Here is a 144,179-nt window from a genome sequence, read left to right on the forward strand (position 1 = left end):
TTATATCACCTGACTATTATTCTATTGTGCACATAGCCTATTAATGATGTCCCAAAATAATTAGATTATCAATTGTATTACTATAATTACTTTAATATGATGATCAGCATCGTCCAAACATTGTCCATGTAAATTAATGGTTAAATATTGTTGGTTAGTCACTCGTATATGATTTTATGCTTGTGGCCCATCCAAGACTTGGAATTTCATAATTTTTAGGAAAAGCATACATTTCGTCAGGCTTATGTTAAACGTTACATATACTCACTAATTAGAGATATTAAAATTAATTTAGTAATTAAATTCAAGCCCATATAAAATCTAGGCTGCATAGTTACTGTTGAATTAAAGTTGATTCCCAATCCAGGTGCCAAACACGATAGGAGAATTTCAAATCCAAGGGGTTTGCAATCCCGGGGGTTCCATATCCAAACCCCCAAACGGGCCCTTAGGGTGCATGGTAGTTATAAACAAAAGTATTCAACGGTCTAAATTCACCGTTAGAAAGTAAAGAAAAGTGATAGATAGGATTGCCACTGTGATCTGTTGTTGAAACATAGGCCATCTAAATAAGTAACGCTGGATAGACGGTTTCGATAAACGCATCACACTGACACGTGTACTGGGTACTTTTTAACTTTCAAGGCCTTGGAAATAAGAAAAAGCTCGTGTGTCTTCCATGCCTGCAATAATTTCACACCATTTTAGGTCTGGCTATCACCATAAATGATGGAAGAAAATTTTGATACTCTGGCGGAATGTGTTGGCTCATATGCAGACTCTTCAGAATTACTTAGAATTTCCTGAGTGGCATATAAATAATTCATATCAAACCGTCCAAATTATGGATCCCATTAAGATATATTATAACTGAAAAAATCATACATATTTATTTATTGGGAGACGTTTTTGGGTGGCCATTTATTGGACGGTTAATAATGAAAATCTCCAATAGTATTTCCACAAACAACTTTATCTACTGTGAATTAGCCAAAGAACTTTCCACAATTTATCCGGTTTTATTTCAGTTAATGAATGGCAAGTGTACAGTTCGAGTGCCCGCGTATCAAGTTCCATACTCTACCGGTGTATCAAATACCGGCCCAAGATAATGCAACGAGAACAGGCCCGAGATTGACGTGCTTCCACTAACGGTAAAAATCAAAAGAGAAATACTTCCTACTCTGGAAGAGTGAATGGATGATAGGCAGGCACTTATAAATTACTTAGAGATTGCACACGTGGCATCCAATTAATTCAAATTAAACCATCAAAAGTATGTGTAATAGGATGGATCATGAACTAAAGTTTGGATTTATTCGATTATATTTCTATGGGACTATAGATATTTATTGGACGGTTAAAAATGAAAAATATTTAATGGTTTTATTATAAAAAAAAACCCTAGTTCGTGAATCAGCGGTTAGCCCGTCAAAACCAATCGAAGTTTTGGAAGGTAACTTAGAGATTTGAGTTAATGTATACCAAGTGTACTATTTCCAAGTGCCTGTGTATCAGGCGTCATAGGAAGCCAGAGTATCAAATAACCCACCAAGTGGTGATGACTTCATTGATCCACTAAGGGCCTGTTTGGGCGGTGGGATTAGAAGGGATTAGGTGGGATGGGATTCAAAAAACTTAATTATTACTAGAGGTGGGAAATTTGGGTCCGATCCAGTGGATCCGACCCGACCAGACCCAACTCGGTGGTACATTAAATGGATATACCTGCCATCATTTGAAATTACTGAGAGTAACACACGTGTTATATCTAAACTGTTCATTTGTTTGTAACCTCATTTTATGGCATGGGCCTAAAAATGAGGTAGATCCAAAACTTATGTAGCTCCAAAGAAGTTTTTAAAGGTAAGTATTCAACCCTCATTGCATTCTATGGTGGGGTCCACTTGAGTTTTAGATTTGCCTTATTTTTTGGCCTATGCTCTAAAATAATCTCGATAAATGGGTGGACGGTGTGGATATAGCCCACACATCATCGTGAGACCTACACAACTTGCTAACATTGAGTGAAATTGGCACGGGACCTAATGCAATTCCATTTAATGTAATTCAAAGCTTTTCCATACCTCCCAAACATGGAGTGGAATTGACACGGAATCAAATGAATCCCATCCCACCTAATCCCTTATAATCCCACCGCCCAAACAGGCCCTAAGTAATTCTTCGAACTTGGCTCAGGCGAAAATGCCTACGAGTAACCAGGTGGGGCCCATCTGCTATCAGCGTGGTTCGTTGGTTAGGAGTGTGGCCCTAAGGATGACCTGATCCGATGGTTGAAAATATCCGGTTAAGCGCAGGAGAAAATGGTCGTTGGATTGGGTATGACCCTCACTGCCCAAATCTGTGGTGGAAAAGCTCCGTAGCCTCACCATGATGTATATGTTTTATCTAAGCGGTACATCGGTTTTGCCAGCTTATTTTAGGCATGACCGAAAAAAAAAATGAGACATACAAAGCTCGAGTGAACCAGACCACATGAATTAATGATATTCAACATAAACGGATAAAAGCTACCTAAGGCTCACCACAATGTTTATTTACCATTCAATCTGTTCATAGAGTCCTTTTGATCGAAAACTTCTGTGGCATGAGGAAGTTTTCAATGGTAGGCATTCAATCTCCAATGTTTCATGTGGTGTGGTCTGGTTGAGTTTCGGATCTCCTTCGGCTTTTTTTTATCTTGCACTAAAGTTAGCTAACAAAATAGATGGACAGTGCGGATAAAACAACGCAGACATCATGGTGGGACCCACAGTGTATCAAATTACTCATAAATGATAATGAGTGCAATGATCCGGTAGTAATTTTTCTCACCGGACACAGGTGCAAATTCCTCCCAAGGAACCAGGTGGGACCAATTTTCGATCACCGTGGATCATTGAACAAGATGGATCCACCTTTGGTTGCATCTGGCCCTAAAATTTTCCCTGATCGGATGGTTGAAAACATCAGGTTAAGGGCATGTGAAAATGGACGGTAGAAATCAATTGGATGACTTCGATCATCTAATCATGATGATTCTCGGGTGGATCCAATGGTAGTTAGTCATTGTAAGTGGGCCCATCCAGCGTCGCTGAGGAATTCGTATTGAATCATTCCTCATGCATCATGATAACGATAATTAGAAAATAGAAGAGATCCCATGTCCCTAAGGGGATCCTATCTTTCTACCATGCCATGTACCATACAACTCCTACATTTTTGTGATGATCTGAACCATTCATCCCACCGTCTAATCCACTAATTAGCTCCTAAAAAAATATTCCTTGTCAGTCTGTCCTTAACTATCTGAGAAAGAAAACATTTCAAAGTCATTTTCCTTAACCTTCCATCTATATGCCCCATATTTAACGGCTATGATGATCCAAAGAGTGTAATTTTTTGTGCATTGTCTATCGACTACTGAAACAGTTGAGTATACGGTCAAGATCTCATCCATCTAAGTCATGGATTCGGAAGATACCATTGTGGCAACGCAAGTCCCCTGCATCCAGTTTCCCTGCACCAGCTCCTACAGGCCATACGACGATAATTACTGTATAATAGCCAGGCCCCAATGAAACGTGGGACATTATATCTAGTGGAGAGGAGTGCTCAAGTACACTCTGGTGTACGGTATCTTTAAATGCACTCTGGCGATTTTAGATGCATATGGAGCATCCAATCACCAATCTGGACTGTCCATCCCGTCCATCCACTCTTCATGGCCTACTTGGAAATAAAGGTCACACCAATCGGAGGATCCTAGCCATGCGATCGCTATCCCACGAAATGGACAGTTTGGATAATGAACAACAGAAAACTGCAATCATCACTTTGAATCATCCATTATAGTGCTCGATTTATATCTTCAAAGAATCACCTGGATTAAATTTTTTAAAATATATATATAATATGGAAAGGTAACAGCTACGGTTGGTAATACCTATTTCTGGATGGTTAAGATCATCCAATCATAGTGATATTTTTTGAGGTGGCCCATTACAATTTACAAGTGGGTTGGACCTAATAGATGGTCTGGATTGATAACTGAATGGTCCAAGTCTCTAAAAGCACAGGAGGCACTTAAAGCTTAAGTATAACCGGATGCACTTGCACATCCCTTCAAAAGATAATGGGCAGTTAGTTGATGCTCTGCCAGCGTATGATTCCTGATACGCAGGCACACAGAAATCGTTCCCGTTGTGTATCAGCTCATGTTACACCTAGATTAATTGGGTGCCCCAGTAAATAAATAGCAATCCCAAATTCAGTTTGGTTGAATAATAAATAAATAGCAATCCCAAGTTCAGTTTGGTTGAATAATACAATTCTCTGATTCGTGGACACCCGTTTGCTGAAATATGACTGTTGGATTTTTTTCATCTCAACCGTCAAAATGTCTACAAAACTGATAGTTATACTACTAAGCTTCTTTTTTTTTTTTTCTTTTTTTTTTTTGCGAGGGGACTATTGGTTTGACATAATCGGTCCAGTTTGATTTGAATTGCCTGTATGGTACATATACAATTTCTTAGCGCCTGCATACCAACCATCATGCTCTGCTGGAGTATAAAAGTATTCCTAAATAATTGCAATGATAATCGCAAATTTTGATTTTATTCTTATCATGAGAAATGATCCACTGATGTGACAGCACTGTATGTTACTAGAAAGATTTTGATACTCCTGATTCTGCTGTTGAAACATGATTTCAGAAATCACTACATCCAAACCGTCCAAACTCTTTTCGTAATCATGGATGTGAAAATCCCACAAAAGCACACTAATTGGACACATATAGCTTCCCCTCACTGCAATTTTTTATTTGAACTGGGATAATCGAAGGTCACTCTTTCAAAAAAAAAATTGATGGCCAGCACCTAGGAGTCTCTGATTAATGTGATTTACGGACTATGCCACACTTACAGATGGGACCCACATTTTGGATGTTTGGATGGAGTGATGCACATCCACCAGGAATGAAAGTATAATACGCACCCAGCGACACTATAAGGATACCGATTGCCGTCCTTACTCTTACCCGGGTGGTAGACTCCCTGGAGTTTCAACACCGGGTCAAGGGTTCCAGTACCCACGTTGGTGAAATCCCACGGCGTGCGTATGCAGGGTGTGTGTACGTGTGGCGTGGGGGGGGGGGGGGGGGTGTAAAAAAAAAAATAATAATAATAAAGGAAGCCGATTGCCAGTGGCATGGCATGGGCCAAGTTCTGTGGGGCCACCATGAGGTGTGTATTTTATAATGAACTGGGGATTGAGTCTGAGTTGCCTAGAGTTAGGGCTGACCCGACACGATCCGATTTTGAAATAGGCTTGACTTGAACTCGACTCGACTCGACTCCGTACCAAGTCAAGCATGCCTCAATCGATCCGAGTCTAGGTTTGGCATGGACTAATCCAGACCAAGTCTAACCCAGTCAAAAGTATCGAGTCAGTTCAAGTTGGCACCAATTCGGATAGAGAGAGAGAGAGAAGGTGGTGATGGTGGTGGGTGGTTGTCAGGCTTGAAAGAGGAGGATGAGGGGGAGAGGGAGGGAGGAAGACTGGATTGGGTCCGAGTGGGTTCGGGGTCTGCGTATAGGTTAGAGATACTTAGAAATTAGAATTTATTATTATTATTATTATTATTATATATACACACACACACCTGAATTCGAGTCAAGTCAGTTTCAAATTAAGTCAGGTCTAAGTTGATTGAGTTTCGGATTAAGTCAAGTCGAGTTACTGGGTAACTCAAATTCAACTCAGATTGAGTTCGGATTGGGCGAAGCTTACTCAATGCGGACCGACTCACCCATTCGATTCAGGTCAAGTCGGGTTTGAACGAGTCGAACAAGTCGACTTAGGCGAGTCGAGTCATCCAGTGCCCAGCTCTAATTTTATCACACGATCCATCCACTTTGCAAGCATTCAATACCCACTATTTCAAAAATGATGCGAATCCAAATTTCAAGTGGACCAATCTGCATAAAACAATGGGTATTGAATGCCCACAGTTGAAAACCTATGAGGGGCCACAGGCAATCGTCTTTGATAGATGTTACTCGATGGGCTAAGTGAATATAAAATTCCATACTATTAACTTCGAAAGAGCATGGAGAAATAATAAGAAAGATCATCGTCTAAAGGGAATATCTAAAATGAAAAAAGATCAGCAAATCAATTTGATTTTAAGCTTACTCCGTATTTAAAGTGGGTCCTACTATTTAAACGATTTGGATTGAGTTATGTGCATAATTTGTTCATAGAAGTTCTTTGTATGTGTTGAGTTTCATGCTCTGACTACGTATTAAAGCTTTTCTCTTATGTAAATGCTTGGTTATCATTTATCAATACTTCTGTAGCACCAACAGCAATGTAGCTTTTTTTGATGCATTGCCATTCATATCAATGGATGATCGATACTGTTGATACAAATGGCTTCACCATGGATGACTGTCCATCAAAATATGTCACACATTCGAATATCATGATGGATGAGATGTACTAAACAAAAGACCATGTTAGAAATAACCATAATAATAATAATTGTTATGGAAAAATATGATCTGAGCATAATTAAGGCAAGCTCAGCCCAACCATGACTCTGGACGGTTCAATCGAACTTCTTTTAAGGCCGGCTCAACCAGACAAGCGGCCGTTCCAGAGATACTTCATCAAAAGGGACCAACAAAAAAGATAGGTCTGAGTTATGGTATAGAAAGATATGGGGTCGTATGAATCAGTCCAAACCATTCTTAGGTAAGTAATTAAGTCATACCCCGCCAACCCCTGCTTTGGGCTGACCCGGCATAGCTCGAGCCCAATTGAAGAAAGCTTTGCTCGGCTCGTCTGCTCGGTCCGACTTCAGTCGACCAGCTTAATTAAGACGCTTGAGTCGAGCTCAATCCAGTAACGCACGATAACATTAACCGCTTGACCATGATCATGAGATAACTGACAACATCATCACGTACACAGTTCTCGCCTAATGGCAGAGATCATGCCGAGATTAACAGACTTCCACTCTGACCAACTAGTATAAATAGAAGCTTAACCTAATAGAACAGGTATGCAAAATCTCTCACCCAAACCCCTCATACACACAATTTAGACCTAGATTGCAGGCCTGACTTTGGCATCGGAGGGTCCCCTCTCCACCCAAGGTCTCCATTGTCGTTCATTTATGCAGGTGCTCGGACTAGAAGCTTGGCGAGGTGAACCAAATTTTTGCATCAACAACAATAACAATAATAATAGTTAACATTTTTCTTATAAACGAAATTAATAGTAAAGAAGAAAATAGATTTACTAATTCTTTTTATTTGCAAATTGGTAAATATAAGGGTTGTACCTCTCCTTAATGTCATCAGCATTTGAGACAAATGTACAGATGTACCTCTATCTAAATTGTCAAAGTCATCAATCAAATTAAGAAAAAGCAACACCCAAAAACATTGTACTGAAAACTTTGGATCGCATGCTATTTTACTTTTACTATGGCTTGTAAATTGAAAATTACAAGGGTTGTACTTTTACTATGTTTCATCACCATTTGAAACATTACAGTGATTATTCGATCAGACGAAGGACAATTGTACCTCAGTTTTGATTGTCTAAATCATTGATTAAATTGAGAATGGAACAGAATCCAAAAGATTGTGTGTAAACTTTTATAATAAACACAACATATAGACCTTAGAACTTTTGGACCACTTGCTATTTTACATTTATTATGGTTTGCAAATTGGCAATTATAAGGATTGTATTTCTACTACGTTTTTTAATCATTTGAAATATTGCGGTGACTATTCAATCAGACACATGGATGGAAGTGCCCTATTCAGATTGTCCAAATCACTGGTCAAATTAGGAATGGAGCAGAACTCAAAAGACTGGGTTGAAAAAATTATAATAAATAGTGCATATTGACCTTGGAACTTTTGGACAACTTGTTATTTTAGTTTTACTAAGGTTTACAAATTGGCAATTATAAGGGTTATTCTTCTACTATGATTCATCGCCATTTGAAATTTTGCAGTAACTTACTGGCAAGACATATGGACAAATGTGCATCTATTCAACTTGTATGAATTATTGACCATTTTGGGTATGTACATATCCGAAAAAAATTTGTCGAAAAAATTACAACAAACCTCACATATTACCCCAAACTTTTGGACCACTTGTTATTTTACTTTTGATCTTTCTTTCCTATTTTTTTTTTTTTCGATTTTAATTAGATGGTTAGAATTAATTTATTATCACAAGTTTTTAGATGGGCTCCATCTACAATGCACCACATTTGAATGGGGAATATAGGGGTGCATGAATGCCGCCTTTGAGAAAGTCACCACCATTTTCACCGCCATAGAACATTCATATATGTTTGCCATTACTTTCACATGTATTTCAGTGGAAGAAATCCATGGTGTGATGATGCAAAAATTTATATTTTTCTGAATGTAAGGTCTAAAGATGTTACTCCCTAGAAATTTGAGGGTTTGTTTGGTTTTCTAACTTCCCATTAAGTGTGAAGTTACTTTGTAACTTTTCATGAAGTAAATAAGTCATCATTATCATCTGAGGGTTCGATTTGTTTTCTAAATTCTCAGTAAATACCTAAATAAGTAATTATTACAATTTTCTATTTCAAATATTGGTCCAAAAGGACTAGTTTAAATTTGTGGTCCTCATCATAATATATATGAAATATTTGTGCCATCTATCCTTTTACCATAACATTTCGAGACATGAGCCGAAAAATAATGCAGATCCAACACTCAAGTAGCCCACACCAAAGGAAATAATGGCCCCAGGAAGTTTTTAATGGTAGGTGCTCATAGTTCCCTTTTTCATGTTGTGTGGCCCACTTGAGCTTTGGATCTACATCATTTTTTAGCTCATGCCCTGAATTCAAGTGGCATAAAGGATGGAGTGGATGGATAAGCTACATACATCACAGTAAGCCCCATATATATTTCACACATTCTCTATTTTAGCTTTCAAAAAGTAAGCTAATTAAGCCAAGCATTAGAACCATAAGGTAATTACTTAAGAAAATAATCATTATCTATTTACAGGGTATTTATAAAAGATTTGAAAAATCAAACACGCCCTTAAAGTGTTTGTTTAAACATGAATCATAACTCATAAGTTGAGAATCAAATTCAATTCTATATAAAGCCATAAAGCCAGTATAGTAAATTATAATCATTATATTTTTCTATTATAAAATTACAATTTTTACTATAATTTTGGGTGAAACGGGCCATGTAGTAAAATCATTATTGCAATCAACTTTAAGTGATGTCATTGTACAATTACAAAAGTAAATAGCTATTATCTATTTACCATCATTTAACATGATAATTAGTAAACTTAACGGCCTCTAGATTTGTTAGATTACCTCTTCGTCTCATGTTATGGGAAGCAGGTATACTACTTCATTGATGAATGGAGGTGGGCATTGGACGACTCGATCAGGGTAATTCAACTTGTTTGACCTGATCCGAATTGAATAGGTGAGTCAGTTTGAATCGAGTAGGCTTCGCCCAATCTGAACTCAAAGCGAGTCGAGTTCGAGTTATCCAGTAAACTTGATCCGATTAGATCCGACTCGATTCGAAACCCAACTCTCTAACCTTATCAGCTGCACCCTACCTCGACCCGATCCCAAAATCTCTTTATCTCTCCCTCTTCTCCTCATCTTCCAAACCCGGCCTCTCTCCCTCCCTCCCTCTCTCTTTCTCCTCATCTTCCAAGCCCTGCATCCACCCACCACCATCACCCCTCCTCCTCCTCCTCCTCTCTCTCTCTCCTCTCCACTCTCTCAGTCTCTGCCTCCATTATTTCTCAATCCGACTCGGTGCCAACTCGACCCAACTCAGTACTTCTGACTGGATCGAACTCGGTTCGGACCGGTCCAGGCCAAACCAAACTCAAATCGAGTCAAGCATACTGGACCCGGTATCGAGTCGGATCAAGTGCGGGTTAGGCATATTTCAAAATTAGATCGAGTCGAGTCAGCCCTAACTCGATTCGACTCAACTCGATGACCAGCTCTAGTGATGAAGGAAGCTGCCTAAAGGAATAATATTCTTTTTGCCGATCGATGGTCGTATCACAAATAATATGGTTTGATGAAACCAGAACTTCCTTCTCTTTACTTACTCTCCGAGATAATTATTATCTCTTTGTATGGGTTGAAAATCTCTTATTTTTAATAGATTTATTTGTGGTTACTCCACAGAAAATAAAAATAAAAAATTGCCATGCAACTACATAATTACTTAAATAGATGAGAAGCAAGTTACCCAGTAAGCACCACACATATTCATCTCCAAGATAGGTGGGCCCCACAATCCTTTAACTGGAAGCAACTTCTTAGCACATGTGTCAATTAATCCCGGACAGCCACTGGCCGTCAATCAAGGCGCCACGTGGAGAAAGACAATCCTAACCATCCAATCTATGGACTTTTGGATTATACAACTGTAATTGTAATCTTTTTTGAACTATTTATTTGGTGTATCTCAATACAAGGTTAAGATTGCTATTTGTTTTTTTCCTTTTGGATGGTGGGGCTTTGTCCATCCAGTGGGGCCCACCCCGTGGACATTATGTTTGCCCGGCATGTGTGGTGGCGCTCCTTAGTACGATCCGCCGTACAAGAGGACATGTCATGTTATTCCTTACACTCTCACCTGTCAAGTAAAAAATGCAACTTGGTCCGATTTTCATGCTGTTCTACCCAGCCCATGGTTGCAACTTTTGCCCGGTAAATATGGACCGTTGGATCAATAGTTCCAACTATGCCAAGTGTATTGTGTGGTGAACCCAACACCACGTAGTTAAGTGCTGTAAGGACACTATGGGGCCCACCGTGATATATGTGTTTCATCCACGCCATCCATCCAGTTTGTTAGCTCATTTTTAGGGCATGAGTCCAAAATGAAGCATATCCCAAGCTCATGTGGACCATACAACAGTAAATAGTAGTAGGGATTAAACGCTGACCGTTGAAAGCTTCTGGGGATCACAGAAGATCTAGATTAAGCTCTAATGAACAGGTGGGATGACAAATAGGCCCCAGGAAGGTTTCAACGGTGGAAGTCATTATCCAACTGTTTCATGTGGTGTGATCGACTTGAGAATTCTATATGTTTAAATTCTGGGACCATGCCCTAAAATGAGCTGGCAAGACAGATGAACGGCGTGGATAAAACATATACATGACGTTAGGCCCCACAGAGTCCTTAAAAGCAAACCGCCTCCGAGAAGCTTGCAATCTACGTTACTGTGGAAAGCGATAGAACAGACACAAAATCCAGCTCAGCTGCAAAATGTACAGTTTGTTTACTGGCAGTAGTTTGCAGGTGCCAGCCCATGGTTAACTGATCCAGACCTTCCATCTGATGGACCACATATTGGATGGTGGATTGCTGGAAACTCTAGTGTTTTACAATCCTATCCATTCAGTATTTTGCCTATATTCTGAACATGGACCTGTATTCTACTTTTTCAACCGTCTACTTGTAGATAAAAGACTGAAAGGGTTAATCTGTTCTGATTTAGATGGTCTTTGAGGATTTCAATCCATGTAAGGGCCTATCAGTTGGACGGTGTGGATTACCTAACCGAGGGCCCCACATTCGAGAATATGTGCAGCAGCAAACTGCATAGTTGCTGCTGAGCTGGACTCTATAACTACTGGCAAAACCTGAAGAGCAGAGGCAGAGACGGTTGTGGTGCGCAGCCGCGGCGCAGACTCACTGAAAAGGACAATTTCTTGGAATTCTCTACAACACCCGCTTCACCGAGAGTGGACAGCATCCAAGCTCCGTGGGCCCACCGTATTGTTTTTTATGAAATCGACTCCATACATCAGGTGCATCCCTCGATGCTAGGTATTCTGGATGAAGATGATCCTGATCAATAACTTAAGTGGGCCACTTCATAGGGAATAATGGAGAGGAGACGCCAACCATAGGTTTGTATATGAGGCTTATCATGATCGTATATTCCATCAGGTGAATTTCACCAGGATAAACATACTCTCAAAATATCAGCCTGATCCAAAACTTGGGCGGGAAACCTGTAAAAACTCGAGGTTTTATGAGTGACTTTACATTTCTACCTGTGATGTGGTCAATATGAATATTGTATCCAGTCTATTTCTGTTTTATACAGTTGAAAAGTAAATTTTCATCTGATGGACGGATCCGATTTTACAAGAACGACACGATGAGTAGCACAGAGCTCAGGTGGTTTGCCCAGTGCAGTACAACAGGGGTTGTAGAGGAATCCAGTATACACTCCCTCGAGGGTAATTTAGTCATAACATCCCTCAGTCGTGTATCATTATTTGGGTTGTTCATAAGGATGGCCCACAGCATATGCCCTGGCGTGAAATCAGGACAGTCCGTAGTCAAGTGAGCCAGATGCATTTCTTCAATTTTGACCATCAAACAGTCCTCTTTGTTTTTTCACTGTACACATGCAGCCTGCATGATGACCGAGTGGTTAGATTGTCATGTCACATGTGTGGCCCACCTTACAACGGTTCGGATCTGAGTGCCTGCCCATCATGGATGATAATACTAAGCTATAATTTATTGAATTGGAACCGTTGATTATTTTCATTCATGAATCATGATCGTCCGTTAGATATCCACTGCCCGACTTGTTAGTTCATCGGTTCCGCATTGTCGTTTTATAAAGTGGGGTGTCCTGCAATTACAATTCTTAGCGCTTGGGTATCATCATGACACTTAGCCAGAGTATCAATGTTAATAGGGTCGAACTATCAATTTATGGGGTCGGAATGTCAACTTCAGAAATCAACGGAAAAACAAAACCAGCCAATGAAAATGAAATTACAACTCCACCTAACCAAATCAAATTCTCTCTCTCTCCCTCTTTCCCTCCTACCATTAATAAAACTCTCTCTCTCTCTCTCTCTCTCTCTCTCTGTGTGGCAGTCATGAAGCATCACCAGCAGCAGCAGCAGAACGATTCATGGATTTTCTCCCTGCTGTCTGAGAAGTTCTTTACTCCATGCCTTCTTCACGAATCCTCTAAAAAGAGTGAGAAGAACATCTTCTGCTTGGATTGTTGTGATACCGTCTGCCCTCATTGCGTCCCTCCTCATCGCTCCCATCGATTGCTGCAGGTCTCTCTAGCAAAAATTACATCTTTTTTCTTGATTTTTCAACTACATTTTCTTACATTTTTTTTTTCTCTCCTTTTGTTATCCATCTCTGTTTTGGTTTCATCAGGTTCGGAGGTATGTTTACCACGACGTTATCAGGCTCGATGATATAGAGGGATTTTTCGATTGTGGTTTTGTTCAGGTAATGTTGGGTTAGAATAAAAATTCGATTTTGGTTTGTCTTGCTTATGGGAATTTGTGAATTGGGCTCTCTCTTTTTTTTCTTTTTTCTTTTGCAATTTCTTGGGTTTCTTGTTTGAGACTTTTTATTTTTATTTGGACATTGAAATTCTTTGATTTTCTGATTAGCGAATTCGCTGTTGAATAAGAATTTTCTGATTTCGGTGTCCTCTTTTGCCCGAAATACTGCCAGTGCTTTTTTTTTTTTTTTTTTTTTATCTTTTGGAAATTTCTTTCTTTTTCAATGCCAATTTCTGATCTGAGTGTTTTTTCTTTTCTTTTCTTTGGAAGTCTTTGAGCCGAGTCATTTCCTCTTGAGACTTCTGTTGGTTTGGATTTCTATATTGAATTGCTTCGTGTTTTGTAAATTTCTATAAATTTCCGCTTCTACTATTTTTGGGTCATGTTCTTTCTGAAATTTCCCATCTGGGTTCTTCCATTCTTGTATTTCTGACATGGGTCTCTCTCATTTCCTCACTCTCTTTCAATCCACCCATTTCATCTTCGAAATTCTCTGATTTTAATATTCTATTTTCAGGAAAAAAAATCGAATTTTAATTCACTTCTTTTGCTTGATTTAGCAATGCCTTTTACATGCTTCATTTCAATTTTGAAATTACCATTCTTTTCGAATTTTAAAATTCAAATTCCGTAAATTGATTGCAGTCGTATACAACCAACAGCGCAAAAGTGGTTTTCATAAACCAAAGGCCTCAAACCCGTCCTTTCAAAGGCTCTGCAAGCATCTGCAATACCTGCGACAGAAGCCTTCAACACCCATACCAGTTCTGCTCTCTTGCTTGCAAGGTAGCATTTTCCTCCATTAAAAAATAAAAATAAAAATCAAGAGCGGTTTTAAAAACCGCCGACGGTTTTCTGATTTCTCAGTGGCATTTTCGTTATTTTCTTCAGGTCGAGTCTCTGGTACGGTACGAGGGGAGTATTTCCAGGTATTTATACGACTGCGACTACATGCCGCTGTCAGATTTCGGATGCACGCAGATCGAGGAGCTGAAGGAGCTCGAGGATGGTCAGATGACGCCTAGCTCAGTCTTGGACGGTGGGATGTCTATCCGTACGTCGTCCGGGTCCAGCGCAAACGGCGACGGCTGGTGTTTAACGGTGGGGTGTACGGCCACGACGGAAACCGTTAGGCGGAAAAAGCGGACGAAGAAGGTCCCGATGGAGGACGGGATCGTCTCTTCTTCGGTTTGTTCCACAAATGCCCCTCGGAGGCGGAAAGGGTTTCCCTCGCGTAGCCCGTTGTGTTGAATTTGCTGGGATCTCGGGTTTAATTGTAATTTTGTAAAACTTTCGGGTTATTTGATAGTAGGTGTAGCAGCAGGTATCCGGTTTCGAACCCGCCGTCCTGCAATTTTGGCAGCAAAAACGTGGTAGCACCAATGGCTTCTTTTGTAAAATTAAGGTTCTCATGGGGGTACATTTGGAATTTCGTTTTTATTTTAATCTGGAATTTTGCCTTTGTGATTCTCTCACTGAATGGCCCCCAGTTTGAAAACCCCACCAATCAGATGATTTATCGACTGATTGAATGGATGAGATCGTCTGATCGATTTGGTTTTCGAATTACGAGCTCTACGCGTCAGTAGCTGCTGCATGGACGGTCCTGATTTTCCATTTCAGCATTTAGGTTCAGCTGGGGAATCGGGTGGACCAATTCTAGCATCTTTAATGTACGAATGACAGTTTGTTAGGGTGATCCGAACCGTTGATTTGGTGCATCCATGCATGTTGGGGAAATTGCCCAAACTTCGGGATCACCGAGGGTTTTTAAGCCAATTGGAGCAAACGGCTCAACCGCATTGATTGAATTTGCAACTGTTGTACGGATGGGATCCTCTGATTGCCTCAATTTCTCGGCTATGGGCTGTTAATATGGTTAAGCACTGGATTGACGGTTCTGATTTCCTTGGATGAATTTACGAACTATCTTTGCATCAATTTTAAATAACAGTAATGAATCTAATGATCCAGTGGGCTAACGTGCATTGAAAGTTGGAACCCTTCCCTTACACATGGTTGTATTGGGATTTGTGGACAAACAAAATCGTCCATCCGAACGGTCCATTAGGCTCAGTCCCACCTTTTTCAGCTACTGGGTAATTAAATGACAGATTCTAAGCTTCGTTGAGTGGACCTAGCTCCTACGAACACTCTTCTACGTTAATTTTGCATGCCATTACCTGGAAGGTTTGGATCACCTAATCAGTATGAATGTTTCAAGGCAGGCCATGAAGATTGCACTGGTAGCAATGGACGGTCCTGATAGGTGATTTGGATGCCATCGAGCCCAAGTGAAACTATCCACATGGACCGGTTACCATACAGTTGGCCCGCTAGGGTAAAAAATTCTTCCATTTGTGCTTGGAAATGATACAATATAAACGTCTTTACGATTTCATCGTACGACTCCTGATGTATTGAACACATAGCACAAGAGAACAGCATGATCAGAACACCTGTTTTTGGCATATAGATGTGGACCAATAAAAAGTAACCACATGTCATTTATGGATTCTAGTATTAATGTGATAACATATGACCTTGCACATGCCTTTTGAGACACAAACATTGGGTAAATTTAATGAGGTAATGTGCACAATATGTATATTAAAATTCACAAAGGAAAATTAATAATAATAATAATACTCAATCATGAATTTGGTTATGTTTTACGCGGTAAGTTATTTCTTATAATCTTTTTAAAATGAGAAATCTTCTAAATAATATAAGTTTTGTGATGATCATGAAGATTCTAAACATTCAAAAATTCAAGCAACATCCAAGCAAATCAGTTACAAATCTCACACCTATATCAAAGGAGGATTAACACCAAGCAAATTGGGTCCCTAGCTATACATCAACCGGAGTTAAAGGGAAGCTTCGAATTGGTGAATCTAGTCCCTCCAGTTCCATGATTAAAAGTGTCTTGCGGGGAGTGGTTTGATTAGGTCATTAATGTGTGTGACCATAATTGCTTTGAAGTCTGGGATTAAGAATAGAAGTTCTCCTTATTAATCTCGGATCTAGGAATATGGTATCGAAGGTTCTAATATAGAAACGTGTTAGCATAAAAGTGAATATTGAAAACCCATAACTCCAAATATAAGAAATTTTCTTATTTGAAATGCGTACTGTAAAATTTATCCTCACATAACATAATATAGTATTAGCATAGATTGCTATTGTCTAACGACACCGCTATAATACCACAAAATTAGATCAAATATCCATGACCCTAAATTGTTAGATTCCAGTTAACTGTGTTCTTATTTGGACAAATTTTTTTTTCTGGTCAATCTACTAACCATTCACTCTAACCAATCTATTTTTACAGCAGGATCATATATTTTTATCTCGTTTATTTATTTCTTTAATTATTTTAATGATCTATCAAATTCAATTATCTTTGTTTTAATATGTCTTGTTATCCATTTGTTAATCTTTATTTGTTTAAAAAATATTAATTATAATTATAAATGAAAGAAAAAGTTTGAAGTTGTAAGGTGAAAAGAATCCAACAATTGCAAATTGTTTGATCCTTTATCATTGCAGCGAGAGGTCCACAGCATTTTATTAAACATTGAGTCAAGAGCAAGGCAGACATGCCTGCACTTGGTAATCACACACTCACAATGCATTCAGCCCTCGATGACACGTGTAGGCTTATGTTCAATTGAATTTAACAAACACATGTAATCCTTGTCTTAAATGGTCCAATAAATACGTGTGACTTTAACCAGTAGGAAATCTAAAAGTGGGGCCCACACTGTGGAGGATCCCAAGCCACTGATCTCTCTGCCTATATCCCGATGGACAGGCCACTATCATGTCGTTTGCCAAGTTGTGCGATTTATAGCACCCAGGAATTCACGAGGATTGCAGTGTTTGGATTTATGGACCATTGAATGCATGATGTAAGGATTTAAATACTATAAAACAGTAATAAATTGGAAATGATCCGGTAGATCCATGTTCAATGAACTTCCATGCAAACTACCATCCATTGTACAGGTAACAGGGTGGCAATGGAGAATCCAACCGTCCATATAGTGGCCACTTCTTTTGATAGATCATGGTTCGGAAAACATTTTCATTGGACCATCCAGCCCATCAGATCATTTATTAATAGTACTGATGGTGCAAATGAAAAGACGGTTTATGTTTGGAGACATGTAATTAGAATGCATTAAAGCCAGTTTGGTTTTCCAATTTCTTATTAAAATGCAAGATAAATGGGCCATCCTATCATTTACAATCAATCGCAACCGTTTAGCATCATTTACAATCAATCACATCTATTTGGTAAATTCAGACCATGCACTATTTCTCATTTTAACCATTCATGGGATGTCTACCAACCGTCCATTTAGGAAATAGGTCGAGTGTAATTTTCATTTCATCATGCATCTAATCTGGGTCCCATGATTTGGACCGTTCATTTCCATCTAAATGTTAGTCACGTGTAGATTTCCAAGTTCAAGCATATCAACATAGGCTTTGCCAGAGTAACAAAGCCTTTATCAATTATACCCTCCGAAATTATCCAACCAAACACGGACCGTGTTCCATCCAATCAGGTCCTTACAACTCAATAATTGTTTCCAACTACTAAATATAGCTTTTGCCATCCAAACAGGTCCTTGCAATTCAATAATTGTTTGCAACTGCTCAATATAGCTTTTTTCCACTGATGAATTCCAAGAGGCCCAATGCCATCATACTCCACAACTCAAATCATCCACCGTACACGTGGCATCCAGGCAGGTTTGGATGGACCGTTCAAGCTGTGGCCCCCATTGTGTACGGAGTGGTGATTAGAGTATCTTAACCGTCTGATTTTGCTCATTGAATTTGGACAGTTTTTTATATGATTTTTAGCAGTTGGGTATTTATTTAACGGCCGTGAAATAAGAGAATTTTTCAGTAGGTGGTCCATCCTCAATGGGACGTGTGATGTGGACGGTTCAGATTGGAAGTGCATGCATGCCGCGGGTAAGTGGAGGGCGATGGACACGTAGGCCCGATCCAATACAAACGTTTCAAGGTTTAGCTTAAATTACAAATCGACATGTGGGCCCCACCATGATGTATTTTTTAAATCTATCCATTCATAATTTTAGCACACTATTTTTCTGTTTGCTCTAGAGAAATCAGTCGGATCCAAAACTCAAGTGGGCCACACGAGGGAACGGATGGAATGAGGTGGCACATCGCCACTGAAATTCTTCTAGACCGTGTACGTTCCTGAAGATGTTCTAGATAATGGACATGCAACACATCTGGCCATCCCAAAACTCCGGTGGGCTAAAAACGCCATTTGTGGTTTTCTTCATGATTTGACATGGTGTGGCCAACCTGTATTTCCGATTAATCAGAATTTTGGTATCCAAGGGAAATATGAGCGGATGCACATGATGGAAGGATTGGATTTCATGAAAAGATCACTATACCACCCACACAATGACATGTACCTTAAGCTTAAAGTAGAAACGTTTGTATCGAATGGGAACGGGCCCAATCGCAGAGTTAAACCGTACACAAATCAAAAGCCTAAAATACCCTTCTCTTATTTAGGTTTTACGGGTTTGCCACTATGTTTTCTGTCACGCGCCAAAAGCCGTTCGGGTCTTCGGGCCCAACGAAGTTAAGGAATATAAAACGATTCTTTCCGTTAACATAATACACGTGAGCTGAGGTGGAAATCTCTATTTCGAGCAATTGCTCTTTTGGCTGTTACGCACGTGTCAGTAAGCTGACGTGTCAATGCCACGTGGTATGAGATACAGGAACCCGACATTACGGCATACCAAACCGCCGGACCCACCAATTTTGAAACGGGCCCAGTGCCTCCCGCCAACGAGAATTCTCGGACTCGTTATTTCCTTTGACCGGTAACATGCACCTCGGGAGCACTCAAAATTCTGCTCCCCTGGATTCTTAGGAATCTACGTAGTTATTGGAACCAGTCAAGAGGAAGGGCCCAACATAGAAAGGATTTAAATCAACAGCACCACATCAATCATAACCGCTCAAAACATGCGGTAGTCCAGAAGCAAGAATATCCAATGCTTCATATTGATTCAACACGAAATTATCAATAGATCTAAAGATTATGATCTCCTAAATCCTGGATTTTTATGGTGAGGTCCAGATCTCGGTAATTTTCAACTTCCAAGCTTTGATAAGCTGGTACAACCTTACTTGGAGTACACTTTCAGGTGTTCCCGATGTGTAGCCTTTTTTTTCCCAGAATTCTTTGGCTTTGTTCAGCGCATGTTACGTTATTTTTCGTGAAAGCGTGAGAGGCTTCCGAGCCCATGTTTTCACACCGCTGGCATCCACTTTGGGATAGGGAGTGCCATGCCTGCTGACGTGGCACCTATTTCCACGTGTAGTCCTGTTGGTTGGCCTGCGACAAGTGGGCCACCACAAATCTCAACCTTGCCTTCTCGCTTTCGGCCACAGTAATTCCTTTTATCATTTGATGCCCTTCCTCTAGGGCGATTATAGAATAAGCATATTCTACATGTATGTTTTTGGGGCCCACCGTGATGTGTGGCCCACAATTACTCTCTACATAATATCAGACACGTCAAGTTCACTCGTGTACCAAAAATCAAGATGATGCATGATACGGATGGGTCACAGCGCACAAGAAAATGTGGGGATGGTTACTCCACCGTTAAACCTTTTCTATTAGCTGCGAGACCCACCGCATTCTTTTTATTACATCCAGTCCATTCATTACATTATCTCTTTCAGGATGAATTGACTCGCGAAAATGGGCCCTCAAAAAAAAACTTAAGTAGGCCTCAATACGTATTTTATAAGGTTTGAGTATGATTTTGCATGGCGTGGCCGATCTAAATTTTTTATGAGCATGATTTTTGTGGAATCAAACACAAAATGATATGGTGCACGTGATAGACGGAGTGGATATCATTCATACATCACTATGAGACCCACACACGTAGTTGTAAATAAGCTTATCATACAGACGCAGTAGAGTAGTAGAACCAGAGTCTCTTCATTTTATTATTTTTCTTGAGCAGTTGAATTCTCTCTTTTGTTTTTTATTTTAATTAAAGATGATACATGTCCCTGTGATATTATACAACGTTCGACCTCGAGATTGTACGGGTTAAAGACTTCAGCTTATACAAGTGGGGTCCATTGTTCATTGATCTAGACGTTGATATAATGGTACTCACCGTAGTATATCTGTCCTTCTATTGGTTGGATGGGAATCCTTGTTATAATTCTTTCTTATCAACGGTTTGGATCAGTCAACAAGTGGCCCCACCCTTGCAAACTTAGAGCTGAACGCTCTCGATACAAATGTAGGGCTGAGCACTGTACAATACTTTCTGTGCATCGGCGAGCGGATTAAGTGTTACCGGGGTAACACATTAGTGGGTGTTTACCTGACTGTGGGTACCACATTGATGCATTTATTTTATATCCATGCCGTCCATAAAATTTTCCAGATTATTCTAGAGAATAATCCCAAAAATGAAGAAGATTCAAAACTCAATTGGACCACACCACAGGAAATATTGGTGATTTAACGCCACCATTAAAAGCTTCCTAGGACCCACCGTAATATTTATTTTCCATCCACCCTGTTGACAAGGTTAAGCAGGGCTAGATGAAGGGAAAAATACAAGTATCAGCTGGATATAAAAAATTTGTAGCCTCCAAGGAGTTTTTAATGGTGAGAATTCAATTCCCACTAGTGGTCCATTTGAGATTTATATGTAATTCATTTTTATTACCATGAACTAATATGATATGAAAAAACTGATGGACGGCATGGATATACAAATACTATATATCAAGGTGGGCCCTCCATCAAGGGAACACCCACTAAAGTGCTGCCGGGTTAACACCTAATCCGCTCCCTGTCCATAGGCTCCCGGTCAGCAAAGCGGCTTTGATTTTGTGATGGGTCTAAAGACAGTTGGTGGAAGAGATGGCCCACCTATTGAATTTCCATCAGGCTTTTTTTATTTACAATGCTTCTCTTTTTCCTTCTTTATTTGGTGGAGTAAGATCCGGCTCTGGATTTTCTGGATTGGAACTCTCAAATGGTTGTCAGACGGCTGAGAATAAATGGCATCTCCCATGTGGGTCGGTGGTGGATTGCACCAAACAGAGGTAATGTGGGACCCACCGTGATGTATGTATTCCATCCAGACTGTCCATCCATTTTAACAGACCATTTTAGGGCGTTAGCCTAAAAAAGAGGCAGATATAAGAATCAAGTGGGCCACACCATAAAAGGCAGCGATGGAAATGACACCCACCGTTGTAACCTTCCCGGGCCCACCGCGATGTTTTTTTGCCAACCTTTTCGTAAGAAAATACAAATATCAACTTAATCATAGCTTTTGTGGCTCCCACGAAGCGGCGGGCATTCAATTCCTATTAACGTGGTCAAATTGATGTGATTTCTCTATTTTTAACTCATACCCTGAGATGAAAAGCCAAAACAGATGGGGGAGTTTAGACGGAACACTTGTATCAAAATGGATACCATATAACCGTGCTGGATGGGGTCCATCAAGTCAGGGACGTCCGGTGAGTAAGTGAGGGTCTCATCGGTCTAAAGCTCGATATTGAGTCGAACCGTGTTAAGAGTTCAGCTCAGCTCAGCTTGATTCGGCCAGCAGCCTAACCCAACTTAAACTCGGCTCAGCTTAATCCTTGAGGTTGATTCACCATCTCAACTTGATTTGGTTAGCAGCTTGGGTCAGTATAAGCTGAGTTTGAGCTTGACCTTTTAAACTAAGTTTGAGTACAAGCTTCCTAGCCAAGTTCGAGTTTGTATATAAGATCCAATGTATAAAATCCAATCCTTCAATATTTATACCATATTCAAATATGTAAAAATAAGAATTAAAGATGACTTATAAATGAAAAGGTTCGAATATTACAATTTACTAATCTGTAGTGTTCACAACATCATTTTAATATGTTTAATAAGAGGAGCGCATCCTGGCATATAACCATAACTGTGTTTATAATAGCTATCTCTTGCATATAAACTAGATTCATCACTTTCATTGTACAATTTATCATTTTTTAGTGTACGAGATTCGTTTGTTGAGCTTTAGTTATTATCTAAATCTCCATATCAATATTCGTTTATCTTTCCTCATATTCCTCTTCACTTTTAGTTATATCTACTTTCCATGTATTAAATCCTTCGTCAATTATAAATCTTATAGAATGTTTGGATAGAGTGAAATATTTCTTATTTGAATCTAAAATAATATGAAAAAAAAAAAAAAAAAATTTAACCTCTTTTAGGGCTTTAGGACATAGTCCTACATTTCCACATAGCTTGATAGGTATAACTTAAGCCGATTAATTTTATTAGGAAACTTTGTCCCACACAAATGACACAAATATTTATTTTTTCAAATGTTGGAGAGTAGACTAAGGAACTTTAGTCTCAAATGTTGGTCGATGTGTCAATTAACAACATTTGTACATTTCAAGTATTAAAAAAAATTAGTATTTTCACAATAATGAAATATAGTAGACAAAAGCAGTAATAAAATATAAATTATATGATAAACAAAAGTATAATATAGAAATAAAACAAAAGTTATTGCATTTATAACTTTCTTTAATATTATATTCAAGTACACATTACGCCACTTTCAATACATTGACAATAATTTATAACCTCCTTCATATTGATGTTGTGCAAGTGCAGTCTCGTCTTAAGACTTGATCTCCTCTTTATACTCATCTTCAAAATCAAAACTAGTATCACCCTAACTAAGACATAACTAATTTTGTGTATAAATTAATATTTTAACTTATATTTTTTTATAAAAGATAACTATGATGCTTATTCACAACCTTACTTCCCATGTTAAAAGTAGATTCTGATGACATTGTTGAAATTAGAATTGAAATTATGTCAAGTGTTGTCACGCCCCAGACTGGGAAATCGGATTCAAAGGAATCTTGATTACCGAATCCGGTGCCGACAGCCTCCGTAGTACCCCATTTTTGGCTCCCAACGCCCATACATACACCAGATTCCGATCCTGGGATCCTACAAAGAGGATTTTTCAATGTACATTTATCTTGTAAAAAGTATAACCACAAGTTTACCCAAATCGTGAAGGCAACATCATCATCATATGTCCACTAATATAATCTTTTGAATACAATGCTGAAAGGAAAATACATATATCGAAATCAGGGCTTCAAAAGTCCGTTGCACGCTCCAAGCTCAACGCTATTGCTGCAACCTAACGCCACCTGCACGCATCTATCGTGCATAAGTTTATAGAAAGCTTAGAGGGTGGTGAAAGTGTGTGTACAAGGTAAATGCCAAGCAAGCAATATTAGGGTAATTAGAGTAAGTGGAAATACCGACAAGCCCATGAATCATGCAATATCAGAGAAGTACGAAAACATGTCGATAAGCCTATAAATACCATCAGCCTTATCCAAATGATGCGATGCAACAATATAATAAAAATAATATCACATACTGATGAAGCAATGCAGATCAGTTATGCAACGCGAAGACAGTAAGCCAAATATTAGATGCCGATGATGCAATGCAATATGCGATGCGAATGAAATGACTAAGCTAGAGTGAATTCGGGATGATAGTACGTAGTATCGCAAGCTATGGGGTCCATCACAAGGGGCTTCTATCCAAACCAGTCTCATACCTAAATTTGGATAGTCAGATTCAATGTAGTAGACTCCTGATCTCAGGTTAGTCGCGCGCCCAACCGAAATCCTTGTCATAATGAAGATACACAACAATTAGTTGTGCACCATCAGACCGAGTGGATAGTAAATGAATGAATGACCATGCAACTCCTACTCAATAAATCCACATATCAGTACGATTCCTCTCTCTGAAAAATCACCGGGGTCTATTACACTCTACGCCAGCTTGCCGCCCCTATCCGAGCGCACAACTGGGTAAGTGGAAGAGACCTCACTATTCGCCTGCCAATATCGGGTCCAGCTCATCAATAGCGGACCCATTCCTTAAGCTGGTCAAACTCAACCTAGATATTACTCCCTCACTCAGGCGGGTAAGGTCACACCCCTTCCCAACCGACCACGACACAGTGGGAAACGCGGCCTACTGGTAGACGGCCCTCATGCGCTCATATATCCACTTGGTCTCAACGTTGGGGGGTCTCCTACCCACGGAGGTTTAGGGATTTTCACCTAAGGACATCTATGGCGCCCGTATGCTAGAACCAAATATTTTCGGTGTCTCATTTGGCCATCCACGATATACCTGTGGAGGCTACGGCCCTGATGTCACTAGGGCGTACAATAATCATAATGTGAGATGCATGAGTCATACAATCCAGTCATGCATCAATCCTGCACATACCGCGTGCTCAAGTGAGATAACCTCCGCCTATCAGGGAGTCTCATAACAACATGCTCAATGACATATGCAATGATCAATAACATCTCATAACCAACATGCAGATGATGTGTACGGGCATGTATCATGATGTTATGCTATCACATACTCATAATCGGTATCAATAACCGACATCGACAATCAATCACAACAATGTGGACATTTAACCAACATTGTCCCCCAAGGAATGGTGGACCCATGCCTCACACTAGGGCCAAACATGCAACACCATGGGGTCCCTCTCAATAGCGTAATACACACCACGATGGACCTTTCACATGGGCCCAACATGCATCACAATGGGCCTCAACTACGAGTCGCATATACACGATATAGTTCTCGATAATCGGCCTCGATCGCTAATCGACAATCGGTCAAGATAAATGGCCTCAATCGTTAATCGGCAATCGGTCAAGATAAACAGCCTCGATCGCTAATCAGCAATCGGTCATGATAAACTGCCTCGATCGCTAATCAGCAATCAGAATCGGCAATCGGTCATGATAAATGGCCTCGATCGCTGATCGGTAATCGGCCACAACAATCGGGATCGATCTATAATCAGAATTGACAAATCAGTCACAACAATCGGAGTTGGTAATCTGTCACGACAATCGGTATCGATCGATAATCAGAATCGGCAAATCGGTCACAACAATCAGAATCAGTAATCGGTAACGACAATCGGCATCGATTGATAATCAGAATCTGCAAATCGGTCATGACAATCGGAGTCGGTAATCGGTCATAACAATCGGAATCGATTGATAATCAAAATCGGCAAATCAATCATGGTAATCGGAGTCGGTAATTGGTCTCGACAATCGGGATCGATCGATAATCAGAGTTGGCAAATCGGTCACGACAATTGGATCGATCGATAATCAGAATCGGCAAATCGATCACGGCAATCGGAGTCAGTAATCGGTCTCAATAATCAGGATCGATCGATAATCAGAGTCGGCAAATCGGTCACGACAATTGGATCGATCGATAATCAAAATTGGCAAATCGGTCACTGCAATCGGAGTCGATAATTGGTCTCGACAATCGGGATCAATCAATAATCAGAGTCGGCAAATCGGTCACGACAATCGGATCGATCGATAATCAGAATTGGCAAATCAGTTACGGCAATCGGTGTCGGTAATCGGTCTTGACAATCGGGAACGATCGATAATCAGAGTCGGCAAATCGGTCACGACAATTGGATCAATCGATAATCAGAGTCGGCAAATCGGTATTAATGAGAGTGGCCTAACAAGGCATAAGGGAAGGTTACAATGTGGACGTTCAACCATCATTGCCCATCAATGTAGACATTCAACCAACATTGTTCCCAAGGAGTGGCCCACATAGGGCCGAGCATACAGTGGGCCCACAGCCTCATATAAGGGTCTAATATACATCACCATGGGCCACGACCCATGGTCCTCAAATACATCATAATGGGCTACAACCCATGGGCTTCAATATACATCAAGTAGACCACATCAATGGGCCGCACCAATGGGCCTCATATACATCAAGTGGGCTGCATTAATGGGCCGCACCAATGGGCCTCATATACAACGAGTGGACCGCATTAATAGGCCACATCATTTACACCATTAATCTATTTTAGATATCATTTTTTAGAGTATGATACAAATGAATCATAACTGACGATTGTCTGGACCATACTACAAATAATGGTGGAAATAATGATTTTCACCGTTTAAAAATTCTAAGGTCCACCATCACGTTTATTTTCCATCAAGTCTGTTCATGAGGTCATCAAGACCTGGTTGAGAGGAAAACAAATATCATTTTGATCTAAAACTACTGTAATTGTAAAAGGATTTTAATGCCATATGTTCATCTCTCCACTATTTTTTGCAGGGTGGTCCACCTAATAGATCCGCCTTGTTTTAGTCTCAGCCCTTAAGATGGGCTTGCCAATTGGGTGAACGGTGTGGATTTTACACACGCCTCATGATCAGGCTGCTGTCCAAGCCCCAGGATGCACGGCCTGGATATAAAACACATGTCATGGTGGTCCAGATCAAATGGCTGGACGGTATAGATGAAACACATACACCGTGTGGGACCCAAAGAACTTGCTGACGCAATAGCAACTGTAATTACTGGTGTGGGGCCCACACGTGTGATCCACCCAAAATAAACGGACGGACGGCCTGGATTATCATAGTACCGCATGATTAGACCTGCAGCTGCTGCCCAAACTAATAGACGGTGTGGAGATAAGACGCTTACACCAAGGTGGGTCCCACACACGTGGGTGGACCCAACAGATGGACGGTTGTGGATATAGAATAACACATCAAGGTGGGTTCACAAGCGTTGCAGATTCAAGTACATCAACGTGGGTCCCACATGGGCCCACCACATATATACAATATATATATATATATATATGTATATATATATTAAATCACGTGGTAATATAATATTATATGAAACATATTATATAATAAATACATCAACGTGGGTCCCATATGGGACCCACCACGTATACATAATATAATATTATTTTATATATATTATATAAAGATACATTAAATCCAGTCCAGCGTCCAGACGCTGGACATTTGGATGGACGACATACAATGCATACATCTAGTGGCCCCACCTCCACACGTGCAGCACGTGTGGAGTGGGTCCCACATGGGTGGACGGGCAGCGTGGGATAAAACCCATACATCGTGTGCCATGTGGATGTGTCACAACGATTTGGATCAAGCTGCTATTTGTATTTTTATTTGGCAGCAACGCCTATTGCTGGACAGCAGCAGGTGCAGTAGATCACGGTCCATCTGGCCCACTGGATCATGATCCGGAGGATGGACAATGTGGATCAAATACATACATCACAGTGGGATCTAAGCGGGGTCTACACGATTAAAGATCAAGCCGATATTGGTGTTTTTCAACCATCCAAACGGCCCAACCGGGCCGATATTGGTGTTTTTCAACCATCCAAACGGCCCAACCGGACCGACAGTCCAGCAGGGTGGATAGCAAGGCTACCCCACCTGTTGGACGGTCAGATCTACATACCATCACACAGGTGGGCCACACACATCATCACAAAGAGATGGAAGGAGAGAGAGAGAGAGAGAGAGAGAGAGAGAGAGAGAGACGGTGGAGATGGGAGGAGCTCCACCACTATGAGCTCCTCCATACACATACATACATCAAGATGGGTCCCACATATGTGGGCCCTCAAATCACAAATCAAATAAATAAAATCACCCACCGTTAGATCTCCACTTCCTTCTTCCGCCAATGCATGTTAAAGCTCCAATGAATGAATTTCAACGGTCGAGATGGATCATGGACGGTAGGATTGGGTGGTAGGGAGTGGGCCACACTAGTCTCTCATGGAGAGTCATGGACGCTGGATGCTTGGGAGAGAATGAGAGAGAGAATGAGAAGAGAGAGGTGATGTAGAGAGAGGGGAATGGGGTGTGATAGGTGAGATATGGGTGATGGGTGATGGATGTGTACTTGGTTGTAAGGGAGAGTTGACATTAGGTGAGAGAGGGATGGGTGTTGGTACTTGAGGATGGGATGTTGTACTTGACATGTGAGGTGATTGATGGGATTGATTAATGAGACATTCTCTAGGGATTTGCAACGCGCGGTGTTTTTCTCGAACTGAACGCGGGCCCACATCTCCTGGCTTAGGTATTGCCTCAACACGCGAGACGCGGCGTTGGAACCGCGGCGACAGCGCGGTCGCACTGGTACAAGCCTCGTGTCAAGCTGACTCTAGAATATAGGATACAACTCAGGATTGCGCGCAACTGCTGTTTACGCGTCGCGGGTAGCCGAAATTTGACCGGGAGGACTGCGAAAGCCTACGGAATAGTACGGGGTAAGATACGGGTCTCACAAGTGTTATGTAACACCCCGATTTCCGGAACCCGAATACACTACTCGTTTTCCAAAAACCCTAACATTAACCTTTAAATATCCCAAATTTCACGTACGTTTTTTTTAATGTATTATCGGAGTTAATAAACTAACGGGACAAAAATAAATCAAGTATAAGAGGGTGTTCATAACTAAAGTTTCAAGTGGTTACCCAAAAACTTATACAAATCAATGTCTTAACCTTTACAAACATAACAATATAAATTAAATACAAATAAAATCAGGAATGGAGAGTTGCAAGATCATCTGACTCCTTCCATTCCACATGAACATCAGTATACGCGTCATCTGCGTCTCCTGCACACTGAGTACGGTTCGATAGCGTCAATAGCTATTGCAGTGAGGTATACCCCTCAAGATTTATTGTAACATTAAGATAATTAAACATAGTTAACAAAGACAATGTATAATAAATATTACACAATGATTATCGTGGAAATCAGATAAGGTTCATCAGATACACATTATTAAATAAGCTTCACAAAGATGATCTTGTTTAAATGCATGGATGCATGCACATGCTCACAGACCTGGGGATGCAAATTCAGCTGGTAAAAAGTCGCTCAACGAGAACTTGCCACTCGAAAAAGTACTTAAAGGTACACCCAATGAGAATTAGTCAGCCGAAAAAACCACAGATATATAGATCGCCCAAGGAGAATTAGTTACCCAGAAAAGTATACTAAGGTACGCCCAGACGAACTAACCTCCCAGAAAAGACCATAGATACATAGATCGCCCAAGAAGAATTAGCCACCCGAAAAAGTACATAAAGGTATGCCTAAGGTGAACTAACCACCCGGAAAAGACCATAATAATATATAGATCACCCAAGGAGAATTAGCCACCAGAAAAGCACACAAAAGTATGCCCAAGGCAAACTAACCACCCGAAAAAGACCATAATAATATATAGATTGCCCAAGGAGAATTATTCACTCAGAAAAGTACACAAAGGTATGCCCAAGGAAAACTAATCCCCCCGAAAAAGACCATAATACATGCCATGAAAATGTATGATTAGCCCAACTATTATTAATCTAATTTCAAATAATCAATTTAGGAAAGCTTAAAGGTCACTATGGGGGGTTTATCACCCATCATAGACCGACCGCTTAGGCATAGTGTCTCATTCCACTATCCCTGGCTCATGAGACTAACAAATGTGGTATTTAAAGGTAACATACTCAACTAGTGGTTAATTATAATTCTATAAATGAGACTTATCATCAAAGGACTATTTAATAATAATTCATTAAAGCCGCAAGGCAATTAGTCAATCCAAGCCACAAGGGCAAATAGCCTAACAAGGCCGCAAAAGGGTAATTAACCAATCATAGTCACTAGGGCAAATATAAGCCATAAAGGCAAATAACATAAGCCACTTAAATAATAAATAGTCCATAAGATGATAAGTCCACCATAATTTTATTTAATTAATTACCCAAATGACCACTAATTCGAGGACCTCTAAATACGCCATAAAGTAATCAAAAATGGTAAAAGATGTCACGTACAACGTCACTAACATTTACACATATAAAGTGTGCATCTTACATCAGATGAGAGATACTAGAGATTCATAGCATGTTAAATTACTTAAATTTAAATCTAACCATGTTGCATTTATAAAAGATTACTCAAATGGAACTAACATTAATCATTATTTTCACGTTGTACTAAATTAAGAAATCAACAGACAAATTAAACTAAGCTAACTATTATGATGTAGGAAAAGCTTGAAGGGTGATCCTCACCTTACAAGTCACGTTATGATCTAATGTTGAAAAGATTCAAATTGAGCTTCAAATTGGATCCTAACAATAATTCCCAACACTGAACAATTAGATAATCCAAGATTTGTTTGAACTAAATTTGAATATAGGATTAAATCATATTAGATGGTGCCTAATTTCTTTAAATCAAAATGTAACTATCTATTATACAAAATTATTCACCAATTCCAACTCAATAGGAGATTAGCGATTTACCAAACATGGTCCAATTCGGATTAAACCCGCCGGATAGTCGAGTTGACTCAGTTAAACTCGGCTCACTCCCTATCTCTCTACCTTCTCTTCCTTCTTCTTTCTTTCTCATTCTTTCTCTTCTTACTTTTTCCTTACCGGAACTCCAGCTGGACCGGGCTTAACCAACTCAACTCGATTTTTGCCAAGTCGACTCGACAGCTAACAAAGACCTTAAACTTTCTCCTTTTTCTCTTCTCTCTCATTCTTCCTTCAACCCTCATTACTGGGACGCCCAACAACTCTACAGGCTTGAAGCAAGCCTAGCAGCAACAACAAGTGGACTGGTCTAAACCGCAACCCGATTCATTCATACAGCGACTCAGTTGAGAAGGACGGACTCGATGCAGCCCACTCTCTAACGTTTTCTTTCTACCTCCTCCTACTACTTAATAGGTTCAGCAGCACCGGTTTTATGCAGAGATTAACCCGGCACGCTGGGCAGTGACTCGACCCGAACTCAGTTATTGAGTCGGCCCTGCCAAATGCAGCAGCAGAAGAAGCAGCGATCAGGTGGTGAATTTGGCCACCCTCTCTCTATACTTTCTGCTTCTTCCTTCTTCTCCTTTGTTTCTTCCCTTTCTTTGTTTTCTTTGCTGGAACGATCAGTGGAAACCCGAGACTCGGCCCAGACTCAGTTCGAACGCACGACTCTTTCTGAGTCGCAACCCAACCTAATGTGGCAGTAAAGCGGCGCTTTCTTTCCTCTCATGCCTTCCTATCTTCTCTCTACTTTCTCTCCATCTTCTCCCTTTTGCAATACCTGTCCAGCAACTGGACTGAGCACGACCCACCTCGACTCACTGCAACCCAGACCGAGTTGACTCGACTCCATGCGAAACTACAGACGATGCCTTTCCTTTCTCTCTCTCTTTTCAAATTTCTAGGGCCAGCCACTCAAAATAGAAAGAGAGCTTTTATAACTCTCGAAAGTCTCTCCAGAACATTCGGTAGTAACTAATCAGAGGATTAATTATGGTTTTTATGATGTAATTCATTAAGTCTTAACGACGATATTACCGAATTTAATTTACATGGATGTAATCGGAGGTTGTGGATGCACTTTTGGTACCATGGGCCACATGATGAATGTCTCAGATTGATGAATGGGGCCCACTTTATAGTGTTGGGATCTTTGGGCGATTGAGGACGATGACCGACATGATCATGGCGATTTCTTATCTAGGGCCTGATCTTACGATCCGAGGCTTATGGATGGTCCTGATTGGGCTTACGATCATTGTGGGGTCCATCCTTTCGATGGTCGACCACCATTTCTCGGTGAGTTCGAAGTTAGCATGCGGCAGCTTCACCTATTGCGATAGGAGCCCTAAATCATGTGAAGTGGAATTGACGGTTGAGATTTTCCTATGCGAAGGGTTTGGATTAAATGAGAATTCTGCACATGGGCTGCCAACGAAGAAGGAAAATGGATTTTCACGCAGTGGAAATGAGTTGTGTACACATCTCTCTTGGGCTAGTTATCGTCGTGCACACCTGTGTTCTCACACGTGGATGCTTTAGGATTTTAGGTGGTTTTGGAGGCTTAACATGATGGATGGTTCGGATCTGGGCGGTGGGCCATATCCCTAGTGCAATGGTGCTCGTCCGTTTGAAAGTGAGAAAGTAGGAAAAGGAGAAAAATTTGTTCCTTTTTCTGTTTTAATCGGGTCAACACCCGCTTGACCCGGTCTGCGGACCAGTGTACCGCATGTGTACACCCAATGGTGTACACTCACACCGTAAGTGTGGGGCCCACAGGGACATTTTGAGAGATCTACTCTGTCCATTTGGCTCTGCCACTCTTGATAGGACACTAGCCCCATTTTTCAGTAGATCCAATGTTGAGGTGGGCCATACGTTGGATTTTAGCCTTCTAATTGTAGATTCCTATCAATCCGACGGCCAAATTATATTTGATTGGCTCATCAACAGTCATAAGGCTTTATAGCGCTATTTAGTAACTGGATTGAATGAATGATTACGAGTTTGAATGGTTAAATTGTTCAGAACCGATCATCGTGATCTAGGTGTCTTTAAAGCATATAAATGAATCTATTAATTGATTTTTATGGTAAGATCTTTTATTATATGATGCGTATTTATGGTAACAAAATATTTAATTTTATAGCTAAACTGATATTTAGTTTGATTCGTAAATAAATGATTAAAAAAAGCTGCGTATTTATGGTAACACACGAATACAGAAAGTACGGGGTGTTACATATTATCACTGATAGTGTAGGATATTTTAATTTACTGACTCTCATCTTCTACCATCCCAAAATATCAAAATTTAAGTCCGCGCGCTTTACGATTGACTCTTTTCAATACAAGCCCGGCACTGATTCCTCTGTCTAATTATGTTTTTATTCTTGTGCTAAAAAAGACACGTATTCAGCTATCACACTGTCATTGCTATAAACACTTTAAGCTCTTACTTATTTATCACTCACTGTGATTATGGGTAGAGTAATGTTTCGGTAACCACCATTTTAACAAAATAAATTCTTCTAAAAATAAACTTAACCAAGCCCATCTTGTATTGAGGAACAAGAACAACTTTTAAGACCATTAATAAATGTCATTTGTCCTAATACTTATTGAACTTTATTTGCATACTAGTTGCCATCAACTATACAAAATATTGACCATCACTGACACTTCTTTTAGAACCTCCTTAATATTCCAAAGATATGAAAGAAACTGATTTGCGGTGGGGTATTTATTTTCAGAAAAAATCTTCATGTAATTATAAAAAACTTTGTGAAACCTGTGAACTTGTCTAGCTTTGCTAAATTATTTTCATTAGGCAACCAAACATACATTCTATCACGCGCCGTATATTTAGAGAATGCATGCTTCAATTCCATTTCCGAATCTAACATTTTAAAAGTTGAATTTCAACGCATCCATACATCTAGCTTTTATATTTTTAAATACTTCACATTCAAATGTTGGATTATATCACTCTATATACTCAATCTTGAAGGTGATACCCTTATATATTTTACACACTCGCTTATATTCTTTATAGTGGGATAAATTATTTTCAGTCATGCTCGTATAATCAGGTTTAGTATGTGAGCACAGACCTAACCTAAAATATTTTTTCCTCGAAAAATAAATTTTATGGTTGTTTTGAACTAATTAAGTAAGAACGAAATTACACTTTACTGAAACATTATATAAAGTTATTGAAGATGTTTTATTTTCAACGCCCTAATATCGTAGACACCTATAAATACAATTTGAAATAACTAAAACGGTTTAAGGGGAAGAAAAGCGATGGAAGTTCAAAATTCTCTAATAGAGTTTTCAATCTTCATCAACGTAGTGTGCGGTTAAGAAAATGAATCACTTTCTTTTATTGGACACCATCTACAAATCAAAAGTCAAATTTATTATAAAAGACTGATATCAAAACTGCTTTCAGTTTTATCATTTTGTTTACATACATTTTCATATAGTCTCTCTGCACAGTGACATGTGACGCCTTCTTAACTTGAGGGTTAAGAAATTTACAAAAAGACATGAAAACTTTATTATCTATTACTTAAAATGGTTTTTCTTTAACGAACAATGATCTTGCATGCCACTATTTCAATTTGTATTTATTATTAATAATAACATTAACAATCTAACATTAATGTTAATAATCACATAACTAACATTAACATAAACAATCTAACAATAGTAATAACAATAATTTAATATATATAATATTAAAAAAATTAATTGACACCCAGTTGGGCTGCCATGGACAACAGACGATCAGGCGCCCAAATACAAAGACTAGAGAGAGGCAATGAGAGAGGACACTGAGAGTGTTGCCGGATAGAGAGAGGTAAGGACGAACGGATGCGTAGGGAAGTGACGGGCTTAGGAGGCAGGGATGGCCGAACAGGTGCGGTCCGGGGACGTAGGAACGAGTTTGGGGGTCAGGGCTTGACCAAAGAGATAAAGGGGAAGGGGGTAGTAAGGGCTCAGGACGCTCAGGCAGAGAGAGAAAGGGAAAATGATGAGGGTTAGGGTTGGCTCAAGCGTTCAAACAAAAAGAGGAATGAGAGGGGACTTTAGGGTTTAAGGATGAGTTTAAGTTGTGGTATGAGCTGAATCGAGTCGAGCTCGGGCCATCTTGGACTCGGCTCGAACCCAATTTCAAGCCAAGTTGACTCGAGTTGAGTTAACCAAGCTAAGTCAATTCGTGTTTTGCTTTACTCACCACACTCGGTGGTAGTGTGGTAACCGGGCCATCTTTGAAGGGTGGGTTGTATGCTGTCAAAAGTAGTTGAGTACATATTCTATGGAGAAACCTTTCAAAAGGGTGAGTCCATCTCTGATATTGTATGGCCCACCAATCGAATCTTGTCCTGTCACCACACCATCACTCGCCACCTCATCGCCTTTGACCTCATGTACAAAGGTATTTGTATGAATATGGTTGTGTGGGGCATACAAACATGCCTGTCACAAATCCACTCCGCCCATCCGTCCTTTTTAAGACCATGATATGACAATATTCTAAAAATCAAGCATATACAAAACTTACGTGGGACATGTCACATAAAGTACTGGGTATTGAAGGCATGGGGTGTATTGCTGGCAATTCAATCAAATGTAAGGTCACACCTGTGATCAAGGGCTTGTATTTTGATTTCCTATGTGGTTAAGATGTGTGTGCATGTCAAAGTCATATTCGACTCAATGTTTGATTAAAGGTTGTTGCCCCTTGTGTTGAGTCAGAGTAATTAAAGATCGGACACAGGGTCCAGCTATCCTCTCAACCACTTTTTATGATAAGTGATCAGACAATTTGGGAAAGGGTAAGGGTTATTAGCCCTTTCTGATGGATTCTTTCTGTCTTATGTCTAATGACTTATTCTTTCAACATGTTACCTACCGTATACGTAGTTCAATAATAATAATAGAGAAATAAGATAAAAGTTGAAAGTATTATTACCGCTCATTATCGGTTTGAGGGAAGACGATATATTCTGGATGGTCGTTTGTTCGTTGCTCGTTTGAAACTGGGCCTCGTGGCCAGATGACTGATAGATGATGATTTTTTGACAATATGTTTTTTGCTCAGTCAGAATTAAGCTTCGTAGTCTTGGTAGGAACCATGCACGTGGTAAGACGGTCGCGATTCGACTATCCATTTATCGTTTGGTGTGGACTAGACTTCGTGGCGAGATGGCCAACGGAGTTACTAGCACATAACAGGAAAGCCCCGTAGCCATTCGTTTGAAACTGAGCAATCTTTTTTGTAATCCAGAGGAATGTCGTGGGTGAAGGGTGGAGAAATAAACTAAGAATTAAAATTAGGGCCCCATGCTACGAGCAACAATGAATGCTGAACTTAAAAATATATATATATATGGTAGACAAATTAATAAAGTTAGGTATGGTTGTAATGGCGTGAGGCCTAAATCTCTTCGTGAAGTATTATTTTAAGGCCTCTAGGAGGCGGCGTGTAACACCCCGAACTTTTCAATATCCGAGTATTGAAAGTCCTCGAGTGTTATCATAAATTTAGCCTATTATGTACACGTGTACGGTACCAATCTAGTCAACCTAACCCTACATCCATTCTCCAATATGAATCTGATCGATTATGAATGATATTCATCCAGAAATCAAGTCATCCGACCGTTGATCATGTGGTCTGATACATGTACCTTCCCTTGACTAAATTGGTGAATAACTCTTTGAATATAATGATTTAGATGTAAGTTCTTTTGTAATAATTGTTTAGTAATGGATATAGAACTAAGTAGGACTATTAGATTTCACAAAACTCTTAGATTAGCAATAATTATGAAAATGCCACTAACCTAGACCCCTAAATCCTATATCACATGGTTCCCATTATCTGTTTAATGTGAAAATTTGTACCATGCCTATGTATCATAAATTAATCATACATGTCGAATTTCAGCCCTTAACTCATTATAAAAGTGACCTAATCGACAGATCATCCCCTTAACTGTTGATTTTGATGGCCATCGAGTGAAGAAATCTCATGGGTAGTAGTAGTAGGATATTTTCCTTCATATGAACGACCTAGATTGTCCATAATATGGATCAAACATGAAATATAAAGACCCCACTTTGATAGACTTTTCCTTAAGCGTGAAGTTATCCTTTCCTGGCTTATCAACTCGGTGAAAACCTAGATCTTTACATCTAGCCACTTCCTGCCGTCCATCAGAACTTAAACTTGGATCACACCTTGGCCTCATATGATTACGACATCATACAAAATATGGACCCTGATCTATGATTCTACACCATTGAACGCGGAAGCCAACTCTTTCCTTTTGATGCAAAAGGTGAGATTTCAAATCTAGGCCTTTTTCACCATCGATCAACTACCAAATTATGTATAACCCTTGCATATCTTAACTATATATTTTCTCCAAATTTGGGCCCTGATCATTAACTGTGGACCGTTAATTTAAATCAAGTCCATTTTGACACTTGCTAAGAGACTTTTCAAGATAAAACAACCTAAAGCTCAGATCTGCTTCATAATTAAGCCCAAGTCACAATATGACCCCACGTGACCAACGAAGGGAGTGAATTTATCGATAACTTATTGTAGTGGACCCACTCATTCCATACAACCAAACGGAAGGTGTAACTTCCGCACGTTGTAACAATGTGCGGAAGATCTAAATCGTTCATCTGATTCGGATAGCAGGCCTGATAAAAACCCAAATAATTCCACCAGTCCCTTTGTACATGTGGATACATAATCCTCAGCCCAAACTAGACTATCCAATCAAGTTGCATGGCCGCCGAAGCTTTGGATCCGCCTCATCTAGGGCCAGATGGACTAATTAGGGGTCGTGAAAACCCGATGGCCGGAATGGATTTTCCACAAGCATCACCCTAGGCCTCACATTGGTGGTGCGAGTACACATAATGTGTACACTCCCGCGGATCACCAAAACCAAGAGCTAGCCCAGATTATGCTGACTCGAGATTTCTAGAGAAGGAATTTCCTTCTTCCTTCACGGACGATCGTCCATTGGGACGAGTCGTGGCCCACCACGATCATCCCTAAGGATGATCTGAACCATCCATCTCGTCAGGAAGATCGGTCTGACCAAGAACAGGTCATCCCTGTGCGTCAATGCACACATGCATGCCCGCTGCAGGAGACAAGAAAATAACACCCCGTACAAATAACCGAAAAACATGTGGTTGAGATGTGATGTGTCCCATCGCGACCATCCATCTACATGATCTGATCCATTCATCATGGTTATAGGATAGAACCGACTAAAATCTAACTCCCCTACACGTTGACAAGAAGAGAGAAAATAGGGATATCCCTCTCCCTTCGCTACGCATGCAAAAAATCTGTGTAGACAATCTTTCGCACTCCCAATTGCGCATGACGTTACACAATCAAGGCGTAGTCGACTCCCCAGAAGCTTCAAAGCCATCTATAAGAGACAGCCATCGGATGTGCTACAAAGCGGAACAGAGAGGGAAGAAAAGAGGAAAAGAGAGAGGAGAAGAAAAGAGAGAGAAAAGAGAGGAGAATGGGGTTTCTACTCTCCAATTCCAACCTGACCGAGTCAGGTAATTCATATTTAATCAATATTTTTTTGTGTAATTCATATTATTTAATATTAAATACTTTCAATTAATTGTTGGGATTTTGGCCTGCGGAATCATATAGATCTAGATCTAGGATAGCAATACAATGGCATCAAGCACACACAAGAGAACACAAACTTAACGTGGAAAACCCTTGCGGAAAAAAACCACGTCACAAAGTGACAGATCTCCACTATGAAAATAGAAATTATAAAGAGAGAGGACTTACCCGATTCGAACAACCTCGAATCTCACCCTTGCTACACCCTTTAGAAACCCTAAAATTCTTTTAGAAACCCTTGAAACTCCTTTAGAAAGCCTTAGAATACCTCTTAATCCTGCATACACCCCTTTATATAAGTTTAGAAAGAAGTAGAATCGGAATGGGAAACAAAAATCGTAAAATCTGCGCTTCCACATAAAATTTGCGTAAAATCTTCGATCTCATCAAAGGTCCATTGATGTCATCGAAAACAGACCAAAACTGTCCAGCGACCAAGGGTGAAAAATTCTGACAATTATCAATGGCATCGAACAACCTTCGATGTCATCGACGATTAGCTTCGATGTCATCGAGACCCTATCTATGTCATCAACAGACCAACAGATAGATTTAAGATATCTGTCCATAACATTAATAACATATATATTTATTATAATTATAATCTTTAATTTTATATCATGTATGATTATTACAAATTATTCCATAATTTTAATATATAATATTACTACTTTTAAAAATCATATATAAATTGATATCATTAAGTAATAACACACACATATATATATAAATAATAAAATATTAATATTTATTATATTTGAATAATATATATTATTTTTCTATTGTCATAATAATTCGTATGTATAATATAATATTAATATTAAATTATAATATTGATAATTTAATAATATATAATTAATTTTTATAGCTTTATATACTAACATATTATTCATAGTCACTCTACTTTTAATTAGATATATTTATATTACTTTCATTTAAACTTATTGATATGACATTAATAATAATGGGCCGGTTGAAGCTGGAATTAATTAGGCCCTCGTCAAGTCTTGGATCGGACTGAAAATTAGCCTCCTGTTGGTACAAATAAATAGGTTGAAGATGTTCCTTACTTGAGCTGAAGACAGGTTTTCCTCAGGCCTTGTAATGTAGGTCTCAGCTTGGCCTTGAATCCCGCTGAAAACGGGCTGCACATATCAGGCAGGCCATGCCACATGACGGAGGGCCTCACCATAAAATTTGGTGGGCCTAATCGAGTTTTGGGCCACCCTTTGGACCATCTGGCTAGGCCAAACCAGGCCCAGTTCGGGCCTCAAATGTTAGGCCAATTCAGGCCTAAACTTGGAACAAATCCAAGGGCCCAATCTGGGCCATTTGAAGAACAAAAATTTGGTGGGCCCATCTGCTCGAAAGCGAGCCCAAGTGATTCTATTCGTGGGCTCTTCAAACCTTTAATATGTTTTGAAGTTATTGTCTAATGCAAGCTAATCCTCTAGGAAGCTACTTACGTAACTTGGGGCCATTAGTTGCACACGGGGATTCAAATCAAGGGCAGGACTACGACGACTTAGGTGATAACTTTCCCCTTGGGCTTTCCATCTCTAAGTTAGCCAAACATAGTATACATCAAATTGCTACCACTAGTTTAAGTTCTAATACTTGTCATAAATTTCTAAGTTCTATTAACTACTTTATCTCAAATTCATGATTTATGTATTATGTTCATATTACATGCTAGACTCATATGCTATTTAATAAGTACCATTCATGAATAATGATCGTTGTTCTTATGTTTAGTACTGTATCAATTGATAGTTGGTACTATAGTCTCATGATGACACATTGAAAATTTTACATTCAATATGTATTTCTATACACCTTCATATAAGAACTTATGGTCGTAAGTCGCCTTAATATCTAACTCATAATATTACGCGTGGAGAACTACACTATTGTATGTGAGCCACACTTGGGGTGTGAGTAGACAGATTTTGTGTGAAAAATAAGGCCCTTAACCTAGTGTATGAGTCGGGGATGGTGGTCATGAGACACTATGTTCGAGCTGTCGGTCTACGCTGAGTGACGAGCCCCTCGTAGTGACTATTGAGATACTTAAAACGGCTGATTGTAATTGGAATAATAACAGTTTGGCTAATCATGCATCTATAGCATATTGGCAATGACGGGTGGCTAATTCTAGATGTTGTAGCATGTGCCCTTATGATCATTGAGGTATTATTTTGCTATCTCTCAGACCACTGACTATCGACCTATTTGTCCGACTCGATACATTCCTAGGTCGATGATTGCATGGGTGACGAGCCCAAGTCTGACTGGATGAGCATTCCCAGGTCGATGTGCATTCATACACCCATGCATTTTAATAAGACTGCATCTTGCCTGTTTTATATTATTTCCTTATTTTTCTTTAAACTATGTCTGCTAAGGTGGCGGTGTGAAATCTTGAGGGAAATTCATACTGAGCTGGTCACTTATTCATCGAATATCCAACCGTACAGAGTATGCCGGTGTAAATAGAGAGGACGGTAGCACTGACCCTGACGATACGATGGTGGGGCCTGAAGATGGATATTACGATGACGTGCCGCAGTAAGAAGCAGCCGGTTGCTTAGATTTTAATTAGTAGCAGTGGTACTCTTATGTTTGATTTTGATACATTAATACTTTCGAAATTTTGTAATAAGGCCCTCAGCTAAGTGGGCTAAATATTTGGGTTTATATGATATAATCCATGCTTGCTTATGCTATCATACTCTAACCTTAATCTTTCCGCTAAGATCTCTGATTTATTAACTCTCGGGTCTTCGGAACGAGTCTCGTACTGGGGTTCTGAAAACTGAGGTGTTACACGGCGACATTGAGTAATCTTCAGCATTATGAACGATTTGGCCAATTGATGGTGAAAATTTCTTCGATTCTTTCACATTAGTATGACTTGTTGTGTATGGCCAGGTGTATGAGATATATATCTTCATGTGCGTCGGCTAAAATCCTCACGTCTCTGAACTCTTACATTGGAAAGTTGTTGCAATTATTGTGTCACTTGGCTTTGGCATACTTAGAGAGTTACCTTGATAAGGTTTTTGCTTAAATATCTCTATTAATGAGATTCTGACATTTAATGCTGAGAGAGAGATTTATTTTAATGAGACTTTTGCTTTCACCAATAGTGTTTTGTTTATTGAACTTTGACATTTAATACTATATCATGTGTAGATTTCTAACTTCTCTTGAAATTGATTTACACCATAAGTAGTGTGGTTATCACGAGGTATCTTTTTCACCGTTTAATTTGGGCGTGCCAAATCATGTGTAAACAAATTTTCTATCACTTAGCTCATAGTGCCAACATATGGTAGCATCTCATTAGTGCACATAAGTGTGTCATAAATGGGTGTAAATAGGGTGATAGAAGTTTTATATCACGATGATATTGTGGCCTAAAATTTATTTAAGTGGTAGTAATCCTATGAACAATTTGAATGGCATATAAACATCATAGTAGGCTTCAAGTAGGTCTCAATAGTGGACGTTTCTGATCCTACTCTTTCGTTTTCGTGTCCTAAATGAGTTTTGGATTTGCATGTATCGTCTTAATTTAGTCTTTCATAAGGGATGAACCGTTTTTAATCACCAACATTTCTATGGGACATCACATGTGGAAGTGGATTACTTAGTGTGCCATGCACCACCTTAGTGGTGTGTTGACACCACCAAGTTATATGGCCCCCACTATGATGTATGTGTTATATCTACACCATTCATCCATTTTACCAGATCATTTTAATGTATTAGCTAAAAAATAAGCTAGATTCAATTCTTAAAACGACCACAACAAAAAAAGTAACTAGGATTGAACAACTACAATTGAAAACTTCTTGAAAGCCACGTAAGTTTTGGATCAAGTTGATATTTGCATTTTCCCTTCATCCATGTCTGCATGACCTTACGAACAAGTTGATGGCTAATAAATTTCTTAGCTGGCCTTAGGAAGGTTACAATAGTGGGCATTATTGTCCTCACTGCCTTCTATGGTGTGGTCCACTAAAGCTTTGGAGCTATTTCATCTTGAGGCCCGTGCCCTAAAATGATCCAGCAGAATGATTGGAAGGGATGGATATAATGCATACATCATAGGAGGCCCCACAGAAGTTGTGACGTTATAGCACCACGGGGGCAATTGGCTTCCCATTCTCTTCCAAGTTCCAACACATTCCATGAATTTTTTAGTATTAACAAATATGCCCGAACATGCCCTTAACAAGGGAGTTTTGGCGGTGTCCTTCGGTTACTCGAAGTTACTTCGACCATTGTTCTTTATTCATACTAACTCTACCAGCGTGATTGTATTGGGCCGACCTTAATGTATACATTGTATATCTGCACGTTCATGTGTTTTTTTAGCTTATCTTAGGCTGTATTCCCAAAATTGAATCACATATAAATTTCACGTGGATTAGGCCCTAAGAAATGGTGGTTATTGACTATTAAAAACCTTTCATATAGAGGTGTACACAAGACAACTCGACTCGGCTCGGCCACGTGCTAACACAGTTAAACTTGGGTCAGCTTGGTCCTCAAGCTTGATTGGCCAGCAGCTCGGGCTAGTTCGAGCCGAGTTTGCTTGTGCAACATTTTCACAAACACATGGATTGCACCTTCAAAATTTCATTGTATATAAAACAGCAGCAGTGGTTTTATATGTATTTCATCAAACACCTTCTAAGCAACATAAAAATCAAGAAAAAAAAAAGGTATTTTTTCATATACATACTTTCCTTGCCACCGGCCACACTTCATTGAGTCATTCATCAAACACTTGGTGAGCAACATCAATATCAAAGTAACTGACTCACCAAATTGGTTCGATTTGAGTTAGGTTTGATCCGAGTTGAGTCGAGCTCGAGCAAGCTCAAAATCGGTTCGAAATTTTTCCGAGCTCAAAAAGTCAACTCAAGTCGGGTCGAACTCACTTTCGAACCGAGTCGAATCGAGCTTTTTCGAATCGAGTCGAGCGAGCTAACTGAGCTAACTCAGGTCGTGTACAGCACTACTTTCAAAGGACTATTAAGCTGATATTTTCTTTTCTTTTTTTTTTTTAATTTTTTTTAATTTTTTTATCTTTCATCCAAGTCTGTGTGTCGCTCCAAGGTCGCAGCCAAGTCGGCCCAGTTTCTACCGACGTTATTAGTTGGCTAACTAGGAAGCCGAAAGCAACGACTGATACTAGGCATGTCCTTGGTCAATCCTTTTCTACCGTCCATTTCTTCTGTGCACGTCTACCCCACTTCATGATCAAACAAGCCTTTCAGTTCAACGTGGACAGTGATAGTGCTGGGCCCAAATATCTCTCCAAGCCCTGACTACATAGTAAATCCTAGGCATAAGCCCGGGCCAGGACCTTGTCAGGTAAAAAACAAACAGGCCAGAGACTGAGCTGGGTCCTGGCTCTTCACAGGTCAAAACAGACGAACCATTTTTGTGATTGATCTGGGTTCTTGTTCATCAGGCATTCCCCCATCATGCATTGTACGACAAAAATACACTGTAAAACCTAAATAGGTGGGCCATCCTTGAGTTTGGCATTCCATCCCATTCCCATGTAAAGCTGGGGCCACGACTGGCCCATCACCTTAGTGTGGGCTGGGCCCAACCCTTTGCAGGCCAAGTTTTTTAAGGTTGAAATTTCCCCGTAGATTTCTTTCGGGCCTTGGCCATGAGCAACACATCAATGGTCTTGATCGCTGCATGGTGGGCCCCACTTGTCTTAAGGGTCTATTTGGATTCGCAGATAAGGGTGTATTGTACTGTATTTAAACTATTGTCCATATATATGTTCGATCAATTTCAAAATGCATCTAAATCAACGTACTAGAACCAATGTTTGGGTAAGAAGTATTATTGAGGCAACTATACAGATTCTTCCTCCTATCAATGTTTGGATACGACGTATATAACTGTATATTGTGTATATATATATATATATATATATATATATATATAATATTGATAGCAATTGTAAGACATTGACTATTTTTAAATTCTCAAAATGGAACCAGGTGGAGCCCACTGTCATGTTTGTGAAGACTTCTCTGCACTTTCATCTCACGGTCACGAATGATTTTGATGATCAGGAACTTTTATATGGTGGGCCCACTTTTGGATGAGCTATAAGCTGAGAATCACAATGATTCTTCAACTCCAACCATCTATCACATCCCATGCCTTTTCGCATATGGTGGGCCACCCTGAGAAAATTCTGGATCACCATGCATTCTGAACTGTACAGAACTTCCATGTACCGAAGTGGTGGACTCAGATGTTAGTTTTGCACAAATTTAATAGGTGGAGACTCTTCAACCGTACACGTGGAATAGTTGTACGGTGATCCAGAATGTCCATTCGCCGACCCACTGTGGAAGGAGCATAATCGAAAATTTTCCATGATAAATAATATTAGCCGTCTGATTTTTCCCTACAAATTTCACTATTCAATATTAACCATCCATTTGGTAACATATCAATTTGCTAGTTACTATTGCTTGATCAGTGTGATTTTCGACACGTTTCTCCTCAACTTCGTTACCCATAATTTGGATGGTCTGGATAGCCGTAGATCAGTTCCACTTGTGACGAGGATGCGTCAATACCATTTTTTAAATTGTGGAAAACTACATAGAAGCGTATCTTCAACCAAATATTCAAACATTTCGCGCCAAATCCCATTACCGCCCATTTAGATTTCTGAATGAGAACGATCAGAAACAGCGGCTGTACCATCATTTATTATACATCCATTGTTTACCCGCCAACGTATCACACGTGTGAAAAATCCGATCCGTCAAAAATCTACACCATAGCATGATTACCATATTAATGAAAATCCGACCACTCCAATAAATTTAATGGGACATAAAATCATAAATTGTCAGCTAATGGCATGAATCAATGAACTTGTGGGGCCTACCCAAAGAAAAGATCGGTTTCCGTTCATGTTATTCGAAAAGCATTATGTGGCCCACCTTTTTAACGGATTGGATATACTGCGTACATGACAAGTTGGCAAGAAGAAACGGCTGTATCAGAACTTTGGATACAGTCGCTGCTCGTTTCTCGTTCTAATCTCCATTTCCCTCTCATGCTCGTTACCCAAACTACTCTCATGCTCTGAAAATCTCCAAAACCCTAACCCTAGGCCTAATTCCAACTGCTCGAAAATGGATAGCGACGACGATCTGATCTTCTCCGCCCGTAAAGATCCGCCTTCTCCCATTCATCAGACCAAGCTCAGACGCTTGAAGAAAGCATCCGGGGTGTCAAAACCGCCACCCGTTGAAACACAAGATCCCATTCCTTCGATCCCAACATCAGATTCCCTCGATGGTTCAGATGCTGTGGAGCCCCAGAAATCTCCAGATCTAGAGAAACTGATAGATCAGATTAATCCGGTATCCGGATCGGAGGGTTTCAATGAGGAATCGGAAGTGGGTGCTGGAGGAGAAGCTCGGGAATCATTGGATCTGGAAGCAGAAGAGGAACTGCAAGGTACGGCGGCTGCGTTTGATGAAAAAGGAGATGGTTCGAGCTTTGAATTTGATGGACCGAGGGATGGTTTGAATTTCGAGAAATTCACGAAGAAACGGCGTAGTTCCAGAGAAGGGAAAGAGAAGGAGAGGAAAAAGAAGAAGAAGAATGAGAGCATTGGTGACGAAGGGAAGCCGCCCGAAGTATCTGGACGGAACAAGAGAAAGCTTGTAAAGGTATTCTTTTACAAATGTGGTATTATACAGGAGCTTTCTCTCTCTCAACTGTTGTTGAATGGCTTGATTGCGGCTGCCTCGGAGGTGGATATGGAATGTTCATCCAGTGGTTCCTATCCGTGGATTCATGGTTGGAAAGTACACTGATTGGATGACCCTAGCCATCTGATTGGTTTCCTTCAAATGGATGGTAAAAAGCAAAAGTAAACTCGTTAATGGTTAACATCTGGCGGGTAGAAATGATGGCTAGGATTGTGAGACTCGTGTATTTTCAGCCATGGATTATCTAGGGATACGACCCAATGGATGATCTGGATCTGTTGTGTCAACTGGCACATGTAAAGCTATTGGGTGATGATGGAGGTAAGGTGTGCGCCCCACTTTCCATTGGTCTGGACCATTTATTGTTGTGGATGGGCAACAGACGTGATGTCTTCTCCATGGAACAACCTCAGTAATTTCACGGGTTAACCTTTTTTCTGTTGCATACATACCATTGGCTCTATGTTTTAACCATCACTTTGTAGATTAAAAATCGGATGGATGGGATTGTTGGAGGTTATATGCGGCATCTTCTGTCTACAGTGGGGCCACTGGATGAATGGTCTGGATCACTGAATGTGGGCCCCACTTGTAAGAAGTACTGGTGTGAAGGAAAACAGAGCCTTATACACTGTAGTTAGCCTCCCTTGCTTTACAATTTGATTTTATGTTTGGATGTCTGTATCTGATATTGTCTTCTTTTTTCTTCTTCACAGGAAAGGGAAGCATATCTCAACCTGATCCATGTTGAATCACAGAGATTGCTACGAGGTATGCAATTTATAGCCATTTATGTTTAAATGTAATGAAACTAATTTATTATACTAGCCTAGTGACTTGAACCTGGGGGTGTAACTCAGTCCAACCTTAGAGAGGACCAAACCTTGCAATCCAGCCCAACCTGAATTTCAAAATGCGGTTCCTAACCAAAAGCAAACCCAAATTCATCTATGCTCAACCCAAAACTGACCCAACCTGACCCAAATACTTGTAATTATTCCCAACCTGATCTAACCGGAACCCAAGTTGATTTCAAATCGGGTTGGAGTTTTCCATTCATTACCAAACCCGAGAACCCTGACATCCTGACCCTGCCTGACCAGTCATGTTCGAGTTGACGCAAACCCAAGTTGCAGCCCTACTTGAGTCTTAGAACTTATTCCATCAAGGTGATGGTCTGCATGAGTAGATTTGTATTTGTTCTTTCCTTGAATATTATAGTTTGTCTTGTTATACTTAATGCATTTGTCACTGTGGTTTCTTTTCGGGCAGAAACTAGAGATGCATCCTTTAAACCTGTACCAATTGTCCAGAAGCCCATATCTTCAGTGTTGGAGAAGATCCGGCTTCGGAAGTTGGAGGTGTTGAAGAAGTGAGTATTTCCCCTTAATCATTATCTCTCTACTCATCTAGTGATATATTGAGGCTGTGAACTGGCTTTGTTTCTTTCTTTTCTTTCTCCATTTCAGTATCGAACTCATGAAATTGTGCTTTGTTGCAGGTCTGGAATTTCTGATGGTTCTGATTGTCTTGTTGATACTCACACTTCTTCGAGGGACCTAAATGAGAATTTTGAACCTCATGTTAATAATGACAGCAGAGAGGATAGTGAGACTGCAGAAAAGGTGGGTTTTCTAAGTTCATGTTTATCAGTTAGAGATTATCTGTATGGTTGTTATTTGTTATAACTTGTATTGTTTGGTTTTCATTGTATTCTCTCATTTATTTGGATGGATGTGGTTGTATGTATTTAGGATGGAGGCATGCATGTTATGAGTCCTGAGGGCTGTGATGCAAAATCAGCTGACGTTGAAGGGTTGGGTTTTCCTGATTCTCTTTTGTCTCCTAATGAAAGTACCCCCTCCAATACAGTGAGTGGATTTTTTGACAATTTGTAGAACCTTAATTGCTATTCAATGCACGTGTTATCGCTGAATTATATTATAGCAAAAACTTAATTGGCATTACATAATTCATAAATGCATATTTTTGCGTGCATGCTTACATGTTGTTATTTGACTTGTGATATCAAATACTGTATTGGCATGAGATACTGACTTGTAGCCTGTCACAAGACGTCCCAGTTTTTATTGCTAACCATCATATTACACTTCGATTCATTCCTAATTTTGTGATGCCATCATGTTAACCATGACTGATCAAAATTCACTTTAGCCATAAACATCAAGAACTGATTCTTGTATGTGTGTATGTTCAGGGTTCAGCCAAGGAGTCTCATGATGCATCTCAAAATACAACCAATGACACACAGGTCTGCACATAGGAATTTATTTGCTATTCCTATAGACTGCAGAAAAGGGGGACTAATTGTTTGGCTATTTGGATGTGTTCTGCAGGAACTTCTTCGTGAATCCCAACTTAGTGAAGCAGAAGAAAAGCAGACCGAGGATCTTGCTGAAAGTTCTCAAGAAGAAGATGCTTTTACTCCATCTGTCCTTGCTACAAACTTAAAACTTGATTCTATTCCTCCAGGTGATGAGTAAGTAATTGATTACTTTCTCACCCTTTTCTTTGCTTGCTGGATTTTGCTCACTAAAAATAAAACATGACTAAGAAATAACTGCCTTAGTCCAAACAATACCTCATTTTTATGAATATGTAGCCTTTCTTCTTCTTCTTCCTCTTAACTTTTGAAGCTGCAGGTTTCTGCCCAATGTTTTTGAACAATATATAGGAGGGAAAAGAAACTGATATTTTTCATTCTACTCAAAATTTTTTTTTCTTGAGTATCCTATCATGACAATTGGGAACCTTTGTTTGATGAATTCATTTCAGCTCATCTGATGAAGAATATGACGACAAGGAAAATGTTGACCCTCATCTGCACAAGGTGGTTGATGTTGGTTTGCATTCAAAAGGTGATCCTGTTAAAGCTTTTGTAGATGACGAGGCTGAGGAAGAGGATGATGGTGACAATGATCTGATGCGATTCCGAGAAAATGAAGAGGATGAGGATGGTGAGGATAATGAGGAACTTGGTGATTTGATTGTGACTGGATACAAAGAGATGCCCATAGATAGTGAGAGACGTGATGAACTTCATCAAAAGTGGCTTGAACAGCAGGATGCAGCTGCAACAGACAATGTCTTGCAGAGATTGAATTGTGGTTGGAAACAGAGAGATCCAACATTGCTTTGTGAGGAAGAAGATGAGGAAGAGTTGGGTGAGGATTCTGCAGATGAGTCAGTGGATGTTGAGCTTCCAGAAAATGTTGCCCGACAAAGTTCAAAAAAAGCAAAGCAGATGATTGCTCAGATGTACAATGATGGAGATGATGTCTTTGTATCTTCAGATGATGAGGAAGTAGAGCAAAGGCTAGTTCGTCAACGCCTTCTTGAACAAACTGTGAGTATTTTTCTCGGGATATAGCTACATGTGTTATTGACTGACTAATGTGTTTCTTTTTTGCAAAACTTGTCTTGCTTTCTCAAACTTTCAAGATGTCAATCAGCTTTTGTAACTATTAAGTGAAGCAAAACCGCATTCTTCTCACAAGAGGAGTTTCTCTCTCTTTTTTCATTGTGCTTCAAGAATTCAAATTTTCTCATAACTTTTTGCCTGCTCAAAATGTTGCTAGCTGTATTTAAGAAAACTCAATAAGTATTCATTGGGTATTTGTGATTTAAACATGTAAAAATCCATAACGCTGGGATATTTGGAAATAGGTTTAGGGCAAACCAGAGGATGCATTATTCTTTTATGTCCTTATTTTCCTTCTTATCAGTTGATATTTCTTGGTTGAGTAGTTTTAAGTCTACAATTGTCAGTTAATAACTATTCTTGAGATTATGGCCATTAAGAACATTGTGTTAAAAAAAAGAGCTTCTACAGTATTCTGACCAGAGTTTTCAATTGGAGTATATCGTATCATTTACCACATATATGGCCGTATCACCCTATATTGCTCCTATCTTGGGCTGTTTTAGGCCGATGCGGGCAGATACAGCTATATTGTTAATGGGCAACACTGTTACATATCTGGCTATGTGCACTGGTTTTGGATGATATTTTAAACCTTGATTCTTACAAGTTTTATAGACTTCTTTCTCACTTTCTCACTTTATCTTTACTTATATTTTAGAATAATTGACTCCTGATTTTTAATCAGGAAGAACAGGCCTCATTTGTATCTCCAGTAGAGGATGAGAATTCCCGAGAAGTTTTTGGTCTCATAAAGAAGCTGAATATTGTCCCTGACACCAAGAAGAGAGCAAAAACAACATCATGTACATGCTTTTCCTTTGGCTGTTTCTTTTCTTCCATCATGTTGAATGTACCTTACCATCAGTCATTGTTTCTCATTGTCTGTTTTTCAAATGTTTGCAGCTTTCTTTGATACACTGGTCACTGGAGGAAACAGCAATAGCTCTTCGAAGGTGAATGAATCTGTACCTCGTGAATTTGCATATTCAAATTTCAAACTAAATACTCCTAAAAAAAAAAATTCAAACTAAATAATGAAAATATAAATTTAAGCATGTGTTTGTCAGGCACTATATAAACTACTATAGTGAGCTTTATTACACACACACGTGCACTTACCAAAGATGGATTATTTGCCTCATGTTTGTGGTCTCTTTCATACCAGTTCATTTCACTCTTCACTGATTACTATTTCCCTTAGTTTTTCCTTGGCTATGAAACCGCACATGTTTTCCACCCCAACCGATGTTAGTTTCCTTTCCTTTTAAAAAAAAAAAAAAAAAAAATGTTAAATAGCAGGGAAAAGAACTTTTAAAACAGTGTGCTTGTGTAGGCTGTATCCCTGATTGTCATTTTTTATTGCTTATGCTGCAGTCATCTTTTTTGGGGCGGTCCCAAAGCAGTTCTCTTCCATCGTCTCACAAGCAAGGATCATCTGTGGTTCGATCATTCATCTTTGGTCGTGATGACAGCAATAGCAGGAATAGCTTCTCGACATCTGAGCGTTCAGATATGGTATGATTTACTGGCAGGAAATTGCACTGCCCCCATTTAGCTGAAATGTCTAATATAATTAACTTGTATTGTATCATGATAACTAAGCATTCTTGGTTTATTTTTGAAAATATTAACTCATCTTGGGAAAAAATCACAATGAAGAGCCTATTTCTGTACCTCAAAAAGAATTAATTATTTTAATACATCCGACTTGGATAAGGTTGCATAACTGAAATTTCCCCATCAATGAATATCTACATCCTTGAGTGCACGTACTTCAAAATGCTGAGGCCTAGGTGAACTAGCCCATATACTAACTATTTTTTTAGCCATCTTTTCTAGTTGAAGATATTAGTATGGCACATGAGCCATGAGTCCCTTGAAATGGGATTTGCCAGTCCTGTTATCAGGGCTGAACTCATATAGTTGCACAGATGAATGATTAACTTACATAATACATATACATGTGGGAGATGACCTTCCCGACAAAATTGACAAAAGCAGCCTCCCACAACAAGAGAAGCCCTTTTTTCTGAATTCCATCAGCCAAGATCTGTGCATACTAAGGGGGTGTTTTGATCTTAAGTTACTTAAGATAAGCTAGTTATACCTTTAGTCGCTTATCTTGATTTCTACTTGTTAAATCAAAGTGATTAAATAACTTTAAATAAAAAAGCTACTAATAATTGATCATAGACCAAACTTAGTTATCTCAAATAAGTTATTTATCTGCTGCTATAAATAGGAAAAGTAACTTATTTGGTGGTGTCCAAATGGGCCCTAAATGTTATTTGGCAATGACTATTTGCTGGTTCAATTTTGTTGAGCGATTTAATATATTTGTGAGAAAAAACTTTGATACTCTGGCAGAGTGAGATGGATGATACATATGGTGTCATAAGTAATTAGATTTTGATACTTTGAATACATATAATTCAAATTAAACTGTCCAAATTATGTGTCCCATGTTCGACGTGTCATGATCCAAAAATTACCCTTATTTGATCATCTGACTACCTGATTGGTGGACAATTATTGGACAGTTAAAAATTAAAAATATCTGATGTACCTATTTCAACGAGTGTTTGTGGATCAGAGTTTAGGATTGTTCAATGAAACTGATTTTGGGACTTTTTACTTAGCGGTGGTGAGTTACACAATTTAGTTGCCTTAATTTGAACTAATTTATGCCATGTGTACAATTTCTGAGTGCCTGCTTATCAAGTGTCATGCATAGATGGAGTATCGAATAACTCCCCTATATTGTTTTCCTCTTTCTTGGGATCTTAAATACCCTTTTAGTTTCCTTTTTCACTTAACGGTTGTTCTTGGCATACCCTGTTGGAAAAACTTTGATACTTTGTCAATGTGATGGATGATATGCAGGCACTTACAGATTACTTTGAAATTGCCCTTGTGGCATTTCATTAGTCGATTCATACGGTCAAAATTATGGTATCCAGTATAGATGTATCATGATCCAAAAATTAAGCTTATTTGATTATCTGATTATTGGATTGGTGGACAGTAATTGAATGGTTGCAAACCAAAATATCCAATGGTGCTATTTCTCTAAACAAGTGTCCATGAATCAGAGGCTAGGATTGCTCAACCAATCTGATATTGGTATTGTGATTTGGCGACTGTGGGTTGCAGAATCTAGTCAGATTTATTTGAGTTGTATACCATGTGTAAAATTCCCGGATGCCTGCATATCAAGTGTCATACACAGCCTGAGTATCATTTAACTCCTCTATTCTAGTGCTGTTTCTCAGGCAGTAGATTTTGAAGTACTGTATTTATCCTCACAGCAATCTAGTCAAGTTCTCATGCTCTCTGGTTCTCTGCTATTGTTTTGATTATGTAGGACCAGAAAGAAAACCGGCCCATGAGGAATGCCTCCGCGAAATTCAGCAGTTCCCAGTCCAAATCCACTGGCCACAGTGCAACGATTAAGACAAATGCTAGTTCTGGCACTTCCCTCTTTGAAATCCTGCGGCAGTCTTCTATGCACTCAGATCATTGTATTCAGAGCGGAAAGCAAAGTGGCAGCCTCGAGATCAGGCAATCTCAAGCCCTCTATCAATTCACTGCATTTAAATCATCGAAGAAGGCTATCAAGGTAGAAAGCAAGAATCTAATGCAGGAAAGCTGAGTTACTCCTGCATGTAGATGGAGTCGTAGCTATACATCTCAGGATTCATGAGAGAAAATGGTGGCGGTAGTTTGAAGCCAATGGCCGACCCAACACAACCGCATGGGACTGTCAATGAGAGCACAACTCCTGGTGGAGTTGAATTGCAGCTCCACATCTACACTCTGAAAATGGTTAGAGAAGTCTACATTTCTTCCGTAAGAAAATCCAAAATCAGTCATAGATTATTTCATCTGATGGTTCCAGTTTTCTGGACTGTGTTGTCATGTTTGGATTGGAAATCAGTGACAATCTCAGTTGATAAGTGAAAGTTGTTGAGGGGCATTTTGTTCATTAGTTCTATTCTTGCGTATGTATGAAGATATACAAGTTACAACCATAAAAATATAAGTAAAAAATCATTTAGGGTGTGTTAGGTTGCACCAAACATCATTATATTTTATGATTTATCAGTCTAATTTGATTCTATTTCTTGAAATCTCATGAAATTTGGCACAGCCAAACACACCCTTAACGAAACCATATCTGCTAACAAAATAGCCCTTTTAGCTTGTAAAACTTTTGCGTGACTATCCTAATGCTTCTGTGAGGGAAATGATGTGCATGAGATCCACCCCGTCCATCAGGTACATCACCCATTGTCTGCTCTTAATATGAGAAATTAGGCTAATTCAACACTCAGATGGGCCACTCCATGGGGAGTTATTTCTAAACCTCTTAGTTCATGTGTCATGGCCCACCTGAGTTCTGGAATAGTGTGCTTTTTGGCGAATGATTTCATCCCTGATGAAGCAAGCCCGATGAATAGATTGGATGAATTATAGACAGCACCGTGGAATCTACACAACCAATGATGGAAGTTTGATCCAATGCAAGCTAATTTTGTGACCGTTGTTTTCTGTCCTTGATGGTCCCATCGATCTGGATGGAAAACTTTGGTGGCCCCATCATTTTATAACATGGGGCCAAACATGATGGAGATCCCAAATTAGGACGGGCAATAGGCCAGGCCTGAGCCAGGCAAAGTCAATATTTTAAAGAGGCCGGCCTGGCAAACACGGCCTGACCGGTTCAAAATCTAGGGCTGAGGCCTGTCTCAGTTGGACCAAAATTCTAATAAGCCTCAGCCCAAGAAGGAACGGGAATTGTAAGTATAGAAACCTTCTTGGGGGCCACGAAAGAATGGGATGACCTATAAATATCAGTGTGGGCTCAGGAGGATTTCAATGGCAGGTACTTCCATGCCTACTGTTTCTTGTAATGTGGCCCACTTGAGTTTTGGATCTTACTAATATTCGACCTTCTGCCCTAAAATTAGCTGGCCAAACGGATGGACGGAGGGGATAGTGAGACAAACATCACATTGGGCCCACAGAGCTTGGGTTGCATGCTTACAGCCGGCAAGCAGGTTGTTTGGCCGATGCGGGTGGACACGAGTCGCGCGACTCGTCTTTAAACAGCGTTACATGAATCTCATTCATAACCCCAAGCTCTGTGGGCCCACCGTGATGTTTGTATCATATCCACCCCTAATTCAGGTGGGGAACACCTTACGAACGGCGTTGTATGGCACGTAAGCTTCAGGATGGGCCCGTAATGGTTTCAACGGTGGATGTTTCCATCCCCACTGTTTCTTGTGGTGTGGCGCACTTGAGTCTTGTACCTTTCTCAGGTTTGAGCTCATATGCTAAGATGAGCTGTTGAAGCAGATGGACGGAGTGGACGTAATAAAAAAACATCACGGTGGGCCCCACAGAGCTTGAGGTTAGAGGGTATTCCCGTAACCCCGGCTCAGAGAGAGAGAGAGAGAGAGGGAGAGAGAGCATGGGAACATTGAGTATGGAGAGTAATGTGCAGAGGCGATTGGATTCTCTTTCTCGTCACTTGCTCTTATCACCTGAAACCGTTGATAATCACCTCCTTCATCTGGTACTAATTGATGGCTGTCTTTGCTTTGATTGATCTGACGGTTTGGATTTGATTATTTTTATTTAATTTGTTCTGGGTACCTGTCCAATTTTTACTTCTTTCTTTTCTCAACTTGTTTATGCTGCAGAGCAACTGAAACCGTTGTTGTTGTTGTGGTGGTGGTGGTGGTTGTTGTTGTTCTTGTTGTTAGTGGTGGTTTTGGTTTTGCTGCTGCTGCTGCTGCTGCTGTAGTTGTTGTGAGACTAACAGGGAACTTCCCTATTACACATGAAGTTCGTTTGTTGGCCCATCATGGATACCACGACCCTAAAATCTCCTAAATTGGAAGATTGTAGCCGTCAATGTCTGGCAAATTGAAGAGATTCTCTGGGCATATAGTCCATCCATGATGGGAGTCATAAACTCAATGGTCTGGATTGTCGAACAACGGGCCCCACATATATGGCCTACTAGTATTATTAGCTAGTATTAGATTTCGTTCTTATTGGTACACAGGAGATTGTATAATAATGGCTCCCATCAGCCATTTACTCTGTGTGTGAACATTTGATATTATGGGCCCCACCATTTATGGCCCCTTGCACCGTAAATCCCCCACATTGGAAGAATCCCAAGACAGTTACAAGAGAAAATATGGCAAAACACTTCACATTTAAACAGGAAAAAACCCTCGCCTGTTTGGATCATGGACTACCACGGTAATTTGGTGTATACTCGTATCATTACTTCTTATCTTTGATTGGATATTGCCTATGGAATTCATTCCCTGGTTTTTATGTTTCCTGGGAGGCTGTGATTGTGAATGAAAAGCATATGAAAAGCAGGGAATGAGAAAAGCTTTTCTATTGATATGACCTTTAGTGCTGTTTTAATAACAAAAGGAAACATGGGATTCCACAGAGCAATCGTTACACATTTCCATAGTTAGAATTTTCTTGCATAAGAATCTAGGTGAATGTTGTGAAAGGAATATGAGATTTCCACTTGCTTTCCTAACAAGGCCTCTAAAATGGCATCCATGTTCCAATGGTGCTCTTGGAACCCTAGGTGATTGTAAGAGCTGATCAAAAGTTTGAGTGAACATTGTTTTTGTAAAACCCAAGGACTTGATATGTCAAGAAAAAGAAGAAGAAGAAGAAGGAGAAGAAGAAAGCCGGCAACCAAACAACCCCATGGTGCATGGGTCATCCATGGTGAGACCTGTCATGACTCGTATCACTGTTTTGGATTATTGAACCATGGACCCCACTAGTGCAAACTACAGGTATAATACCTTTTAAATAATATTGCTCCTGGCAGACCAAAACCACTAGTGAGGCTCATCTTTACTGCCCATTTAATGGGCCCTAATGGAACATTAGGATCATCCATCGAGTGTTATTTTTGGGTTCTGACCAATGTGTTCCGAAATGGTAATGGTGGCCATAACGGCCACAACCGTTACTGTTATGATACGGGCCGTTACGGCCCTTTTTTATTTTTTGAAAAAACTGTTACATGACCGTTATCAACCCTTTAGCGCGTAACGGTTATGACCGTTTCCATTACATAACGGCCGTTACGTAACCGATTTTGAATACCTTGGTTCTGACCAATCCGAAATGTGCCCTGAGATTCGAATTTGATTGAAGTACGTGTGCGCCATGCCTACATCGGCCATGTACATGGGTTGTCATACTTTGCCACCATATTGAATTAACTCAAAGAAAAGCAGACTTATTTGAGTTTTTTTCTTGTCACTTCCGTGGTTGATTCCCAGTTTTTCTAAATAGAAGGAATTACTTTCTTTTCTGGATTGTCTATATGGTTCTTGTCTACGTTTTTTTCCTTCCCTTTTTAATAATTAAGTTTTTCCATCTTCAGAATCATTTGGGTGCAGTACAACTGAGATCTGTTGATTTGGTTCCTGTTATTGTTGGAGGAATGGTTTTAGACATTCATGCCAGGCCTTCTATCAAAGCAAATCCTAGGACCACTACTCCTGGCAAGGTATTCTTGCTATTTTTTCTCTCGTTGTCTATCATCCACAGACATGCACAGGTGCATACTTCTGGCAACTTTTTTTTTTGTTTTTTGTTTTTTTTTTGTTTTTGGGTAAAAGATACAAGCAATATTTATCAACAACAATTATTTGGATTTCTTTTTTATCTATAGAATACTGAAATTTCATACAAATAAAAGAAAACATAACAAGAAAAAGCGCTGGCTATCCACTAATACAATGGATATCAATTGCCGATCATAAGTGGACCTAGAAAGCCTTTTGTCTAAGGAGCTTACCATCTCATTTGCAGTTTTATCAATTACCACAAAAGCAGTTTGCCTTGTAGCGGCCCTAGAGATAATTTCGTTAACTATGAAGCTTCTTTTCCAAGGGGCTTTACAAGAGGAAGAAGCCAAAGATATGATGCTTCTTGAATCTCCTTCCACCAACAAATGACCATTAGAATCCTATAAGTTTTATGACAATGAGAATTCCCTCCAAATCGGTTCTATTTGAATCACTCGGCTGGAGAAGGCTGTCCCAATCACACCATTTTCATCCCTAACCACACATTGATAGTGGATGATCTGGGATTACCAATTGAGCAACCATGATGTTCAATTTCCACCAATTTGCAGGAGGTGGCTTCAACTCAGCTTTATCTTTGAGCTTTCTTCTGCATTCTTCGATAATTCCCAACAACTCCCAGTGAGGTCTGATCTGAAACACCAGAGAATTCCTTAGCAGATACACCCCGAGACAGAAAATTGAATTTAATTTTCTTGAATGGATGATCCATTGGGGATTAGGCACCTTTGAAACTCTTCTGTTTTGTTCAAGCCAAATGCCCCAATTGGATTGAGACACTTTCCAATTGGATTGCAATTATTCACCTTAGAAAGTGGAAAAGCAAATTTGTAGTTTCCTTGCTGTTCACATTGAGGGACTGGGCTCCAAATTCCCATTTTGTTAATTTCAAGTTGAGCGCAGGAGAAATATTACTGCAATAAGTAGGCTGCTTCGGCATTTTGAAAACTGCAAAAAATCTTTAATTTTCACCACTTCCTCTATTCAGTTCACTTATGTATCAATGCCACCTCAGTGTTTTGATTGCATACATCTCTCTCTCCCTCCCTCCCTCTCCCTCCCTCCTGTTTCTACGAGTGGTTTGTTTTCAGGTTCAGTATGTAAGAGGAGGAGTAGCAAGGAATGTTGCTGAGTGCATGTCAAAGCTTGGGACGAGACCCTATATGATTAGTGTGGTTGGACTCGACATGGCAGGTTGATTTGTTTTCGTTTTAAGTATCCTTATCAGTCGCATAAATATATACATGAAGTCTGGTATGTTTTTTATGTTGAGAAATTTGTTATTTTTGAAGGTGATTTACTGTTGGAGCACTGGAAATCTTCTAGACTTCCTATAGAAGGTAACTAAAATTTTCATTACTTTATCAACTTGCCCTTTTATTTATGTAAAATTATTGTTTGAACTTGGTAACTCTTAGACAAGCTCCAAGTCAATCAGCAGGTTTTTGAACATTGTGGATTTCCTTGTTAGATATAATTTGATTTGAGGTATTATGTGATGCTTAATTGAGAGAGAGAGTGGTTGTTTGTTCAACCTCCAATGACACAAGAGGGACCCGCCTTTTGGCAACCTAAACCATTGATTTAGTGGGCGCATTGTGGAATGGGCTATGCCAAGGGCTGTCAACAGGCTGAGTTGGGCTGCACTTCATGCTGCCCAATCCCAGCCCAAAATCCTATAGTCTAGTCCAAGCTTGACCCATGTCTGGAAAATTTCTGAAATGTCGCACATGCCAGTGATATGACAATTTATGTGCCTATAACCTACCCGGCCTAGCCCGGCACATGACCACTTGCACATGCCAAATGTGTAAAAATAAAATGGAGACTTTGAAGTTCAAATGGGAATCTCAAGTTATTTCGGTCACGACCTAAAAGGACAATCTCATTTCGAGAGACTCCTGGTGAGTTCATCCAGTGGGCTTTATGCCGCTATCTCACCATTCATTTTAATTGAATGGCAAAAGGATTCATGTAGCCGACCCCGTAGTTGGTATAAGGCTTAGATGATGATGATAATATGCATAATGTGTAGTGTAGATGATGATGATAATATGCATAATGTGTAATGTATGCATATAATATATATTAGAGATATATGAGTCTGAGCCAGATCGGGCTGAGCTAGGAGTGGCCCAAGCTCAGTACAAATTCGGGCTTTCATATCGAAGCCCAAGTCCGTCCCATGGGCCAAAAAAAAAGAGGGGGGGGGGCAAACCAGACCCAAATACCTGCCCAATCCAAAAGCCCACGGGCCAGCCTAGCCCATTGACAGCCCTAGCTATGCTCAAATATCTTTGCTATAGATGATCTTCGCCATGTGGTGAAAGTGGACAACTACAACCTATTATCCACATTTAATGGAGGCCAAATCAGACTGTCGGGATCAGCTGATGGGAGCGAAGTTGGGTTTCTGCTATGCACCATGGGGCCTACACATGAATGATTATGAATCACAGGTGGGCCAGAAATAATATACACTTTTTTTGGGCCCTATAAAAGATCGATCAAGCACTGCATATTACTTCATTTCCCCACTATTCTCTCTTTGTTGTTGTTATTATTATTCTCTTTTTTGGTAGGTAAGAAGGAATCTAATGTGGAACCTTGAGGTTGCGCATAGGCACTGCCTTGTTAAGCTATGGGTTTGACCACCGTCGAACCCACTTTATCATTTTCGTACTAACAATGATTTTGAAATAGGCATCCGAAAGTGTCAAGATGCTGTGACTCCTGTTGTATCAATCATTTTTGACTCCCACGGGGAACTAGCAGCTGGCGTTGCAAGCGTAGAAGCAGTTGTAAGATGCTTCTGAATGTTTACATTGTTGCATTATGATTTACAGCAACAAAACTGATAGCAACTAGCTTTGTATCATTGAAGCATGAAATATTTCCCTTTTCGCGAGTTTGATCTGTTACACAACCTCTGAAAGCATTTATTCCTTGGAACAGGAGACCTTTCTGACACCAGAATGGATATGCCAATTTAGGTGCAACATCCTTTCTGCTCCTGTGTTGATGGTTGATGCAAACGTGCATCCACGTTCACTTGAAGTAGCTTGCCAAAGTATGCTATTTTAAGCCTTAAGGAATTCACTTTAACCTTCTTACAGTATTAACGTAATATAGCTTATGGCTATCCTTTTTGTTGCTAGTTTTCCGTTGCTTATCATACCTCTTCTTTTTATTTTTTTATTTTATCTTTTTTGTCGGGGAAACCTAATCTGAGCCCTGCATATGAATTTTGTCGTTTGGTTCACTGCATACAATTGGAGACATGACATGGGAATCTTAGTCTGCATCGTTCCTGCTTCAATATAAAAAATCCTACCGTTCTGATGATCTTGATTCTTAACCACTGACAATGACAGTAGGAATGATATTTTCCAAGTCAGCATTGGGCAAGGAAGGCCCACAATTGGACTGGTAGGATAATCAAATCTGTGTGATTTGCAGACAATGGTCCATCCATGGAAGGACCCATGACCACTGTTCGACATGCCCGTTTTGAGTGAAGCACTTTTTCCTTCTTTTCTTTTTTCTTTTTTCTGCTACACTGTAAAGAATGATGCTGCAAGTTGGATAAATCCTTCCGATTGATTTTCTTATATAAGCTTCCAAATTTTTCTTCATCTTTCTCTTCCGCATAGAAACATAGCCAAGCATGATGTGCCAGTATTTTGCTCCTCAGTTTGAATTTCACAAAGTCAGATCACAGCCTTTTTGCTTAGTGTTTCTGGGGAGTAAAAACAACCTGGCTGTTACATAATTTACTCCATAGCTAACAACTTAAAGATAGTCTATCTTGGGGTGCATTTGGATGCACTATTGAATTGAATAGCAGTTATTGCTCTGATTAGGTGGGGCAGAAACTGTGGTTTCCTTCCTTGGCAATCACATTATGGTTTTGGCTCTGAATTGCAATACATACCTCTTGGAATTGAACGAAACAAAGCTTCAATTTGAGGCTATTTTCTCATTACAAATACTAGGAAGCATCATTAGTTCTGGCTGTTTCTTTTTACTAAACCAAATGCTTGCAGTTCAGTTTTCAGCCTTAGTAAAATTCAGATTTTCTGTATTTTAATGGGTGTAGTAGTTACATTTATATCTCCTTTTTTCCCCTACTTTCAGTAGCAGCAGAGTCTCATATCCCAGTGTGGTTTGAGCCTGTATCAGTTTCAAAGTCGAAAAGAATTGCATCTATTGCGCAGTATGTGAGTTCTAAAATTCTTGCAAGTTATTTTTGTGTCACACCTCTGCTTATTATTATTCTGAGGAGTTATATGCTCGTGGACCCCAGGATCTTCTGATTTTTGAGTTTGTACAAGTGGGTTCTGGCTTTATGTCCAGACAGTTGGTGGGTCCTGTTAAGCAATTCAGTTTGTGATCTTGGGAAGTTTGGACATGTAAGGGCTTTATGACCAGACGGTGGTGCATTTGTTCTTTGTATCTTTTGCGGCTTTGCCGCCTTTTCAATAATTTGTCATCCTTCAGAAATAAAAATAAAAATAAAAATCCAAAGTTTAGTTGTCTTTCTTGTCATAGTGAAGTTTGTCTCTTAAAAAGGAAAACAGGAGGAGGGCTGCACTGCTGAGGAAGCAGTGCAACCAGCTACACTCCTATGAAGAACAGATTACAACCCTTTAATTTTTCTACATTAACCGCCCACTCAACTACTAACAGCCTAGTTCTAGTAGCTACGGATCCAATCCTTTTGTCTTTTATCTTTGAAAAATGATTGTTGGGACCATTTGTGTGTGTTTTGAAATGGATGCATCCCACTCGATTAACTGAAATTCTATGATCTATAATTCTCTCATTCATGATGACTGGTGGAAGTCATGTTCATGGCTGTGATTCAAGCGGCGATCGTGGCCGTGGAACTGGCAGAGGCAGAGATACTAATGGATGTCATGGATGAGAACGAAATGGGTCAAAATGTTTTTGTACTTGTTGATGAATCATACCATTAGAATGTTGGGATATTATTGGAAACCAGCATGATCCAATACTTCTCAAACCAATGCATCTTATGAAAAACATGTAGATTATCATTCATAGATGCTCAGGTTATCCAACATACAACTACCTCGGATGACTGTGTTTCCATATTCCATTAAGAATTATCAAGTCCTTTTGCCATCCAAACAAACAATAATGCTTCTTCATCCAAAGCTACACTGTCCCAATCAGGTACCGCCACATCTGTCTTACATGTGTCTCATGACTTGTATCCTCAGAATACATGACTAGTTAGATGAATTTCTATTGGTCATTAGACAGTCTCATCCTAATAACTGTGCCATCTTGGCTGATGGAGCCAAGACTCTTTATTCCTGGCAAAGGCTCCATCCAAGCTACCAAATCTCTTCCTTTGGGCTTTTGGTTCATTCTGAGATTTGGACACCGGTGTAGCCCATCGTTTCTTGATCACTAAACCGACAGCCCCACATGTACAAACTGAAAACATGACGATACTTTGCATATCCTTGGTTCAAGAATCATAGTCCCTCTTATCTTTTGCAGCACACTAGAGTCTAGAATTTCTCCAACTTTTTGCTAATCCAGAAGAGCTCCTCTGCAGGTAACATATGCTTCCCCTAATGAAGATGAGCTTATTGCCATGGCGAACACTTTATCTTGTAGCCATGAATTCCATCCGATCCAAAGGCTAGATAAGAACGGAAATAGATTGTCCATAGAATCTATATTCCAAATGCTAAAACCCGCAATTTGGGTGTTGCTAGAGAAGGGCATTAAATTACTCATTCTAACTCTTGGATCATATGGCGTGTTATTATGTTCTAGAGAGGGGCCCGACTTCATGAGAAAAGCTGCAGAGAACACCAATCCCAGTAGCTTTGGTGACAGGCTACATGAACTAGTGTCCTCAAGTTGTCCTTCGGATCAATTCATTCAAGCCGTGGAGTGTGGAAGATCCAATCCATTTTTGTTCTGCATTTTCCTGCGCTTCCCGCATCTGTTGTGAGCCTTACGGGAGCTGGTGATTGCTTGGTTGGTGGGACCCTTTCTTCTATTTGCGCAGGTTTGGACATCATGCAGAGTCTGGCAGTTGGTGTAGCAGCTTCCAAAGCGGCAGTCGAGACCGAAGACAACATCCCTCCCGAGTATTGCCTAAAAACAATTGCAGGTATTTGTGCATGTGTATGTAGTTTTTCTAAGCTTGTATGGACATCTCCAGCTGCATATCTATCTGTGTCGTGCATCAGGTAGGGCCCAACAGGCATATTACTCTGGCCAAGAAACGGGCAGAAGATGCTCATAGGATGTCATGTGAATGTGTGCATGTGCGACCCACCTAATGCAGTACTTGTATGTCCAACAGATGTGCCAGGTTGGCCATGCAAGGCCACATGTAGGCTTTGCAGAGATGTGTGGAAGTCATGTGATCATTAGAACTGTGAAGCCTGTCTAAGCTTCTGAAGAAGATACTCTTCTTTCAGTGCTACATCTCTTGCATAAATCATCATCATTTGGCCTTATCGAGCCATTTACAGCGAGCTTTTGGAACAGGAAATCTCTCTTCCATTTCAATTCTAGGAATTTAATATTTAGAATTCTAAGCTACTGTGTACTGAACAACTCAACTCAAATGTTGTGCAGATGATGCCCAACGGGTATTTTCAGCTGCGAGAGTTCTGTTTGATGAGTAGCTGGTGCAATTTGTGGGTTGATGGGCTCAACTCTAATCTTGCCTTTAACTGTGCAGATCTTTCTAATTTTAAAATCAGGTAATCTTCCGACATCGATGATCCTTTAATATCTTTAAATGATAATTCTTGCTCTGTTGGCCCGTGTTCCTGTCTTACCCATGTGAAGTGAGGTATGATCGCTCCCACCACCAGTTGAATGGTCTAGATTGGACAAAGGAGTTTCAGCCTGTTTGATACCAGTTGTGGTGTTAATTAGCACCCGTCGGAGTTAGTACGTGTGCATAGCTTGTAGCATGTGCACATGTGGCCAATCAAGCCTCCTTATTTTGTGTTTTTTTTTTTTTTTTTTTTACATTAATTTTTTTTTTTAAAAAAAAAATTGAAATAAACTAATATAACTTTATCATCTTCCCATTGCAACATTTTGCCTTGAGAGTATTGGTGGCAATGGGACAGGATGGAGTTCGCCCTATTAAGGCCAGTCTCGGCTAGGCTGGTCTAGAGATGGCCCTGTAGGGAAATTGATCAAATGTTTGAAATAGTCAAATCTAAGAAACTTATGGGGATATCCCCTTCATCCATAATAAGCACTGTTGTATAAATGGTTTTGATCATTGAATCATTACCCTAATCTAAGAGCACTTTTAAACTACATGTACGCTTAGGGTTGGCAATGAGTTGGCTCAATGGTAGACTCACAAGAGTTTCAACATGAGGTCATAGGTTCGAGCACCCATTGTAGTGTAATCGTGCGGGCGTATGTAGTGTGTGAGTAGAGATGGGCACGGGATGACTCGACTTGACAAAGTCGATTCGTCCGGCTCAATCCGAACCGAGTGGGTGAGTCGATCCAAACTCAAACCGAGTCAAGTTCGGGTCACTAATCCAACTTGGTACTGACTCGATTCGATCCGAAACTCAACACACACACACACACACACACTTGTGATCGGGTCAAACTCGGTCCGGATTAGTCCAAGCCTCATCTAGACTCGGATTGGGTCAGGCATGCCTGACTCAACACCAAGTCAGGTTGAGTTTGGGTCAGGTCTATTTCATAATAGGATTAAGTCGGGTCAGCCCTAACTTGGTCCGACTCAATTCGATGCCCAGCTCTATGTGTGAGTGCATGTGAAAGAAATAAAGGGTTGGCAATGAGCCAGGTTTGGGTCAGGTTAGGTTAGGCCTGTGTTCAATCCAGCTAGACTCGGCACAAATTTTGATAAAATCTCTATTTCCCACTTGAATGTTGCTAACCTTTCTGTGTAATCAAGTCGGCCACACATGGAGAAAGAAATACACATTTTAGAGGAATGAAACCAATATTCTACATTCAAGAAAGATGGGTTGCCTAACCGTTGGATCAAGCAGGGCTAGCCCTGGTCAGGCTAAAATTACTCGAGCCCAAGCCGCCCTGAAAATAGATCGCACCATGGTCAAACTCGTCGGGTCGGGCAGGCTATCCGGTCCATTGCCACCCTTACGTATGTTGGATGCAACCACTCACAAATGTCTTTGACCGCCCGTTCTTTTTGTACGGTAGGTGCTCTGTGACCCCGTTGATTTAATATGGTTCGGGACCGACGGTGTGGATTTCATGCACTTTAAAATATTCCCCACGTGTTAATAAGCTTAAGTTCACAGGACACTCATGTATCACCCGCTCCATGGGGTACGTGGACAATGGTGTGAAGCATTGAAGACCATTCATTTTGTGGGTGGTGACCCCAGCACCGCCTATATCCCTGGTGACCGGATTCTCTGGCCTGCTGTGATGTATGTGTTTTATCGAAGCCGTTCATTCATTTTGCAGCTCATTTAGGGCATATGAGCTCAAAATTGAAGAATATCCAAAGCTTAAGTGGACCACACCACATGAAACAGTGGGGATAATGATCTCCACCGTTGAAACACGTACTGTGATGTTTATTTGCCATCCAACCTGTTTGTAAGGTCACAAAAACCTGGATGAAGGGAATTAAAAAATACAAAGATCAGCTTGATCCAAAACTTCTTTGTGGCTCCCCATAAGCTTTAATGGTAGGCGTTCAATCACCACTGTTTCCTGTGTTGTGGTCCACTTGAGTTTTGGATATGCTTCAATTTTGGGATCATGCTCTGAAATGAGATGGCAAAATGGATGTACAGCATGGATAAAATACATACATCATGGTGGGCCCCACAGAGCTCGGTCACCACCTTTGTGAAAAAAAAAATATAAAATAAAATCACACCAGCCATATTATCGAAACAGCTCAAACGGAGGATTTGTCCATTGAGTGTTACCCGAGCTGTGTGATTCTTGTCCACTGGCTGGTCAATGGTGGGTCCCACAGTAGCGATTCGGATATCGTAAATGGGCCACGTGTCCCACTGATATCTCAGCCCCCCACCTTGCTCACGTGTAATCATTTGTTCAAAGTTAGAATACATGATTTCTTGAATTCAGATGACCTTTGTCACTAAAAAAGGTTCTTGGACTAATTAAATATTATATAATTTTATATACATGTATGGAGAGAGGCATGCTCACCTGCCCACCAGTTTTGGCCGGAACTCGTGAGAACTTTTTCAGAACTCATCACACATTACGTGGGCCCAAAATCTGAACCGTTCATGTGATGCAGCACCCCATGAAACCCCGGGACCTGACTTTTACCCTTATCCAAAACTTTGGTGGGCCATGGCAAAAGAGAGAGAGACAAACCAAGGGAGTAAATTGTTTTATTTTTCTATGGCGCACCAAAGTTTTGGATCAAAGTGAAAGTTGGGCCCCGGGAGTTTCATGGGGTGCTGCAACACATGGACGGTTCAGATTTTGGGCCCACATCACGCGTGTTGAGTTCTAAAAAAATTCTCTGGAGTTCTCGCAAGAAGTAGTGCGCAGGTGAGCATTCATGTATGTATGTATATATATATATATATACACACACTGTCAACATAGGCTTGCTAGCCGCACATCACCTCTCCCACACACGGGCGTAGATGAGGTAAGGCAGGGGTAACAGCTTCCCAGGTGATGCCCTAACCCTGGCCCCACCTTGATGTATTTGTTGCATATCCATGCTGACCATCCGTTTCTCCATATCATTTTATGGCATGGTCCCAAAAATGAGACAAATACAAATTTCATGTGAGCCACGTCACAGGAAAATAGTGGTAATTGAATATCCACCGTTAAGAACTTCATAGGGTCCATTGGAATGTTTATTTGCCATTGAATCCGTTGATAATGTCACAGAGACCTGGATGAAGGGAAAACATAAATAGCAGCTTGATCCAAAAATCAACCTGATCAAGAACTCATGCGGGCCACACCACGTGAACTTCGAGATTTTAGCAATTTTGCATTTTTATCATTGATGTGGCCCACCAGAATTTTCCATCGGGTGATATTTTGTATGTATGGTGAGAATAATGCATCTCACCTGATGGACGGAGTGGATTTTACAAATACGACATGATGACCCCCAGAGAACTTGGTGTAAAATAGGTGGTGGACGTTTGTGATTCTGGTCCGTCAGCCATCATGTAGTCCACGTATGAACGAAAACAATGGACAGACTCTAACGTTCTGTTTCACTCACGCAACGCTTACGTGATATTTTTGACCTGTCTCATTTTGGCTAGATAACCCACTTGGTGGGCCCCACCTAATACACGGCTCGGATATCATATACAGGTGCAATGTTACTACATGTGTGGACATTCGTCGAACAAGGATGCAAAAAGGAATAGCAAAAGCATAAAGGCTAAAGAAAACCGTTGAAGATTCGGTTTCCCACTTTCTATGGTTGTAGAAAAAGACAAATCGTAAGGATATGTTGCAAACGTCTCATTCGTTTTCTCACCGAGGGAATATGTGAATGGGACCATTGATCTGTTGGTCCCACCATGGATGGACGGCTCCCTGAGAATCTTTCCTATTAGATGTTTGTAGCCGTTGATTTCTGACCTTTTCTTTTAGTTGAATGTAGACCACTTTTTGTGTTTGTTTTCATTATCACTCCCTTTCTAACCACGGAATAGTTGTTGGTTAGATACACACCAGTGAATTGGAATAAGATACACCTGGACTTTGAACTTTGTTTCTGGGTCATTTGCCGATCATCCAGGCCGTTTATTCAATGGGTCTCATTTTATGCGGTGGGTAAGTATAAGTAAATGTCCTAAGTTGGATTATTCAACCATTCTATGATTTGGCTCTTTAGCTTTGAATATGGACGGCCAATATAACTTATTTTATAGTAAAAGGATTAAGATATTCAATCTGAGAATTTCTCCGGGTTTTTCCACATCCAAGGGGAGCACTATCACATAGATGGGTCAGGTCATTGAAAAGGATCCAATCCTAGCCGTTAAAGCCCCAAGATATCTATTAGAATATGTGTGGATGTATTCTAGCAAACCTCTTCTATTAGGTTCGGATAAACCTAAATCAAGAGAACCAATCACGTTCAGGTGGGGTTAGGTCGGGTTGTGAGGTACTCCAGCCGATTTGGGATTGGAAAACGCCAAACGGATTTGAAATTAGGTTTGGTGAGTTTGGGTTGGGTCAGGGGCTCAGGGCTGAGCCTGAGCAATTTTGGGTTGGGTTTGGATTTGGCACCTTGGTTGGAATTCAGGTTGGGTCGTATTGGGTTTAGGTCCTTTTGAGGTCAGGTCGGGTCAGGTCAGGTCCAGCCCAACCTAATCCTCAACCCAACCCAACTGAGTTGAAACCCTACTATTTGGTATACTTTCGAGGTTTGGTCTACTATGGCTGCCCAACATATTAATGGTCCATAGCCATGCATAGGAATTTCTATGTTATTAGTGGTGGGGCTTATGATTCATTTATCCAAACTGTTGATATGATCCTGGCCCCCACGAAGAATGACCCATGAATCAAAAATCTAGGGATGGAAATTTCTTAATGTTTCAATCAGTGGCAATAAAATGAACGTTCTAGAATAACTAAAAACAGCTATATCAAGTATTCAATCGCTAGGATCTTCCAACCTAGGAAAATATTTAATAACTAGAATCTTCCTACTTTGGAATTTCGATGGATGGGATTGCATACAGAGATTCTAATTACCAATATAGACAACTTCGAGCAATTTCTAGACCATGGAAGCTCGTGGGGGTCCTAGCATGTTATTGGTTAAAAGAGCTTAGCCTCAGGTTCTAATATTAAGACATGTTTTTAATTAAACATTGACTGATGTATTCTTTTTAAAGTATGCAGGGAAATAAAATTATATTATGATTAAGTCATCTAAGTGAAGCTAACTAAGACTATACTAAATTAAGTTAAGTGACTCAAAATGGTGGTGTTTGTCAACCATCAAGGATAAGAAATGATCATTTATATCATGTGATGCTTGTATGTCCTTTTAACATATATGCTAAAATGAGCATTGGTTTAAAATGTCGGTGGCACCTAAGTTCATGAAAACTTGACATTGGTTGGGATGACATATCCATGTAATGCATGTATAAGACATGTCCATTGGGATTTCTTGTTGGACCTACTTTTGGCTAGGGTGGGTTGAGATATTAGGCCCAAGGGTTGGACTCGGGTCTAAATTTTAAGCTTGTTTATTAATTGGTTTTGGGTTTAGTTACATTTAAGCGCTTGTTAGCTTAGGCTAAACTTGACTAGAAGCAACCTAGTTAAAGTTTCATGGATATGTTTGTCATGATGCATAATAGGGAAGTCAAATGAGCAACTTGGGTCTTGCATAATTATTACAGGCTCAATAGTTAGGAAGTCATTTATAATTATCATGGGCTAGGTGTAGATTGTTGGAGTGATGAAGTCTCTCGATATCTTATGATATACTACACTACAATAGTTTAAGCTTTTAGATTAAATGGTTGTTTTACATACGGTATTAGAACAGAAGTTCAATATTCTTATCAACATTAGCACATGAAAAATATTTAAATTTAAATGTTAAATGCATTATTTTAAATGATAACACTTGTTTTAAAACGGTTTAGATTATGGGAAGCTGTTGTCAGAATTTGAACACGTGTAAAATGCTATTCCTCCTTGAAAATACTGTGATTGCTCGTGGGAGTAGTTAGTTACGGCCCCGGCCTCACCCAAGATGGTGCGGGCCTCCCCGTGGGGGGCCACCTTGATATATTTATTTTATATCCACGCCGTCCATCCCTCCTGCTATTTTATTTTAAGATATGAACCTAAGATGAAATTTCTTACCATCAAAAACTTATTAGGGCCCATCGTGATTTTCATTTTCCATCCAACCTGTTGATATATTCAAATAAACTGGGATGAAGGTAAAATTAAAATATCAGCTTTATCCAAAACTTTCGTGTTTCATTATAAGTTGTTAATGTTTAATCACCACTATTTCCTTAGGTGTCGTCCACCTGAGATTTGAATCTGCTTCATATTTTAAATCAAGGTCTAAAATGATCTGAAAAATCGGATGGACGGTATGGATATATAATATATGCATAAACGTGGGCCCCATAGTAAGGGGTTCACTGTCTTGGTTGAGGACGGGATGCACCTAATCCGCTCCCGTTGGTCCCGCACGGACGCGGATTACGTACTGACGCTGCCATGCTGACGTCGCTACTAGTCGGTGCTCTGTGGGCCTCACCATGATTCTTATTTTTTATCCACGCCGTTCATCCATTTTTTTCGGGTTATTTTAGTATATAAACCCATATATAAGTCTGATATAATCCTCAGTAGATCACACTACAGGAAACAATACTAAATGATCGTCCACCACTAAAAACTTAAAGGGGGTTAATTAAAGTTTTAAATCAAGCTAAAATTTGCTTTTCCCTTCATAAAAATATACGTGACCTAATAAATAGATTGGATGGCAAATAAAAGTTACAATGGAATTTAGGAAGCTTTTAACGGTAGGCGTTCAATTACCACTGATTTACTGCGGTGTGGTTTATATAAGGCTTATATATGCCTCTTTTTACTTTGCAATATTTAAAATGAGCTGGAAAAATGAATGGACGGTTTTGATGAAACATATAAATCTTAGTGCGCCCATAGAGCACCGAGAGGAGTAGCAACGTCAGTACGGGTAGGTTCGGTATGCAATCCGCGTCCCCCGCGCACACGCCCATTCCTGGGGAACACCGTACATCGGCAGCCCACCACCAGCGCACGTAGCAATCGTGTCGCGATCAAAAGCGGCCACGTTGCGACACGTGACACGCTTGCAACCCGCTATTATCCGAGCATCCCTTCCCGTCTCGACCTTATCCTGTTTACAAATACGTAGGCTACACGTGCAAAGAGAGATTGAGGACACGTGCCAGGGACCAGCGGATATGCCCCTTCCCAGATTCAAGGTCCACTCTCCACTTGCGCCCCAGATACACTTTGACCATAGACCAACGGTCATTTTTTAACCGTCTGTTGCTTCGTAAACGTGGCGAAATGAGTGAATTTACATTCCTGAAACAATGAAATTCACGGTGGCTCTCCACACAATGGATACGATTTTTAATACGTGTGGAAAATTAGCTCGTGTGCCGCGAATCACTTCTTCAGTCTCTCCTTGCGCGAATCGCTCTGCGACTTCCTTATCCAATTTCCGTTCGTTTCAGGTTGTTTGCAGACTCAGCGCCTAGAGCCTACTTCAAAAGCATTTTCAGTTTGAATGAATAGAAAAAATATTAACGCATAAATTGTAAAAACCTACCTCTAAGTTATAACAATTGTAAATACCCCCATCTAATTTGGATAATTGCAATCAACTTCAGACTCTTTCAATCACCTCCCTACGTTTCAGATTCGTAGCAAATCCGTCTCCTTGCTAACTAGTTGAAGGCACTAGGCTTACCACGTTGCCTATTTGGACGTTGTATTGAATTGCATGGGTAGGAATTAACATTATTATATGCCAAGAAATTTTATTCTCCTAATCACATGTTTAGATTAAACTCTTCACCTAAGAAAAGCATTTTATTTAGTGAAATTAGTGTTTGGTAGACTATGGAATTTTAATCAACGGATCATATTTGATAAATGATTTCAGTCACCTATATACATATGTAACTCATGTGTTATATATAAAGAGCACGTATAGACTAACAAAGTCAACAAAACAATATATTAACACGAGCTCACAAGTAGAGTACATATGCCTTGCTGGAATTGGATGATATGATTATTAGATAATCCAATTATTTCTATTGGCTCCATATGCATGATATCATTTTACATTATTTTACATTGGATTAAATATAATTTCATATCACTTAATTCTATAATCCAAACATGCCATATGTTAAATCTTGAAAACCAGGTTAGTTTTACCATCAAGTGCCATTGATGGTAATGTTTTTGGCATCCGATACTTACAAAGGAATCCGGAACCATTAATACATAACGGTGGCCCCACATGCAGGAAACTAAGCTGGGCCCCACACGGGGAAATATTACTCGTGAGATGGAGGGGAGATTTTTTTAATTTTTTTTCTCATTTGGTGCATATCCTTCAGAAGAAGTTGTTTACAATTATAATAAACAGAAGTCGGTGTTTACAATTATTCCAAAAGCCAGTGGGAAAGATTTTTCTCACTTTCAGCTCTTCTTTCGTGGAAGGTATGAAATCTCTCTCTCAAACGATAACAGCGATAAGAGCCTTCCAGCTCCAAAACCCCAGCTTTTAATCGATTAAGGAAAATCAGCTACAGTTCCCCGGCCATTTCCTGATGAATTAGGGGCTGTTCTCTGCGTTTCAACGGCTGATATGGATTGGAACGGAAGAGCTTTCTCTACAGAGATAGGGATTCCATCCGGCCTGAATCGAATCAAGATTCGCCGTGGCCCTCCAACCGATCGATCTTGTTCTCCGGCTGATGGTTCGCCTACTGCGGAAGTTTCGGGATCCGGCAGCAGTGGCGGAGCCCATCAGCCTCTGGCAAAGCTGCTGAGCCACGGGAGAGGTCGATACCGCAAAAGCGGTGCGTGGTTTTGGTGAATTTCGAAAAATCTGAAGTTTCTTTGCGGATGCTTTTCAATCTCAAGTTTTAAGTTTTATCTTGCAAAGTGATCTTGACACCTCTCTCTCCCTCTCTCTCTCTCGTGTCTTTTCTTTTAAACGTACGTGCCTGTTTTTCTACTTATTGTTTTTAGAATAGTAGTACAGGTGTATCATTCCTCTACTGAAGTAGAATTAAAGGTATAGACATTAAAAAGCATGGGGTACAAAATATCATTTCACTATATTTTGGTAGGGAAATTTGGATAAGGGTGTGTTTGGTTGCACCATGTTTCATGAAACATGGTGCCAAATACACCCTAGAATAAAATATTTCAAAAAAAAAAAAAAAAAACACCCCAGAATAAAATTACAAAGATAAAATTAGAAATGTAGGAGTTGTTACAAGTTGAAGGCTTTTAAAGTGCAAGGGAAGGCCTAAAAGGACGTGGGTGGAGGTAGGATGGAAAGACTTGTTGACATATGGTCTAATTGAAGTTATGGCCCATGATACAGAGAAATGGTAGAAAACTATTCATGTAGCCAACCCCAATTAGTTGGAATAAGACCCAGATAATGATTATTTTGTTGATAGCAAGGTATTAAAAAACTGTTATGTAATGACCGTTGCAGTTTTCTTTTTTCTTTTTCTTTTTTAAGGAAAAAAAAAGAGGCCATAGCAGCCTTTACAAGGGCCATAATGGCTGTTACAGCCCATATCATAACGGTGGCCGTTACGGCCACCATTACCGTTATTGAATACCTTGGCTGCTGGTGCATCTCATGGGTTGAACTTGATTGACACAATATACTCGATGGTGTTGATATCTTAAGATAATTTTATTAATTTGATTCGAAATATGATGATGTGCAAATAAAACTTGATAACTTGCTTTTGGATCCTTGAGCTACATATGCTCTTTGTGGGTAGTTAGGTTCCTGATTTTTAGCAATGAGGCAGTGTCTGTTGGGATATACGCCAAATAATAGTTGGAAATGATGCATTTGGATAGACTATACTTATGTGCTAGAATGTTGTTTTGGTGCAATGGATGGTTATTCTCTCACTCTGCATTTGGAGCGGTCCGAAAATTGGAATTTATTAAGCAAGATGCTAAATTTCCATCTTTTCTGCTCCATATTGTGATTGGTGGTGTTTGAAGTCAGAGGTGCAATTGTGAAATGATTTGGGCCAGAGAAGCATGCTCCGATCCATTGAAAGAAAAGAAAAGAAGTGAGAAAAAAAAAACAATAAGAGATGCTGCTGCCGCCTTAATTTTGCGGACACCCAAACTTGTCTATGGATATGGAAAACAGTGTTTTCATGATTGTGCTGGACATGGATTGACTACTTGGTCAATCAACTCTGACTTGGTCAGACCTGATCCGCTTTGACACTGTGAAAGACGATTCGCCATCAACTCAGCCAAGTCGGGCTGATTAACTCCCGACTTGGGCTAGTCACAAACTGACTCGAGATTGGACAAGTCAACCCGAGTCGCCAAGTCTTAAATCCTTGGTTAGAAATATAGTATAGAAACTAATCAGAGTAAGGACTCTTCATTGAATCCATTCTCACTGTAACTAAATTTTTATTCACAGGTAAACTCATCACTTAAAGCTACCATAAAGGTGATTATTGTGAATCACAATTATAGGGCTGATAAGTATGTGAAAGCAAGAAACAACATACGAAAAATTTATGTGGTCCATCATGTGTATGGCTATGTCTAAGAGTGAATATGATCAAGGAGATTTTCACTATGGTGAAGAATGGAAAGTAGAAGACTTCTCTCTAGCCCTAAAACTTATGACCAAACCTTATACATGTGCTCCCAAACCTTAACTTAACTAGGAATATGTTGAAACAACCCCAGGCTGACTTACTTCAGGCCCCTTGGTTGACTTCATTAAGGGGGGTCCTTTAGGTCCACCTTTATTTTCTTGGGTTATTTGGAATATAAGATGGAGTTCAAGACAAAACAGACAGTGATGGTCAAGGTTTCGAATAACGATACCTGTGGCCATATCCGCCGGGCATGTTGAGCCCATATTGGCATCCCCTGACCGACTTCATAAATGAGGGGGGCTATAGCCCACCCTTCTTTGCAAGTAGTAACAGGAATATATTATAGATTTTAAGATACATAACAATGATGGTCAATGTTTTGAATAACGGTAGTGGCGCGCGTATCGGCCGGACCCAAAAATGATATGATACAAGGTGTATTAGACCCATACTGGACGATGTGAGCCAGTGTCATCCGAAAATTTTTCGGCATAACAAATCTTGAAAAGATATTGGAAAAATTTTGGGGGGGGGGGTGTTTGTAAAACAGCAGAATCTATCCTTTTTTGTGTTTTTATGAGGTTTCAATGATGTATCAGACCATTCTTTGATGAGAATGATGTCTGTCAGCTTGATCTGTAGAAAGTCAACCAAATAGGTCTTAATTGAATATAAATCAAGCATGATTTGGTGGATTAGGGCCCACGACACATGAATATTATAACAACAATGAGAAGAAAACGAAGAAAAAAAGTGATGGTTTATCCCTTCTTCTGATATTTCTCAAAATGGTTCATTCTTCTTAGATTTGTCAAGTCGCACTCAAATGGAAATAAAGAAAGAAGTGGAAAATGAGGGAAATTTTGAAAATAAAAATTTCAAAATGGGGCCTTTATGGTCACATTGGCCCATATTGGCTGAATGCCTATAACGGCCGATACGGAGTGTATCAAACCCAATACGGGTCGACATGGCTCATTTCTATCTTAACGAACCGGTTCACCCCTGTATCATGTAGTTTGGGTGGCCAATACTGTTACGATAGGGCAGATACAGTCACATTGTAACTGATATTTAAAACCACACGGATGGAGGGAGTAACCAAAGCAGCCGAAAGACTGCTCTTAACTGCCAAATTAAATAGTGGACAAATGGCCTGATGTAGGCATCCCTCTCAAGTTTTCATAGATCCTTTGATCAACTCTAAAAGCAGAAATATGTAGAGAGTAGAAACCAATACTTTAGCGCTCAAATCAAGTAGCTTATGATTGAACCAGCTTGGGTTAAACATATCATCTGGTGACTGTTTGCCTGTGTATTCATTCAGGACTACGTAAAGGAAAGAAGATTGCGCGTTGGTTCGTGTCACATCTAACCAAGGATTCTACTAAGGCATCTAGTAATATTCCACCAAATGCTGAGGTGAGGCCTAGTTTAGGCATGCTAGGCATCTTGGTTGTAGGTTTCTCTTGCGTGTATTAATTGCAATCTCAAGCTCTGTTCCATTTTTAAGTGTCAACATCCTCTTACTCTTTTGACAGGTGAGTAGTTCGGAAGTTAAGATGCTTGAAAAGAAAGATTCTCTTGGATCCAAACATCGCATGGAGTTGAAGGACTTCACTGGAAAGCAGTCATCATCAGAGAGCATTCATTTAAAAAAAATACCAAAAGGCCCAAAAAGTTATTCACATGAATTAGGACCAAAGGGCAACAACATTCGACCTATCCATCCCCGAGCTCATAGCTATAATGACTTGAAGGTAACCTTAGACTGTTCATTATGAATTTTAAGACTTTTTTAAACAACATGATCTTATTTCAGTTTCTGACACTAAATGACAGAGAGCTAACTGATGCAGTGCACTTCTTTTATAATATCTTAAATATATGATCTTCCTCTTCTTCTTCTTCTTTTTGTGCTTGATGAATGCTTTTATGCGCCATTGCTCATTATGGTTGACTCAAGTTGATATTCAGGAGCTTTTGGGATCATTGAACTCAAGGTTTGATGCTGCTAAAGATATAGTGAATATAGAGCTGGCTGCTTTTGCAGGGGAGGTTGTGGAGGTTCTCATGAGGGAGGATTCATCCTCAAATGCACAGCGAATAACTGAGGATCTTCTAATTCTCGCACGCCAATGCATAGAGATGAACTCATCTGAGTTCCGTGGAAAATGTGAAGGGTTTGTGCAGGATCTTGCTGATAAAAGGCAGCAATGTCAACCAGGCTTACTGAAGCCGCTGCTTACACGCATGCTTTTCATTTTGACACGTTGTACCCGGCTGCTACAGTATCAGAAAGATAGTGGGTCAGTCAGTGAGGATTCTCTTCAGAAATTTAAGCAGTGTTTGGAAAGCATTCCAGCTGTTGAAATGAGCTGGATGCCCAAGCCAGGTGATGCTGATTTTGATTCAGATAATTCCTTGAATCCGAAGGGTCGTACCAAACCTCAGTTAAAGGGGCACAATGAGGAACCCTCTCTCCACGACAGGACTTGGAGTGGCTCTGAACAGCCTCTGGATGAGAATGGCCTAACTTCTGGAAAGTACTCCATTGCCTTTAATCAAAATTCACTCTCTCCCTTTTCCTTGGTCAACGTTCAGTCAAGTGAGAGCTGTGTAACAAATTCTGATGCTTACAGTTTAAGTGTTCCACAATCTCATCAAGCTGATGGTAATTCACGTTGGAGTTCATTTCCTGAACTGGAACGATCTTCTCAAGATTCAGATTCAGTAATCTGTAGAATATGTGAGGAAAGTGTTCCAGCTTCCCATCTGGAATCTCATTCTTATATATGTGCCTATGCTGATAAATGTGATCTGCAAGGTGTGGATGTGGATGAGCGCCTATTGAAAGTCGCAGAAATATTAGAACAAATTGTGGAGTCATATAATTCAAGTTTTCATGCAGCCTCTTGCAGCCCTGAGATCTCAAGAATGCAGACTACCAACTCAGCAGTTGGATCTGACTGTCATTCTCCTAAAATAAATGAGTGGCACAACAAAGGTACAGAAGGGATGTTTGAAGATCTTCATGAGATGGATACAGCTTGCATAGATGATTCACACCTTGCAACCTTAAATAATTTGAAGACCCATTTAAGTATGAAGCTCGGTCACAGCATTGCACCTTCTTCTACAGGGAGCATAGCCTCAGTTTCCTCTACAAATACCCCGAGAGCAAGCCATTTTGACTTGTTTTGGTTAGAGCACAACAATCCCTCCGAGCCTGAGGACGTGCAGCAGGTAAGTTATTTGTGTATTGGTTCTGTTCCTGTCTCATATTTCTCGAGTATGAGTTTACTACATTTGCTGGTGTACCCAATGATTGCTTATAAAGAGTGACAGGTATAAATAATAACTAAAAATTGAAATGAGAAGATACTTTTGCTTCAAAATCCACCTTACCTATTCATTTTCTTTAGTCTTTGGTTTTGCTTCTACATTCTTAACCATATTCTTAGTTGCTAGTATGAAAGTTTATGGTATCTATCCTCATGCCATTTTTAGAAAATTTGTAGTAACAGCGAAAAGAATGATAAGATAGTAGTGAATGAGGCTAAACTTACATATGGCGATCTTAATGTTAGAGCCAACACTACGTCTGTGTTCGAGTCTCTAATGGGGCGACTTGTGGAGAGCGCAACTTGGACCAGAGTGAAAGCCACCATGCTTGGAAAGGGCTACCTGGACAACCAGAGTATTGCCACCATGGTGGAAAGTGCTACTTGGAAAAGAGGCCAGAGTGAGTGCTGCCACAGAGTGGGCCACCACAGATGTTGACTGTGGAGCATGGTGGTATGTTACAATCTAGTTTGAGGGCCTAGTTTGATGTGTTCCATCAGTCTTAGGGCTTTTGGTTTACTGGTTAAGTTTTTAACATTTTAATCACAAATTTCCCCAAATCAACACTTTACTGTAGGTTGGGGACAATAGGAGGTGAGAAAGATGACTTCAAACTTGCAAAAATGAGAGAGGAATGGTATGGGCTTAGATTACATTCAATGCATTAAGAGCAATGAATGAGATATTGAGAGGTGGAGAAACTATTTTCAGAATTTGTTAAATGACGACCACTCTCAAAGCCGAAGCCATAAGATATAATCTTTACAGTAAGTTGGGGACAATAGAAGGTGAGAAAGATGTTTTGAAACTTACAAAAATGTGTGTGTGTGTGTGTGTGTGTGTGTGTGTGTGTGAGAGAGAGAGAGAGAGAGAGAGAGAGAGAGAGAGAGAGAGAAGCTATTTCCAGAATTTGTTAAATGATGACCAATTTGAGAACTTAGGGATAGAAGGAATCATAAAATCAAATAAGACTCAAATAAGACTAGAAGCCACTGATACTTCAATAGGATTAGGACATCTAAATTGAAAGAAGCTTTGAGAAAGATAAAGACAGGAAAGGCCCTTGGATCATATGGTATACTAGTAGAGATTTGGAAGTGCACATGAGATATTGGTTTATGTTGGTTGATAGAGTACTAAGATCGAGTAAATGCCAAAAGAACAAAGAAGTATCATAGTAACAATTTGTAAGAATAAAGGGGATACACAGGGTTGCACTAACTATTGTGGGATTAAACTTATATGAGTCATAATATGAAACTTTGGGAGATAGCGATTGAGCAAAGACTAAGGCATGGGACAAATGTGTCAAAAAATCATACAGGATTCATGTTAGGAAGGTCAACCGTTGATCTTATTTTTCCTACTAAAACAACTTTGAGAAATATAGGGAGAGGAGGAATGATCTCCATATGATCGTTATTGACTTAGAAAGCATATGCTGGTTTCCCAAGAGAGTTAATTTGGTGGGTGTTGGAATGAAAGGAATCTCATGAGGGTATAGTGACATGATTAAGCATATATATAAGGGAGCAGTAACAAATGTGAGGACTATTAATGGAGAGACTAGTGAGTTTTCAATTATTGTAGGCTTGCACCAGGGGTTGGCATTAAGCTTGTATCTTTTAGCATTGGTTATGGATGAGCTAACAAGGCATTTGCAGAAAGAGGTCTCATGGTGTGTATTGTTTGCAAATGACAGTATTGATTAATGAGACTAGGGAGGGGTAAACACAAAGCTAAAACTATGGAGGGAAGCTTTAGAATCTAAAGGTTTTAAAAGATGGTCCGCCCAAGCAGACAACTTCAAACCTATTAAGTGCATGTGGCATCCAAGCTGTACAATAGGTTGGCCCCATAATAAGGATCACCTTGTACAAAAATCAGTCATATCCGTTCATTGAGTGAACCATTATTTTAGTATTTATTGATGGCTAGAAAATTTTCCATGGTGTGGCGCATATGATGAATAGATAGAGTTTATTTTTGCACAAGGTGATCTCATGGTGGAACCAACCTATTTGACAGGTTGGATGTCGAATGTATGTAATAGGTCTGCTGGTTGTACCATAAACATGTGGTCCAACTGGTTGGACTTGAGACCTTCTCTATAAAATTATTTGGACTAAAACAAAGTATACGGAATACAATTTTAGTAACAAAAGGAATGGAAATGAAGAATTTGCAAGGTATTCAATAGCAGGAAAGGTGGCAGTAATGGCCAGCCTTATGGCTGTTAGGATACAGGCCGTTACAGCCCTGTAACTGTCAAAATTTCTTTTTAAGGGAGAAACTGTGAAGGACTTGTATGCATGGTATAAAAAAACAGGTACTTAATGGTAACAATAGGTACCCTTACATATTATGAAAAAGGAAAAAGGCTGGTAACAGCAGTTGCATCCCCATAATGGTTGTTATGGTCTTATGATGGTCCGTTGCAGGGTAATTATAGTTTTTTTAATTGGCTGTAACAGCTGTCACAGCCCCGTACCATAATTGTAACAGTTGTTATTCGTTATTGTTATCGTATCGGCCTTTAGGCCCCAGTATCCCCATTACGGGCCATTTTTTTCAGAATAGGCATTATAGCCCTCTAATGCGTAATGGATCCCACTCCTATCATTAATTCATGGCCATTATGTAACCTTTTTTTTAACACTGTGGGAATCAGTTAAGATTGCTAACAAGTACCCCAAAATGATCATTTTTCTATATCTTGTCTCGAATCGATAATTAAGGAAAATGGAGAGATTGAGAAGAATGTTGCACATAGATTACAACTGCATGGATGAAATGGAGATGTGCCTCCGGAGTTCTATGTACTCGTTGCATATGAGTGAAACTAAAGGAGAAATTTTATAGGATAGCTATATGACTAGCCATGCTTTATGGGATAGGATATTGGGCAATCAAGGAACAACATGTTCATAGTATGAGCATAGCTGAAACGATGATGTTGAGACAGATGAGTGGTAAGACGAGGAAGGATAGAATTAGAAATGAATGCATTAGAGGGAACTTAGTAGTAGTACCAATATGTTATAAGATGACGGAAAGTAGACTTGGTCATGTGCAATGGAAACACAGAACCACATTTGTTGGAAGGAGTGATTTCATTAATGTTGAAGGCTCTAAAAGGGCAAGGGGTAGGCCCCCAAAAGGACGGTGGGTAGTAAGAACATACTTGATGACATATGGTTTAACTAAGGGTGTGGTCCTTGATGGAGTGGAATGGCGGAACACGATTTGTGTAACTGACCCCCATTAGTTGGGATAAGACTTAGATGATGATGATTGTAGAAATTGATAATACCATTTATTTTGACTACATTGTTTTTCCTTAATTTTTCTTCTTTCCTTCTTTGTCAAGATAGCTGGTTGGTTGTTACCATCTAGTCCATTTCATTGTCTATAATTCTCTCCAGGACAAAAGTTTGTGGTTAAGCAACAAGAATGTTGCATTTATATTCTATTTTAAACATCAATTGTTCCAAGTCATGACCAGTGTTTTAAGTAGCAACGATATCAGCCAATATATCCCACGATATATCTTGTATCCCACCTGTGCGATACGAAATGCACAAGTAGTGGGATATATCCCACATGTTCGATCCAGTGAGCATTTTTTTATTTTCGATCTTTTTTTTTTTTTGTAAATCATGTTAAATCAGTGTCAAATAAATCATGGATTGGGAGCTTTGATTTCAAGATTTGGAGGAGATGGGCTGAGTTGCAGAAAATTGAAAAAATAAAATAAAATATTTCCAATTTCTCGCAAATCGTTTGCATCTTTGTGTCCAAACATAAAATCAAACATGTATGTAACCTGATCTAGTGATTCTTCTTTTGCCTTTGAATGTATTGCTTGTGTTTCCACTCGTCTTCTTACATTTATAAATTATATGAATAGATTTTGAATGTGCTTGCATCAATTTAGTTAGACAACACATAGATTAGGACCCTATATAAAGAAAACCTATTATGTGCACTTGTTTTATGTGATGTTTTGATTTTTTAAGTGTGTGTTGATGTCTTTTTTTTAACAATCACTGAAGTTTCATTGAAAAATTCAACGAATTTTCCAATGTTTCCCCTTATTTCCAACAACAATGATACATTACATGAGACAACCGATATATCTTATGCGATAACCAATACGTATTTGTATCCCAAGGGTGCGATATGTGACGCGATACCGATATATCGAACAATGGTCATGACTTCATTCACTTTCTGGAAGTTCTAGAGAAATTTTTGAATGTATGATCAAAGCGAATTTAAGGGCTCATGTGGCAGTGTAGATTTTAAATCCTGTGGGATCGAGTGGATTTTGCAAATCAGCTTTGAGGTGGAAATACAAAAAGTGCTCATTTAGGGGATTTTGATTCTTTCCAAAATCTAAATCCCTCTCACTCCTTTATGCCAAGTGACTAAAAAAGGAGAAGCAAATCCCTCCTATTCCGTGCTGCTAAACGAGCCCTAAGTGAAAATATTGGATGCTAAAAATGTTGAATAAGTTTGGGACATCCCTATTCGCAGAAACCTTCATGATTGGGAGGTTAGTGAATATGCCGATTTACTGGAATGTCTTTCTAGGGTGTCCCCGATCCAGGAGGAGTCTGACAGAATCACTTAGACAAGGGATAAATCCTCCCGCTTCTCGGTTAAGTCTCTGTACACTGTTATTGCCCCTATTCCCCCCCTCTGCTTCCCTGGCCTCTCCATTCATCTGGAAATACCCAGCTCCCCCCAAGTTTCTCTGCTTCGCGTGGCTTGCGTCCAAGAATCGGATTCTTACGATCGACAATTTGAAAAGGAAAGGCATGCAACTGCCCAATATCTGCCTTTGCTGTATGAACAGCAAGGAATCTGTCGGCCATCTGCTGGTCCACTGTCTGTTCATCTCCCTCATTTGGGCAGATTTTTTTCTATCAGATTCAACATCAGCGGGCGCGTGCTGGCATCCGCTTTCCATCTGCTAGCATACTGGCATGGGTTCAAGTTGGGCAAAAACAGAACCCGGGTTTGGAGAATGGCAATCATCACAATTTGGTGGGCAGTCTGGAAGGAGAGGAACGACAGATGTTTCAACAACACTCAAGCTTCGGCTCAAGCAGTGGGCTCCACGGCGAAAAAATTTCTTATCGAATGGGTTGCTAATGTCTCTTCTCTTAAGGATTTTGATTTCCTGTTTTTAGGCTTATAGTTTTTCTCTTTCGCCTTCTGCTATCTCGGCAGCCCCTGTTGTCTCCTTTTCTTTCTTCTAATATAATCCAGTTGCTTTAAAAAAAAAAAAAAATGTTCAATAAGTTCTGTTGACCTGGAAGATCAATCGAGAACTTATCTTAGATGACATAAGATGACATTGGTTATTTGGAGCAATTGTCTGTACAATGTCTTGTTTGGTCTCTGCCATACTATAGAGCTGATACTACCAATGAGTCTCATATTGGCAAAGTGAAAATTTTAGCATGCATGGTGGGATTCCAAAGTCTCCTCCACCCAGCCTCTTTGGCCTCTGCCTTCGGAGTCAGTATTGGCGGCATGAAAAATTAGAAGTCATAACATTTTATTTTTAAGTTCTTTGTGACCTGATTACTCCCTTCCACCTTAAGATGTGACTTGCGGGTTGGTTTCGTAGCTTCCTGCAGGATGTTACTTGTAAGTTTATGTGCAAATTAAACTTGTTCATACACTTATTCATGCAAGGGATATGGTCCTTGTTCCACATCCCTTATTGAAAAGAAATTTGATGGCTGCATGCTTAGTCTTTGGAGCGGTTATAAATCCTTGAACAAAATCTCTTGCTCACTTGTTAACTGAAGCACTTTTTTCTCCAAAAAAAGGTGACCTCAATCCCTTGATAGCAGTACTATTTTGTTATTTACTGGAGAGTGGGATCTGCGGAGAGCATTGGGAATGCTCTGCAATTTTTAGTCTTCTAATCATTTTATGATTTGTTTAGGGGGCAATTTTTATTTTGTTTTTGCAATTCATTGCAAAGAATATGTTAATGCATTAGATGACAACCATATTTTCAATGACTATCTTCTCTCTAAGTCTTACGATTTACATATAACATGGGAAAATTTGTAATTGTCTCCATGTCACTAACTGTAATTTAATACTGCAGATGACTGAACTTGCTGACATAGCCCGTTGTGTAGCAAGCACGGATCTTACAAAAGAAGAGGTCTCTGAGTATTTGCTCGCATGCATGCATGATTTACAGGAGATTCTACAACATAGCAAGGTCAAAGCTTTGGTAATAGACACATTTGGAAGCCGTGTAGGGAATCTGCTGAGGTAAGCTCTTGGACTTATCCTGGAGGTTACTTGGACAATTGCTTTCATATTTAAACGATGAAATTGCATTATTTTCAAAAACAACTTGTAGCTGATGTGATCTTACCTACATGGTCCTCGAACTCAACACATTTAGGGAGAAATATTTACGTGCTTGTGAGATGATGGACAACAGAAGTATTGAGAATGCAAGCAAATATGAAGAAGGCAATGGATATCTGGTGGATCATGTCCCTCAGAGTTTGATATCAACTCCTTTACATCCCACACATAAAGAGCGGACAAGCATTGATGATTTTGAGATTCTTAAACCAATTAGCAAAGGTGCCTTTGGCAAAGTGTTTCTTGCAAAAAAGCGTACTACTGGGGATCTATTTGCAATAAAGGTGCATATCGTAAAAAACTGGCTATGTTGGGTGTATTTTTGGATATTATCACTTGTTTGTGAGGAGTTGGCATTTTGATCTTTCATATGATTTCCTTGGGCTAATAAAACTGGTCTAAACAGGTACATGTTTCAACATTTATAGCTTTGGAGGATATTATATGTCTACTACATTGCATATCTGAAATCTGTCTTGTGTATGTTTCATGTTAGATATTTAGTTTCTCAGGTCAGTTCTCATAGTTCTTTTTATTAAACTTGGGTTTTTCCTCTTCTGGTAATTGGTAAATTTGTAGGAGCCGTTTTGAATTTACTACACATGTAGACTTCTACTTCAATCAACTTTTGTATACACCAACTAGGAAATGCTTTGTGCATGTGCCAATGGAGTGCACATACTTGGGCCACTAGTAGCTGTATGTGAATTTGTTTACCTAAGCTGCAAAGAATTTGGCTTATCCAAAAATTCTGCAGAGTTCTTGTGCATGCTCCCCGAGTGAGTTGCATTAACTGTCCTCTCTAACCGTTGTTCTAGTATCTAGAGCTTTGCCAAGTGCACGTGTGCAATAAAGCTCATGTACACACCACAAATGTGCTAGCATGGCATGATAGGTCCAAGATCCAATCCATCCATCAGAAACGAACCACTATATTGATGTTGTAGCCCATCAATCATGTTGATCCACTGGTCAGGTGGGGCCACAGTTCGCAAAAATAATAATAATAATAATAATGTACGGCTCTTAGAGTGGAGTTTTGTAATCCATAGGCCTGTTTCCAATAATAGGGCCCACATGCTGAGTGGAGCAGATTTATTTTTGGGAAAACATATAGATGGTCGGACCAAGTTGATGGATGGAATAGGTCTCGCACATGTGCCATGCTAGCACATGTGGTATTTACATGAGCTTTATTGCACAAGCGTGTGTGCTTATCAAAGCTCCTAGTATCTAATATTCAAAAATCATCATCATCATCATATAAGCCTTATCCCAACTAATTAGGGTTGGCTACACAAATCCATTTCTTCTATCTCACTTTATCAAGGACCATATCTGATGGGGACATCACGCGCACGTGCACGCCACCCCCCCTACGCACGTACGCCAGGAGAAGGAGGGCCCCACTATCGATCTAGATTGATGACAACATTCAGGGAGGAACTCTTAGTTAGAAGATAGAGTTTTGGTTTGTTGGAGTGGGCCTGATAGTCAAGTAAAGCTTATCATGGGATCTCATGATCGTAGCCCACTAGTCTGATTGATCTCATATTTTAGATTTTGCTTAATAATGTTATTTAGAATATCATGGATAGATTATATTTCTTTAATTAGTTTTTATTTTGATTTACTTCATCGCCAAGTAATAGGTTGCGCACATGACGCGAGTTTGGGGTATAGGTTTTTTCTTATAAATAGGCATCCCTTGTAGCTTTTTTATTAATTGAAGATTAATAATAATAAAAAAATTCCTACGTTTTTTTCTACTCCTCTGAGTTCCTGAGTTGTGGAAAAAATCCAATTGGGTGCGAAGCTCTCTCTTCATCGAAGGGCTAACTACCGTGGCGCGAAGCCGCATCTATCCAAAACCGCCCCTATCGCCTATCATTCATATTTCTCACCTTTTACAGTCATCCTCGCCTCGAATCCATACTTTGATGATATCTTGATTTATAGCATGACCGAGGAGCAACACCTCAACCACTTGAGGCAGGTTTGTGGGATCCTTAGGGCCGAAAAGTTGTACGCCAACCTAAAAAAGTGTGCGTTTTTTCTAGTAGTGTGATCTTCTTAGGTTTTATTGTGTCAACTGAGGGCGTATTGGCAGATCCCGAGAAGGTCAAGGCCATTGTCAATTGGCCTGAACCTTGCAATATTCATGAGGTGCGCAACTTTCACGGCTTAGCTACCTTCTATAGGCGGTTCATTCGAGGTTTCAGTTCCATTATGGCTCCTATCATGGACTGTATAAAAAAATGAGAGTTTCAATGGACAAAGGCAGCTTCGAAGGCTTTCAAGGAGATAAATGTCAAGATGACCGAAGCTCCAGTCACGCGACTTCCAGATTTTTCAAAAGCTTTTGAAGTCGCATGTGACGTGTTAGGAGCTGGAATAGGAGGAGTACTTAGTCAGGAAGGGTACCCTGTTGCCTTTTTTTAGTGAGAAACTACATGAGGCGAAACAAAAAATATTCCAACTATGACAGAGTTCTATGTGGTAGTACAATCACTGCGCCATTAACGTAATTACCTATTACCGTAAGAATTCGTCTTATTCTCAGATCACGAGGCCTTGAGATATCTGAACTCTTACAAGAAATTAAACCCTAGGCACGCCAAGTGGGTTCAATTCCTTCAAGAGTACACTTTTGTGCTTAAGCATAAGGTCGGTGTAGAGAATAAGTCTGCCGACGCGTTGAGTCGACGAGTCGCATTACTCAATTCCATGAGTGTCGAAGTTACGGGCCTCGAGCGCATCAAAGAAGATTATTCTGAGTGTCCAGATTTTGGAATTGTGTATGCGTCGTTGTTAGAGAGTCCGTCAGGAGCTAGCGGTAAGTACTTGATTTTAGACGGGTATTTGTTTAAGAGTGACCGCTTGTGCATACCACGCACCTCCCTCCGTGATTTTCTTGTCTGAGAGTTACATTCAGGAGGGGTCGCGGGTCATTTCGTTCGAGACAAGACCATTGTCCTAATAGAGGATAGGTTTCATTGGCCAAGCCTCAGGTGAGACGTGGCCAAAATTATAAGGCAATGTCGTACATGTCAACTGGCAAAGCAAAGGAAACAAAACACAGGATTATACACACATTCGTCAGTCCCATTCATCCCTTGGCAGGACATTAGTATGAACTTCATGCTTGGACTTCCCAAGACTATTCGGAAACACGATTCCATATTTGTTGTCGTGGACCGTTTTTCTAAAATGGCCAACTTCATTCCTTGTTTTATGACCTCTGACGCATCTCATGTTGCCAAGTTGTTCTTTAGTGAGGTCGTCAAATTGCATGGGTTACCAGAAACCATAGTGTCTGACCGTGACGAGCGATTCATGAGTTACTTTTAGAAGACACTATGGCACATGATGAATACTAGGCTCCAATTTTCTTCTGCCTACCACCCTTAGACCGATGGTCAGACTAAGGTGGTTAATAGGAGCCTAGGAAGTTTGCTTAGATGTTTAGTAGAGGAGCACACCAGGACATGGGACACTGTACTATCTATAGTCGAGTTTGCAGTCAATAGTTTTGTCAATAAGTCCACAGGTCTTAAGTCCTTTTGAAGTCGTTACTGGTTATTAGCGTAGGAAGCCTATTGATCTTGTCCCTATGTCATTGTCCCATAGGCCATTAGAGTCTGCAGAATCTTTTGCGCATCACATCTTGCATCAAGAAATCAGGTGAAAGATCAATACTAGTAATGAATATTATAAATTTTCTGCAGACCAGCATAAACGTTTCAAGAAATTCAATGTAGGAGACTCTGTGATGGTCCGTATTAGGCCCGAGCGGTATCCTCAGGGGGCCATTGGTAAATTACAGGCGCGTAGCGCTGGACCATTCAAAATTATAAAACGAAACGGTCCCAATGCATATGTGGTAAATCTTCCACCTTCCGTGGGAATTAGTTCCACATTCAATGTGGAGGATCTAGTTGCTTTTCAGGGGACCCCTAATACTTTGTCTAGCCCTTCGCCCACCCATCTTGATTCCCCAGATCTGTCCCTTGATACATGACATCTTCCCGACTTTTCTTCTCAGCCTCTACCTCTCATACCTAACCTTTACACACCCAGAGAGGTAATAGAGGATATCTTGAACTATCAGATAGTTTTAATGTTGGACGGCGGGTTTTAGAAGTACCTTGTTAAGTGGAAGTCATGCCCAGCTTCAGACAGCACATGGCTCACTGAGGATGAGCTTCAGAGACTTGATCCTAACATCTTGGAGCAATTCAGGAGTTTTGTTTCGCCAATGGCGAAATCTTCGCACCGGGGAGAGTTAATGGGGACATCACGCGCACACGAACACGCACGCCACCCCCTACTCACGTACGCCAAGAGAAGGAGGGGCCTACCGTCGATCTGGATCGATGACGACGTTCAGGGAGGGCCTCCTAGTTAGAAGACGGAGTTTTGGTTCGTTGGAGTGGGCCCGATAGTCAAGTAAAGCCTATCATGGGATCTCATGATCGTGGCCCACTAGTCTGATTGATCTCATATTTTAGGTTTTGCTTAATAATGTTATTTAGAATATCATGGACAGATTAGATTTCTTTAATTAGTTTCTATTTTGGTTTACTTCATTGCCAAGTAATAGGTTGCGCAAATGGCGCGAGTTTGGGGTATAGGTTTTTTCTTATAAATAGGCACCCCTTGTAGCTTTTTTATTCATTGAAGATTAATAAAAAAAATTAAAAAAAATCCTACGTTTTTTTCTACTCATCTGAGTTCCTAAGTTGTGGAAAAATCCGATTGGGTGCGAAGCCCTCCCTTCATCGAAGGGCTAACTACCGTGGTGCGAAGCCGCATCTATCCCAATCCGCTTCTATCGCCTATCATTCATACTTCTCACTTTCTACAGCCATCCTCGCCTCGAATCCATCAGTTTTTGCAGCAGATCTTCCCCTTATAGCCAGTTTTCAGAATCTGGCCCTGCAAGAGGGCTGAAACTTCGGCGGAGCACCACGCACAGCCTGTAGCTCGGATCGACCCAAAACTTGGGGGGTTTGGAGCCCACCCCTGGCTGACCGGAACCAAGGAGTCAGTTTCCAGGTGTGGGACCTCCTCGCACGTGTGGCCAGGCCCCTGCGCACGTGCGTCAGGCCTGACCCGCTGTCCGCACGCGGGAACTGTCTTCCGGTTCAGGTTTTCTTCTTATTTTACTATCTCATACATATTTTTCATAAACCCTAACCTTAGATTGCATTATCCTTAATTTATTTGCCAATTTTCTCACCTTAGGGTTCCTTGAATTGAAATTGGTGAATCCCTTGGATTAAGGACTGATTGTTGTGCATGTGTGGATGATTATTACTTATCTTTGAGCATCGTTTGGTTTATAATTTTTTACAGATCTTGCTCTAGCCTGTGTAGGCCTAGACCCGTGCGGATTCCCCTTGTTTGAATGCTTGAGCTTTTGTGTAGGATGTGGAATTATTATGTGATTGTTTTGAATTAGTATGATCTAAAGCCTGAGATCTTGCATATCATATTTAATTTTCATGTCCTACATCAATATCTCGGTTAAACCATAGGACACTAAATATTTTCTTACTGCCTCCATCCACTCCTTCTACCCTTGCCATTTCAGAGCCTTCAACTTGAACCAACCCACTCCTAAGTTCTAGCAGGTGCTAATGTTCCAAAATTATCAGTCCAGATAAATCCTTCTCCTCATCCAGTGTGATAGAGTGAATATAATATTTTTTACGGCTTTACTAATAAGCCACAATAGCTGTCATTTGTTAGTCCCTTGTTGAGGCACAAGCTCGATAACATCAATGCCACAAATATGCCTTAATGAGAGGCACAAGTGTCCTACATGCTGTCTAAGATGGCTTCATAAGTATGATTTGAGTGCAAGATGACACTTCTCTATTGATTTTGCCGGTTCTGTTTGGAGAGTTGTCTGTAATGGTTTGTGCACCATTGGGCACATGGTTAAACGAAATGCTTAATCCCTGAGCTAGACTACAAATATCAGTGAATACAACAAAGTTCCTCCCTCCCTAAGAGTGGAAGTCTCCGCTCTATTAGCATCACCCCAACCAGTCGGCCTGGGGCAATATTTGTGGATCACTCCTTTGTTGTCTCTAAAACATTGGAGACTAATGAATAAATTGTGAGCTTATGGATGGATTTGTTCTTAGACCCTCTCTTGAGACTGTTTTGATCACACATCTCCATATTAGATCCCTTCTTGTCACTATTAATGCAGGAGCATTTCACACCGGGCTCGAGTGGGGTAGCCTGTGGGATCCGGGGACACACTCGGGGTGGGCGGCCCGTGTGAGGCGGGTGGATCGTGTGAGAGGCGGGTGGCTCGTGTGAGGTGGTACCTGTGTGATTTGAGGCCCACGAGGGGGGTTCGGCCGAGGTCCTAACCCATGAGATGTGGGGCTGGGTTATGAGATAAAGAGATTGATGCGCCATGCTCTAACAGTTCGAGCTTTTGGAGCGAGTAGTTAATTGTCCTGCATCAAATTGGTATCAGAGCGGGAGGTATCGTGTTCGACACTCCTCACCGGGGGTGATTAATGCTGGGGCATTTTCACACTGGGCTCAAGTGGGGTTGCCTGTGGGATGCAGGGGCACACTCGGGGTGGGCGGTACCCATGTGATTTGGGCCCCACGAGGGAGTTCTCGTGTTCGAGACTCCTCACTGGGGATGATTGATGCAGGGGCATTTCACACCAGGCTTGAGTGGGGTAGCCTGTGGGATGTGGGGACACACTCGGGGTGGGCTGCCTGTGTGAGGTGGGTGGATCGTGTGAGGCGGTACCCATGTGATTTGAGGCCCATGAGGGGGGTTCGGCCGAGGTCCTAACCCATGAGAGGTGGGGCCTGGGCTATGAGATAGAGAGATTGATTCGCCATGCTCTAACAGTTCGAGCTTTTAGAGTAAGTGGTTAATTGTCCTGCATCAACTATTCTCAGATCTACAGTACCCACTTTTAGAGGTGAGATTACATGCATGCATCTTTTCGTATTTGGTGATTTCAGACAGTTCAATGAAAATGGTGAATGCTTTGCATTTGGGAACAAATATCATTGTTGATGTAACAAGATACTTATATTTTAGTTGGAGCACTCTTGATGACCTGTTACTGAAGTTCTATCAATATCAAATTCGCAACACCCTCTGCTACAGTGTTTCTGCCTTCAAGCATGTTCTTGCTGTCTTTATTAGTTTAGTCTGAACTTGTTATCAGTTTCTTTTATTGCACGAGTATAATTTGGGCTGCTTATTTGCCTTGAGAGTGTCTTTTACCTGGTATCTACATGTCTGGGTTACAAATGCTTGTTTATGTTCTTGAGTCAGTATTATTTCATTGTCAGTGCAGGTACTCAAGAAATTGGACATGATACGAAAAAATGACGTTGAACGTATATTGGCTGAGCGCAACATATTGATTACAGTCAGAAATCCATTTGTGGTAATTTTCAAGTTTGCTTGCAATTTTTCTTCTAGTGGAACAATATAACATCTGGCATTTTATGGTAATTGCCATGAAATGATGATTACAGCCACTGGATCAGATAGATCTAGAAGTTGAGTGGAGAAAAAATCAAATTTGAAAACTCTATTCAAGATCACCATGATCCAATGGCTGTAACCATTATTGTGTGGTCATCACCACACATTTCTCTCTTCTTATATCTTCAACATCTTAAAAAGAAAGCTATACCTTTTCTATTCTTTATGCAGGTCCGATTTTATTATTCATTCACATGTAGAGATAACCTTTATTTGGTTATGGAATATCTCAATGGAGGTGATCTCTATTCTTTGCTTAGAAAAGTTGGTTGCCTGGAGGAAGATGTAGCTCGAATCTATATTGCTGAACTGGTTTGTCCAAACATATTCTATGCAAATATGCTTGTTTTGTTCACATTGATCTTTTTTCTTATGGAAGTTGTATCAAATCCAGGTTCTTGCTTTGGAATATCTTCATTCCTTGGGAATTGTGCATCGAGACTTGAAACCGGACAATATATTGGTTGCACATGATGGCCACATCAAGGTTTGGTCAATAGATGTATTATTGTTTTCAGCCTAGCAGTCAAGTTATTTTAAACAAAGTTGCTTTGGGGTACTGGCCTTAGTAGCTAACCTTAGCCGTCTTCGTAAGTGCAACATGCTAGAGAACATCACTTAATGATGATGTACCTCCAATGATCTGTCAGATCTCATCATTGAATACTTTATTATGCCTGCTGAGAAGATTGCATTGCATGGAAAATTAGTAGGGAAAAGCATAATTCCTTGTATTTGCATTAAATTTATGGATTCCTAACATAAAATGCATTAGGTTAATCTTTTAAAAAATGGCATTAGGTTATTAAAACTATATCTCCATTAAATAGTGTCCATGTACCTGCGAAGTGTGAACTCACATTTTAATCTCTTTTACAGTTTAGATTTTTTTGTCCCCATGCCAGCTGGTTCAATGCATGAGTTGGCAAGCTTCTATGTTATTGATGAAAAAACTTATGCTTGTGTGTTTTACCAGCTTACAGATTTTGGACTGTCGAAAATTGGCCTTATCAATAGCACAGTTGACTTGTCTGCATCTGGGACAAATGGTGCTGCTCTGTTGGATGCCCAAAACCTGCATACTTCTCTTGAAAATACTCGTCAAGAAGAGGAGAGAAGTCGGCAGTCAGCTGTTGGGACACCTGATTATTTGGCACCTGAAATCCTCCTCGGAACTGAGCACGGTTTGGACACAATCTGCATTCAGGTCTTTTCCTGGGTATACTAAACAGTTGAAGTTATCTCCCTGGGCATTCCTGCAGGTTATGCTGCAGACTGGTGGTCCGTGGGGATTATTCTATTTGAGTTTATAACAGGAATACCACCTTTCACTGCTGGACTTCCTGAGGTACACTCTGCTTGCTTGATTAACCCGAGTAATCCTCATTTGATTTACTTTTTATTTCCAATGCATCTCTTCTTAAGATGTTGTTTCTATAGGAGCATATTAGCCGTATCTAAGCAATATATTATTACATAAATAATTTGTGAATTGTCAGTTAATTTAATACCCATACCATTAATATGAATTGGTACTTGATATGAGCTCAGAGAAATTCATTCGATGTTCATGCACATGGTAAAGAATAAGTATGATTCGGCAGAAATATTTGAGTAGCAAGTCATTCAGGTTTATAACAGACAAAGGAGAACAAGCATAGGAAGGGTTCTTAGGGTGTATATCATGAAAATGTTTGGTTCCTCCAAGTTTTTTATTTCGTTGCCCGCTTCTCATTCACCACCTAACTAGGGAAATCTTTGATGCAGGTGCATCTCCACACTGGGGTGGGGTGGCCCATGAGGTGGGGTATGTGAGATGCAAAATGGCCACGGGGTGGGGCCCATAGTGGGACCTGTGAGATGCGGGATAGCCCACGGGGAGGTCTTAGTTGGTTTACCTGGGAGGGCCTGGATAAAGGGATATTCTGATGCTTCCTCAATAACTCTTAAGCTTTTAGTGTGTTGGTCGGTACTCCTTGCATCAAGTGGTATCAGACTGGGAGACTAGTGTTCGAGTCTCCTTACTAGTGTGGGTAGATAATGCAGGTGCATCTCCATACTAGAGTGGGGTGGCCCATGAGGTGGCATCTGTGAATGCAAAATGACCACGTGGTGGGTCCCACTATGGGACCTGTGAGAGACGGGGTAGCTCACGAGGAGATCTTGGTCAGTTTGCCTGGGAGGGCCTAGATAAAGGGGTATTCCGGTGTTTCCCAAACAGTTCTTGAGCTTTTGGTGCGTTGGCCAGTACTCCTTGCATCAAATAGTATAAGAGCAGGAGACTAGTGTTCTAGTCTCCTTACCGGTGTGGGTGGATAATGCAGGTGCATCTTCACATTAGGGTGGGGTGGCCCACGAGGTGGGGTCTGTGAGATGCGGAATGGCCACGGGGTGAGGCCCACCATGGGACCTATGAGATGTGGGGTAGGCCATGGGAGGTCTTGGTTGGTTTACTTGGGAGGTCCTAGATAAAGGGATATTCCGGTGCTTCCCCAATAGCTCTAGAGCTTATGGTGCATTGGTGGGTACTCCCTGCATCAATCTTCCTTGACATCTTTATGAGTGCTTGAGACCAAAAAAATGATACTACCAACAACAATAGGTCAAATGATCACTAGATACTCTGGCTGGTTTATGCGTGTTTGGTTGTGGGTTCCACCTCTTTTCTGTTGTTATATCTTCTTCATCTACATCTATACTGTTATATAAGAGATGTTGTTCATCTTCCTGCTTTCCCTATAACTCCGGTATTCTTATTTTGGCCCTTGCTTCTAGTGGCGTTCATATCCGAAGTGTCACTTGCGTAGGACATCTGAGCCATGTACCGATCGGTCCCAACACAAACCTTGCCTGGGTTCACAATCAGACCATCTGATGAGCGGACTGGCCCGATTTCTGTCCCTGCCATCTGGACAGGGATTACTGGATGGAGGTCTGAGTCTTGCAGCTTCTGCCACATTGGCACATCATTTTTGTGTAAGATTGTTATACTCATGTGAGTAGCTTCAGCATGCCATTATTTTCAAGGAAATGGAATGCTAATTCCGGATGTGCATCTTCAAGTTCCAAATGCAATTGCACCTTGGTGTTAGTTTGGACCATGTGTGCAACATGCGGACCCTTGACTATATGGGCGCCTCACTTCTTGTGACACATCCGTAAACTCATGATGTTCCACTAGTTAGGGGAGAGAAGAGAAGCCTGCACATCGGATGCAGGCCTTCAAGAAGAAGAATAAGAAGAAGAACACCTCACATGGGGCAGCACTCATATATGGCCATCCACCTTCTAGGTAGTGGGGCTGGGAAACATTGCCAAAGGTTCATATGTCTAAAATCCGCACGCTAATAAAAAATATCATAACCAGCTAATTGATGCCCTATCAAATGGTTGGTTAAAGGTAGAATAGTGAGTGGTCCAAACGCCAAGGGAAAATCAGATGGTCAGTGTCATCTTTTCAGGGCAATTTTCTGGTTCTGTTCCACCAATAAGTGGGTCAGCAATATGGACACTCTGGATTGCTGTGCAACTCTGCCATGCCTCCAATCACCATTTTAAATGGTGGTGGATTATTATATGAGCTTAAGCCTTCTCCACTGCCCTCTCACTTCATCACAACATCCCCCGCCGCCCTTTTCATTGTCTCATAATGTCCTTCTTCTCAACCTCATCTACCCTCTAGTTCCTCATCTTCTCCACTGCCCTCTCTCTTCATCTCAACCTCCTCCGTCCTTTTCATTGTCATGTCATGTCGTTGTTCTTAACCTCTTCCATCTCTCCAATTCCTCCTCTTCACATTCTTTATCTCAACGCTGCTTTCTGCATCTCCCTCATCTATCTTGCTTGTGCCCCACTGCTGCCTACACAATCTGTACAAATTTCTATTATGTCGTAATCCCCCTTCAAAACCAGGATATGTAGTCACCTCCCTTCAAAATCACAGTCGAGAGTTTTTTTTTTTTTTTGGTTATTCCATATATTGGAACTTTTCCTGGGACATTGGCAGCAATCTTGCCAATTTTAAGTTCATAACTATCCAATTCTGGCAGACTTAGGCCCTGTTCATACCTACCCAATTTGGCCCCGTGGGTATGTGGGACTCCATAGAGATGATTCTGGCAGATTTATTTTGCTTTCTTGGGACCTCTTCTGAGGTGGGTCATCCACCCAGCAGAAGCCTTGTCCTCTTCAAGAAGCTATTAGGATTCTCATGAATTTCTTTCAAGATTGGATGGTCATAGTTGAAGGCTCAATTAGGCTAAGCGTGCGCGTTCTGGACTTTGGGGTTTGAATTTTATATTTAAAAAGGTTAGATCTCTTGCCTTTAGGTTAAACATTTCGTTTTCCAATGTTGTTAGGGAAGCTAACTCTATCTTGGATGAGCTGGACATAGCTGGTGTGGGCCGCTCTTCTCTTTGTACAGAGAATATCCTCTGCCCTTCTTTTTGTTATTTTTTATTGTACTTTCTGTTATCTTTTAAAAAGCAGTGTTCCTGACATACTTGCTCAGGTGCATCAAGACTGGAAAAAAAAAAAAAAAAAAAGGTGCATCAAGACCCTCTGTTTGGGTGAATTCTACTGCTTTTGCAGTCTTTTTCTTACAATGAAGTTGTTGATTAATTGAAAGGAATATACAGCTGGACCCCCAAAAACAATTCCCAACTAATCAAATAGGAGTAATTTTTATTCATGATACATTTTAACTGGGACTCACAATTTTGACAGTTTGGTTTGAATTGCTTATGTGCCATGCATGCAATTCCTACGTAATTTCTAAGTGTCTGTGTAACATTCATCACACACTGCCAGAGTAAGAAAAGTTTTATTGTTTTCATTTTAATGTTGACTAATTTTTACATCTATCACGCTCTGCCGGGGTATGAAAGGTTTTCTTATTTTCATTTTAATGTTGACTGATGTTTTATGCATTTTCTGGAGAAATTTGGATAGAGCTAGGAATATTGCTGGATTTTAAGTAATTTGTCCATTGATTCATGACTGCACAGATAATCTTTGACAACATTTTAAACCACAAAATCCCCTGGCCTCGTGTTCCTGATGATATGTCATTTGAGGCCCAAGACTTGATAAACAGGTTTGTTACCATTGTCTTAAATTCTTTAGAATCGTTTTGACTTTTTGCAGTGCATTATATCATCTTCTGAGTTTTGCTAAGCCCACTTGCGTGTACAAGGCTTCTATTGCACACTTTGGTACAAGATCTATTCCATTCATCACATGCCTACGACTATTTACATGCTTTTGCCGAAGAATCAGGTCATTCCAATTGTCAGGTGGGCCACAATTTACAAAACAAATTTACAGCTGAAAAATACTTTGCTGAAGTCTTCTATAACCATCCAATTGTTTCTGACATTGTGGCCCACCTTATGAATGGACCAGATTTATTTTCAGGATTGAACACCTAGATGGTCAAAACCATCTTAATGGATGGCTTGGATACTGCACCTTTCGGCCACATGAACACATGTGGTTGCATGTGCAATAGCATTCTTGCATATGCGGGTAGGCTTAGCAAAGCCCTCATCTTCTTTAAAGTTTTGTTAGCTTGTGGCACATGGATCTGAGCCTGAGTCTATCTAATTGTGTCTATGAATGAAAAATAAATAAAAAATAGAACAGGGCCAGCTGAGCCGGGAAAGATTCCAACATGGACATTGTTTGTGCATTGCCATATTGGTGGATGCCCAAATGTCAAGGTGTAGATTTCAAAGATTCCACTTTGGTTTCCACCAAATATTGCAAGGAGAAACATTCTAGTACTGGGTCAATGCTTTTCTCCTTGTAGTATTTGGCAGAGGTGGTAACCTTGGCATGATTCTTCCTTCTTCCCAAAGGTAACATATGGAGTTGTATGCTTGCGCTCTCACATGTTTTTACAGGTTTCTCATTCATGACCCAGATCAGCGCCTTGGAGCAAATGGAGCCTCAGAGGTTGTTTCTAGTTGCCTATTAATCCATCATCAATTCTTACAAACTCACCTAGTCGCTGCAGTAGGAAACCTGAAAGAACTTGGAACTGATACTGGTGAATGTCTTCTTACCATTTATGACAGGTAAAAGGACATCCTTTCTTCAAGGGAATCAATTGGGACACCCTTGCCTTGCAAAAGGTAAGCATGTGTTCTCTGTTTACAATTTTGCTTGGACGCTGCTTGTGTATCATTTATAAAAGTTGAATCTTAGGCTTGCCATATGCAATGGAAGTTAATTAGTACTTTAAGACATTGCTAGAAACATATTCCACCATTGGGATTGTTTCGTGCAGCAACAACTTATGTTGATGCTCGACCACCATTTCATATGTACCAAAATAAAAAATCATAAAGTTTGATCCAGCTCCTGGCCGAAATTGAGTAGCAGCCGCTGGAATAGTCCGAAACAACCCGAAACTGGCCAGAACTTGCTGAAACTGAGCTGTAATGCTCATAAGCAAAACCAAGTCCACTTTGACTTATGGTTTGGAAAATTTTGGTTGCTTGGCTCTTCGTAACAAATGGCTTATTTCTCCTTTTCTGCCAATTGAATCCCATGTCTCTTATAGGGTTTCATGCATGTGATTGACACCATTTCATATGCTGCAGGTTAGATATTATTGATCTGAAGTATATGTTTTCAATGAGATAAACTGACCTCTGGGTTGTCTGTAGGCGGCATTTGTTCCAAGCCCCGATGGTGCAGACGATACAAGCTACTTTGTGTCACGGTTTCCACAGAGTTCTGGTGGAATACCAGAAGACGGAAACACTAGCGATTGTGCTTCTGGCTCAACTGATTCTAATTCAAGTGCTGGTGTTGATGCAAATGTATGTATCTACGCCTCCCTCTATGGCATAACTTCCTGACATGGTTAAATAAAGTTTGAGCTTATCTACTGTTGAAAAAAGAAAACCCAGGATTTTCTAGCCATCAGGGTTCTGAATGACTATGACTTGAGCAGAATGAGGGGAAGACCCACATACCCGGTGTCCACATCCTACAAGTCAGCAAACACTTTCTTCCAAATGGTCCCTGAACTGACCAAAAAAAAAAAACTGTCCTTTGGAACCCATTTCCAAATGGAGGAATCTTCAACCCTTGATTTTTGGATTACCGATGTCGTAATCAGTCATGCTGATTGAGAGGAGCACTCGTGTGAGTCCCACATGGTCATTAGTGTTAGTAACCCAAGTCACAAGCATATCATCTTTAGGACTTAGTTCAGTTTCTTTTGTTTTAATTGCTTTTATTTTGTTTATTTATGCATAAGATGTGAAAAGACTAGAATACCCTGAAACTTAGGCAAGGTATTTTTGTCATGTCCTTTGTATTAGGTTTTTCTCTCAGCCTATGAATATAATAGGTTTGGTATTTTTGCCCTTTTCTTAGTATTAGGGTTTTATTTGCTCTTATGTTTGGTTCTAGTTTTGTTATGCTTGCCTTGAGACTAAAATTTCATCTTGGTGCCTTCTAGCTCATTGATTGAAGATAGAGAGGGTTTTGAGATCTCTAGTCTCGAACTTGCTGGGTGTAGGGTTCTTCCCAAAAAAAAAAAAAACAGAAAAAAACAGTTCTTTTCTGTTTGGACCACCAGATCAAATAGTTGACTTTGTACAGGATACATTTATTGAAGATTTGACCCCTCCACACACCGTCACTTGCAATCCTTGTATTGTGTAGGTTGTGGCTGTCAATGTCTGTTTCAAAGTCTTAGTTTTGTCTACAGTGCGTCTTTGCATTTCCCATAATTGTAATGTCAACAATGCTATTGGAATATATCCTGCCCGGTTGCAGTTTCGAATGTACATAACATGAAGATCTCCTTGGACTTCTCAAAGAGAAATACTAGGGAGGCTCTCTCCTAGAGGCTCACCACTCTGTTTGCCCTATCTGGCCCAACCACACAACAATCCACACCCTTCATTTAGAAGTTCTCCCATCATAGATTGGGCACATGTTGAGTATCTTACTCATCAGAGATCTTGCCTTCCATACAGGGTTGGAAACCATGTTTATGGAAAACAGTTTCTAATTCACCTTTGTATGGACTGACGATTTCTGGTCAGTGAGTTTTATGGGCCATATAAAGGTTTTACAGGGTGTCCCTTCCTAGCTAAGCTCATCTCAAATGTTTCTTCATACCACGTGATTGAGAGACGAGACATGCTTGTTCTTTAATCCTGATATTTTACTGATGTTCAGATGGACCAATGTGGTGAGCTGGCTGACTTCGACCTTTCCTCTCCTCTAAATCTCTCTTTGATTAATTTTTCTTTCAAGGTAAGCTGATCTCCTGAGATGAAAAGTGCTTGATTTGTTTCTCTCACATGCATTCGACAGAGGCATGTATGAGGTGTCCGGACTTACAGGGTCCCGAGTCTCAGAAAACGTATAGTTTGCTGAGGCACGGGATTCTGTAATATGGTGCCCACTGTTTGGTAATCCAGACAATGATCTGATGAGCCCCACTGCAAATTTGGAGGGTTGGGATATTCCGATTGGGGAGATTTCGGGGAATCCCCAATCCAGGCTGGAGCTAATCAGATTAATGGTCTGGATCATCGTATCATGGCCCCAACACACCCTGCAATTTGTCTTCAGTAGAATATCTGCACACTGACAGTTCTTCCCTTCCTCCAACTGCATTTATTTTATTTTATTTATTTTTTTCTGGTAGCTTACATCTAAAACCAATAGCATACAGCTATGCATAGAACTTCAGCAATAGCTTGGAGCTTGCATTGACTGCTGACACGGCAATTGTATTGCAGAATTTATCTCAGTTGGCATCAATTAACTATGATGTGCTCTTACAAAGTGGAAAAACTTCATCCAAGTGCTCATCCCCATCAAAAGGTAATGAACCATAGATCTTAAATAAAGGCCTGGAGAAGGTAGCCTATGGATCCTACCATATTTGCATCACTTTCTACTTCCGAGCAATGGGGGCCCACATTTCTCTAACAGCAATTTTGCTACATCTACCACTGGCTAGCGCTGAGCATAAGCTAACGTTGCGTGAATGCTTCAATAGGACTTCCATACCTGTTATGGAATTTGTCATACACTGGTGTTGGTACATCATTTTTTAATACATGGAAATGTGTATTTTCTCCCGTATGATCTGTACAATCCTCATTGATTTGAGACTTCTTTTTTTTTTCTCAGTTGAAAATACATATAGAGCATACACACTGTGAATACCTTGTGTGTTTTCCTTTTCTCTGTCGGAACCTAGAGCTGTACAAGATCTGAGCCAACCGTCATACATCCCAAGATTCACAACAAATGGACAAATCCTAACTGTCATTCAAGATCTCAACTTACATGTTGTTTTTAATTTAATTATATATATATATATATATAAAAATTCAAAAACCTCCGTCAATCTATCGATTAGTCTTCGACATACCTATACTGTGATTTTATCATATTTTAATTGCAAAACCTTAATCATTCCTCGCCAAACATTTGCATTTTTGTGATGAATATACCCCTCTCAACCGTTGTTGTGAGGACTCATTATGAGGGCAAAAACGTTGAAAGCTATTGCATTATTTCAAGTAGAGACTAGATTCAACTATTTTGAATATCTATTAGCCTTCCTAATATTTTCAATTTATAAGCATTCAATTTCTAAGACGAGTGGGGTCAAGTATTTGAGTCAACCCCACCTGGGTGAACATTGAATAGAGTTTTCAGGATGTTTGAACTATGGATCAGATCCCCCTCACATGGGAAAAGCACGCTAGAAGTCCTGGATCATCATTTTCCAATCTAGATTGTTATTCTTTCGAAACTGAGTGATCCAACAAAAAAGATTATCACTCCCTCGTTTGATGTGATTGGGTTAATTTTAGGGTCACTGAAAAAGGTAATTTAGTGCTCTTTCAATCCTGATTGGAATTGTTGCATTCCGAGACCATTCGGGCATTCAAAAGTGGAGTTAAATTTGTCAGTTTTTGAATTTTTCTGGCAAGTACGAAACCCTTGTAACTCCCACATCAGATGTTTGATTGAGATGATTTTTAGCTCATTGGAAAGGTAACTTGACAAGCTTTTAAATGGGCCAAGAATCTCCTGATTCGGAGACCGTTCAACATTTCTCCAGCTGATATGTATGGATTTCATGTCAATAGAGCCAGACAAGTGCTGTCCAAACCTGGCCGGCATTGTTCAACACAGGCCCACTCCCCGCTTGGGCCTGTGACGAGCCCGGCCTGAAATGTTTAAGTTGAAACCGAACCGGATGGTTGGTCCGGTCAGAAACTCGGCTAATTGCATTGATGTAGAGATAAGCTCTGCATTAGTACGGTGAATCCTACATGGAGGGTGTGGGGGGTGCCAAAATCAGTATTGAATTTAGGCTGATATGTGGGCCCACTTGGATCCGTACGATTTCCCAAGATTTGCATCTGCAAAATTAGAATCCTAAAATCATCCTTTTGGAGCCTACATGTGTGTATGACATCGAAACTGTCCAACTGGTGGACACCACCATGGTGGTCGTATGACCCGGACCATCATGTGAGCCATACATGAATTGAGGTTTTTTGGGTGTTACATTGTTCTCTTAGTAAGTGTCCAAAATAAAGAATATTGCAAATGGGCTGTGCTGATCACTACTACTGATAATCTGTAATGTATGGTCGAGATGTTTTGTACGTGCGGACTCTCATGGCCATTTCCCCCGACAAGATACCATTGCTATCTGACCTTCCATTCCAGTAGACCTGAAAACCATTTTTCATCATCCACCAACCTCAGTTCTGAAAATATCTGCCACATGCAAAATCTGTGCACTCCTCAGCCCAACTCAGGTCGGCCACATCTCAGGGAACAGTTGAGATAGGGATGCCTACCATTCCAAAACCCAAGTACGCCATGCCATATCAAATTAGAGGTTTTGGGCATGATAGTTTCTCTGTTCCCTTTGGTGTGGCCCACCTGAGCTTTTGGACTAGCTGATGTCAGGGTGAAAATGTGGTGGTGCATGTGAGAGAGCATGGATTTCATGCACACGTCATGTTGGCCCCACAGAAGTTGGCATTAGAGGGTATCATCAGAGGTTGAAACTACTGTAACTTTTCGTAGCGTGGACCTTTGTGGGCCAACCATGAAATGTGTATGAAATCCATTCCATCCATCTACTGCAGCACCTCAAGTTCATTTTAGACTCCAAAAATAAGATTGATCGACACTTGGGTAGGCCACACCCAGAAAATACTGAAAATAATGCCTAAAATCTCCTAATTCACTTGGGTGTCCCCCCACATTGTATTTGAATGGCCAGATATTTGGCATCCCTTATTCTGGTGGGGCGAATCTGATGAATGGTTTGGATTGTATATAGACAACACAGTGGGCCCCACGATATGTAGTTGGGAAGATTATTGGGTGGGCATCCCTCCCAACTGTTCTCTATGGTGTGGACCACATGAGTTTCCCATCATTCTGAATTTTGGTCCCAATGAGCTTGAACAAGGCCCATTGATGTATGGGCTTGATAACCTGGACCCAGATTTTGAGCAGTTAAGCGAGACCAAGTCCTCCCCCAAACCATACTAATAATTAGCGTTTGGGACACTTTAAGTTCCAAGCCCAAGCTGGGAGGCAAAGCTTAGTATGGGTAAGTCCCGGCTCGACCGAGCCTGGCCTAAAATTCCCTATTTCCCACTTCCTGATCTATCCTTTGATAAAGTGGGCCACATATGTTCAAAGAAATAGTTCGTAGAGGAATGAAATCAAGGGTCCACATTTAAGATGCATGGGTTGAGTGATCAATAACAAGAATATGTGAGTAAGTTTCGGCCAATCTATTCAAAAGACAAGTCTAGAGTAACTCAGCTCCAGCCTGGTGAACCTAAGTACAGATTGCATGTCGTGCAATGTTGTCTTGATGAACGGCTTAGATCTTATGGTCGTGCCAATATGGCCCACCTGTGCACGGCCAAGTATATATCTATATCTCTCTCTTCTATGCTATATATACCGCCACCACCATTGGACATTTTTACCCTCCTACTTTGTCTACGCAAGTCGCAACAATGATTAAGCGATGGCAAATTTGGCCTGAAAATGCAGGTGCTTTGCCAGAAATGATTGCAATTTTACCGTGTAATGAATGGTTTAGGTTCAATCATCTTCCCTTGCAGCTTTCAATGATTACTGCATTGACCTCTGTGTAAAACTCCAATTTGGTAGGCCACATGCAATCCTTTGTTTATATTTAACCATTGGATTATTTTGATTTATTGGGCCTTACTATGACTGTGATGATTACTTGTAGGTTTGGAGTGAGATGCTTGAACCTAGTCTTCATACACAGCTATTATATTGGATATGAAAAACTATGGTGTGGAGAGTTTAAAATGAAGAACTGTGATGGGTAAGATTCTCAAGCCCTCTTTTCTATTAGGAGGTTTTTCCAGAATGTTGGGTGCGAAAGACATCTCAACAATAGCACAAAATCGTGAATGTCTTCCTTACAAGGTACATATTTTAAATTACAATATTGAATCCGATTAAGCTATTCCACTATACAAATTATATTCTCCTCTTAACCATAAGAGTGTGTTTGATATGACTATAAATGATGATAAACAAAATTACTATAGATATTAGGTGTTTAATACAACATGGTGGAAGTAATTGCCATCATTGACCTCTCGATAGCTAGACAATGTAATTGATACAGTGTCTCTGTTTTCCTATATAAGAGATACTACTCTTGCTCCAGTGGCAGACTCTCGGGAGTTTCAACACCTGGTCAAGGGTTCAAGTATCCATAAGTTTTAACAAAAATAAAAATTAAAAAATTCAAATCTTTGTAAGATGACAGTTGAGCATTCCATAGTCCACGCTTGTCCAGTCATGCATAAGTATATTATGAGGTCAGACCTTTTCAAACATGCTAGCTTACGTGATTTTTTATTTATTAGGAAGATGTGTAACTCCTTACCTTTATATAAATCACTTAATAATTGTTTATACAAATGTACATATAAAATCATAACGAGCATAGTAATTAAGTACAAAATGAAATAAAAATTGAAGGATATAGAGAGAGAATTACACACTATTCACACATTTCAATCAAACACAGAGGCCACGCATGTGATCGAGGCCTTACATTTGATTTTCATGTACGATTAAGAAGTGTGGGCGTGCTAAAGTCATATTCAATTCAACGTTTGATTGAACAATAATGACTCCTGCACTAAGGCGATTGAGTAATATTGGATTCAGAAATCCAGCCATCGAGCCAGCTAACGATTGTAAATCAATGATTAGGTGATTTGCAAAAGGGTAATGGTGAGTCCTTCCTAATTAATTCTTTTTGCCTTGCCTTTTAAGGACTTGCTATTTCATCGGTAATTTCAATCAACATATTTCTCAAATGAATAAAGATGAACAAAAAAAATAAAAGATTGCAAAAACAATATCAATTTTATTAACATTTAAATGAAGCTCATTATGATCGATGGTGTCAATTAAACTATAAAGATAAATGAAACGAGAGATAGATACTTAATCTGTCTATACGAACATATGATTGAAGCAAATGGTCAACAAGACGTGACAAGAAAGATGATTGCCTAAGTAAGGACTCGATCAGTTGATTAGTAATTCAATAATTTTGGATTGTGGATGTTTAATCTAATCATATGATATTGTAGTGATAATGCTAGACAGTATCAATCTATATAACGATTAAGCCATGCTAAGATAAACATAAAGATATATATGTGAAAGATATATTATATTTGGCCTAGGCTTCAAGCTCTTCATTGCATGCTCATTTTATAGGTTGTTGAGGCAGTAAAATCATTGTTAGGTTTTCTTGTTTATACAAGATCCATCGCATCCATGGCATACAATTCAAATGGGGAGATATTCGTAAATATGAATTCGTTGATTTTCAGATCTCCACATTTATATAAATACTCTTATTTTGGAGACCTTTTATGACCTTACTGCATTTGGATTTGGGATCGATCAGATTCATTTCCACTATTCATCATGTACCTCAAATCAATCAAGTCATTGTTACATCTAAATGACTCAATCAGTGTTATCTTAATTTTCAAGATCTCACTCACTTATAATTGTAAAACAGATGGAACTGAATCCATCAAATCGAGCTCTCCCATTATTTTAATTTTGATTGTTGTATGGCTATAGACTTGATCTATCGATGTCCATCCTCTCCTTATTTAGGTATGTGTTACGACCAATTTATTTAGATATCGATCTGATCTTCAGATATTCGAAACCTTAGTGATTATTGCAAAATCTCAAAATATAATGGAAAAGATTTACTATTTTAAAAGGATTGTAAGAGACAACCTTACTAAATGTATTATAATCGGATCCGTAGTAAGATACTTTCTCTCCAATGTATTTTTTTTAGACATGCTAGGTATGTTGACTCATCAATATGGCATCCTACTTATGGCCATGTGGCACAAAATGTTTCACTCTCTTAAAAATATATGTATAGTTTTGTGCTATCGCATTAATAACAGAATTTCTATCGCGGGATAAATGTTATTAGAAAATATCTTTAAATGTGAGCACAATTTCGCCAATACTGAACTCATAATGACAATATGTGGTAACTTCTCATCCGTCTACATCGATGCGCCAAAAATGAATGTAAACACATACCAATTTTATTGAGAATGAAAAATTATAAAACTGCTAGATAAATTTATATTATATAATAATTTAGAAATTACAAACTCTCCTCGAAGAATATTATTTTCATGTTTTCAAACTTTTTCTTTTGTCCCTCTTGGTTCAAGAGGAAAATCAAATCTCTTTAGATTTATTTACACATTTTTTTTTACCCTATCTTCTTCTTATATAAGAAAATGGATAATTTTTCTTTTATATATTTAAATTTGATTACCCTTTACACATAAAAACATATAGGTAAAAAGCTTAAATCATTTAAGTAGTCTAATTTTTTTTAAAAAAATATTATTACGGGTGAGTGGCTTACACATTAGAACATACCATAGCTAACATTATAAAGATGATTTTGTATTTTCTCCTCATCATGTAAATTAGGCCCAAATGCTTTGATGAAAGATACACCAAGTCCTCGTTTGTTAAATTTGAAGTCTAAAGACCGAATCTGAAATCTAAAGCCTGAATGTGAAATTTGAAGTAAAAAAAAAACTTGTTTGATAATTATGACTGAAGTCTAAAATTTAAATATTGAATTTGAAACAAACTATTTGTTAACAAACATCTAAAATGTTTGAATATGTTAATTTGACACATTTGCTCCTATCTCTCGTTTGGAAATGTTTTACATTATACAGAAATTATTTTTTTATTAAATGAAAATAAAATCATTATATTTAATTCAAATAAACTAAAATACTTAATAGAAAAAACTAAAATATCATTATAAGTCCCTCAATTTCTCTTAGCGGGAAGATTGTCACTATGTGTTGTATACGATTGAACACCAATAGCAACAGAACCTTCAAATATGCCCACCTTATATTTATATGCTATCCAAACCGTTTATAGAGACATTCCCAATTGGATGAAGTGAAAACATATTGATCCAAAACTTCTATGACCTATTTAAGTTTATTTTCCATCCAATATGATCATAAGGTCACAAACACTTGTATGAAGAGAAAAAAAAATGATATTGATCCAAAACTTCTGTGACCCCAAAAGGGTTTCAATGGTAGACGTTCAATACCCCGCTACCTTTTGCAGCTTATTTTACGTCTCAAGCTTTAGTACAAGCTCGTCGAATGGATGGATGGTCATTGGTTTGGATATAACACATATTTTATGATGAACCCACAGAACTTGTTGTCATCAATACAATAGCTATATAGCTGATGTGAGGTACACCAACCAATCCGCATCTTGCTTGGACGTAGATTAGCTACTGAAAGGTTGAATAGCGACCTTCGCTACTGAAGTGATGTCATCAAGTTCCATGGGCCCACTATGATGTATGTGGGGCCACTATGATGTATGTGCTTTATCTACACCGTCCATCTATTTAGAGATTTAATTTTAGAGATAAGTTAAAGAGTGAGGCAAATCCAAATATGTAGTTGACCTCACCACAAAAACACAGTGGTAAGATTGATGCCTACCGTTGAAACCTTCTTAAGGCTCACCGTGAATTTTATTTAAAATCCAACTTGTTCACAAGTTAACACAAATATGAAAGAGGGGAAAAAACAAATATCAGCTTGATCAAAAACTTTTGTGGCCTATTTAAGTTTTTAATGGTGGGCATCACTCTCCTCACAGTTTTTTGTGGTGACATGCACTAGAGATTTGGATTTGACTTATTCTTTGAATATTTACCTAAAATTATATTTCCAAATGGATGGACGACGTGGATACAAAAAATACATCATAATGGGGCCCACATAACTTGGTCACGTAACTTCGGTAAGCGAGTCTCGCTACCCAACCTGTCAGTATCCAATCCGCGTCTGCGGAAACGGATGGGCTACTCCCCTCAACCAGCCAATGGCTTATGGTCGGTGCTATGTGGGCCCCACCATGACATATGTGTTTCATCATGCCGTCCATCTATGTTTCTAGATCATTGTATGGTATGAGACCAAAAATGAGGTATATCCCAATCTCAAGTGGACCACATTACACGAAAACAGTGTTGAATGAATGTCGACCATTAAAAACTTTATGGGGGCCATAAAAGTTTTGGATCAAGTTGATCTTTGTTTTCTTCCATTCATCTAGGTCTATATGACCTAATCAACAGATTAGATGTCAAATAAACAATACATTGGGCCTTAGGAGAATTTTAATGGTGGATATCCAAGCACTATTGTTTTCCCGAGTATAGCCCACCTGAGATTTATATTCCTCTCAATTTTGGTATCAAGCCTTAAAATGATCTTTAAAAATGGATGAATGGAATGGATGAAGCACATACATCATGGTGGGGCATAAAGAAGTTTCACAGGTTAAAAGTTGATTTTGTATTGAGCAAACAATTTAAAGCGAAATAATTGCCATTGCAACTTGAAAAGGGGTATTTTTGAAAGCAAAAGTTTTTGTTTAATGAAAGATGCACTGAGCGCATTCCGCATTCAACGTTAAGGCCGTGTTTGTTAACGCTGAATTTTTGCACTTAACGCGGAATGGGGAAAATTTTCTGTATTTAGTGGTGTTTGTTAATGCATTGTTAACGTGGAAGACGGAAAGCGCTAAGTGGTTTTTCACTGAATTCTTTCCGTGATAAGAGTCTGGCTTAATGGTGAACGCGGAATGCGCTCCGTGATTTTTCATAAAACAAAAATTTATTGCTTCCAAAAGTATCCCTTTTCAAGTTATTACGGAAAATTTATCTTTCCATTTGTTTGCGCAATACAAAATCAACCTTTAACCTGTGAAAGTTCTTTATGCCCCACCATGATTTATGTGTTTGATCCATACCGTCCATCAACTTTTTCAAATAATTTAAGATGTGATCCAATAAAAGAAGCAGGTCCAATGATTAATTAGACCATAAGGTGGGGATTGAACGTCCACCATTAAAAACTTCTTGAGAGCTGGAGAAGTTTCAGATCAAGCTGATATTTGTGTTTTCACTTCATCCAAGTCCACGTGACCTAATGAATAGGTTGGATGGTAAAAAAAACATCACAGTGGGCCATGTAACTTTGATCTCTTTGAACTGTTCGTGCAAGGGACGCGGATTGCGTAATACCCCCGCCCGTCCCTAGCTCCGAATGGGCAGTTCTGTGGGTGGGTCCACCGTGATTTATTTGTAAATCCAAACCCTCTATCCCTTTTCTCATATTATTTTAAGGCATCAAAACAAAAATGAGGCAGATCCAACGATCAAATGGACCACATCACAGATGACTCTTGCATTTAATGCAACTGGTGCATTTTAATGCAACCAAGATTATTATTTGGTGTGGTCCACTTGAGCGTTGTATCTGCCTCATTTTTGTGTTCATGCCTTAAAATAATCTGAGAAAAGGGATTTATGGTTTGGATGTACAGATACATCACCATGGGCCCACCCACAGAACTGCCCGTTTGGAGCCAGGGACAGGCGGGGGTAGTACGCAGTCCGCGTCCTTGTTAAACACGGCACGGACGCGGATTCCCTGCCAAAGCGCTGGGAACTCAGATAGGGCCCACTGTGATGTTTGTGAGAAATCCTACCCGTCCATTAGTTTTGTGAGTTCATTTAAATACATGATGCCAAAAATGAACCGTATCTAAATCTCAAGTGGGCCATGCTAAAGGAAAATGTGGTTAGGAAAATTCATACCGTTGAAACCTACTTGGGTTCGACAGTGATGTTTACATGTCATCCATACCGTTAATAACTTCATTCCTACTGGTATGAACTGAAATCACAAATATTAGCATTATTCAAAACTTCTTTGGCCCACAGATATTTCAACTGTAGAAATTTAATTATCAAGTTTTCAGCCCAGTTGAGCTTCGGAAACGGTTCATTTTTGACATCATGTCTTAAAATAAACTCAAAAAATAGATGGACGGGTAGGATTTCTCACAAACATCACAGTGGGCCCCACCTAGGTTCCCAGCGCAAGAACTTGGTGCGAAAGTCTTTCGCAGGAAATCCGCGCTAGTGGCTACTCCCACTGCCATCGGATTGGCTACTCTCACTGCCACCGGAGTGGTTGTGGTCGGTGCTCTGTGGGCCCTACCATGATGTATGTGTTTCATCCATCCCATCCATCTATTTTTTCAGATCATTTCATTGTATGGGACAAAAAATTAGATGTATCAAATCTCAAGTGGGCCGCATTACAGGAAACAGTGTTGAATGAGCGTCGACCATTAAAAACCTTTTGGGGGCCATAAAAATTTTGGATCAAGCTAATCTTTGTTTTTTCCCTTCATCTGGGCTTGTATGACCTAATAAAAAGATTGGATTTCAAATAAACAGTACAGTGGGCTTTAAGAGGATTTTAATGATGCATATCCAATCATTATTGTTTTCCTATGGTGTGGTCCACCTAAGATTTATATCCCTCAAAATTTTGGGGTGAATCACTAGAATGATCTGTAAAAATGGATGAACGGAATGAATGAAACACATACATCATAGAGGGGCTAACAGAGCACCGACCACGGTGGCCGGGGGAGTAGCCAATCCGTTTCCGTCCAGTCTAGGACGCGGATCCCCTGCGAAAGCTTTCCGCGGGGAGTTCCTGCGCTGGGAACGCAGGTGGGGCCACCGGGATGTTTGTGAGAAATCCTCATCGTCCATCCATTTTGTGAGTTCATTTTAGGACATGAGGCCAAAGATGAACCGCATCCAATGCTCAGTGGGCTGAAAACGTGATAACTAAACGTCCACAGTTAAAATATTCGTGGGGCCATTGAAGTTTTGAATCATGCTAATATTCATGGGGCCCACCACCATGTTTTTAGGAAATATACTCCGTTCATTTGTTTTGCAAGCTAATTTTAGTACAAGCAACAAAAAAGAGGTGGATCCAAGTCTCGAGTGGGCACACGAGAGGAAACAATAGCTATATAACACTGACGATCATTGAGCTCTGAGTTGTAAAAACGGTTTAACATTTCCAACCAGGAGATTGGGGGCAAATGTGTCAAATTAACATATTTCAGACATTTCAAATGTTTGTTAACAAATAGATTGTTCCAAATTTAGTACTTAATTTTCAGACTTCAGCCATAATTATCAAACAAGATTTTTGACTTTAGATTTCAGATTTAGGCTTCAGATTTCAGATTCAGCTTCGGATTTCAGATTCGGGCTTTAGACTTCAGATTTAACAAACGGGGCCTTAAATGGTGGGCCACACATCAATCTACGGCCAGCATCTGAATCCCACCTGATGGCGGAGTGGATTTCACGCTTAAAAGAATGGTGAGCCGCATATTTACGCGAAGGACTTAGGACCCACTTGGCCTGTGTCTGCCATACCCTAGCATACAAAAAAGAGAAAAGAGGGAGAAAGAGAGGGAGAGAGCGAGAGAGAAATGGCAGAGTACAACGGACGATACGACGGCGATGGCAAAGGCTACGGCGGGAATTCCGAAGATCACAGCGACTCCAAATCTCAGGTCACTCTCTTTCTCTCCCCGTCAGTCGTCGTTTTTTCGTCCATCCACCTGAGATTTCAGTCCAGCTTTGTCGGATGCAAGATGAGAAAATCGCAAATGAAAGCCCTATTTCTTCATTTTTTTTTTCCAACCTAATGCTACGAACTTCTCCTGGGATGTTTGATTGTCGTCCATTATCTCGTAAATCCATGAATCTGTCGTATGGGAGAGTCGTTTTCTGTTTGGTTAGGGTCGAGATTTCTAGGGTTTGCATTTTCTTTTTCTTTTTCTTATTATTATTATTATTATTATTATTATTATTATTATATTTCAGCACCCAAACATCAGCCCGATGCAAGACTCAGGTGGGCCACACCAAAGGGAACAAGTTGAGATTGGATGCTTACCATTGATTGGATTAGGTGGCTCACCGCGTAGTTTATCTGCAATCCAGGCCATGTAGACCCTTCATCTTGCCTGGATGAAGTGTCAGGCCCCTAATCAGGCTGTTTCACAACTCAGGTGGGCCCTGGTGCAAATCAAGGGTGGGCGTTCCTTTCCATCTGTGCTGTTGTTCACCTGAGTGTTGGATAAGGCTGTTTTTATTTATTATTTATTTTTATTTAATGGCCTGTTACTTTGGGTAGCTTAAGAAATTAACATTGTGATCAAAGACGTGTGTGGTAGTTGATATTTGTATTTTCTAACTAATTTTGGCTAAACCTGCTTTCCATCGAATCTTGGATCAATCAGTAGGAACTCAGTGCTGAATCTTGCATTGGTTCTGTAGCATTATGCATCCAGGATGCATCGTGGCTATAAAAATTGGCCAATCGAGAGCTCATGTAAGGTCCTGATCAAGGACCATCCACTTGTCCAAATTGATGATATGGACCACTTCGAGTGTTTAGATTGATCTGATGGAAGTTAGTGGTCCTGATGTGCATTTCAATCTGGAATAGATCAACGGTCATTTAGTTGTTAGAGTTAGTTGAACCAATCTTAAGTCAGCATTATCATTACTTATTCGTGGGGATTTTTTTATTATTATTAAACGATGTCTAAATGATATGAAATTGGACCCATTTGGAAGCCTATTGAGTTAGATTCAAAACAAACCCAAGGCTATACTTTGTTGGAAGCAATTGGACCCATTCCCTTGTTGTTTGTGCGAGCTATGGCTGATTTTTCATAGCCATGCATGGTTACAGTTGTAGTCAGTGGATGTTTGGTCATTTTATATGTTTTGTTGAGAACTTGAAATAAATGGTTAGGATTAGAAGTAATGGATGCATAGGATTAAATTAGTGTTCATCTTTTTTGGTTTTTGGGGGCAGATGAAAATTTTATTAAAGGAAACAAGAACGAAACAAACAAAAGAAATAAAACAGAACAGAAAGAAAAGGAAACAAAGAACAAAAGAAAACAGAAATTATACAACCACCAGCCCCAAAACTGGCTACACCCTAGGAAAACACTGAATGACTAAGGCACCCAATCCCTAAACAGACTCAACACTTTGCTGAAGACCCTGGCCACAGTGATTCTCAAATTATAGAAGCACTGATTGTTCTACTTGAGCCAGATGGACCAGAGGACAGCAAGAAAAATGATGCGCCACTCACCCCCCGAGTGAAATAGAGTTTCTACATCTTCTGACATAACCCAGGACACACTAGCTTTCTGTGTCACTTGACTACAAATCTCTGAGGAAAAACAGCAGTGAATGAAGAGATACATAAATTAGTGTTTATCTTGCTTTCAGAAGAGTATATAAGGGTTTAAAGACCTCTATGAAAATTTGATGATTGTTTTGAATAAAGTAAACAGGCTTCTCTCTTATTTGAAGCTTCTTATTTTATGCAAGTGGAAGATTGACATGATTGTTTGGCTTGAATTTTGTGGAAGCTGTATCCATTAATATTTGTGAGTTATTGCAGCATGGTTCTCGTGAATATGAAAGGGATTCTGGTAAAAGCAGAGATAGGGAAAGAGAAAAGGAGAAGGAGAAGGACAGAGAAAGGGACATGGACAGGGACAGGGATAGGGAAAGAGATCGTGATCGTCATCGTTCAGACCACTACAGGGACAGGAGTGATAGAAGGGGAAGGGGGCGTGATAGACTTGATAATCGTGATTATCACCGGAGTCGAGATCATGAGAGGTGTTGAGACTGAACTTGTTGATGCCTTTGAATTTCAAATTCATTTTATTCGCATCTCTATGTTGGCTTGGTGAACTATGACTAGAAATTCCTGAATTAATTTGGAAAAGGATGTCTTCATAATCTGCAATGGCAATTCTTCAACAATTTACTGGAATTTGTTATTTGTGGTACTCACGGAGTTGAAATTTTTGTAGATGCCTTGTAACTCATCTTATGAATGCATTCATTTAAAAAAAATAAAAAAATAAAAATCTATTTTAAGAATCTATATGACTTTCTTTTCTTTTCCTTTTTTTTTTTTTTTTTCCTGCTTTAGAATACCAACTCCCGTCCTTTCCTCATGCATGAATCATGATCATCATCACCATAACCTTGTCCCATCTATTTGATGTTGGCTTTTTGATAGTTATCATGGTTGGTTGGCAAAAGTTTGACAACCAGCAAACCAGTGCCACCTGAGATCAACACTTTTATGTGGACTCAGGACAGGCTGGTGCAATTGCTACCAGCTTGAGTTTTCAATTGCTTTTTTGTAGATACCATTATGAATGGATTTTATGTTTCTTTTAGGCGTAGAGATTTTGACAGAGACAGAGATGGGCGGCATGGACATAGATCTCAATCTCGTTCGACGGGTAAATCTGATCATAGATCAAAGTCCCGCTCTCGCTCACGATCAAAAAGGTAAATCACAATTTCTCAAAAATCCAACCTAGTTTTTGTTGAAATTGACTGTGAAGCAAGATTGCTGTAGGATACTTCTTCTCTCTTATTTTGCTGTAGGATGATTGCTCTAAAAAATTGAACGTAATTTTTGTTGAAATTGATTGTGAAGCAAGATTGCCAAGATGGTTATTCTCTGTTATACTGCTGTTGGATAATTGCTCTATTTTGTTGGAATACTGTTTATTTTATTAGTTCTCTTGGTGATTCATCAAGAATGTTCTTTCGGGATTTGATATCCTCGGGGTTTCAGCCCATTTAATTCAAGGTTTGAAGTATTGTCCAAAACCAGCATGTATCAAGTACTTACCAGTATTGTTCATGAACAATACAGCTATATTGGCTCTAAGTCTTGTTCTTGTTCTTGTTCTTGTTCTTCTTTTCTGGTGGGTGTGCTAAGGAATGTTTTTTCTGCTTTCGTTCTTTATTCTTCATTATTCCTACTTACAAAAAACATTCCTTATCATTGGTGCTAAAATGCATTATTCTTCAAGTAAAAGGATGATCCAAACCGTCCAAAGGCTGGCCATCTAAATGGACATTTAAAAAACGTTGGCAATTTGCTTGTTTGTGGCCTACCCAAGGCTCGGAAATTTCCTCATTTCTGGCTAAGTATATATTTTAATGGGCTTATTACAATCATTCTGTCAAATATTACATATGTACACTAATTTTGGATATTAAAGTTGATTTGGAATATCACGTATGTTCTTGTGAATATATTGAAAATTTCCAATCATTCCAATTCCTTCCATTTACTCACCCAAACAGAATATTTGGATTTGAAATGCATTTCATTTGCTCCATCCAAACATAACCGAGTAAGTCAATTACTCCCAATTCATTTACCCATAATTTCATTTCCCATTTACCTCCATTTACAAGCTCCCAAACGAGCCCTTAATATGCTGTCATGGTTTCAAATGGAAATTCAACTGTTTAATTAAAACAAAGCATTGCAATGGCCAAAAGTGGGTGGGGCATCATCATGATGTCATGTAAGTTGTGCTGTTAATCATGCATTAGTGGGTTCCCAGCAATTTTGTGTAGCGAACTAATGACCTGAGCATGACCTTTCATATATGGATGTTTCTTTGTTAGCGGGTTGCCAGACAACTGCCCCTACATTGAACTACTTGCTCACCCTTTAGGTGTGCACATAATGGTAGGGCTCAGGGTCAGTATTGAGTGGGAGAGCCATCTTGGGGGCTGACAACGGGCAGGGCTGTGGGCCCAGGAAAAAACAAAATCAAAATTTGAGTATGGCTGGCCTGACAAATTTGAAAAAAGGGGCCCAAGCCAACATCAGGCCTGGCCCTGACAGCCCTACGTGGGGAAATTTTGAGTAGCATGAATGTGAGTCTCCGCCACCGTCGCCATTAACCTTGTAAAAGAGGAAGGTCAATGTTTGGTGGGCAGCCGATCAGAAAATAGGAAGGTTGAAGGAGCCACTAATCTATACTGTTGTCACAATTGTGGCTTGGATCACAAGTCTCGAAAAAAGGGAAAAAGAAAAAAGAAAAAAAGAAAAAAAGGCAGCTTGGATCTTTTTTAGCATACATCTATCTAATCGCTATTAAAATTTTGCTGTTGCTTCTTTGTTTGTGCTTGATGGGACATGCTTTTCCTTTTACCTGTTTCTTCTATTAATGCCCACAGCTATATTTTCTTTTTATGGATTTCTTTCCTTATAATTAGTGGATTTTGCAACTAATTTGTTCATTGCAGCAAAAGGGTCAGTGGTTTCGACATGGCTCCTCCTGGGTCTGCAATGATGGCTGGTGCTGGTGCTGCTGTCGCTGCCGCTGCCGCTGCTGCAGGTACACATCCCCCGCCTTTTAGTCATATTCTGTCTTTAGTTTTGCATTACTTGTGGCTAACTAAGAAAGGTTTTACCAAATGCCATACTCATTTGTTCTTGCATTAGGAACTTACAATGTCTGTATGGCATGCATACTTTTTTTTTAATCATTTTCTTAGTGGATTATTCTGAAACTGAGATCCATTTTTTTTTGGTTGTTTTCTTGTTTTTGGTGGCTGTTTGTTTCTTCTTGTGTCTATATGTTATTGTAAGAAGGCAATGTTGGGCTACTTGTCCCACTCTGCTGCCAATGGGCGTGAGCCGACTACTGTAGCTTTTATGTACAAGGAGGAATCAGTGCTCTGGTTTGATGGATCTTGTTCGTCTTCAACCAACAACTATTGCATTTTTTGGTAGTCTTGCAAATATTTTCTCCAGTTCTTGAAACTGATATATTCCTTTCATCTCTTTTGGAAGTTCTATTATGAGAGGTTAGGACATATCTCATGCTAGTGAGCACATGTGAAGATGATGCAGTGCGCACGTCTTTGCTGCTTATGATAATATAGACGCATTGTGATTCCTAAGTTTTCTACAGTATCGTAACTTAACTATATTTTACAGGTCAGCTAACTGGGGCCCCACCATCCATCCCTGGAATGTTTCCAAACATGTTTCCGTTAGGAGGTGGACAGGTAATTCTTCCTTTCTCCTGCAAGGATCTTGTGTTTAGATGCTTCTGTTCCTAATTTCGGGTTCATATTTTTTTAATGAATGAAGCAGTTCGGAGCCCTCCCTGTGATGCCAGTCCAGGCAATGACTCAGCAGGTATGTTTGGCTAAGCATGTTTCTGTCAATCGTTTGTCTAGGTCACTTTATCTGGTTACATAATTATGTCTGCAATTAAATTTTTTTTTTGTGGTGTTCATAGGCTACCCGACATGCTCGACGTGTATATGTTGGTGGTCTTTCTCCTGCGGCTAATGAACAGGTTACACACCCTCTTTTCTTTCATAAACTGACACCGTACATCCTAATAATTAATCTCTTCAAGCTATAAGAAAAAGAATAATCATCTCCTCAGCTGATCTATTATCTACATTAAGAGTTTAATGGACACCAAATGAGAATTTGATTATTCAGAATGGATGTGCACAAGGCATTTATCATGCTTATTCTTAAATCTAATACAACCTAACTTGTTAGCTGGCCATACATTATTTACTTTTTCAGTGTTAGATTACTAACCGTATATGTGAGGTGTGTGGCTGGAATTTGCCAGGTTGTAAAAGACATGTACAAGTAATCACAGAAATAGATTGTTTCGCAAAGCACATCACATTTGTGTCATGTTTGTAGATGTAATTGAATGAGTTTGCAAATTTCCTTTTGAGGGCATGTTAAATATATTATATAGAGAAATGCTCCAGTGCTTTCAGAGCACTATTAAGTTATAGTGCTCCTAGTTGCATCAGTTCACTTGGAGTCTTGGACAGTCCAATCGGTTGATTGAAGCGTCCTTTGAGTCGTAAACAAATTCCATGGGCTACCATGCAAAAATCACACAGATTGGATGATCTAACCCATCCTTAATTTGGTCTTCTTCTGTAGCCATCCATTTTCCAAACCATTGATGGGATGGTTAGGATTGCCTAGCAGAAGTGATACTTTAGAATCATAAGCAATCCATGATGGTTCCTAACAACTGGATGAATCAAATTGTTGAATTGGACCTATTTATTATTATTATTATTTTGTAAATGATATTGACCACCATGTTTAAGGCCATTGATCAAATAGGTAATACGTGTCAGATCATTGTGTTTTTTCACGGTAGCCCATGAAATGCGTGGTGGACCTTCTGAACAGTCTAGATCAATGGAATGGACTGCTTGAGTTGTCCCAATACAATGAGGTTGAGAGTACTGGGGTTACAATTCAATTCCCATGCAATGGACTGTTTGAGTTGATTGTTCAAGTGTGATGTGCTTGAATTGGCTAACTGAAGTTACTGAACTACTGTTAAAGGTCCTAGCCCTAGTCCTAGTCTTAGACTCTCATTTTCGACACAACTAGATCAGGAGTTCCTGTACTGAGGAATCATGGATCATTAGTCTCCCCTTTTCCATGTCAGACTGTCAGAGACTTCTTTATATTTGGATATGTTGCCAATCATCTTCATGGAGTGCACTGCTCTATGATAATAAAAATAATCAAACCTACTGGTTTCGAGGGATGTTATGTAGTGCCGATACATGAGGTGGTTATTGTAATAATTCTTGCACATCGTACTTGTATAATTATGCATCATCGATCTCCCTTTTTGGGAATTTAGCCTGTTTTGACTCCTAGTCAGTCAGGCGTTGCCTGCAATTGGATCTGTGATGATGAAAATAAACAAAACTTCTGGTTTTGATTGATTATGATGGGCACTGTATAACACTGATAACATGTGGTTGGTTTCTCTTGTAATTCTTGTAACATCTAATAACTTGTGGAGTTATGTTCATTGCTTGAGATGAATATATACTAATGATTGTGAGCTTTAATGATGACTTTGAGGTGGTGGGAGGCTCAGGGATGTGGAATGTTTGTATGAGGTGCAATTTGTGTGATGAGGTGATGGACGTTGCTGCTCTCTTGGAGTCCTTAGACATAATTAAGCTGGATCTTTCGGGGGAGGACTACAATGGTCCTCGGTTGGTACCTTCTCCTCCAAATCCTTGGAAAGGCTTTGTGAGTCGCGTGGCGCTCGTCACCCGTGCATCTATATATGGAAGGTTTCCATTCCTCCCATGTGCAGTGTGGGTTGCGGCGGATAATAAAATCTTAACTGTCGACAACCATAAAAAGGCAAATACCGTGCTGCTGAATATGCGTATCATGTGCATTAAAGATGGGTCAGGAAATCATCTATTCGTTCACTGATTCGTTGCCATGCAGTTTGGTCACGTTTTTGGAGTCTCTTTGGGATCAAATGGGTAATGTATTTTCTTCTTTTTTTGAAAGCTGAAGATTTTATTCAGCCAAAGGCAAAAGAAAAAGCAGGAAACAACAAACAACAAAAAGTAAAAAAGCAAAGAAAAACAAAGCTAAAATACAACAAACCTGTCCCCCAACTGGACAATTCCCTAACAAGATCACAGAGCCTGATCCCTAAAAAGACACAGAACACGACTATACACCCTAGCTGAAGAAGCTCTCAGACTCTGGCAGCATCGATTGTTCCTTTCTGACCAAATTGCCCAAAGACACAGCTAGGAAGATGATACACCACTTTCTCCTACCCAGGGAACCGGCATCTTCCGCATGCCATGAAAAGAAAAGGCCGCCAACTGAGGCTGGCATCACCCAGCTGACCTTAGCCATCTGTAAGACACTATTCTAGACCTCTGACAAAAAAAAGCAACAAAGGAAGAGGTGGTCTACAAACTTGTCATCTTCAAAGCAGAGAAGACACATTTGGGAGAATCATTCCCCTTTTTCTTAGATTGTCAACAGCACAACTTCTACCGACCAACCAAGCAAACGCCACCACTTTAAGGCAAGCACCATAGGACCACACAACACCTGTATGATGAGCTGCTACCAGAGGAGGCATCACGAGGAGGTAGAAAGATTGCACTGAGAACACACCCGAGCTGGGCTGAATCCAAAGCAAATCGTCCTCAACATAAGGGATGGAAAAATGCTGTGCAAACAAGAGAGGAGGGACGTGAGATCCTGGAACTCATCGTTTGACAAATTTCTTCTTAAAGGAGTCCAAACACCCTTCTCTCCCTCCCTTGAAAAACACTCAGCTATTGAAATGTCCTTCAAAAACTAAAGGTAGCTAAAGTTGGAAAGGAGGACCTGAGAGGGGATGACCCACACCATTGGTCCTTCCAAAATCCAATTCTCTCTCCATTCCCTAAACCGAACCGTAGGTTTGAAATGTCTTTTGGAGCTAGCTTCGCTACCCCTTCCAGAGGAAAGAGGATCGATAGAGGGAGGACTTTGTCCACCACTTGAAGGGGTCTAGGCCATGCTTAGCCGCAAGGATCGATCTCCAAATACCAGACGTCTCCACTCTAAACCTCCATACCCTTTTCCTGAAAGGCCCTCGTTAACCAAGTTGAGACGTCTAGTACGTCTCCCTCCTTCCAATTTAAAAGGGGCACCTTTCTAATGGAAGAACCCCTTGCCACAAGAACTCTCTTCAAAGCTTGTCGATTCAAGCAATAACAAACTTAGGATAAGGAAAGAGAGATAATTTTGGGGCATGTTAGAAAGGGAGGCTTTGATTAAGGTGATCCTGCCCCCCAGGGAGAGCAATTTGCTCTGACAACTTTTCTCCATATGTTCGAGAAATTTATCCCAGAGGTACAAAGGCGGCTTCCCCAGACATAGGGGGCGACCCAACTTGGTGGCAGGAAGAGAGCCTACACAACCAAAAGACCATGCCAAAGAGGCAATGCCCTCTTTCCAACAAATAGATATTGTAGAATTCACTTTTTGAAATATTAACCCTCAAACCTGAGACAACTTGGAACTAACAGATAGTCACACTCAGAAAATCGACCATGAAATCTTGTACTTCGCAAAAATCGAAGTATCATCGGCAAGTTAAAGATATGGCTAATACACTGAGGAAAATTCTTTGCTCACCTTGAATTCTTGGAAAAGGCCCACCTCTTGCCCCCTGGAAAGCATATGGCTAAAAGCGTCTAAAACCATGATGAAAAAGAAAGTCGACAGAGGATCCCCTTGCCTTAGACCTCGAGAGGCTCGAAAATAACCAAAGGGAGAGACCTGTTGATTAGGACACAAAATTTTGTCGAGTAGATTCAAGATTTAATCCAGGCTCTCCATTCGTCCCCAAAGCCCATACAAACCAACGTATTATCCAAAAAGACTAATTGACATCTTTCAAAAAAGAAAAAGACCACTATACATGATCGTAGGCCTTTCAAGGTCTAATTTACACATAATACCAGAACTCCCCAATCTATAACAGGAGTCCAAACATTCATGTGCACTGAGCATGCTATCCAGGATCTGTATACCAAAAATAAAGGCGCTTTGGTAAGGAGAGAGTTTTCGGAAGAGCAAACCTAAATCTTTGATTAATGGCCTATTTGGGCGTGTGGATTTGGAACCCTCTGGATTCGGAACCCCCTTGATTTGAGATCCTCCTGTTGTGTTTGGCACCCTGGATTCGGAATCTTTTGTAATCAAGGTAGCTATGCATAGTATATTTAACAGGGGTTTGAATTTAATTACTAAATCAACTTTAATATCTCTAATTAGTGTACATATGTAATGTTTGACACAATGGTTGTAATAAGCCCGTTGAAATATATACTTTGCCCGAAAATGATGAAATTCCAAGTCTCGGATGGGTCACAAGCACATGGTCATATCTGAGTGACTAACCGACAAATTTTAACTGCTGATTTACATGGACAATGTTTGGATGGCTCAGATCATTGTATTAAAGTAATTATAGTGATGCAATTGATAATCTAATGGTTTTAGGATATCATCAGTGGGACATGTGCTCAATAGATTAATAGTCTAGTGACAAATGTTACACATGCAACTCTTGGAAGGATTTTAGATGTGATCCAAGCTTTCACCGTGGATTTCATACCCCCTCTTTGCGGGGATTTGAAACCCCCAGCTACTTTATGGTGCCAAACATACCAGGGGATTTGAAATCCCCTCAAATCCCCTCAAACACCCCAAATCCATGGTGCCAAACAGCCCCCAAGGATTTTGGCCATAATCTTATAGGGACCACTGATTAAGATTATTGGTCTAAAGTCCCTCGGATTCTCGCCCCCCTCCAATTTTTGAATTAGAGCAATAAAAGTAGAGCCCATTTCAAACAGCAAACAATTATGATAAAGTACGAATCAGCGTATGAAGTTATAGCAGGATGGTCAGCAGGCCTTTTCTCGAGGCAAGGCAAAGTTATGTGGAAGCTGATTCATTTTGCCATCTCATGGATGATTCGGAAAGAAAAAATAATGCAAGAACTTTTGAAGGCAAAGTAGCCTCCTTGGTGTATATTATTCATTGCATTGTCTTCCTGGCAGTAGAAATTGGCTGTTCTTTACCGGAGTTTGCTGGAATCTCATTCCAATTGCTTGTGAGTGACTGGGAAAATCTTCTCCATGGTTGATTGAATCATGGCTTTTGTTCTTTGAGTTGTTGTTTATGCTGGGTGGGCCCCTTTTTGTTGTTTGTTGGTCCACTCTCTGCCTCCTTTTCAGCTTTGGGTCCTTGGCAGGGCGGGATGATGAAAGGGTCACCAATCCACCTCTACATGGCTCTGTATAGTTCTTCTTGCATTAAAAAAAAATAAAATGAATGTCATCTTCTCAACAAAAAAAAAAAAAGAAAAAAAAAAGTGAGCTTTAGTGGTCTCATGGTGTTTAGTAAGAATCTTATATCCAAGAAAGCAAGATTCTTCAAATTCCCAATGGAGGAGATGGGCCTGAAGGTGCATTACAATTTTTTTTTGAAAGATGGTGATCTTATTAAGCAGGGCCAAAGCGAAAAAAATTACAAATCAGACCAAGAAAGAGGGGGAAAAGAAAGTATACATCACCTACGACCTTAGAGGCTGAGGCCCAAACCATCACATGCAATTTAGCCCTAATGAGTGCCTCAGAGGTGCATTGCAACTAGTATTGGCATTTGGTTAGTTGCTTTTTCCATATCCAAATTCTTTTAGTTTGGTTTGTAAAAATGCATTCTGATTTGGCAAAAATGCTTATGGGTATTTCCTTAGAGCTTCTCGTATTTCTTCTGTTAATCTACTGTCCTTGATCACATTTCTTACTAATGGTCTTTCCTTCCTTTTTTCCCCTTGTCTTTTATGCAGTCTGTTGCAACTTTTTTCAGCCAGGTTATGGCTGCCATCGGAGGAAACACTGCTGGACCAGGTCTTCGTTATTTTTTCTTCTGATGTCTCTGCACTACTGTATATTTGAGTCTGAATGTCTGTTGAATGCGTGTTTGTTCTTGCAGGTGATGCTGTTGTCAATGTTTATATAAACCATGAAAAGAAATTTGCATTTGTGGAGATGAGGTCTGTTGAAGAAGCAAGTAATGCTATGGCCTTGGACGGGATCATTTTTGAGGTTTGTGAATTAAACCGTAGACATGCACAGAAGATTTCTTGCAACATTATCCACTTTCTCTGGTTTTTTCCATGAAAAGTGCTTTATTTTTGCATCTTTTGATTTTATTAATATCTTATTATGAAGGTTTTGCTCCTAGACTAATAATAAACACCATTTGTTTAGATTGTCTGAGATACAGTAATTAGGATGAAACATTAACTTAATATTGATATTTTTGGTTAGTATTTGTACTCCCTTATACTGGATGTGTTCTTCTCAATCCTCATATAATGCAATATGGCATATATGGACAATTGAGTGACGCTCAGATGCATCTGCTAATGAAAGAGCACTTTACTCGTGTTATCGTCTCCTGTCCAGCAAGGCCTGGCAGCATTCAAACCAAAGTGGCTAACCTCACATGGGTGGCCAATGCTTTATAGGACCAATCAGGTGGCACCTGACTCAGTCTCATGAGTTGGACGCTTGAGCCATGTAATTTTTTCAAGTATCATCATAGCTTGTCCCAGCTGTTTGAGGTTGAGTCAACAAATCCTGTTTTGCCAATCATCGGAATTGCATTCATTCTCATAGTAGCCTTGTTAGAATTTTATTGACCAGCTGCACAACTGGCATCAACCCTGGTTTTTAGACTTGGTGACTCAGATTGATTCATTCTATACCGAATTGGATCGGGTGGTACCAAATGCAAGTCAACTCAGACAAGTCGTGTTGGACTTGTTTGAATCTAAAAACCATTGCATCAACCCTCCCTTTAACTGGGCTGGAGACCTGCAGGTCCAAATGCTACCAGCATCTGCAATTGCTGCCAGGTGAATTTTATAATCCCTTGTGTATGTATATAAGATGGTACTGTATGATGTTATCGTTACTACTATATAATGTTTTATAATAATTATTGTACACTTCCTAAGTGTCAGCATTTCAGGCTTTATGGGGTTACCAGGTCTGACCCTAATGCACACCCAAGTTAAATAGTCTTGAGACCTGTTGTATTTTATTTTATTTTTGTAGATATCTGTTTGATTTGATCCTTCTATGTATCCAGGGGGCACCGGTAAAGGTGAGGAGGCCTAGTGATTACAACCCCTCCCTTGCTGCAGCACTTGGCCCAAGCCAACCCAACCCCAATCTCAACTTGGCTGCTGTTGGGCTCAAGCCTGGTTCTGCTGGTGGACTTGAGGGACCTGATCGGGTCTTTGTGGGTGGGTTGCCATATTACTTCACGGAAGCCCAGATAAGGGAGCTTCTGGAATCCTTTGGACCACTACGGGGATTTGATCTCGTCAAGGACAGAGAAACGGGAAACTCAAAAGGCTATGCCTTTTGTGTGTACCAGGACCTTTCAGTTACAGACATTGCATGCGCAGCTCTTAATGGCATCAAAATGGGGGATAAGACGCTCACGGTTCGGCGTGCAAACCAGGGTACTGTCCAGCCTAGGCCAGAGCAAGAGAACATATTATTCCAGGCACAGCAGCAGGTTGCGTTGCAGGTAAGGAAATAAATGAAGAATTGCCTCTTTTATCGTTTATATTTTAAATCAATGGAACTTCTATGGATTATTAAAACCATCTTCATAGTTTATAGGACCAGGTTAATGTGAGTTATGATGCTGTTATAGATGGCTATTAAAGCTGTTATTGAATGTTCTTATTTCACAACGTTGATAAGAGAATGTACAATGAGGTGTGATGCTCATGTCATTATTTGTGCTTGATACCCCCACATGGCCACTTGCTCTCTTCAAATGTCTCAGGCCCCACTGTGGATTTGTCCTAGTGGACGAACTGTCACTGTTTGGATGATCTGCCCGTTCAGTGTGCAGGTGGCATACACCATAACTTTGATGCTAACCATCCATCGACATGACATGGTGCAGGTGGCATACACCACAACTTTGAATTTCTCTTTTTGAAAACATTTTCATGTCACTGGTTTTCTTGTTCTTTTGTTCTTTTTGTTTTTTCAGTTCATTGGCTCTTGCTGTTACGTCAGTTACTACACCTGGATAACATTTGTGCTTTAACGATATTTCTTCTGCCTGAAAATGATGTCTCTTCAGACTTTTATTAAAGAGCCATACTAGAGTTGTTGCTTTTCTGGGAGTTGTTTTCATCAGGATTGTTATTGTCGCTAGGGGTGCAATCGGGTATGGGTCAACCCAAACCCGATTGACCCAACCTGAGTTCAGGTCAGGTTGGGTTGGGTTGTCAAGGTCCAAAGGCTGGAAAACACCAACCTGATTTGGATTCAAGTTGAGCAAATTCAGGTCGGGTCGGGAATAATCACGTGAGGTTGGATCCCTACTCATGGCTCAGTGGTAGACTCTGTGAGCAATGTTGTCAAAATCGTTATCGTATTGCAAATAGTAATCGGGGTTGAATTGTATCGAATTGCAAATCGTAATTGGGGTTGAATTGTATTGTATCGTAAATCATAAGATTTTTTTATGCTTTCTTAAAAATCCTTTTGCCATCAATATGCACCAAGTAATACACCATGTCATGATAGTGTTAAAGGATTCTTATCTCTTCCCTTTTCTTTTTTTTTTAATCTTTCAAGAAAATTTCCTTAAAATACATACAAGGATCCTTTAATAATTTATGTTCTTGTTACCTTTCTTGAATGTAGGATCACATTGGAAAAATGGCATTTGATTATGTAGACCGACAAGAAAAGAAGATATTTTGATTTCTAACCATCATTCCGCAATAAATAAGTCAACATGATGGTAATCATCCATAAAAACATTCCAGATAAGTCATACATCAATTTGGTGTTTCGATCAGTTAAGAAGTAAGAAATCATTTAAAAAAAATAAAAATCTATAATTTAATGTTGAAGAGAATATATATCATTTAATCTCTTACAAAGAACAAGATAAAATAATTTATCTTTTCTAAACCTTTTTTTAAAGGTTTTTTTCTAAATGATTCTTAAACCCCCAACCAACTTAAAACATAAAATGAAAGCCAAGCAAAGCTTAAAATAAAAGAAAACAAGTATAGTTTGAATTTTAAATTGGGATTTGAATCGTAAATAGCAGGATTCAAATCATAAAATCATAAGATTCATATAAAAAGGGATTCAAAGGTGCAATTCAAATCGTTTTGCTTAAGATTCAACTCAAATTGTATATCATAAATTGTAGGATTTTGACAACACAGTCTGTGAGTTTCAACAGCGAGATCATGGGTTCGAGTACCCATGCGATGCATGTGGGTGTGAGTGTGTGTTAAAAAAAAGTATTGGGTCAGGTTGGCTTGGGTTGAGTTTGAGTATAGAGGACTTCAGGTTGGGTCTTGAGGTCAGATGGGCTCAGATTGACCATCGACCTGATCCAAGCTGCCCAAGTTGCACCCATAATTGTTGCATGTCAATGTTTCCAGGGTTCTACAAGCTCATTTTGCTTTGCTTCTCATTTAGGTTGAAATTTTCTCTTTCATCGAATTCTAGATGATCTGCACTTCCTTTTGCAGAGGCTTGTTTTTCAAGCGGGCTCCCTCCCCACCAAGGTTATATGCTTAACACAGGTGGTTACTGCGGATGAGTTAAGGGATGATGAGGAATATGAAGAAATAATGGAAGATATGAGAGGAGAAGGTGGGAGATACGGTAAGTTCTTGTCTCGAACTGAGTAGTAAATATGCTTTGTGAGAGTTCCAACTTTGTTATTTTCACACTTTCTTTCTTTTTCCTTTTCTTGCATTGTAGTCCCAGTATCTTCCATCATATCTGAATTTTGCAGGTACGCTAGTAAATGTTGTCATCCCACGTCCAATTCCAACCGGCGAACCGTCTCCAGGAGTTGGGAAGGTTGGTGTAAATTTATGAGTTTATACATGAACTAGAAGTGCATCTACTGCTGAAAGGCCCCTTTTGGCCAATGAAGTTTCCAAATTAGAGGGAAAATCTGCAATTTGGCATCTTGAACAGAAAACTCGAAAAATCTAATTGTACTTGGTGGCCCCCAACTTTAAGTTGGTCTTGAATGTGTTCTGTCATTTAATATATATATATATATATATATATATATATATATATATATTTCCAGTTAAAAACACTCAAGTCATCAAGTTTTTGATTACTCGATTGAGATTTCTAAGGATTTTTATTTTTATTTTTACTTTCTTTTGTGTTATAAGAAACCCAAGTCACCACAATAACTGAGCCAGTGTGGATTCATTCCCAAATAGTGGTTGGTAGGTTTGCATTTGATGCTGTGGAAAAGATGGATGCATGCACACACATTTACATCCATATATACATACACACGTAGTATGTACATACATATGTGTGTCCCACCCCAAATGACAGTTGAGATATGGGGGACCCTCAACATATCTCACGGTATTGGGCGCTAGTGAATCTGTTTGCTTTGTAAAATGGGAGAATTGGGCTTTCATTTTGGACTCAATGTAAAATCATGGTGAATGCTTGATCTTTTGGTTGTCGTTGTCTCCCCGTCCAGACATGATCCGTCTCCAGTGAGATTTTCAAATGAAAGCACAGGCATTGCTTTTTATTTCTGTCTGCAAGAGTTCAGCACACGTGTTTTTTGTTTGTCTGTTTTCTATTTTTTCTCTGCATTTTGACTAATGGAAGCTTTGATTTCCCCACCAGGTATTCTTGGAATATGCCGACACTGATGGAGCCATGAAAGCTCGGGAAGGACTGAATGGGAGGAAGTTCGGTGGGAATATCGTCGTAGCTGTCTTTTATCCCGAGGACAAGTTCCAGCAAGGGGATTATGATGGTTAGCGTCTTCTCCACTCGCTGCCTCTTTTGTATCATAGGATTTTTTTGGGCACTGAAAGGCCTTCCCTTAAAATTTTCAGGAATCCCGACTTTTGTAAGATTTATTCTGGCATTACGTCTTTTTTTCCCCTCCTGAGTAATGAAAATAACAAGTTTCTCATTTAATAGATAGTGATTGGACAGATTGGCCCCACTTGGTGCAGATGGGTTGGGACCAGGCCAGCTTTATGTTTATGAAATTCTGGAAATGTGGGACCCTAAGCAATGCCCTGCTGCCTTCAGCGTTAGAAATTTGTGGGGCCATAAAGATTGCCATGCGAGTGAATTCCCCCTCTGCAATGGAAAGATGTGATGGCCCCATGGACAGGACGTTTCCCCCCTTATCAGTGCAGCCAATGATGCATGGCTTTGGGGCGGTTTGCCTGCAAGCAATGTTGTGTTAGTGTTTGGATGCAGTCAATTGCGACAAAAGCGGTCCGGGTTGACAGCTTCCCCCTTTATCTGTCAAAATCCATTTATTTTAGGCATGTGAAACTTAAAAAAACCAAAAAATAAAAAAAAATAAAAAATAAAAATCCAAGGGCAATGCATGCATGAACCATAAATGCTAGTGTTACCAACTGTATTAGTTTATCCACACGTGCTACATTCCTTCTTTACACCTCAAGCACTTGCTTGAGGTGTTCGAAGACAAACTACCATGAGAAAGCAGGACCCCCCCTACAAAAAAAAAAAAAAAAACACACACAACTTTGGTTGCCTCCAAAGGGGGCCCTGGAATCTTAAGAGAGTATTAGACCCACTTTCTCTTAGTGGATTGTCCAATTGCCAAAATTCGACCTAATCTTGCCCACCATGTGAATATCCTATCCGTACATAAAGTGGGCCAGACTTAGGTGATTACCTGATATGAGAATCAGGCAGTTGAGCACATGCGGCAGGACAATGGCAATATCAATGGTTGGATGGGGAATGGTATGATCACTGGCTGACCACCAACCCAATGAGTGGATTCGCCTGATTTTTTGCATATGGTATTCTGCAAGCAGGAGTAAAAGGCTGTACAAAAACACTGTATAACTAATGATGCTCCTCTAATTTGTTCAAAAAACAGTGTAGAACACTATTCTCTCTCTCTCTCTCTCTCTCTCTCTCTCTCTCTCTCTCTCTCTCATATTGCTATCCCTGTCATCATTATCATTGTTGAGAATGAATCTGTTCACGTTTAGAGGCAGGTGATGCTGAAGTTGAAGCTGGGGATTGGTAGGAATTTAATAGATGAGGTGGTGAAAGGGTAGTCTAACCTAATAATACCTGATATGACCATGGTTTGGTAAGGGTGCTTTTGGATTCATCATCAATATCAGTTGCAATTATGTGGACATACATCTCTCTCTCTCTCTCTCTCTCTCTCTCTCTCTCTCTCTCCCGGCAGTGCTTTTCATTCATCCATGTTTAAACTATCTAATTGCAAGCTGGTTTTGGATATTTTGGCCCCGCAAGTGGTTTTCTTGGGTCGGCGACTTTGGAAATTCAAAGGATGACATGGGAAGATCCTTCTAATAAAATGTGGTTGTTGTTTGTCTAATGCTTCATATTTCACTTGTGAAATGCCTACAAAGGCTTGGATTCCATTTCCAAGCACCTATTTAATGCGAGTGGTCCACTCTCTTCTCTGCAGCAGCCCCTCCCAACCGTCCTTCTTGACACCTCTGTGATAAACGTTGTGTGGGCCCAAACCATAATTGATGTACAAAATTACTCTCTCTCTCTCTCTCTCTCTCTCTCTCTATTGTCTTACTTACTTGAAAACCAGGCAAATGTACAACTCTACTAGCCCATATATACGCCTTGATTGTTAAAACAATGGAATTCCTTCTTAATGGTAGATCCCAACTATGTTTGCTAGATCTTAGCCATCCAACCTTTGACCTGAACTGCCTAATGAATCTTGAATCCTGTAATTTTCCATTTTAAAATGTCCAATTGTACAAGTGGAAGCAAAAGGAGGATGATTCGGGGTGGTGGTGACCAATACGCTAATGTTCTGGATATTGTAAACATAGGCCCGGTTGTAGAAACTAAAAAATTGGAGCATGTGTTTACCATACTACGCATATGAACATTACTGTTTTCGCAAAACAGCCAAACAAGCATTCAAAAGCTAGTGGAGGATCGAGGACCCTTTGATATTCAGTGACGGAGTCTTGACCGTTGATTTTGTCTCTACTTCACTTTCCATTTGCGGTATAGGATTGCCCTATTGAAGAGTTTTGGGGGATGGGGGGGTTCCATCCGTGGTGGGGCCCAACAAACCAATGGTCTGGATCACCAAACCATGGCCCCACGCGTACAAACTGAAAGCATGGTTATGATCAGCTTCCAGGGGAAAAAAATTAGCACCGTAGACGCTTGTTTTTTGTGTTATTTATTTATTTACTTACGTACGGCCGAAAACTTATATTACGGAAGTAAATTTTTCAGGTATGGAAAAAGATTTTTAGACAAAAATATCTTTAGTTTTTAGGAAAATAAGTCGAAAAAGTAAAAGTATTTTTGTCTTTATTAAGTTGAAAAAGTAAGAGTATTTTCGTCTTAACTGGGTTGCCGTATGGATAAAGGTTTAGATTGGTAAATAAGTTTTGTTAAGGCTACTAAAAGGAAGGTGCATGGAAGGTTGCATCTATAGTAAAAAATTTGTCCGCCCTCATTTTTAAGGAAAACACAAGGGTACCTCGCACTAAGGAAACAACTTGACGTGGATGAAATCCATGCCGTCCATCACGTACATCACAACTTTCTGGGCCTTGCTACTACAAATCAAGATGATTCAACATTCAAGTTAGCCACCCCAGTTTTATTTTCAACTAAAATCTCTAAATTCAAGTGGTATGGCCCACCTGAGCTTTAGAATACTGTGATTTTTGGATAGTTATTTAATCCTGATGAGGAACATCATATTAATGGATTGGATGACATATAAACACCACGGTGGATCCTACTTAAAACTAAGTGGCGTACCTGAGTTTTGGATAGTCATGATTTTTGGTTTGAATGGTTAAGATGAGGCAGCGTACCCGATGGACGGGACAGATCTCATGAAAGTTACACCACGTGGCTGTCGGTGTGCGAAAGTAACTCCGCTAGGTAGGGCGGTTCGTTTTTCAGGGCCGAAAGATTATGTGGCTTGAAACGTGTGGTTGTTTGAGAACTAATCACCTAAAGCATGCTGCATGGAAAATCAGTATACAGCCCCATCTTTCCCGCTAATTTCATCATCTAGATGACATCTGAGCCAGGAAAGGTTGATCCTCACCATGAAGATCACCTAAATTAGGCTGGTCCACTCATCAGAAAGGCCACATCATTGGAATAAACGGACGGCCAATGGTCTGATGTAACATATTGGTGTGGAATGCCTAGTAAGTAAATGGCTCCACTTTTCAAGAAACCTATTTATCATCGGCGACCTGACTTTTCAACGGGTTCGATTTCTTATACACGGGATGTATGGTGGGAAATCCAGCGTTGCTTATTGAGTTAGTGTACAGTGGGCTGTAGGGGATTACTTCTGTCTCACTAGCTTCTGGTCGTTGGATGAGATTAATCAAGCTTAACAATATTTTCTATTTGAAGAGAGACGATTCACAAACAGCGCCTGTATGTGAACTTCAAATACATATTTTCCTCTTCAGCCAAAGCATACTATCACAGACACCGAATATCCTATCCGTGAGAAAGATGGGCCACACCATGATGATCACACAGTGATTAAATCAGGCAGACCTACTTACATCAAAATCAGTGGACAGCCGACGGTATAACTTCGTGTACTTTTGTGGCCCACTAACATGTGCATTGGCCTTTTTTTTCATACCAGAAGATCATAATGGTGTGGCCCACCTTCTGATCGGAGTGGATTTTCTACGATTACTATGTAGGCTGGAAAAAGAATGGATGGATGTGAAAGTTCACATACAAATCATTTCTCCTTTAAAAAAAAAAAAAAACAACAGAAAAAAAGAGAAAAGGTTAGGCACAGCATTTCAAATATTTTAAGTATTTAAGGAAGCTCAAAAAAGAGACCCTCATTTTTAATAGAGTGGCCCCAATTACAAGATATGAATATATACAAATACAGAATCTGGACAGTTTTAAGTGGGGCCCATGATGTACTAAATCCAGGTGGTAGAGAGGATAACCCCATAATTAATGAGATTACTAAGACAAGGGTTGGACACTTGAATAAGTCAAGAAATAGCTTATCTTAGAATAGCATATGTTGACTTCTTTGATAAACCTACCTAAACAAGTGCCCCTGCTTCCTGCAATAGAATTCTTCTCCAAGTTATTCACTTGCTTGTAAATATTTATTTACCTTATCTCTGTGGGCCCACCATGTTTTTTACATGCCTTCCAACCTATGGCCCATCATAATAATATAATGTGTCGTAAGTTAAGCTTATACAATCATTATGTGAGTCACTCTACAAAAGACCAACAATCTATGACTTAAAATTGAATTCACATGGATGGTCGGATCTATCTGATTTTTAAGGTGTCCAACTTTCATAGTGGGCGATCCTATTAAGTAGGTTGGATTCCTTACACATATCACAGTAGACACCACCAACAACCATGACCCTTACTGTGTTGTGCCAAAGGGCAGGTCCACCCAATCATTAGGTGGGTCACTCTGTAGAGGACAAAACGATTTACGACCTAAAACATGGTGGCCTAAATCATGGTTAGATTTGTCTGATTTTTGGGGTGTCCAACTTTCATAGTAGATGACCCTACAAAACATGTCATGGTAGGCTCCACTGACAACCCATGGAAAATTAGTTTATTTTCTAAGGACTTGTAGAGGAACTGGCCTATTAAAATTGAAAGAAAAAGGCTAAGGTTATTTGTGCAAGAGAGAGTGGGGGCTACATGGCATCATGTGCCAACATGGCATATGTGTGAGGGACCGGGGTGTCTCCTAAGAAGACCATGATGCTAACATGGCATATGTGTGAGGGACCGGGGTATCTCCTAAGAAGACCATCTGTAAACTCAAAGGGTCCATTCATCATGTTGCCTTCGGGTATGAAGAAAATGAACCGTTGGGGGCATTTAAAAAACAATGGTCTATATCTGACATTGGCCAAAGGCAAATTCATGGTGGGACCTAGTTTGAATGGTAGATCTCTGGTGTCTATCACACTGGCATATGGTGTTTGGATCCCCACTCCAGCTGCTCCTCTTGCAAAGATCCATGGTATTTCTGCATTTGAACAAGGCATTACATATGTAATAGTTAATTAGTCTTCCTTTATCATTACACTTCCTAAGTTAACCAAACTATAATTAGGACTAACCTCACATTTTTTAAAAAAAGACAAAGGGATAACTTGCAATCTATGGTTGAGATTCATACGTTTCCTTCCCGCTATAATCCAGCATCCATGATTCTCTAAAATGAAATAATACTAAATGAAAATATAGCCAAGTACATTTTTCCAATGTGTTTGATTCTTGCTTAAGGGACTGTTTCGCAACAGCAAAAGTAACAAAAAAAAAAGAAAAAACACTCTGATTTAAATTAGTTTTTCAATTTATTTATTTTAGCTAAGTCGAGCTTTTATTGTCCATTAAAAAAACTGGAGACTAGCTTGTTATTGTTTCCATTATAACAAGTGTTATTATTTATCGTCAAGCATTGAATATGTTATATTAAACCTCCAATTCTTATTACATACCACATCTGTCAAATGTACCATGCATGTTTTGTATATGCCATCATACATTGTCAAGCATGTTGGGGTCAATCCTCATGTAGAGGTTAAACCCCGTATGTGGCCCTAGTGGTTATTTTGTCCATATGGATTTAGTGGGGGTATCTTGATCTTTTAGCTAAACAAAGTAAAATGAGAGGGAAAAAAAAAAGACCTTTTAATACGTTTGGAATTTCTGTGTATTTAGTATTGGAGGAAAAACGCCCTCTTTATACTATGATTACAGCCTATTGATAGGCAATATGCATACCTGTAAGAAAGATCCTAGGTACTAAATATAGGATATTACATAGCTAGAAGAAAGATACTAGCTAGAATGAAATGAAGATGGAGAATGAGACATATGGGTTGTGGCACTAGTGTCGATAATTCATGTGGAACGAGAGGAGGAAGTAGAGAGACAAGATGAATTGCTTGCAAGATATGCCTAGGCTGTGTTGTACCTTTATTGAGTAGAGATAAAAGTTGTTGATACTGCTCTGGAGTAAGAGATGGAGTGGATGGGGCAGAAGTGGTAGCACTAGTATTGTCATAAGATGGTGCTCTGATTGGTCTTGATGGAGTGGAGCCATGTAAACAATAGCCAGGTGGATATCCATGAAGGGCTTGACATCTATCTTTTGTGTGATCAATCCAGCCACAATGATCACATGTGAGATTGGGTCGACGCTTGCCGCTGTTGTCTTTGTAGAAGTTACGTCTAGGATTGCGACTAGGAACCATAGGAGATGGAGGATTGACAGCAACCAGTGCCATGGTAGCGTCAGAAGGCTGGGGAGACGAAGCGACTTTGCATTGTTTCTCTTCTTAGAGTAATAAGAAATATGCTTTATTAATCATTGAGAGAGGATTCATAAGAAGCATTTGTCCTCGTATAGCGGAATAACTTTCATTAAGTTCCATAAGGAATTGTATGAGACGTTCCTTCTGTTCATGAAAAGCAAGATCTTTGGATGCGCCACAAGTACACGTGAGAAGTATAGAGAGAGAAGATAATTCATCCCAGTATGATTTCAAGTCAGAAAAATATGAAGCAATGGTGGACTGATTTTGTGTATGAGAGCAGATGGAACGTTGGAGCTGGAATATACATGGACCATTGCTTTGAGTAAAGCCGTCACGTAGATCAATCCAAACATCATGAGCGTTGTCAGTGTAAACAACACTATTGAATAACTCCTTTGTGAGGGCATTAAGAACCCAAGAGAGAACCATATGATTGCATCGAGTCCAAGAGGCAAAATCAGGTGAAGTAGTGAGTGGTGGTGGGTAGGAACCATCAACGAAACACAAATTATTTTTCGCGCTAAGAGCAACAATCATATCACGACTCCAAGTGGTATAGTTATCTCCATTAAGTTGTTGAGAAATAAGCACAATACCTGGCTGATCCGAATGATAAAGGTAGAGTGGATTAGAAGAATCCTGTGATGTAAGAGTAGTGCTTATAGTAGACTCAGGAGACTTTGAAGTGGCCATGTTGTTGTCGTCTTGAATTCTAGTGCTAGCAGATGTCAGACAGCTTATGATGAAATTGCAGTAATGGAGAGATGAGTTGCATTAGAGGATGAGAACCGTCGTGCTAATGGGGTTGGTGGGAGTAGAGATGGATGGAGATTATACAATGAAGATCGATGTATACTCTGATCAGTCAAGAAATCCTGACCGTGCAAAATTTGGATCAACGGCCCTGATCAAACTTGTCTCTGATGCCATAATACGTTTGGAATTTCTGTGTATTTAGTATTGGAGGAAAAACACCTCCTTTATAGTATGATTACTGTTGAACGTAGGCCAGTGGGGCCCACTTGTGAGCAATCACTAGTGGGTACATCTATGTTTTCTCCGGTCTCTTCCTTTGAATTAAATTTCAAATTTAAATATGAATTTGATTTTTAATTAAAGATAGGGATTTAATCGGATTATTTGGCCTTATCCCAATCCCACCCAAACTCTCCTTCTTCTGTTATAAAAAGGAATACGCTTCTCTCGTGTAAAGCAATTGAGTCATACGATAAACCGAGAGTATACAGAGAGATATTGTGTGCGCTATAGTCTGTCCATTTTAACTTGTCCTTGGGACGATCTGATCCATAGATCGCAATCCGGGGCCACTATATACCATAGGATCAGAGGTGTGAATAGTTCCATCTGCTCCAGTAGTAGATAGGTGGGCCGTTGAAACACCGTTCTTCCGCTTTGTGAAGATTCCAAACTTCGTGTAGACCGTCAGATCTTGAGGGCTCACCTTCCGCGCTTCCCAACAGTAGAATCAAAGCATTTAACGATAGATCTCCGATTATTTTCATCTAAAAAGGTAAGTGGCCTATCCTTTCTTTTTGGATTGGAATCCAAAGCTTTCAAATGGTATTGGTTCATGTATACCATTTTGTTGATTTAAGGATTGATCCAAGTAATGTATCACATGCGTGTACATCACAATAGAAATATAACACATGCATGTACATCACAAATATATGTTATACCATAACTTTTGTACACGTGGGGGGTCATAATGGCTAGTCTACATTATGCCATATCTTAAGCATACGTAGAGATTGGTTTGAATGATGTTGTTGTATTGAAATGCAACATAGCTATTAGTGGCTAACGTTGTTGTATTGAAATACACCACTAGCTGATGTATTTGAAAAACGGAATGGCTAAGTACACGCATTCTTATTCTGATAAGTGGGTCCATATATGATTACCGTACAATAAAGAATCCACGTGATGTACCCCATGAATATACATTACAGCAGATATATACTCCCACTTTAATGTTGAATGTGGACTGTTGTTGTGTTTTTCTATAATCGACCGTCCATTGGTAGACCACAAATGGAAAGGTTAAGATTGTCCCATGAAGGAAAGTTTGTAGGGTATAGTCCATCCATGGTGCAACTCAATCTACCAGCGGTGTGGATTACCAAACCATGAAAGTATGTAGCATATACCCCATACGTGTGCATCATACCAACTAAATAGTTGTTGAATTAAAGTCAACCACTAAAACATAGCTACTGGTGACGTATCTCACCATACTTGAATTGTTGGTTGTTGTACACGTGATGGCTCATGTACATGTACACGTGTGATGACTCATGAATTGTTGGCTACTATTGTACACGTGATGGCTCATGTACATGTACACACGTGATGGCTCATGTACATGCACACAAGTGTATATGCACGTATGTTGGCTGATGTACACATGTACACATGTTTAGACTAACTTCTCCATATGTTGGCTGATGTACACGTGTGCACGTATACTTGGCTGATGTGCACATTACACGTGTGTACATATGTTGGCCGATGTGCACGTGTACACATGTGGACACATGTTGTTCTGATAGATAACTTCAACTATATACATAGCATCTATACACGAATTGGCTAGTGTACATCTTGCCATAGTTGTATTCATGTACGTCAACAACCCATGAATTTTCATAGTTGTATTCATGTACGTCAGCAACCCATGAATATTCATGTGTTGTATTCTTGTACGTCAGCAACCCAAATTGAATATTTCCCACATTGAATATTCATGTGTTGTATCCATGTGCAAATCATGTATTGTATCCATGTGTTGTATCCATGTGCTATAAAATGTTCATGTGTTGCTCAGATGGCAAGATATGTGTTGTATCTAAACCGTCTATCCATATGGAGAACTAGGCAGTCAGTAACACATATGGATCTTATCACGGGGTATGTGTTGTATCCAAACCGTCCATCCATCTGGTGAGCTTGAATTTATGACAAATATAATTATTAAGTGGGCCACATGGATGCACGGCATGGATAAACCACATATTTTTTGAGATTGGCTCAAAGGAGTTTACTAAGTACGCAATCTGATTTCCATGTCGCCTGTAACAATGTGGCACATGTACATGGAATAAGGGCCGCTCATCTGGTAATGATGATGCATATATTACAAATACATAATGATGCGCAAGTAAAGTGCTGTGTGTAATGAATGCATGTATGCTTATGATATGATGGTCCCATGAATTCGTATGATGCCCCTCTTGTGTAATGTGGCATATGAATGATGTTTCCTTTATAACTTGTTCTTCACTATTGATCAAGAGATCATTAGTGATCGAAATGATCATCAACCATGATGATCAATGTTGATGAAAGGATCCATCATCAACAATGATCATTAACGGTGATGATCAGATCCATCACTAATGGTCATGATCACAGGTGAAGATTGTACTTTCTTTATATCTAAGCACTTGATTTTTCCTTTCTGATGATGATGTTAATATGCATGAAAATATTCGGCTTGATGTGTTTAGATCTAAGCCCCCTTATTTTTCATTGGAAAATAAAGAAAAACTTAGTCCTTAGATACTCCATATACATAAATAAAGGTTGTGCATAACCTGAGTGGGAGTTTATTCTCCTCCATCAAACGATGCATGCAACCATGTAATGGAAGGTTGCACGTTATATAAATTTATTCTTATAAAAGTATTAAACCCATCTTAATTAGAGAACTTGATTGTTCTACACCGCCCATTCGAGTATGTGGACTTTCAGATCTCATTAAGATGTGTTAACTGCTTTTATACTTTGAAAATTTATATAACACGTAGAAATGCTGATGATTATTGTCAATACCTTAGATCATAGCTAAGTAGTGATACTCATGCAATGTAGAGATGGCCACCAAAGCGTTAATCGTTGAACAACTGAAAGGACAATATTTCGACGGCAATAATTACGAAGACTAGTCCCGCGTGGTGCGATGCCTTCTGGACGAGGACGACATATCTCACACACTCGATGTAGTTCAAGAGGAACTCATCCTGGTTGAAAACAGAAATTTACAAGAACATAGGGTTGCGATGACTCGCTATAATAAGTGACGAAAACAAAATCGTTCAGCCCGTAATGTCCTTCTTAACACTATGCACAAAGAACTCATACCTACACATGAAGTGCATGAAACTGCTAAGAAAATCTGGGAAGCACTGACAGATGCCTATGCGCAGAAGTCAGATGTGAGAGTTAGGGCAATGGAATTAGAATTTCAGGAGTACAGGATGCTTGTCGGCTGCCCCATCAAAGATTATATTTGTAAGATGGAGCAAATGATGGGTGTCCTTAGGAATGTTGGGTGTAAATTGACTGAAAATTAGAAGATTATAGCCATGCACCGTTCCTTGCCTGAATCTTGGGCCCAAATCAAAAGAATTCTGAACCATACTGATTCTATCACTACGTTCAGAGACTTTTGTGGCCACTTGGTACGTGAGGTTGAAATGACTGTATTCAGCCATGTTCGGCCAAGGCCTTTGTAGCAGAGACCCATAAACGGAAAGCTAACAATAAACGGTCCAAAGCTCGCAAGAAGGCGAAGAAGAATAATCAAGAATAGAAGACCACAGCACCTGCTCCAAATCTCAAGAAGGGGAATGGAAAGAAGAAGCAGAAAAAGACAAATATAGTCTGCTTTGTCTGTGAAAATTCTGACCATTATGCTCAGTAGTGTGCCTATAAAAAGACGGTAATTTCTCAGTCACAAGATACTTTGTATGTAGGCATTTTTTCTGAAATCCTTTCCGTTGATACTATATCTAACGAGTGGATTTTAGATTCAGGCGCAACAAAGCACGTGACACAAAGTCGTCGAGGACTCGAGGAATTTTGGCCTGTAGCTAAAGAAAGTTACAAGCTTTACATGGGCAATAACGCTGTTGAAGACGTACAAGGGATTGGCGTTCTCCATCTCTGTACGCGCATAAGGCAAACAATAATCCTTCGTGATACTCTTTTTGCACCGGGGATGTGTCGGAATTTAATTTCTGTTTCTAGGTTATTATTTGATGGTTTTGATATTCGATTTTTCGAGACAAAAGTTTTTTTGAGACTGAATAACCTCATTTTTGCATGGGGAAATTTAATTTCAGATTTATTTATTCTAGACGTATATTGTGATAATGCCCCTCTTGCTTTATCTGCTATGTCGAATAAAAATATAACATCTGAATCTCAAAAATGGCACGCGAGGTTAGGTCACATCGGAAAGGATCGTATGACAAGACTAGTACGTTCTGGTCTGTTAGATTCCTTATCCAAAGTTGATTTGTCATTTTGTGAACATTGTGTGTCTAGGAAGACATCGAAGAAACCATTTTCCAAAGCAGCTAGGTCCAAGGGCACACTAGAGATAATCCATTCAGATATCTGTGGACCCTTTAATGTACATGCTAGAAACGGATGTCAGTACTTTGTCACTTTTATTGACGATTACTCGCGCTATGGATATGTGTATCTTATCTCACATAAATCTGAGGCTTTTGATTATTTTCTTAAATATAAAACCGATGTGAAAAATCAGCTTGAGAAAAAGATTAAAATCCTTCGATCTGATAGAGGTGGCGAGTATACATCTGTAACTTTTAAATCATATTGTGAAAACGTTGGAATTGTTCGACTGTACACAATGACTTACACTCCACAACAAAACGGTGTTGCAGAGAGAAGGAATAGGACACTATTGGACATGGTTAGATCGATGATGGCACAAGCCAATCTCTCTAATACATTATGGGGAGACGCACTGTTAACAGCCGTTTACGTCCTTAATAGAGTCCTATCCAAATCCATTCCTAATACTCCATATGAGATGTGGTCTGGGAAGACTCCTTCTTTATCCAACTTACGCCATTGGAGATCTTTGGGATATGTTTTGCTACCTACTCAGCATAGAGGTAAACTTGATAGTAAAACCATTGAATGCGTGTTCATTAGGTACCCTATGCATTCAAAGGGATATGTTCTAGTTTATGAGGACCATGGACGATGGATTGAGATAAAATCTCGAGACGTGATCTTCGTTGAAAATAGACACCCAAGCCGAATGAAGCAAAAAGTTTCAATAGAACTTTTTAAAATACCTGATGTATCTCAGGAGAGTGGGAGTTCTACTCCTCAAGATGAAGATGCTCCTATAGTTCATCAGGACAGTGGGAGGACATCTCAGCAGGCTCCTGAGTTACGTCGAAGCGAAAGAGGATTGATTCCTCTAAGATACTTCGATATTGAGGGGCAAACATTCTCTTGCGTTGCAGTTGATGATGATGAACCTGATTCGTATCAGGATGCATTATTATCTTCTTACTCGGTCGATTGGGTAAATGCTATGGACGAAGAGATCGCTTCCATGGAGAAAAATAAAGTCTGGAAACTTTTTGATTTGCCTTCCAATCGTAAAGCGATAGGTAATAAATGAGTACTTAAGATCAAAAGAAAGACAGATGGTACAGTGGATAAGTATAAAGCACGATTAGTTGTTAAAGGTTTTACACAACAAGAAGGCATTGATTACGAGGAGACCTTTTTACCTGTTGCAAAGTTCTCCTCAATCCGCATGATCTTGTCCATTGTCGCAAGTTTAAACTTAGAGTTATATCAGATAGATGTAAAGACCGCATTCTTAAATGGTGACTTGGATGAAGAGATATACATGCAACAGCCCATGGGTTATGTGGACAAAAAACATCCAAAGAAAGTCTGCAAGTTGTTGAAATCTATCTATGGGCTGAAGCAATCTTCAAGACAATGGTACATGAGGTTCCACTTGGCCATCACCACTTTTGGATTCACGATGAGTGAAGAAGATCATTGTGTATACATGAAGCGGTCTGGAAGATCTTTTCTGATACTATCTTTATATGTAGAAAATATCCTGTTAGCTGGTAATGACATGCAATTGTTAATATCGACTAAAGATTGGCTATTCTCGAACTTTGAGATGAAAGACCTCGGTGAAGCTAACTTTATTCTTGGGGTAAAAATCATCAGGGATCGCCCTAAGAAATTTTTAGGCTTGTCTCAAGCAACCTATATACAAAAGATCTTAGAGCGGTTCAGGATGGAAAATTTAAAAGCTGTTGAAACCCCTATGGATAAACCTACGAAGCTAGACAGGAAATTGTGTCCCCAGACTGAAGCCGAGAAATTGGCTATGTCCTCAGTACCTTCTGCAAGTGCAGTAAGGAGCTTAATGTATGTTATGCTTTGCACCAGATCGGATATTAGCTATGCAGTTGGCATAGTCAGCCGTTATCAGAGTAACCCGGGACAGTCTCATTGGCAAGCCATCAAACGTATATTTAGCTATCTTAGAGGAACAAAAGGCCTAATGTTGTGTCATGAAGGCACAAACCTCGAGCTCAATGGATATTCAGATGCTGCTTGGGGTAATGACGCCGACGAGGGAAAGTCTACTTCAGGGTATGTATTCTTACTCGGAGGAGAAGCTATCTCATGGTCAAGTAAGAAACAGACATCCACAGCTCTTTCATCTATGGAGGCCGAGTACATTATATGTTGTGCTGTAGTTTAGGAGTGTGTATGGGTTCGCAGATTTCTATTGAGTCTGGGTGTTGTACCGAGTGTTCGTCAGCCTATATCGCTGAAGATAGACAATACTTCTGCTATTGACTTGACAAAGGACCCTAAACACCACCAGAAATCTAAGTATATTGAAATCAAATATCATTACGTCGGTGATCAAGTGAGAGGTAAAAAGGTCGCCCTCAGCTACATTCCTACTAAGGAGATGATGGCTGATCCCATGACGAAACCTATAACTAGAGATCTATTTCAGGTTCACGTCAGGTAGATGGGATTGAAGAAAGTTTGAATGATGTACTTGTTTTGTAAGACATTCGATCTTTTATGAATAATATATTCCTTTTATTCAGTATTGAGTACTAATATAAACTAGGTAAGTAGATCATTAGCATTTACCTTGAGATCATGTAAGATTTTTATTTTTTGTCGGCAGGCTAGTCACTCACTCGCACGGATTGACCAACCTTGAATGTACAAGAGAGGTACATTTGGGGCTATATTTATACATTGAGGTATGAACTTCCCTTTATTGTGAATAATAGAGGATGAGGATATGAGTGAGTCGTATCCGCCTACAATCTTATAAAGATTGTAGATGAGACTGATACAGTCGAATAACATAATCGCATCATTCTGTTACATGCGATCAATGTTATGGCCTGAAATTAAAGCCAGGTTATAAGGTTATGAGATGAGTTATACCTCATATGGAATGACCTGTGTATTGTAGACCCGACATTCACCTAGTATTGTCTACTTTACGACGTGGGTTGTAGCCACGTGCTGGGACCTTTTATCTACAGATTGCTTTGATTCGATCTAATCACTGCAACGTGCAAGCAGCCAGTCCCGTAGGTGACTTTTTGTGTCTTTAGCTACCCTCCTCTTTGTATATGAGGATGAGATTAAGTGTTGCTACTTTAGTGTACTATGACGAAAGGTGCTTGATTGGCCAGACTCAGTTACGCTAGGAAAGTAACTTGATTAATTCCAAATTAGACATCTACGTGGGGAAGATCCCGTGACAACTACACCAAGTTTCTAGAACTATAAATACGCACTTGAAGACTTATCCGCCGGCAGTATCGAGTTGTTTTTTATTAGACTTTTGCAAACAGTATTTTTCTTAAAAAGCATATATATATATAAGTATTGCTTTGAATTGGTTTTAGTCGAAGTTTGTGAAAAATTAAGTTTTCAGAATAACTCGATAAGTTGGATAAGTGCGTATGTTGGCCAAGTACTCTAGA

The 144,179-nt window shown here is 39.8% G+C and overlaps 5 protein-coding genes across 20 annotated transcripts; all 5 read left to right on the top strand.

Moving 5' to 3' along the window:
- The first annotated feature begins 12,808 nt into the window (after positions 1 to 12,808).
- Positions 12,809 to 14,876, top strand: LOC131218518 (protein RGF1 INDUCIBLE TRANSCRIPTION FACTOR 1-like). The gene is made up of 4 exons (XM_058213088.1): positions 12,809 to 13,174; positions 13,281 to 13,355; positions 14,060 to 14,200; positions 14,306 to 14,876. Exons 1-4 carry the CDS (start codon positions 12,827 to 12,829, stop codon positions 14,663 to 14,665), a joined length of 924 nt encoding a protein of 307 aa, XP_058069071.1. The 5' UTR covers positions 12,809 to 12,826; the 3' UTR covers positions 14,666 to 14,876.
- A 30,733-nt stretch (positions 14,877 to 45,609) lies between these two features.
- LOC131218519 (uncharacterized) lies at positions 45,610 to 53,693 on the top strand. 5 transcript variants are annotated; one of them, XM_058213089.1, is made up of 12 exons: positions 45,610 to 46,221; positions 46,980 to 47,034; positions 47,536 to 47,635; positions 47,765 to 47,888; positions 48,018 to 48,134; positions 48,482 to 48,535; positions 48,621 to 48,763; positions 49,060 to 49,630; positions 50,394 to 50,511; positions 50,612 to 50,661; positions 51,083 to 51,223; positions 53,073 to 53,693. In XM_058213089.1, exons 1-12 carry the CDS (start codon positions 45,679 to 45,681, stop codon positions 53,358 to 53,360), a joined length of 2,304 nt encoding a protein of 767 aa, XP_058069072.1. In that variant the 5' UTR covers positions 45,610 to 45,678; the 3' UTR covers positions 53,361 to 53,693. The 5 variants fall into 5 exon arrangements, with proteins under 5 accessions (XP_058069072.1, XP_058069073.1, XP_058069074.1 ...); XM_058213092.1 differs by lacking the exon at positions 45,610 to 46,221 and adding an exon at positions 46,597 to 46,896; XM_058213093.1 differs by lacking the exon at positions 45,610 to 46,221 and adding an exon at positions 46,597 to 46,854.
- Positions 53,694 to 55,138: 1,445 nt separating this feature from the next.
- On the top strand, positions 55,139 to 67,935 carry LOC131218521 (pseudouridine kinase). The gene is given in 11 exon segments (XM_058213094.1): positions 55,139 to 55,289; positions 57,153 to 57,278; positions 58,452 to 58,554; positions 58,653 to 58,700; positions 60,064 to 60,161; positions 60,316 to 60,430; positions 61,498 to 61,580; positions 62,951 to 63,280; positions 63,283 to 63,517; positions 63,991 to 64,118; positions 67,723 to 67,935. Coding segments are annotated over 10 exon segments (1,293 nt in total). The 5' UTR covers positions 55,139 to 55,184; the 3' UTR covers positions 64,041 to 64,118; positions 67,723 to 67,935.
- Positions 67,936 to 72,588: 4,653 nt separating this feature from the next.
- On the top strand, positions 72,589 to 101,220 carry LOC131218522 (probable serine/threonine protein kinase IRE4). 6 transcript variants are annotated; one of them, XM_058213095.1, is made up of 17 exons: positions 72,593 to 72,998; positions 76,132 to 76,226; positions 76,346 to 76,564; positions 76,782 to 78,050; positions 84,283 to 84,455; positions 84,592 to 84,841; positions 91,907 to 91,999; positions 92,272 to 92,412; positions 92,495 to 92,587; positions 93,077 to 93,284; positions 93,363 to 93,448; positions 97,107 to 97,195; positions 98,004 to 98,055; positions 98,178 to 98,234; positions 98,772 to 98,927; positions 100,303 to 100,380; positions 100,872 to 101,220. In XM_058213095.1, exons 1-17 carry the CDS (start codon positions 72,785 to 72,787, stop codon positions 100,968 to 100,970), a joined length of 3,372 nt encoding a protein of 1,123 aa, XP_058069078.1. In that variant the 5' UTR covers positions 72,593 to 72,784; the 3' UTR covers positions 100,971 to 101,220. The 6 variants fall into 6 exon arrangements, 4 of the variants coding, with proteins under 4 accessions (XP_058069080.1, XP_058069078.1, XP_058069081.1 ...); XM_058213098.1 differs by having other exon boundaries at positions 72,885 to 73,011; XM_058213097.1 differs by lacking the exon at positions 100,303 to 100,380 and having other exon boundaries at positions 72,590 to 72,998.
- Positions 101,221 to 112,034: 10,814 nt separating this feature from the next.
- Positions 112,035 to 128,929, top strand: LOC131218523 (splicing factor U2af large subunit B-like). Of its 7 annotated transcripts, none has more exons than XM_058213100.1 (13): positions 112,035 to 112,200; positions 114,120 to 114,343; positions 114,917 to 115,030; positions 116,798 to 116,889; positions 117,495 to 117,565; positions 117,651 to 117,698; positions 117,802 to 117,861; positions 123,742 to 123,802; positions 123,888 to 124,000; positions 125,052 to 125,498; positions 127,486 to 127,621; positions 127,755 to 127,822; positions 128,630 to 128,929. In XM_058213100.1, the coding sequence occupies exons 1-13, from the start codon at positions 112,117 to 112,119 to the stop codon at positions 128,765 to 128,767; spliced, it is 1,656 nt and encodes a 551-aa protein (XP_058069083.1). In that variant the 5' UTR covers positions 112,035 to 112,116; the 3' UTR covers positions 128,768 to 128,929. The 7 variants fall into 7 exon arrangements, with proteins under 7 accessions (XP_058069083.1, XP_058069084.1, XP_058069085.1 ...); XM_058213101.1 differs by having other exon boundaries at positions 117,654 to 117,698; XM_058213102.1 differs by lacking the exon at positions 114,120 to 114,343 and having other exon boundaries at positions 112,039 to 112,200.
- The last annotated feature ends 15,250 nt before the right edge of the window (positions 128,930 to 144,179 follow it).

This window comes from Magnolia sinica, chromosome 11 (genome assembly GCF_029962835.1).
Source record: "Magnolia sinica isolate HGM2019 chromosome 11, MsV1, whole genome shotgun sequence".
NCBI lineage: Eukaryota > Viridiplantae > Streptophyta > Magnoliopsida > Magnoliales > Magnoliaceae > Magnolia > Magnolia sinica.

Coding starts and splice junctions, on each gene's coding strand:
- LOC131218523 (XM_058213100.1), top strand. CDS start 112,117: ATGGCAGAGTACAACGGACGATACGACGGCGATGGCAAAGGCTACGGC. Junction 123,803..123,887: donor AGGAAACACTGCTGGACCAG/GTCTTCGTTATT, acceptor TTGTTCTTGCAG/GTGATGCTGTTGTCAATGTT. Junction 127,622..127,754: donor AGGAGAAGGTGGGAGATACG/GTAAGTTCTTGT, acceptor TGAATTTTGCAG/GTACGCTAGTAAATGTTGTC.
- LOC131218522 (XM_058213095.1), top strand. CDS start 72,785: ATGGATTGGAACGGAAGAGCTTTCTCTACAGAGATAGGGATTCCATCC. Junction 78,051..84,282: donor AGCCTGAGGACGTGCAGCAG/GTAAGTTATTTG, acceptor TTAATACTGCAG/ATGACTGAACTTGCTGACAT. Junction 84,842..91,906: donor GGGATCTATTTGCAATAAAG/GTGCATATCGTA, acceptor TTGTCAGTGCAG/GTACTCAAGAAATTGGACAT.
- LOC131218519 (XM_058213089.1), top strand. CDS start 45,679: ATGGATAGCGACGACGATCTGATCTTCTCCGCCCGTAAAGATCCGCCT. Junction 47,889..48,017: donor ATAGTGAGACTGCAGAAAAG/GTGGGTTTTCTA, acceptor GTATGTATTTAG/GATGGAGGCATGCATGTTAT. Junction 48,764..49,059: donor TCTATTCCTCCAGGTGATGA/GTAAGTAATTGA, acceptor AATTCATTTCAG/CTCATCTGATGAAGAATATG.
- LOC131218518 (XM_058213088.1), top strand. CDS start 12,827: ATGTCAACTTCAGAAATCAACGGAAAAACAAAACCAGCCAATGAAAAT. Junction 13,175..13,280: donor GCTCCCATCGATTGCTGCAG/GTCTCTCTAGCA, acceptor TGGTTTCATCAG/GTTCGGAGGTATGTTTACCA. Junction 13,356..14,059: donor TCGATTGTGGTTTTGTTCAG/GTAATGTTGGGT, acceptor AATTGATTGCAG/TCGTATACAACCAACAGCGC.